This window comes from Bubalus bubalis, chromosome 9 (genome assembly GCF_019923935.1).
Source record: "Bubalus bubalis isolate 160015118507 breed Murrah chromosome 9, NDDB_SH_1, whole genome shotgun sequence".
NCBI lineage: Eukaryota > Metazoa > Chordata > Mammalia > Artiodactyla > Bovidae > Bubalus > Bubalus bubalis.
In genome coordinates, this window is record NC_059165.1 from 91,466,821 (window position 1) to 91,603,496 (window position 136,676).

The following is a 136,676-nucleotide window of genomic DNA, read 5'->3' on the forward strand; positions in this document are numbered from 1 at the left end:
GCAGTGCCACAAGTGGGATCTTAGGTCCCTGACCAGGTATGGAACCCACCCCCCTCTGCATTAGAATGTGTAGTCTTAACCACCTGACAGCCAGGGAAGTTCCAAAACTTGATAACTTTTACATACTGTGTTGAGTCTTCCAACCCACAGACATGATCCTTCCCTTTTTCCCTTCCATCCTTCCTCCCTCCTTCCCTTGTTTCTTATTGAAGTATAATAATATTGTGTTAGTTTCAGATTCTTTTCATTTATTTATTTGTTTTTTCATTTATTTAAATCTTCGATTTCTTTCATCAGCGTTGTATAGTATTCAGTATCCAAGTCCTGTATCTGTTTGGTTAGATTTACATCTAAGCATTTCTTTTTTTCTATTTCAAAACATTATAAGTAATATTGTATTTTCAATTCCAGTTTTCATACACTCATTATTAGCATACAAACATGCTGTTGATTTTTGTGTGTTGATCTCTTATCCTATAACCTTTCTGAATTAACTCACTCCTTAGTTCTAGGGGCATGTTTGGGAGATTTCTTGAAATTTTGTACACAGGTCATGTCATTTGCAAATAGGGTTAATTTTCAACTTATATGCCTTTTATTTCTTTTTCTTGTCTTATTGTAATGGCTAGCACTTTCAGGACTCTGTTGAAGAATGGTGAGGGTGGACACCTTTCCTTGTCCCCAGTCTCAATAGGAAAAGTGTTAAGTCTTATCGTGAAGTACAAAGTTACCTGAAGTTTTGTCCATGTTCTTCAAGTTGATGTAGTTTCTCTCTTTTCCTGGTTTGCTGAGAGTTTTTATTATGAGTGGGTGTTGAATTCTATCAAATGCTTTTTTTTTTTTTCATGAATAGATACACTCTTGTGACATGTCTTCTTTAGCTTGTGTATTAGTTTTCTGTGGTCGCTGTAATAACTTATCATAAATATAGAGACTTAATACAACACAAATGTGTTATCTTACAGCTTTGTAGGTCAGGAATCCTATGTGGTTCTCATGAAACTAAAATCAGGGTGTTGGCAGGACTATGTTCCTTATTCTTTTTTTCTTTTAAATATTTATTTATTTGGCTGTGTTGGGAAGTGCATGAACTCTCTAGTTGTGGCGCTCAGGCTTATTTGCTCTGCAGCATGTGGGATCTTAGTTCCCTGACCAAGGATCGAACCCACATCGCCTGCATTGCAAGGTGGATTCTTAACCACTGGACCACCAGGGAAGTCCCTGAGGGCTGTGTTCCTTTCTGAAGCCTCAAAGAATGAATCTATTTCCTTGCTTTCTCCAGCTTCTAGCTTTCCCCATTCCTTCCTCCATCTACAAAGCCAGCAATAGTGGGTAGAAACCTCATGTTACATCAGTCTGAATTTCTTCCACAGTCACCTTTCCCTGACTCTCTTTCACATTTAAGGATGCCTGTTATTATGTTGGACTCAGTAGATAATCTGGGATCATCTCCTTATTTTAATGATTATTACTTTATTTTAACGTCTCCTTATTTTAATTTGATTAGCAACTGTAATTCCATCTGAAAACTTAAATCCCCTTTGCCATGTAACCTAAATATTCCTAGGCCTTGGGAATTTGGACATTGAGATCTTTAGGGAACCATTGTTTCACCTACCACAGTCTCTTTAATACAGTGGAAAACACTGATTGAATTTGGAATATGGAAACAGCCCTGCATCCCTGAGATAAACTCCACTTTCTCATGATGAATACTTCTTTTTATATATTGCTGAATTCTGTTTATTAACATTTTTTTTAAAGATTATTTTTTGGTCTGGATTCACGAGGGATGTTCTGTACTTTTGTTTATTTGTACTCCCCTTATCTGGTTTTGGTATCAGGGTGATGGTAGCTTCATAAAATGAATTAGGAAGTATTCCTTCTTCAATTTTCTGGAAGAGATTATGTAATGCATGCATGCATGTACGCTAAGTTGCTTCAGTGTCCGACTCCTTGTGACCCCGTAGACTGTAGCCTGTCAGGTTCCAGGTCCATGGGACTCTCCAGGCAAGAATTCTGGAATGGGTTGCAGTTTCCACACAGGGAGATTATGTAAAAGTGGTGTTAATTCTTCTTTGAACCTTCATAGAATTTTTCACCTGGGCCTGGAGATTTCTTCTTTGGGAGTTTAATTTTTTTCAATTATTTTTTTCCCAAATTAATATTTTTATTAGCATGGTTAAAAAAAAATATGTTTTTTAAACACAGGAGATTTTGTCCTCAAATACTTGTTAGGTCCTGCTACTGAAATGAACTTGTAGCTAAACAACTTATGAACCGTGATGATACCTAGTCCCTTTTGGGGGACTTTTAAAATTACAAATTCAATTTCCTTAATAGTTCTAGGACTGCCTGGACTTTATACACATAGCAAAGATTAGCCTTGGGAATTCACTGAAGAACTGTGTAACTCTTCCTCTCCTGAACTGTCTGGTAATGTTGATTACACTACCTGCCATTTAGGGGTGCTGTAAATTGTTAATGGTTGATAAGGTCACAGTGGCTAATTTATCAAAGGCAATGGGGATTCATAGAAGGATTTAGAGCAATGGAGGGAGGTGGTCATAGTTGCATTTTAGTAAGATTCCTCTGGGGCCAGGATGGGAGATGTAAGGAGTGTGTGTGAATATGGAGGCCTGAATCTCCAGGAAATGATCCAGATGAGAGATGCTGGAGATTCAGCCCTGGGTTTTAGAAGAGAGGCAAAGAGAAAGTAGACAAGGCCATGGGCAAATAAACTGAGGCCATTTGAGCTCTGTTGAGTCTAAGCAGCTGTGTGTTGTGCTCAGTCGCTCAGTCCTGTCCAACTCTTTGAATCTCATGGACTGTAACCTACCAGGCTCCTCTGTCCATGGAATTTTTCCAGGCAAGAATACTGGAATGGATTGCCATTTCCTTCTCCAGGGGATATTTGCGATCCAGGGATTGAACCCATATCTCTTGAGTCTCCTGCATTGGCAGGCAGATTCTTTACCACTAGTGCCACTTGGGAAGCCCCCTAAGGGGCTGGAGATGCCTATCTGATGGCTGGACCCTGGGTGGGTGGTGAGATGACTCCAAAAGGAGGTTTGGACTGGACACAAAGTGAGTGTCAGGGAACATTAACTATCAAGTTAGGAAGAGAAAAACGGAATTTTCTTTGAGCCAAACTGAAGATTATAACAGGAAGCAGATTTTCTGAAAGCTCTAAGAACGGTTCCGCCTGTTAGTAGGCACAGTCATATATATTTCATTTATGCATGCATGCCTGCTGCGTCACTGATTCCCTGACCAGAGATTGAACCCACGCCCTGTACGGTGGAAGCATGGCTTCTTAACCTCTGGACCTCCTTGAGACAAAGGATCATACATCAAAATGACATACTGATATTTACATAAACTTCACTAAGGATACCTAGTTCAGGTAAGCAAGTACAGAGTGAGCAGCAGATCATCATGACCCCTACAGAGCTGGGAAAGAACACTGTTCTTGTAAGAAGATATATTGTCAACATTAGAAAAAAGAAAAAAAAAAAAACATGGAGAAGGAAATGGTAACCCAGTCTTGCCTGGGAAATCCCAGGGACAGAGGAACCTGGCGGGCTACAGTCCAAGATGTCGCAGAGTCGGTCACAACTGAGCGCACATGCATGGCTGATTCACTTCGTTGTACAGCAGAAACTAACACAACATTGTAAAGCATTATCTTTCAATTTTTCAAAATGGGGAAAAAAGAAATAAAATGTTAGAAAAAGAAAAGAAAAGAGACCTTTACTGTGGAGCAGGAGTTCCTATCTTTCCATCTTTGAGGATCTCTGGTTAATGTGTTACACAGATTAGCAAGAGAGGGAGGGAAGGGGTCCAAACAAAAGAATTGTTGTTTACTTTTTTTTGTCCTACCTTAAAATACAAATCGTATTGCATTATGAGTAATAATAATCACTCACATTCCCCAGCTCTTACTATACGTCAAGTCCTGTTCTTTAACAACTCTGAAGTAGGAATTGTTATCCGCAGGAGCAGAGAGGTGGAGACACATGGCCAAAGTCACAGAGCTGGGAAATGGTAGAGCAAGATTTGGAGCTAGGCTCACTCATTCCAGACCACTGTGGCTGGACAGCCCTGTTCTAACAGCCTGTCCCCTCTTTCAGACCGGCATCGATAGCTGAGTCCAGCCAAAAAATTGCCGTGCAGCTGGAGGGAGCCCCTGCCCAGGGCTTTCAGCCCTCCCTGGGGTTGGGGAGTCCCAGCACTGGGAGGTGGCCCTGCGCCTCGGGGCAAAGGTCCTGGGACAGTGACCAGAGACAAAAGAGCAGCAGCTGTCGCGCGCACTCCTAGCCAGTCTCCGCCCACGTGCACCGCGAGCTGAGGGTTGGGTGGGAGAAGTTGCGGGGTGGGTCTCAAGGGAGGTTTGAGCCGCGAACTGATTGGTTGGTTGAAGACCAGACCCTAAAATGGATTGGACACGTAAGGCCCGAGAACTCCTGCTGACTGGTCGAGGAGGAGCAATTTAACGCTTGACTGGCAGGAGGGATTCCACCCTCTATCGTCTATTGGCTGAAGATGAAATAACCTAGTTATAATTGGCTGGCGGGCTCAGCTGCAATCCAATCAAGGCAGTCGAGGGCCGCCGGGGGAAGGTGGAAATTAACCCTTTAGAGAATGCCGCCCGTCTTGGGCACTTCAGAGTCGAGGCTCTGGGTTGTTTCCTCGATTCTGGCCCGCAGCCCCAGGGCAGTGGGGCTCATCCTCCCAGGCCTCAGTGTCTTCCTGGTACCAACAGCTGAGGCCTGTGGGTCCCTCATTAGCAGTGATCACGTATCTCAATTTCCCCGCTAGTGGTAGCGGGTTGAGCGCAGCTAAGTCCCCCAGCCCCAGGCCTCAGTCGGTGATCTCGGGTGGAGGCACTGGTTCTCCGAAAGCGGAAGCCCCCGGCCTCAGTGTTCCCAGTGGTGTCCCGAGCTCTCGGTTACCACCTCCCTCCCACGGAAGGTGGCCTCAGGCCTCAGTTTCCCGAATGGTCCTCTAGGGTTGAACCCCCACCTCCCTCTCCCGCTTGAACAGGCCCGAGTCTGGCTTTCCCCGGCTCGCCTCTGCTGGCCAAGCCCCCAGTAGCCCACCGGCGGCGGCCAATGGCAGGGATGCTCCCCTCTAGGGGCGGAGCCGCGTCACGTGCCGGGAAGAAAGAGCCCGAGGCGCACCGGGCGCGGGGCGTGGGGCGGAACGACCATGGCAGGTACGGCGGGCCTGGCGGGGGGCCGGTGGGGCACCGGGCTGGGTGGCTGCACCGGCTCAGGGCGCGCGGCTCCGCTACAGCCTGTCGCTGCCCGTAGCTCCGGAACCAATGTCCCCTGCGGGCGCCGCGGGCGAGGAGGCGCCGGATGAAGACGAGGACGAGGTGGAGGCCGAGGACCCGGAGCGGCCAGGGGCATCGGGAGGCGCGCGCGGCGGCGGAGGCGGCGGCGGGGCGGGACCGGGGAGCTGCGGCGGGCCAGGGGGCGCGCTAACTAGGCGCGCGGTCACGCTGCGGGTGCTCCTCAAAGACGCGCTGCTGGAGCCCGGCGCCGGAGTGCTGTCCATCTACTACCTGGTGAGCGCCTCCCAGCCTCATCTCATTCCAGCTCGTGCAAAAAGGGGAAATCCGGGTCCAGTGTGCTTTCTTGCCGCAACTCGAGCCCCTGGTGTGAGGAGGGGAAACTGAGGCACAGAGCATCCTGACCCAGCAGGAGCCTTTCTGGGTGGGAGAACACTGTTCACCAAACTCTCCATTCCACAAAGGAGATCTTAGGCTCAGAGAAGACACTAGTGCCTTCCTGGCTATGTGACTTCACTCAACCTATGCGTATCCTAGTTTCCCCATCCGTAAAATGGGATTTTCTTTCCTCCCATGGGGTTGCATGAGGATGCAATGAATAAGCTGCTCAGTAGTGTGCCTGCTACACAGTAAGTCCCTTATGTGTGTTTGTTATTATTACCATTATTGTTATTGTTCTCTTTGTGAATGGGAGCAGCTTGTGAATTGAGCATCTGCTGTGTGCCAGGCTGTGTTGGGTGTTAGGGACCCAGTGGAGATCAAGTCACATGCAGTTCTTGTCCTTTGGGGCTCACAGTCCAGTGAAGGGAGTGGGGATGGGCACATAACTTGACAGTTTCAATCCAGGCTGATCAGGATGGTACCTAAGCTGGAAGCCTCCTGGAAGGAGGTGGGAGATGGGTGGCAAGCCCTGGGAAGCAGCATGGGGTCAGGGAGGACTTCCTGGAGGAGGGAGTCTTGACGAGTACCAGCTCCTGGGTCCAGCCAACCCACTGTCACTGCAGGGGAAGAAGTTCGTGGGAGACCTGCAGCCCGATGGAAGGATTGTGTGGCAGGAAACAGGCCAGGTGTTCAACTCACCCAGTGCCTGGGCCACTCATTGCAAGAAGCTGGTGAACCCGGCCAAGAAGTCTGGCTGTGGCTGGGCCTCTGTCAAATACAAGGGCCAGAAACTGGACAAGTACAAAGCTGCTTGGCTCCGACGAAACCAGCTCCATATGACTGCAACTGCCGCTGATGAGGTACATCCTTCAGCCTCTCTGACTCACTGCTGGATAAAGAGTGCCCAGAGAGAGAATGTTGGAGCTGGGGCCTGGAGGGATGAATAGGAGTTGATCAGAGTGAGATGAAGGGTAAAGAGCTTTCCAGAGGAAGGAATGGCATATGCACAGCTTTGTAGGCATGAAGAAACACATGATGCTTAAGGAACCATTGTTAGCTGATGCAACTGGAGATTCGATGCCTTAGTAGCTGAGGGGGCTGGCAGCATTGGCAGGGACCAGATTTTGGAGGGTCTTGAATGCTGTGATAGTAATACACACACACACATACACACAGAGGCTGGAGGTGATGCTGCAGTCTTTTTTTTTTTTTTTCATGTTTTTCTTTATTTGGCTGCATTAGGTCTTAGTTTCGGTTCCTGGGCTCTTTGTTGTAGTGATGTGCCTCTCTCTGGTTGTGGCTTGGACTCCCGAGTGCCAGGGCTTAGTTGCCCCACAGCATGTGGGATCTTAGTTCCCTGACAAGAGATCGAACCCAGATTCCCTGCATTGGAAGGCAGATTCTTAACCTCCTGACCACCAGGGAAGTCCCTGGATGCTGCAGTCTCGAGGCAGAATTTCTTGTTTTCCAGGAAGCCTTAGGTTTTGCTCTTAAGGCCTTTCACCTGATTGGGTGAGGCCCACCGACAGTATCAAGGGTAATCTTCTTTATTGAAAGTTAACTTATTGTAGATGTTGACCACATCAACCAGATGCCTTCACAGCAACACCTAGACTAGTGTTTGATTCAGTAACTGGGTACTATAGCTGAGCCCAGTTGACTTATAAAACTAACCTTCACACCACACCATAGGGCCATTCATTCAGGAAGCATTTAATAAATGCCAGCTGTGTGCCAGGCCCTCTTCTACGTGCTGGAGATAAAGCAGAGAGCCAAATGAGAAACATCCTTGCCTTCATGGAGAGAGAAACAAACAAAAGAAATAAGTCCATCTTATCATACTTTGGAAGAAGTGAGCAGGGGCAGGGGATGCAAGTGCTGAAAGGAATAGGATGGCCAGGGAAGGCCTCATTGAGAAAGTGACATCTGATCAGTGAACTGAAGGGGTGGAGGCAGGGAGCTATGAAGATTTCTGGAAAACAGCATGTGCAAAGGCTGGACCGGTCTTGGTGTTTTGGGGGAACAGCAAGACTCTGATGCGGCTGGAGCGGAGAGTGATCATAGGGAGAGAGGGAGGAGGGAAGGGCAGGGAGGCGAAAGGGGCAAGTCTTGGAGGGCATGGTGGGCTGTGGGGGAAGACTTGGGCTTGTACCCTGAGGGAAGTCGGATCCCTGGAGTACTGTGAGCAGAGTAGGTGTGGGGCCTGAGTCAGGTCCTTAGCGGCGCCCCCTGGTGGCCGCTGTTGGGAGAACAACAGGAGCCAGGGATTCAGGGTTCAGGTGGGTGATGATGGGATGTATCTGGCCGGCCTTTGAGGAGGAGGAAGTGGGTAAGTTCTGGTTAATTTTGAAAGTGGATGTGATGTGATTTGCTGGTGGATCTGATGTTGGTGTTAGGAGATGTCTTGTTCCCCCAAATGTTTTTGCAAGCGCGTGGACAGGATTACCCTCATCGGAGATGTGTGGAGGAGTAAGTTTAGGGGGATGGTCTGGGTGGCCTTGTTGAATGTGAACACCCCCTTTTGAGATGTCAGGGACTAGTCGGACCTGGGGTCCAGAGGTCAGGGGAGACCTAGCCTGGAGTCAGGACTGTGGGCAGTTGTCCAGGGGGCACACGGGGTTTGAGGCCCCTCAGAAGGGGTGTAGGTGGGGGAATAAAGAGGCGGGAGGACCCAGCCCTGGCCCAACGAGTGAGATGGGGGAGAATAAGGGGGTCCAGGAGTGGTGGGAGGTAAGCCGGTCAGTGCGGGGGTGGGGATCCCTGAGGAGTTACCAGGAGACGCTGCTGAGAGGAGGAGAGGGACAGAGACTGAGATGTGGCTGTTGGGTTTGGACAGAGAGGTCACCTCATCAAGGAAGGGCTTTTTAGGAGAAAGGAGGAGGAGAGGTTATTGAGAGAATCTGATCAACTAATCCAGGCAAAGTGTTTGCCAGCTGGATGAATGGAGCAGCAGGGCATATGCTTGGCATATGCCTAATGCTTTGCACGCATTATCTAATTTCACCCTTTTGCCACCCCTGTGGGGCTGGAAGTCATTGTGCCGTTTTACAGGAGAATAGAGCCTGAAGTCTGGAGAAGGCAATGGCACCCCACTCCTGTACTCTTGCCTGGAAAATCCCATGGACGGAGGAGCCTGGTGGGCTGCAGTCCTTGGGGTCGCTAAGAGTCGGACACGACTGAGCGACTTGACTTTCACTCTTCACTTTCATGCATTGGAGAAGGAAATGGCAACCCACTCCAGTATTCTTGCATGGAGGATCCCAGGGACAGAGGAGCCTGTTGGGCTGCCGTCTATGGGGTCGCACAGAATCGGACACGACTGAAGTGACTTAGCAGCAGCAGCAGCAGAGCCTGAAGTCAGTTTGTAATAGGCAGAGGCGGTATTCCAGCCTGAGCAACTGATCCACATCCTAGATTGTCTCTACTCACTCTCTCCCTCTAGTGGGCACCCGGGGCAACGACAGGAATGGCAGGTTCTGGCCTGCCGGAGTTCTTGGTCGAACTTGGGGGAAGGGTATGGAGAATCCAGCTAAAAGTCCCGTCGCGTTCCCCCCAACCCCGACCCCACCCAGAGCCCGGCCAGCGAAGGAGAGGAGGAGGAGCCGCTGATAGAGGAAGAGGAGGAGGAGGTTCTGACAGCAGCCTCAGCGGAGGACAAGAGTAGGAGACCGCAAGGGAAGGGCCCCTCGGAGCCTGTCCACTCGGGTAAGAGGTGTGGGGGAGGGGAGGAGGTGGGGAAGGTGGGGGGAGGTGGACAGAGCTCAGGCCAGGGAGGAGGCTGGGTGTAGAGCCCGCTAGAAGCCTGGCTGACTTCCCAGCCCTCGCTGCCTAATTTCACTCTCACCACCTGACTTTTTAAGCTCTAATTCTACATTTCTTGGTCCCACTGCCTAATTTCTTTATCCTTACTCCTCCATAGGATTTCTTTGCCCTGTTGCCTGATTTCTTTGCCTGACTGGTCCTCACCTGATTTCCTGATCCCTTCTTCTGATTTTTTAGTTTCTTATGTCCAGTTTGTTGACTTGCTGCCTAATTTCTTTATTTTTAAAAATATTTATTGATTGATTTGGCTGTACTGGGTCTTAGTTGCCGCTTGCGCGATCTGGTTCCCTTACCAGGGCTGCAACCCACGTCCCCTGCACTGGGAGCATGGCGTCTTAGCCACTGGACCACCAGGGAAGTCCTTTCTTGATTTTTTAAGACTGCCCCTGGAGTCTCCTTTCTTTCTTGGACTGCCTGGTCTTGGTTTTTCAGTTCCTGGCTGGGGAGAAACTGATACTGACATCTTTCTTTAACACCCCCTGCCAACTCCCCAGAGGCCACGCCCCCAGGGAAAAGGGTGGACAACAAGATCCGGGTGCCGGTGCGCTACTGCATGCTGGGAAGTCGTGACTCGGCCAGGTCAGATGCACCCCATGCCCGCTGGAAGAACCCCCACCCTCACCCCCATCTACAGAAGCTCTTGCAGCATGGGGTTGGGGGACAAGGGCAGGCAGGAGAAGGATGGAGACAAGGCCTCAGATCTTAAGAGCTAGCTGTGGGACCGAGGGAGCCAGTGTGTGGGTGAGGGAAGGGCCTTGGGGTTCCTGAGGCTGTGGAACCTTCCTGGCTCCCACAGGAACCCCCACACCCTGGTGGAAGTAACGTCTTTCGCAGCTATCAACAAGTTCCAGCCGTTCAACGTGGCCGTCTCCAGCAATGTGCTGTTCCTGCTGGTGTGTGCCCAACTCCTACCTTGTCCCTTAGGGCTCAGGGGCTCCCAGGCTTGGGGAGGGGCTGGTCCCTGCCCAGAGGGTCCTTAGAATAGAGACCTTGTCTGCTCTTTTACTATTGGTAAATAGTAGGCACTCAATCAATATCTGAGGAAGGAGGGGGGTGGGCTGACCCCCAGGACGGCCTTGGGACCAGGCACAGTCTGAGCGGGTCTTCCCATGTCCCTCCCCCTCCCCAGGACTTCCACAGCCACCTGAGCCGCAGCCAGGTCGTGGGGTACCTGGGGGGCCGCTGGGACATCAACAGTCAGAGTGGGTATTGGGGGCCCGTGGGCAGAGAGGGTGTTTGGGGGCCGGGGTCAATGTCCACCCCTTCTCCCGCCTCCGTGCAGTGCTCACGGTGCTCAGAGCCTTCCCCTGTCGGAGCCGGCTGGGGGACGCGGAGACCGCAGCCACCGTGGAAGAGGAGGTGAGGGGGCGCATGGCAACGGGGCATTTGTTGGTGAGGGGGCGCAGGCTGGTGCACACACAGCTGTCCTGGCTACCGCGTCAGGGTGCCTAGCGCCGTGTCGCCACTCAGCAAGGGTGCAGATAGGTACGTGCGAGCTCCAGTCCCTGCACCTGTGACCCCCACCGTCATTCTTCCTCTGCGCAGATGCCGCCAGCCCCTTCCCCGCTCAGACTGCCTATCACCTGGTAAAGGCCGGATAGATATTAAATGCCCTCCTTCGATGTTTTCATAACAGTGCTTAGTATGCGCCTAGCACTGCACTAAGCACTCCACGCCCGCCTTTTCCAGCATGGTCAGTTCCGGAGGACAGAATAGGTGTGCATTTGGTGCACAGCTTTCTCCACCTGCCTCTTCCTTTCTCTTTACGCTTGTGCTTGCCTCTACTTGCGTTCGCACATCTGCCTCTTTATTTATTGAGCACCTACTGTGTGCCAGGAATTGTTCCTTGAGCTGGGGATATAGCAGTGAGCAAAATAATATTTTGCCTTAGATTTACAATAGGAGCATTTGTTATTTTATTATTATTATATTATTATTCTATTTTGGCTGCGCCACGGCGGCTTGCAGGATCTTGGTTCCTACACCAGGGATTGAGACCCACCCCTTGTGGGGCTGTGAGAGGTCCAAGTCCTTAACCACTGGACCACCGGGGAATATAGGAGGCTTTAAAAAAAAATTACTTGTTTGGCTCTACTGGGTCTTTTCTCTAGTTGTGGGGGCTTCTCTTATTGCGGAGCTCGGGCTCTGGAGCATAGGGACTTAAGTAGTTGCGGCTCCCAGGCTCAATTGTTGTGGATGGGCTTATTTACTCTCCAGCATGTGGAGTCCTCCCGCATCTGGGGTTGAACCCTTTATCTCTTGCATTGGCAGGCAGGTTCTTTACAGCTGAGCCACCGGAGAAGCCTGGAGCATCTTCTTTATGTCTTTGTTGACTGTCCCCCTCACTGGATTTGCTGAGCGCGGGGCAGGGTCTGTCTCGGTTGCTCACTGATGTATCCTCAGGGGCCTGGTACACAGCAGGCGCTCATTAAATGTTGGCTGTGTGTGCCTGGCGTGCTGGTCGCCGGGAGTGGCGTGCACGCACCAGGGCTGGTGGAACCCCACCGTCCCGCGCCGGCCCCAGCCGCGTCTCTGCCCTTAGATCTACCAGAGCCTGCTCCTGCGCGGCCTGTCCCTAGTGGGCTGGTACCACAGCCACCCGAATAGCCCGGCGCTACCGTCGCTGCAGGACATCGACGCGCAGATGGACTACCAGCTGAGGCTGCAGGGCTCCAGCAACGGTTTCCAGCCCTGCCTCGCCCTGCTCTGCTGTGAGTCCAGGGAAAGGGGTGGGCCTGGGCCCTGCCGGTCACCGAGATCCCAGATCCAGCTCCTTCTCTGTGTCTCCGTCTGCAGCCCCTTACTACTCTGGCAACTCCGGCCTAGAGTCCAAGATCTCACCCTTCTGGGTGATGCCGCCCCCTGAGGTAGGCGGGGCTTCCGGGGAGGTGTGGGTGGGGCCCTGCGTGGTTGTGGGCGGGGTCAGGAGGGCTTGTTAGCGGCGGAAAGCCAGTACTCTGGTTCCCGGCTCATCCGGGGAGCTGGGGCCTCAGTTTCTCTCATCTGTGAGGTAGGAACATAATAATTGCGCTGAGGCAGTAGGTGTGAGTGATGTTGAAAAGGTTGGGGCTCCAACTGTAGCAAGCTGCCTTGGCTACCAGTATGGCCTCCGACCTGAGACCTGTCTGGTTTCATTCTCCAAGTCCAGTCTTGGAGTCAGAAATCAGCTTTAGAAAGGAATTTGGGAGCCATGGCCACTCCTGTGTGTGTCTGTGATGGAGGCCACCCTGCCTCCCAGGTCACATTGCTGGGTTCTTCTGAGACCCCACATGGCTCTGAATCTGATCCCAGCCCAGAGCCAGGCCTGCAGTGTGGATTCCCTGGCCCCCAGCCCAGGGAACTTCCTGCTGTGCCCTGAAGTATTGGGCTGGGGGGCGGGGCGGGGGTAGCTAGTGGTGACCAGCTTGTCTCCGCCAGCAAAGGCCCAGTGACTATGGCATCCCCATGGATGTGGAAATGGCCTATGTCCAGGACAACTTCCTGACTAATGACATCCTCCATGAGATGGTAAGCTGACTCTGGGGTGGTGTGGGTGGGGGACCCTGGGAGGAGCAGGCGGGGGCTGAGGGCGCCCCACTAGTTGGCCATAACTCGAGGAGTCAGGAAGCTGTGGTTGAAAGTGCCACATCAAGACCCAGATCAGGTCTCTTCTGCTGCTGAAAATCACGGGCTCTAAGGATCAAGCCCCCAGTCTCTGCCCCGGCCCCCCACCCCCCCCCCCCCCCCCCCCCCCGGCCTCCTTGCTGTTCTGGAAGGTGCTAGGGACGCTCCTACCTTGGGCTTCTGCACCTGCCACTGATTCTCCCAGTGGAGACATGTGAGGACCCCAGGTGTTACTTCTGCCATTCAATAGGCATTTTAAAAAATGGAGCTAGTTCATCACACCTGTGACTTCACAGATGTTCCTGCTCAGACTAAGGCTAGGTAGGCCAGGGAGTCTTTCAGGGCTGCAGAGGTAGAAAGAATTGCATTCAGCGATTCTTCTGCTTCTGGGGGAGGCATCTCCTCCTCCAGGCAGCCCTCTCTCCTGCCAAACCCCTTCATTTCCCCAGGGTGGCACTGCTCGGAGGCCCCTCCCTTGGGGAACTGGGTAACCCCTACGTGCTGTGCTGCGTTAGTCCAGAGGCCCCTTGAAGGGCGGCAGCGGCTGGGGCTCATGTGTTCCTTTCCCACTAGATGCTGCTGGTAGAGTTCTACAGGGGCGCCCCTGACTTCATCAGGTTCCAGGAGCCTTGGAACCAGGAGCACACCTACCTGGACAAGCTGAAGGTGAGTGAGGCTCACACCTCGAGTCCTGTGCAAACTCTTCCTTTTGTAAAGATCTCAGGGAGCCCCACAAGAATATATCCAGAGCAGCTCGAGGAAAAGTGAGTTAAGTGAGCTTGTACAAAAGTGTTTTAGTCAGATATAAGCGCTGCCAAAGAAAAGTCACCTTTGTCACACAAGGGTGGTGACAGTGGTGGAGATGGCTATCAAGTACGGATGAAGATGTAAAAGCCTGCAGCCCTTGTGGCCCTGGGGCTATCCTGGCTGAGACGCTGCCCCTGAACAGGAGGGGCTCTGAGTCTAAAGCACAGCAGAGCTGAGCCAGGCAGAGGGGCTGGTGCTGGGAGTAGGCCGATCCAGTCCGCCCTGCACACCACCCCCCCCCCCCCCCGCCCCCGTTAAGTCAGCGGTCTGTGTCAGCAAGGGCTTGGCAGCTTTTTGTGTTCTGCCTGGGAGTCATTCTCAGAAGACACATCTCACTCGGCTTTACAGAGAACCAGCTTCATATGTTTGCTTGTTCTGTTCAGACTGAACAGAGACCGGGGCTTAAAGCTGCCACACTGGTCACTTCCTACCGCGGTGCTGGGTGGGAAGGGTGGGCGTGGCCTGGTCGCACGGGGGGCGGGGCGTGTGAGAGCAGACTGTCGAAGGTGTGGAGGAATCTTACCCCCACCCCCCACCTCCTCCCCGCACGACATTCCTAGGCCCAGGATGCACCTGGAGGTGTGGTTTTAGGGACACCACCGGGGTTAGCGGAGCCCTTAGTGGGGCAGCAGCCCTGAGGCGCCGGACCTGCCTGTTTTCAGATCTCCCTGGCCAGCAGGATGCCCAAGGACCAGGGCCTAGGCCACATGCTGGAGCAGGTTTACAGCCTCCTCAAGCAAGGGAACTGAGGGAACCACTCTTCAAAGACAGGAGAGGGCGTTGATCAGACGTGGCCCCTGCGCCTCTGGGTGATGGGATGGGTCCAGGGCTTCTGTGGTGTTTGTCCTGTGTGACTTGACTGTGACAGCAGGGGCTCAGATTATATAATAAAGGAGAAACGGGCCAGGTGTCTCTCAGGTGCTGTGACTGTGGGGAGGGCCTGAGCTGGTGACCAGGCAAGTGACAGCCACCCCCGCCCCTCCCCCTTGCTGCAGGCTGGTGCCCATGCAGGCCCTGCTCTGGCTGGAGACCCCTTAGGAGGGCTTGCCCTGCACCACCACCAGGCCAGAGACTGTAGAAAGAGACATTTAATACTTTTTTTAAAAAAACATCAGGATTACATTTGGATGTGCCCCAGGCTATGACATCTGTGCCTCCTCCAGATGCTGGTTAACCAGGAGGCCTCAGGACGAGAAAGGGGGCCTGGTGTCCTTGGGGGCTTTATCAGTCACCAGAGGAGAGGAATGTGAGCCAGGCCCAGGGTCCCCTGCTGGCCTGGGCAGCTGCCTGCCTTGGTGTGGAGGAGATGCCTGAGCCACTGTCCAGAGAGGGTGTGGTGGCTAGCTTGGGACAGGGAGTTGCCTGGGACTCCCCAGGGGTCCCAGCACCAGGGCTCAGGAACATTCACTTGTCAAAGCCTTTGTGCTTGACCTTCCACATAGTGGAGGCTGGGCTCCCATGGTCCCATGTGTGTCTATGTGTACACCCACTGTATGTGTTTGCTGGTCATGGCAGCTTGTGCCAGAGAGAGATGCTCCCTGTGCTTGGCTGGAGATGGGGCGGTGGGCATGAGTGGGTGGGATTCAGTGCCCTGCAGGAGGGAGATGGCCTGTCCTTGGGGGCCCTGGCCTCTGAGACCCCCAGCCTCGTCTCTTTGTGAGTCCCCAGCCAGAGGGAAGGGGCAAGGCCCTTCCAGGGAGGTGGCATCTGTAGGCATTCATGGGCCCAGGGGACCCTGGAGGGGGGTATTTAAAAGCAGGGTGGTGAGTCTCAGCCAGGGGGTCTTGCCTAGACCACCCCATCACACCAATGTTCAGTCCCATCCTTTTAAGGGCAAGTCTCTGGGCTGTGAGGGATGGAGGTGGGAGAGGACATGTGTACATGTGGGTCAATGTTGGATGAAGACATGAGAGGACGTGAGTGTGCATGTATGTGTGTGGATGGAGGTGGGAAAGAATGTGTGTTTGAATCTGTGTGTGTGAGAAAGAGGTGGGGGGAGAGAAGGAGGTCCACCTGGAGTCACCCATCCCTGGGTAGGAGTTAGTGTTTCTAAGAGCACCTTAGTGTGAGCCTCCTGGGGCGAGCGGGTGGGCTGGGGGCAGAGTCTAGAGCAGCAGGATGGGGAGCACTGCCCCAAGATGGCCACGCGGAGTGGGGAAGGGGGCCCCTTGGCGGTGAGTGCTAGTGTAAACGGGACGCTGCTGCCCCTGGACCGGCAGGAAGCGGGCCACCCCGCCAGCCACGAGCACTGCCCTGGCCATGTGGAATGCAGAGATCTGGACGGAGGGGTGGTCACTGGGGCAGCGGCACCAGCACCTCCACGTAGCTGAGGGGGAAGAAGCCTGACTGGCCGTCCAGCATGCCCTCGTACCAGTTCTCATCGATCTGGTTGGTCAGCGTGATGATGTCGCCCTCATGGAAGCCCAGCTCCCCATCGTTCTCAGGCTCGAAGTCGTATAGGGCCTTGCAGCTCGGCTGGTCCAGGGGTGCTGGGGTTGGGGGGTGGTCCAGGCTGTCACATGCCCCAGGCAGTACGCAGGGTGATGCCGCCTCCCCTCCTGCCCAGCTGCCTGGTCCTGCCCACCACTTCCCACGGCTGCCCAGAGTAGGTGACGAGGGGACAAAGACTCTGGGAGGAGCTGGTGATGCCTCATGGCATCAGGGTGTCAGTGAACACAAACAATAGCGCTTGGGGCACCACTTGGAGCAGTGAGGGCCAGCTCCAGTTCTACTGGAGGCGGGGAGGGGAGGCGGGGGAGAAGGACCCTAAACCCCAGGTGGGAGCCCAGGGCAGGGCCTGTGCCCATGTGGGACACTCACGCATGCTCCTGCTGGGGGTCCGAATGGGCTTGTCAGAAGATCGGAAAGATGATGAAGCTGCTTGCAAACGAAGCACAAAGTGGGCCGAAGATGCTAGGGTGGGGCCTGGTGCCCATCCCAGGGTTGGGTAGGGGGGGCTCTCTCACAGGGGACTGGCCCTGTGGCTGGGGGCTACCCCCAAAGGGTCCTGGGCAGAGCAGAAGCCTCTTCCTCCTTACCTGTGATCTTGGGGGCCGCGGCACAAGGGAAGCCCCCGTTGGACTGCTCAGGCTCTCCGAGGTCCAGGAGCTCCCGTGGCTTGGGCTTATACTCCCGTTTGGGGCGTGAGGAGGCTTCCCGCATCCTGGAGGGGAGGGAGTGCATGTCAAGGTCAGCTGCCACCCTGGGACTCAGGGTGCATGTGGGGGGCTGTGTGAGGGGTTACCATGCACGGAAACACTGGTGGGGGTCCCCTGGTGTGCCTCCAAGGCTGCCTACAGGCTGCGCCCCACTGCACCCAGAAGCCTCCTTGGTGATGGCTGCCCAGGTGCTGCTGCCCCACAGACACCCTCTCCGCATCAGGGAACCACCCCCACCAGGATTTCCCTTCTCAAGGTCCTGGGCACCTCCTGACTGTGAGATGGCCCTCAGGGCCGAGTGCCCTGGGAGACAGGGAAGGAGGAGAATGGCCTTCCAGGGACAGTCGAGCAAACCCTCTCCCCAAAGGATATCCCAAGCCTCTCCTCTGGGACCAGTGGGAGTGTGATGAGGTCTTGCTGTCTCTTGGAACCCCCACCCCCTGCAGCCTGGGGGTTCTTTCTAAAAAGGAGGTAACCGCCCCCTCCTGCTGCTCACAGCAGGGTGGGGTTCCCCAGGGGCAGGTCATCCCCCAGGCCCTAAAGGGCTGGCCCAGGTGGCCCCAGCCTCAGGCCATTGGGCCTCCTAGTCGGCAGAGTGGGCCACTGTTCACAGGGAGAAGCCAGGGGCCAGACTCACCTTCGCTTGAGCTTGTCGGCCAACTCATCTAGAATCTGCACTGCCTGCCGGTGGTAGTCCAGCTGGGCGTCCACCAGGGCAGAGAGCTGGCTCACCTGCTCGATCTGTAAGGGACCAGCCAGGGTTGCAGTACAGCCCTCCTGACCCCCATCTCCAGCTGCTTCCTGCAGGGAGCCTTCACAGCTTGTTCTGGACATGGGCCCATCCCTGCCTGTCTGCCTGACCCTTGAGCTGCAGCTGGAGGAGGGTGAGGGGACCCCGAAGCCTCAGGCGGCCAGTCACCTCCTTGGGTCCTCTTGTATCCACTTTGTTTCCTTCACATCCTGAACAGGCAACCCCACTCACTGGCCCTGGGAAGCTGGCACCACCGCTGAGCTCATTTTTGGGGCTCCCCCAGGGTCCATGAGGAGGGTGCACAGCCCGCATACGCACATCAGTCTCCAGGAGGTGGTGCATACTGGTCTCCGCCACCTCCTTGGACTCCTCAAACTTCTCCATGGCCTGGCGTAGCTCCTCGTCGGGGATCTTGCCCTGCCGCTTCTTCTTGTAGTCGAAGTCCAGGCGGCGGCCCTCCAGCTTCTTCAGGTGGTGCTGCAGGCCAGGATGGGGGTCAGGTCTCGTGCCCGGGGCCTCAGGGAGGGCCACCCCACAGCACCTCCCACTGGGAATCTGGCCCAGGCGGGGCTGGGTGGGGGCATACCTGGATTTCCTTCAGGTCCTTGTCACACAGGTTCTGCAGAGGGTCGATGAAGTTCTGCTTGACCTCAATGTCCAGGGAGTCCTTCACCTCAGCCAGGCGCTTCATGGACTCCCCGGCATCCAGCAGGGCGTCGCCTGGGGAGAGCATGGAGTGGGGGAGGAAGCTGTCACAGGCAGCCTTGGCCTGCATGATGAAGACACATGTCACCCCCACAGCCAAGAACCTGGATGCCAGAACTGAGAACAAGGGACCCTGGAATTTGACCCGGAGCCACAGGGGCTGGTGTTCATGAGCCACCCTTCAAGCTCTCTGAAGGCACCCAGGTCTGGCCTAGGTCAGCTGTGGGGGGATGCAGCTTTCCCGTGGCCATGACGCTGTAGACAGTGCTCATGGGAGACAGAGGGAGCTTCCAAAGAAGCCTCGACTACTCTCCTCCACGGAGCCAGCCAGCCCTGGAGAAGCTCCAGAGACTGCCCCGTGTTCTCAGGCCCCCTCCACCCAGCACCCCCCACCCCATCCAGGCCCCCCCACCTCGGCCTCACCGAAGTTGGACTCGCCACCCAGCTCCTTCCCATGGCGGATCATGCACTCGCCCAGCAGGCCCTCTGACTGCGGGTAGCCAGGGTTCTTCACCTGCCCTCGGATCTTGGATACCGTGTTGAGCATCGTCAGCTTGGCCCGAGAGGCTAGGAGAGGACAGGTCAGGTGGGCATGGGTGTGGTCTTGAGGAGCCGCCAGGCCTGTGCTTGGCCAGCACCATCGGCTGCCCCTCTCTGCCCATTCATTTCATAAGTGCTCCCCCAGCCCAGGGAACCAGAACCTCCCAGACTTCTCTCCTGGGAGCACTGACAGTGGGCAAGAGCTGAGGGGTGGGGGAGAAGGGGGATGTGCTCCTCAAGACCCCCAGAGAAGCAGGGTAGACAGGTCTAGGTGTGGACAGGTACAGGCACCCCAACACAGACCTTTTCCAGGGGTTGGGGTGGGAGGACAGGCGTGCTTGCACCCCCAGCAGCTCCAGCCCATCCTGGCACAGGCCTCAGGTGGAGGCGGCTGCTGGTGCTGCCTGTCCGGCCCCCATTCACCTTTCACCACAGAACCCAGCAGTCCCTGCCTCCCTCTTGGTCCCAAGACCCCACTGCATGCTCCAGAGGCAGGTACGCCCAGCCAATTCACACTAGTCCAGCGAGTTGACTGGAAGAAAAACATGCTCTTTTCTGCTGGGACCACTAGCTGTAAGGGTAATTTAAGGCTAGGATCACGAGAAATGGGAGCTGACAGACAAAGCAGCAGGAAACTCGAGACCCTGAGGACACCCTTTGAATGCCTGGATCCAGCCATGCCTGAAACCACCCACCCCTGGGTGTTTCAGTTCTTTGGGCCCATGCCTTTCTTCTTCATGCTCCAGTAACCAGAGGACTCCTGACTGCCAGAGACCTGAGGAGTTGGGGTGCAGACCACTCACAGCTGATAGGTGCCCCTACCTGGGTTGGGCTGCAGGTACTCAATGGTTCTGGCCAACACTTCTGTCACAGCCTTGCTGGTGACATCCACCTTCTGTAAGGAGAGTCCATGTGTGGAGTTTCAAAACCATGAGGGTGCCTGAGGCCAAACCAGGAGCCCCTGGACAGCCCTCAAGCTGTCGAGTTCCCTGCCTGCCTCAGCATCCACGTGGGAACCCCCTGCTGCTTCAGGGTCTCTCTCCCTCCTTGCTGGTGGTTGTGCTGTGTCCCCACCGCTACCTGCCCAGAGCTGGGGGAGGCCTGCAACCCACCCAGACCTTCCCCATGAGCCTTGCGGACCCGAGTGCTCAGGGCCAGCCATCGGACAGGTGCGTTCTCCCATTACCTTCTCCATCTCTTTGAAGTCATCGTCAAGCTTGGTCCCTTCCGCCCCTCCGACCTTCTCACTGACCAGCTGGGGGACAAAAGGAGTGAAGAGTGTGAGCCAAGGAGGAGGAAAGTGAGGGCTCAGAATGGCCATGATGGCTTCCCAGGGATGCTGGACATGGTGGCCAATGACAGGGAAGGGATCTAAAAGAGGTCCTTGCTCCAAACCCCCACACTCCTGCAAACCCAGGGTCTGGAGTTTGTCCTGGGGGGACCCTCTCTGGTCACGCCCACGTGGTCAGGCTGTGCTGGCGGCTCCACAGTCTGAGAGTGTCCCCCACCCCCGCAGGGTTGTGCAGACTGTCTGGGTCCCCCTTATAGGCTGTGGTGCCCATGTCTGGACAGTGGTGCTGTAGTTCAGTTCCAGGTGAGGGGCCAAGGCTCACGGAAATGTGACCTCCCTCTCCCACTGAACTGCCACTCAGGGAAGGAATATTGCAGACCACTGCTCTGCATCTCCCCTGCCCCCACCTACCCCCCGGGGCCAGTAATGAGCAGGTCCCGAGGCCAAATGACGAGCACCAAGCGGAAGGGAAGACCTGTCCTGCATGTGCCAACTGTCACGGGGGCCGGAAGTCACTTCTGGTATGGGCACACACACATGCACACAATTTCCTAATGGCTGGCAGCAGGCTGCCCACCCCTTGGGACAGCTCCAGGGGCTCCTGAGGGCAGGAGCCAGCACTGTTCAATGACTGGCCCACTGCCTTCGGCCTGTGTGGTCTCGGGCTATTGAGGTTCTTGCCTCTGTAAAATGGGCTGACGGCTGTGCACTCACGGGGCTACTGTGTGCAAGTGTGTGCTGGGGAGGGACTTAATAATGCCCCAGTATTTCCCCTGAGCATCTTGTCTCCAGGAGGAGGCAGAGCTGCAGGGCAGGCCCATCCTGTAGGCCTTTATCCCTGCCCTACCTACCCAGGGTCTGGGGGCATTGCTCGGGTAGCTACACACCCTGGCCAGTCAGGGTTCTCATGGCAGCTGCACCCTGGAGTCCAGGAGGGCATGGGGCACAGGCAGGAGGGAGGCTTGGCTCAGGGACCTCCTCAGACAGGCAGGGGCTGTGCACCTGACTCTGACTTTATAAGGGAAGCCCTGTCTCTCTCCTATAGGTGTTTCTGGGGCGTCCCATTTTGTTTCATGGGACAGTTTCACTTCTTTTGATAATGGCAAAACAGGACGTTCTCAAATTCAGTGGTTGCCAGAGGGAAATGAGTGAGATGTCTGACGTGGGCCCAGACACTTCTGGTGAACCAGGAGGCCACTGAAGCGCCAGGGCTCGAAACCACACCTTCCGGGCCGAGGGCCTGCTTGGTGCAGGGGGCCTGGGCGCCTGCGGGGACCACGTCCTTCCTCTGAGGGGGTAGGGCACGGGCAGACCCCATGGCCTCTTCCAGGCCCCCTGGGAGTGTCCCTCTGGGAGCCCCCTACAGTTACCACGTGGGCCCTCCCTGTTCTGGCCCCTGGAGGCCCCGCTGGGAACACCTGGATCCCCACCGGTCTCTTTGTCCCCCCAGCCCACACGAGGGAGCGCTAAGCTCCAGCCCCTTGGGCTGACTGGCCTCAAGCCCCTTCTCTCCAAGGCTCACAGTCTGGAACTGATGCAAATGGGTGAGAGGATGAACCAAGGCCAGAGGGAAGAGAGGGAATGGGCACGCCACAGGCCACCCGCAGCGAGAGCATCAGGGAAGGGAGGGGCACTGAGGGCAGGGTCCCTGAGGAGGCGAGGACAGCTCTCCAGAGGAGGGGCAGGGGTGCTGCCTGGTGAGGCTGCGGGCAGCGCGTGCCCATCTGGGTGGGAGGCAGGACTCTGATGCTCAGTCCTGCTCAGGGACCCTGCACACACCCTCTGAGAGGCAACAAGGGCAGCAGCGCCACCACGGAGGTTAACACTTTCACCCACAGCTTCGGCATCCCACTCCCCACAACCTGCCAACGTCCCCAGCCTGTGGGAGATGGGCCAGGCAGGCAACGGGCTGTGCCCAATCTCCTGTCTGCGTCCAATCTCCTGTCTGCGTCCACTGAGCCCCCACCCCATCCATCATCTCATGGTGCAGAGGGACTCACCCCACTAGCTGAGGCCTGCACAGCTGTGGCACCACCCAGGGCAGGGGACAGCTAAGCAGGTGGGTGACTGCTACCCACTCTCCTGCAGGGCCGTGATGGCAGTGGTGTGGAAACCATGGCCTCCTGGGCCTGTGCAGCCAGGTGGGAGCCTGAGCGACTGGCAGTGGGCCCACACTGGCTGCCACCATGACACCCACACCTGTGCCTCCCAGGGGAGTCATGGGGCCAGGCCTGGCAGCAGACTTTGGAGATGAACTTGCTGCTGCCTGTCAGACAGGCCTCTCGGACTGCAGCCTGGATTCACTTCTGCCCTGGGAGGCGCTCAGGGACCATGTGTTCCATGAAGGTCCAGAACAGGGTCTTTTCTGTTAGAACAGGGAGGAGGCTGGGCAGTGGCCTGGTAAAAAGATTCATGAGTGGTTCTGAGGCCAACCAACAGGCGTGACTGCCGAGGGAGGGCAGCCCTGTGGCTCCGTGAGCACAGGCCCTGAGTCTGTCCTGCCCGTGACAACGGCTCTATGGGGGCCCTGCTGGCCTCTGCACACCCACCCAGGCACGCACGCCTCTGACCCCACGGGGGCTCCCTCTGTAGCCGGTTCCTCCAGTGCTACCTCTCTGGGGAAACTGAGCAAGCCAATCCCCAACACGTGTTTGGTCTGACCTTATTTGTTGATGTTGCTCAGTCGTGTCCAACTCTCTGTGACCCCATGGCCTATAGCCCTCCAGGCTCCTCTACCCATGGGATTCTTCAAGGAAGAATACTGGAGTGGGTTGCCATTTCCTTCTGGGGATCTTCCCAACCCAGGGATGGAACCCACGTCTCCTGCATTGGCAGGAGGATTCTTTACTGTCTGAGCCACCAGGGAAGCCCAGCCTGTATTACGGGTCCAATATCCTCTGGGAAGAGAGTGCCCTGCCTTCAATTCAGGCTGCAGGTACCTCCAGGGCGTGTTGGGGGCCACAGCTGTGGTGTGAACTGAGGGGCACCTGGAGCTGTGGAAAGGTTACTACCACTGAGCGGGTGGAAGGACCCCAAACCTGTTTCTCTGAGGTTTTCTCTGTTTCTCACTTGGGCTGCTCTGCCAGGACGGCCCGGGTTCAGCTGGCATGTGGACCTGAATGGTGGGATTTAGATGACACGCTCATGAGTTAGCCCAGTTCAGGCTCCCACGGTGAGGAGCAGCAGAGCGTGTGCTCTGAGGACAGTAGTCCTGGGCACCTGGGGAGTGAGCGTGGAAGAGAGGTGGGTCCTTGCTGCTGAGCACCTGCACAACCTCCACCCACGAGAGTGGCCCCATGGGCACTGATACTAAAGACCAATCGGAGAAGGGAGCTCTTCTCTCAAAAGACAGAGGTGTTCTTCAGCATTCTAGGCCTTTGGCCACATTTGGAGAGGAGCTAGGAATCTGACACGCAGGAGAGAAACAGAGAACACACATTGGAAAAACCCAAAAACACAGGATGCCATGTGCCAAGAGCGGACAGAGCAATTGCTCCAGGAGCTGAGTGGAGAACAAGAAGGCAGGAGAACCTTCTGTCCCGGAAGCGGGGCTTGGGGACCGATGGCAGAAGCTCAGATCCTGCCGAGTGGGACACGCCAAGGGGAGGCCTTTTAGTTGAATCATCTTGGCAGGGAATCCTGATCAATACAACATGGAAAATAAACGGCTGATCTATCTGCAGGCTCGGTGACCCGGGTAGCCGATCCGCTTTGATGAATTAAGAGTTTAAAAAAAGCAGCGGGAGGAGGCTGGCCCAGAGGAGTGGGAGGCGGGGAGAGAAGCAGGGCTTGCTCAGGGCCTGTGGTCCAGGATGGATGCTCCGCACGTTCTGCTCGGCATTTTCATGCCTCATAAGCCAATGTGCTGGCCTGGAGGGCCACCACCTCTCGAGTTAACAGCAGAGGTCCCCGTCCTATCCCGGCCTCCCTCCTGCCCTCCGCCCAGCTAGCTTCTCCCTGGCTGCCAGTGACTGCTGGAGAAGCCCCCACTTCTCTGTCCCTCCTCACAGGGAGAGCCAAGCCCAGTGCCAGGCTAGGGGCCTGGGGCAGCCACTTTCAGGCCCTGGCCGGAGAGCTGGAACAAAAGGCATGGGACAGGAGATGAGGGTGAAAGGGCCTTGGGATCCAGGCCCCTGCCCCACCCCGGCCATCCCCTGGGTCTGTGCCAGGGAATGCCCTGTAGCTGGGGCACCAGGACCCAAGACTCTCAGGCATGAGCACTCCTAGCTCCAGCCTGCGACCACCACAGGGAGGAGCCCACCACCCTGGCAGAGACTGTGCTGGCTTTGAGGAACGCCCCTCTGGTGAGGGAGAGAAGGCAGGGGAGGCCGGGTAAGTCGCAGCTCCCAGTGCGGTCTGGGCTGGAGCTCACAGCACAGGGTACCCCGCACTCAGAGATGGCCAGCCCAATGATCCTCGGCAGGGCCGAGAGATGCCTGAACGGGGAGGCCAGCACGGGGACGGGATGGGAGGAACATGGGGATGGACACGATCGCCTCCACATCCCTTCTGACTGCGGTCCCCTCCCTGCCGGCCTCCTAACATCTGGGAGCCGCTAGCCAAACACCTCAGAACAGCCCCTTCTAGTTTCCTTGACAGCCTCTGTCTCGTGACTTGGAGAGCCCACGAGGCGGACAAAGCCAGGATGGCCTGCTGCCCAGTCGACACACAAAGCCGCTGGCCTTCTTGAGTCTTCTTTCTGCTTGGGCCCTGGGCCCCTGACTAGGGGGTGCTGGCAGGGACTCAGACGGTGAGCTCAGGTAACTGATGCCTTTCTTACGGAGATGAGCTGAGGGTACTTCTAAGGAGGTGACGTACCATGCAACACTGCCCCAAAGCCTCCTGTCGGTCCCTGCCTGCAAACCTCCAGTGGCTCTGGGTCGGGATGATCTCGAGAGTCTGGGCCCCCATGAGTATGAAATGCCTGCCAGCAGGGGCGGAGCTTGGATTCCAGGCAGCCTGGCTCCCACGTGGCTCTGAGAGTAGAAGCCACGAGGTGTGGGGCTGCGGCCCCGCCCCAAAGGGCAAAGCAGGGGTGCCACTGAAGTGAGGACCACAGAAACACCATTCACACCCACACAAGGCTTCACGTGGGAGGGCAGTGATCAACACCTCAGCCCACGAGACAGGCAGCAGAAGCCTGAGCGCGCTGGCAGCAGGAGAGCCCCTCTGTCCCGGGCCTCAAGTGCATACTTGTGAGCTGACACAGCGTAAGTCACACCCCTCTGTGAAGCCCCACAGAGGGGGGTGTCCTGTCAAGTCACAAATTCCTTCAGCAGACCGGGAATTAAAGTCAAGCCTCTGAGCATGCACTTCCTCTCCCCCTAGGGATCAAAGCTAAACAGTTTGTGACAGCAGCTCTGTGAACAGGAGTAGAGAAAACCCTCCATTGAGTACCATGACCACTGGATCTGGCCCCAGGGGGCAGATAAAGATCCCCAGACACAGTTCCACACAGCATGTCGGGGTGTATGTGGAGCTTGAGCTGTTCTCTCAGCAGAGGGGGTGGCACCTCAGGCCTGGGGCTGGCACTGAGATGCAGGCTCAGGAGCAGCACCCCTGGGGTCCCCAAGACTGCAGGGACAAGCTTGCAGCAGGTCCCCCAGGCGGCGGTGGGCTGTTGCTGTGGAGACGAGCCTGGCCTGGTGGCCTTGGTCAGACCTAGCTTCCCGCAGTCTGAAGCCCCCTGGCTTCTCTGCCCTGTGGTGCTCCCTCCTGCCTCCCTGCACAGACTCTCCTCTCAGGACTGGCTTGGTGGGTAGGGAGCTGAATGCCATGTGAGTCCCAGCGGCTGCTCCCCTGCCTGGCACATGCTGCTGAGATGAGGGGGGAGACCGTTACATGAGAAAAACCCCCTCAAAGTCATGTCTGGCTTAATTCAGAGTCTGATCTTGACGTGGCAGGGCACCAGGAGCAAAGCAGGAACCAGTGGTTGGAAAGAATGAACCAGAGGTGGCAGCAGTGATGGGAGGGGACAGCTGCTCAGGGACTGTCCAGGCTGTGATGAGCTGGTGGACGAGGTCCCAAGACAGAACAGAGTGCAGTCTGACCTCTGCTGTTGCAGGCTTTGGGTGGCCCAGCACCCACAGCCCTCTCACCCCTGTCATGGCAGACACCCAGAGCTGCTCCTCCACCCCCAGGCTGACGACCAAGTCCCTAGAGCCCCCATAGTGATCACAACACTGTCTCCACGGGGCCTCAGACTGGCTTTACCTGTCACAAGGCCCCTGTGGACCCCGGAACCCTCTCCTCCCGCCTGACTCAGGCCTGTTCTGCCTTGGCTCAGCCTCTCCTCACTCCTCCCAGGGACTCAGCCTCACAGGGCCCCCCACCTCGGCCTGGCCGGGCTTCCTGCCCACGGCAGCTCCCAAGGCTGGGAGGATGCAGGTGGTTGTGACCCCAACTGGCTGGCAGGCTTTCCCCTCACAGCCTACTGGCCCAAAGCCACAGGCCCGAGTGTCCTCTGAGTGCTCTGTGGAGGGGCGGAGGCCTGGGGTCAGGGCTCCACAGCGCCTAGTCCCGCCTCCTCTGGGGACCACTCCCCACACCCACCCCCCTGAGCACTGACTCTAGTGATGGTTGGTCCTGGGATTGCTGTTAAGGCACCAAGTTCCTCCACAAGAAAGCAGAAGCACTGGACAAGAACCATTCCTGCTCCCACTTGTGATTAACCAGCTCCCAGTGCATTCGGCGGAATCAGGGAGGAAGCAGCCCCCTTGGGCACTGGGACGGCTGTGGGGCGGCTTCCAGGTGAAGCACTTCTGGCTTGTTTTGGGGTGGGGGGGGAGGCAGGAGTGCTGGAGGGGAGGTGGGCCACAATAGGTGTGCATCTTCTAATGTGTCCACAAAACACAACAGAGATGCCTAGTTACTGGGACCTGCAGTGTAGCTGGCCCTTCGGTCAACCTTGAGGACCCCAGAGGAAGGGGTGGAGCCACGGAGACCTCCAGCACTCACTGGCCCGGGTGCAGCTGCCGGGGAGTCATCTCCACCTCAAATTAATAAATGGAAAGACTGACAATCCAGGAGGTGACATACCTTGCCCAGGGCCAGGCAGTGCAGTATATGCGCACGTGTGTGTGTGTGTGTGTGTGTGTGTGTGAGAGAGAGACGAAGCCAGACAGCAGGGGTGACTGGGTCACCTTGCTCTGGAGGCTGTCCTGCGTCTCCCTGATGTTGTTTCCTCACTTCAGAGACTGGCTGGGATGTCAGGGTGACGGGGACGCAAGATCCAACTATAATCCCCACCGCTCCCACCTGGCTGGGGAAGCATCCTGGTGAGTACGAGGCCATATCCCCGCCCCGGGAGCAGGCGGTCAAGAGGACCACAGCTGTTCCTGGACACTGATGGGAAACACGCTGGGGATGGCCAACCAGGATGACACCCGGCCCGCGGTGAGTGCACTGTCCGGAGGCAGGAGGCCTGTGTTGGGGGACCTAGTGGCTCTGCCCCACACCTCCTGGAACTCCAGTCTCTCACACTGCACCCACCACTCCAGGGTGGCCTCAGCCCACAGCCCCAGGGACGTTACAGAGCTCTCTAGGAATACCAAAGGCACATTGGACTGTGAGCTGTTCATGGAGCGGGGACACCAGTCACACGCAGACCCCTGACCAGGGTATGATGCCACCTACATGGGGAGGATCAGATGGGCCTGCCCCCACCCTCACTGAGCGACCCTTCCCCAAATGCTATTGGGGGAGGTGACGGGCCAAAGCCACAGGGCCGGGCTGAGATATCTGGGGAGCACAGCGGGGTAGGGGCTCAGGATTCTGACTGCTTGGGAGAAGGGGAGAGGTGGGCCTGACCCAAGTTGGCACCCCAGGCTGTGCCGAGGGTTTTTACCCCACAACTGCCCGCGATCAAGACTCATCTCTCAGGAATGAATTCCACCTGGAACTCTTGCCAGTGCTGAAAAGCCCAGGTGTAAATTGGCCTTGTGCATTTTCATTTCTCATCTCAGGGATGAGGAAGGAGGGCTGTGTGTCACACAAGCGGGAAAATCAATTTCAGATGAAAACTTATAAAAAGCAACACCCAACCCACAAACAAATGAGGTCATAAATCCCCCGAGTCCTGCTGGCGAGGCCACACCTGCCCTGCCCTGCTGCCCGAGCCGGGGTGCGCCGTGGGGGAGCTGCTGCCTGCAGACCCACCAGGGGGTGGTGTCCAGGCACACAGCAAACTTCTGTCCAGCGTGTTTGAGTAAACAAGGTGTTTCACAAACTCATCTTTTTGTCAATGGCAGAGCTGATGCAGGAGTAACCCTTCAGGAAAGAGAGGAAACAGGGCTTGGAAATCCTGTGAGGCGCACGCACAGCTGTTCGGCCTCTGAAGGCACTGGAGCAAACCCTGCATCCGATGCCATCGCCATAGCCGACCACAAAAGAGGCTGTAGACACCAGAGCACATGTCTCGAGGAGGGGCCACGTGCACCCCAATGACGACAAGCTAAGGTGATGAAAGCCCAGAGCCCCTGCCTCCTGGAATGCTGTCTCCCCGTCTCTAACCACCTCCATTCTGAAAGGCCTAACTAATGTAAAGCTACCTCTTCCAGGAAGCCCTCCTGATTCTCCATCACCCACCTCCGAAGGACCCAGGTAGGAGGAACCTGACCACTGGCTACCCTCTCCCATTACCAGTCCTGACACCTCCTCGCTGAAGGCCAACCCCATACTGGACCAGGCTCTATTCCACAAAGGTGCACACTCACCCTGCGTCAGAGTCTCTGCTGTGCTGTTCCTTCTGCTCCAAACCTTCCCACCGCTGCTGGGTCCTGTCCATCTGGTCCCCCTTAGAGTTCCCTCCTCAGAGGGGCTGTCCCTGACCCACCCATCACTCTCATTCTCTCAAGCCCCTTGGGCTCCGAGTGAGTGACCCGGGCACTTCTGTACCATCTGTGCTCGGAACCGTGTCCAAGACTAGAAGTGCCTCCTAGATACTTAGTGCCCGTGGGAGGAAGGAAGGACCTCACACAGGTCTGACCTCATGGCACCACTCCACACGGCTAAGCACCGAGGGCTGAGGACCTGGGAGATGACCAGATGACAGCATCCCTAACCCCTGTACCCCCCACTTTCCTTTGTGTTGCTTATGGGAAGTTCAAGTTAGGCTGAACTCTGCCTGTGGAGGCTGCCTGTCTACATCCCCACTCTCCAGTTGAGGTCTGTCCACAGCTGGCCCCCTCACCAAAGAGCAAAGGGAAAGTGTGCAAAGGAAAAAAGTCTGAGCAAGATGGGCCCAGGCTGGGGACTCCTTGGTGGCTCAGTGGTAAAGAATCCACCTGCCAATGCAGGAGAAATGGGTTCGATCCCTGGTCCAGGAAGATCCCACACGCCACAGAGCAACTAAACCCGTGCGCCACAACTACTGAGCCTGTGCTCTAGAGCCTGGGAGCTGCAGCTACTGAAGCCTGAGTACCATAGAGCCTGCGCTCCGCAAGAGAAGCCACCACAAGAAGCAGCCTGTGCAACACAACGAGAGCGCAGCCCCCTCACCCCAGCTAGAGAAGGCCGGGGAAGCAGCAAAGACCCAGCACGACAAAAATAAAACAAAATGCTGGGCCCAGGCTGACTTGTATCCAGGGTACTCTGGTCCCAAAGTGGGATGGTCTCCTATCGACAGAAGCCCCCGTGAAAGGGGTGCGCCTGCAGTTTGGGAGGACAGGACATGAAAAAGGCAGGCTGACAGGCAAACAGGCCTGAAGGCCAAAGGTAAACAGCCCCCAGACTGGTCAGGCTGCAGCCGGAGAGGCCACACACCCGGGTTCGCGGATCGTGGAGGGTAGGCTCAAGGGGAGGACAGAAGCTCCGAGTGGGTGCTGAGGCACACACTCTTATCTGGCACACTAGCTGGGCAGTGACAGCAGGTGACTCAGGGCCACTGAGACCAGTTTCTTCAGGTGTGGCTACCAGAAGAAACTGGCTGGGTGGGTCACAATCCCAGGACAGCACATGGCAAGCCAGGGGGGTGACCAGTCCCTCCTGGGCCACGAGTCAGATGCCAGCGCCCTGTCACCCTGCATGGCTGCTCCTCCCTCTGTCCCCCACCCTATTTGTCCAGAGGTACCTTCCCTTCTGACCTGCAAAGACAGTCCTGAAAACCTGGAGCAGGAAGGAAGAAATCTTGGCACAAGATGAGGAGACCAAGAGGGGCTGCCAGGGCCAGGTGGGCCCCAGATTCTGCTGCTCCTGTCCCCTGGCCACCATCCCCTGTGGTGGCAGCTCTGGGGGAGGGAGCTCCCCCTTCTCAGGAGGCACAGCAGGACTGGCCCACACACTCCCTGATGTTACTATCTGCCCAGTGGTTCTCAGGGCCCATCTCCTCTGTCACCTTTATTCCAGCCAATAGCACCTGGGATAGCCTTCCCTCCCCACCTACCCACGCCCTGTCCAGCTAACTTCCCACAAGCTGCCCGCTGTTGACAGGGCGAGTAGTGCCCAGCAAGCGATGGGAGATCAGTATTTGCTGAGATAACAGACCCCCGCCCTCAGGACCTCTGGGGAGAACACCCCCAATCAGGTGTGTCAGTAACAAGTCAAAACAAGGGTGTGCCCGTGAGCTCCCAGGGCAGGGCTGAGACACAGGGAGCAGCAGGGGTGTGAATGGCAGACAGCCTTGTGTCTTAAGAACGTCAACGCCTCTGAGCCTCAGTTTCCTCAACTGCAAAATGGGGAGCTGATGACGACGCACTGTGGGGTCTGGCTAGGAGCACGCTTCAAGAACCACAAGCTGCTCTGCAAAGACAAGTCTGCTGTTCCCCACGGGATGCAAAGCCCAGGGAAAGAATAAGGCCAGGAGGGCAGGGGGCTGGAGGCGGGTCCCCGCACAGGCACGGTTCAAAGGCAGGACATGCAGAGCTACTGGGGGATGTGAAGATGCCCGTGTCTCTGGAGTGAAGGCCCTCTGCATACACCAGGACACGTGTGAACACTGCGTGAACTGTGTCGCCAGCAGGCTGAGGTCCCAGCTGTCCCTGTTTACCCAAAGCCCCCAGAGACCACAGCCCAGACTCCAGAGGGCTCACAGTACCCCGTGTGCTGCTGACGGGTGGCCGTGACACACATTCTAGAGCTCTACTTGGAAGCAAAGAACAGGGTTTGAGGGAGGAGGATGGGCAGCAAGCCCAGCATGGCTCCTGCCAGCGTGTGGGGCGCCCCACCTCCTCCTGCTTCTGCTGGCCGACCCTCAACACCCTGGGGGCTTTCTGCCCTGACTCCCAGGATGTCCCACCCACCCCATCATGGCACATCAAGAGTCGGCCTGTCTTTCAAGATGATGCCAGTACACACCCCAAGAAGCCATGCTTACACTCTGCGTGTAGGAGACCGTGCCCCGCTAAGCTGGGGTGTCTTGCCACATTTGCCAAGATGGCTGGGCAATGCCTTTATTGTTTTTCGCAGGAGAAAAGCTTCCCTGCCCTGGTCCCCAGATCTTCCTTCTCTGTTATCACCTTGAGACACGTGTCTGGTGTCGCCACTTCCTGAGCTAGGAGCAGGAAGAATATTCCAATCCCTCTTCACCTGATGACGACCGTCTAGGGGCCAGGGCCTCCTCCCTTCCCCTTCACACCTAGACAGCCTCTGCTCCCCTGGCAGGGCTGAGCCCACAGATAGGCAGCGTCTGGGCTCCTGGACCACCGCAGAGCAGCCGTGACCCGGAGGCCCCAGTGCCCAGGGCCTCCCAGGGAAACCTGCATGCTGCTCTCCCTTTTCCTCCCCGTGTCCATGTTCAAGGCCAAGGCCTGGGTCGTCTCCTCGTGAGTCACTCCTGGCTTCTCCGTACTGGGCATGTGTGTCACAGGACCCTGAGTCACATTTGCCCTAGTTCAGTTGCTAAGCCGCCGTGCGTGTCTGGGGCACCCTCCCGCCCTGACTCTGTGTCATGCCAACTGAAGAGGTGGTGGTTTTTTTTCCAGGTTGGGCCTGCTTAAAATCTACATGGTCATGTTAAAAGGGCAGTAGTCTAGGACTTGCCTGGTGGTCCAGTGGCTAAGACTCCGTGCTCCTAATGCAGGGAACCCAGGTTTGATCCCTGGTCAGGGAACTAGATCCCACCTGCGGCAACTAAAGATTCTGCATGCCACAACTAAGACCGCTTGCAGTTAAATAAATAGATAAAAGCAAACAAACAAACAAACAAAAATGCAGCAGGAGTCTAGAGGAACTCTCGGACCTCACCTGGGGCACACCCACATGACGGCTCACTGCCACGCTGAGAGCAGGAACGGGGCAGTGGCCTCAGTGCCCGCTGCCGGGGAGGGACATGTTGTGATCAACACATAAAAGACCACAGGGAGCTGTGGAAGTGAACCTGAGTCACAGGCTTCGGGTGGACAAAGGGCGCCAGCAGTGTGAACGGAAAAAGCAGAACGAAAAAGCTGCCCTGGGACACTGTGTTCAGGCGGTGTGAACTTGCAAAACAAAGCTGTAGACTTTTCAGCTGTGGGTTCATGTATGGTGACGTATCAGGGAGGGGCCTCCGACACTTAACTATGCTGCGTGTGTTTACTCAGCTCTCCTGGGTGCCTGGCTATCAGCGGGTCACTCTTTACCTCTCGCTCGACATCCAAGACGGTTTAGCACCAACTCAAGTGCCTGGAAAGGGACGCGCCCTCTATGGTGCACTAGCGCTACCTAGCGTGGGGGAGAGTAGCTGAGCACACACTGCCTGGACAGCAGTCAGCTCCCCTCTAGGCGTGGCTGGGAGCCGAGCGGCCTCCTGGACTCAGACCAGGCAGAAGGCCCTCCACCCTAGTCCCCTGGAACAGCATCCTTGCGTCCTGGGTCCCCGACATACCCCGTCTCCACAACTTCCCATGGAGGCCTCCCAAACCCACAGTGCCTCCCACCTACCACCGGGCAAGGCCAAGGGCACAAGGTGCCCTGGGGTGAAGCGGACAGAGCACTTGGCCACCGCTGAGGCCACTGGTGGGAAAGGCATGGTGATGGGGAACCCAGAGAGGTGTGAAGTAAATGCATCAAGGCTGGGGGAGAAGGAGGAACCTCAGAGAAGTCTCTGGGGCATCACCCACACCAAGCTGTAGCAAGGGCAATGGGTGGGGAGCTGCAGCTGCTCCAAGGCTCCTCGAGGCCGAGATGCTGACCTTGCGGGACAGGAAGACTTCCCTAGCTTGGAGGAAATGCCCCAGGAGAGGAGATTTAGGCCAGCAGTTAGGGGTAGGGGACACGGAAATCCTTGACCCCATTCCCTCGGCTGGCCTCTTCTGGACAAAGGGTGGCCTTGACAGGCCAGGGCTGCCCTCTGGACTTCAGACAATTAAGGCTCTGACGACCTGAGGCCATCAAGGTGATGGACACCTGCTGGGGTGGCAGGTGGTAGGAGACGGGGAAGGAGTGGTGCCTGAAAGTGAGAGAGTTCCCGGTTTCCTTCCCTAAGTCTCCACTAACTCCTGGGGCCGAGATCCAAAATGACCAGAGAGAAACCATCAGTCAACTGCTCCTGCTTCAGAGAAGGTGGGACTGGCTTGAGCTGTGCTGGCCAGCGTGGTGTCGGGGGACCAAGCACACAGTCTGAACAGGGACACAGACTGTCAGGCCTCCTCCTCCCCAGATGCTCGGGAAATCCACCCTCACCCCAGAACTCTCTCTTCTGAGACTTAACTCAAGCCTGCAGGAGTTCCTGGTTCCACGTGAAGACTGTAAGGGGCAGCAGAGGGGTGCCAAGAGGAGAGAGAACGCAAGGGTCAAGTGAGAAAGCTAGTCCTGCCATGACCCCCTTCCAGTACCCTTTGTTCTGGCTAGGAGAAACTTCCTGGTGGACACTTGTTTTTAAAAATAAATTATTTTTAGGCTTTTTTTTTTTTTGGCTGTGCCACATGCCATGTGGGATCTCAGTTCCCCCACTAGGGATCGAACCCCTGCCCCTGCAGTGGAAGCACAGGCTTAACCACTGGACGCCAGGCAAAGTCCCAGTGGGGAACTTGTGGTTTCACAATTCTTTTCACAAGAGAGAGCAGACCCCAGCTTCAGAGGTCAGGAATCCAGGAAGAATTGATTACATTGCTTTGTTTCTGCTGTATATGGTGATCCTGTTACTATGATTTATTACAAGAAATAACATCAAGATCCCTTTTAAAAACAAACTTAAAAAATGAGTCTATTTGAAGGTCAAATTAATGAACTAATTCAGGCCCCAGCTAAGAGGCTGGTGCACAGTATTTACTGCAGGCTCAGATCCAGGAGATAGATACAGCAGGCTCCCAGGTCCTTGGGGCAAGGGCAGGGAAGGTCAGGGCTGGGCCGCAGGTGCACTGGGCCTAGGAGCCCGTTGCATTGCCTGTACCAGCCAGCCGGCCTGGGACCACCATCTAGAGGGCGGCTGGGTGTGTTGAGACTGGGGATGAAGATCTGGAGGGGTGAGGGGCGCCAGGGAGGGAACTCAGGTCCAGGAAGGAGAAGGCCCAGAGGCAGGGTAGCAAGTCCACAGAGGGTACCAACAGGGCCAAGCAGAGGACAGGGAGAAAGCTGGCTGCCTGTTGGAGGAAACAGGAGAAGAGGCAGAAGGTGGCCAAGGGTGGAAGCCACAGGGGCTGCACATAGGGCCAGGTCAAGTCCAAGAGCTCAGAGGTCCAGGAGCCTAGAGAGCAGGCTTCTGAGGCCAGAGTGGTTGGGCCCGGGGATCTCCTTTCTCCAGGAAGCTGGGCACCTCCCGTTAAGTTTGGATCTGGCTGTGGGGTCGGAACAACAGAGACTCCCTGTGACAAAGTCAAGTGCAGGTTCCTCTGGGCCTGGAGCCCTCAAAGCAAATTCCAAGCAAAGGGGACAACCTCTGAGCTCTGATGACTTATTTTTAAACCAGTCGGACCTGTTCCTGACTTGAGGCCTTGCTGGCCACCCTGCCTCACACAGGTACCATCATGGCACCGGACTGCCCCACGCCTGCTCTGGGGGAGGTGTCCACCATTCCTGACAACTTGGTCAGTGAGCCATGACCTGTGGGGACCTGGCCCTGTCTCCAGCCACCAGGCAGCCCCCGCCCCGCCCTCAGGAGCTCACGCCCAATGAGAGGAATGCGTACTGGGTGTGAGGATGTGCTCGGTGTGCAGAACGGGGGCAAGAGACCACTGGGCCAGAGGCTGGGAGGGAGGAAAAGTACTTCCGGAGAGTGGACCCAAGAGGCGGCAAGGATGAAGGAAGACACGCAGGGTCTGAGGGCAAACAGGAAGTGGACAGGAGAGCTGGACAAGGGTGGGGAAGGACGGAAGCTACAAGGCCAAGCAGACCTGCTGGACTGGAGTGCGCTGTCCATGCTCGCAGGAGGGTGGGGAAGGAGCTGACATGGCACCCCAGGTCACCAGGGATGCTCCCCTCAGCAGGCCCCAGCTCTGCCTTCTCTCTCATGCCCAGATGGACATCCCACTTCTGCACTCTCACAACCCACAACTTGAGGCAAATGTCCCTTGGCCCACCTGATATTCATTGAGTTCCTCAATGGCCCCTCGGCGGGCTGTCTCACACCCGGGACAGGGCACAGCGCCTCTGGACGACTGTAATACACAGGTGTGGAAGTCTGAGCTGCCGGCAGCAGCTCTTCCCAGGGAGGCAGCGATTGATGCTGAGTCAGGTCCTTTGGAGGAAATCGCACGTCTGTTTTCCTGCTGTGGTTGGGAGTCTCCGCGTGACCCCCCTCTCGGGCCCAGTCAGCAGGTTTTTCTAGGAGCTGAGTGGAAAAGGAAGACGAGGCCATCCTCTGGGAGCCTGGGCTCGTGGAGCCTGGGGGACTGCTCAACAGGAAATGAGCAGAATGTACCCAAAGTGCAGCGCTCTCGGGAGAAGTGGCTGTAAATTCAGCCCTGGGAAGGGGGGCAGGGAGAGAAGAGGGGCTGTGGGGGGAGAGAAGAAGGGGAGGGGAAGGAGGAAGAGGGAGATGAGAAGGGAGGGGGACAAAGAGCAGAGAGCAAGCAGCTGCTGCTAGTCTGACACATTCCTCCATCCGGCTTTCCAGGGACGGCTTGGGAAAAAGTCCAGAAAAATCACCCCTAACGTTTCCCTGGGGAAGGGTTTGGGCAGGGCTGGCAGGTAAAGATGCCTCCACAGGCCTGCGAGCTCCCAAACCCTCCCGTGGCTGGGAGGCTCCAGCATCAAACCCTCCTTAAACCTCAGAAACCTCCCCCTGCCCCTCCCCCGACCTCGGAAACCAGAAACAAAACAGTTGGGCTTTCCTCCCCCACTCCCCCCGGCCAATGGCCTGACGCCTCTGAAACCCTATGGAGGAAGCTGGCTGCGCGCCCCAAATGAAGAACTAACTTTCCCTAGATTGGGTCAGTCTCAAGATATTGGCAACAAAGAGGAGAGGGCGGAGATAGGGGCCAGGGCAGCACTAACTGTGGCCCCCGACCCAGGGTCAAAGGCCACGGGACATGCAGGCCAGAAGCAAATGGCGGGCCCAAAGGGCCCAGTCGCAGCCCATCAGTTTGTCCTCTGAGGAGAGACACAGAGAGCTGCACAGAGGGGCACTGGAAGGGCAGGCGGAGCACTCAGGGCCCCGAAGGAGGCTGGCTCTGGAGGGACGCTGGGGGGACAGGTGGGTGGATGGCACTGTTTCCTGGGTTCAGTTGCTAAGTCTGCGACAGTTCTGGGGTCTCAAAACTGTGATAGCCTCCAATTCCTGAAGCTGAGCAGGGTGATACTAAGAAACCTCTCACCTCACAGGCTGTTATTAAGTGGCACACAGAGTATAATTAAGTATCCTACAGCCTGGCCTCAAAATAGGCAGGGCGATCAGCTCCCACTGAGTTCTGTGATAAACTGCCTTTACTACACCCAGGATTCTGAGTCACAGCGAGCTTCAGGCTCCATACACAGCAGTTACGAGCAGTGGACTCAAAACATGATGAGCCCCTGGTCCTGGCATGTTAATAACGAAGAGCTGCAGGATGCTGCCTGACTCTGGGGCGCCTCCCTGATGGTGAACAGTGGGTCCTGCCCAGGAGGTCAGGTTAACCTGGTTTTACAGCCAGGCCTGGGAAGTGGTGGAGATGAGAGGCCCCTGCTTCCTTCGGGGAAGGGCAGTTTTGGATTGCTTCTGAAGCTCCACAGCCCAGCCTATGACATAGGGCTGGTCACTGCACCCAGCTAACTTGTGAGGCAGGATGGGATCATCTCCGCCCGGGGTCCTACAGGGACACTGCGAGGTCAAGGGTCTTCCTACGGATGAGTCAGCAGAATGGTTTCCTGTAAGAGTGGACTTAACCCAGTTTCTGCTGCACGTGGACAAGGCCACAGCCAAAAGCCCTTCCCATGTCTGCTGCCCCAAGGCAGAAGGTTTTCCGGGGGTGAGTGCCTGCAGCTGCTAGGCTCAAGGTCCTGAGCCAGAGACCACTCCCACTCCCACCCCCACCCCCAGGCCTTGCCTGACACTTGTCGCTCCCAGGCTCCATACTGTGATTCGTGCTGACACTTAAGGGGTTATAAGTTCCAGATTTTTGTGTCCTAAGATCACCCACATCTGTTACTCAGCAGGCCAAGTACTTTGCTGGGAATTCAAGAGTGTGATTCCACAAAATGAAGTTTAAAAAGTAGGCTGGAGCAGGCAGTATCTGGGAGACCCCTGACGTTTCCCCAAATACTGCCTACTCCTACAAGTTGGGGTCTGGGTCCCCTAGTCCTTCCCCCACCCCCACACCTCTCCCAGGAAGCTCAATCTTTCCTCCTAGACACCAACGCGGGGCGTAGAAAGAATCGAACAAACTTCAAAGTTATGGGATACGGCGGTCATGAGTTCCCCTCCTAGCTTGGATGGAACCAATCTTTTAGTTCAAACTCTCTCCCTCCTTTCAGGCAAAGAAAAAAAAAGAAATCAGGCCAGCATTCCAGACAGCTGCCAGATCGACCCCTAGTTACACTCTCAGATCTCCACACAGTGCAGCCACAAGAATGACCAGGAAACCATTAGCAGCTTCGGGGGAAATTAATGTCACCCACACACACCACAATGACAAGTGAGTTTCTGAGACTGGAGCTCGCTAGTGGGTTCCTCGACCCACCTCTATTCCCCAGAAAGACTCATAAAGGCATCTCCCCCCAGTTTAGACGTGCATAAAGACCAGACGGTACTGACTGGCATTATTACATGGGGAGGTGGGAAGGACCACAACCATGGGCCAGGGACAGACGCCTACTTCTTTTTCTGCTTTACGCTATGGATTCCTCAACGTTCTCCAGTTCAACCTGTCAGTGTGACCAGAAGTAAAAACTCACTAACTTCCCACTCAAGCTCAAATTGATTTTGTTTAAGACCTGAAAGCTTTCACCAGAGAGGAACTGGCGCGGAACTGGCCAGTCTCATGCCAGCTACTGGAAGCTGGTTTGTCACCGATGTCATCGATGAGGGAGACCTGCCGGAAACCAAGCTTCTCTACTCCTGGCTCTCTGTCACATGTCCACCTTTCTCAATTTAGAGACGATGCTGTTACAAGCCTTTGAAATCAAGAACCTGTTTTAGAGCGGGGCTTCTCAACGTCGGTGCTTCTGTCATTCGGACAAGATAACTCTTGGTGGTATAGAAGGCTGTTCTATGTGTTACAGGGTGTTTAGCAACCATTCCTGGCCGCTACCTATTCAGTGCCACTAGCGTCTGCTCCCCAAGGCCTGACAAAGCCTCTGATGCTGCCAAATGTCCCTGGGGTGCTGCAAGGATAGGAGAGGGGAGAGGGAAGGGCTGCTGCTGCTAAGTCGCTTCAGTCGTGTCCGACTCTGTACGACCCCATAGACGGCAGCCCACCAGGCTTCCCTGTCCCTGGGATTCCCTAAGTGAAGAGGTGCCAATGCAAGCTTGACAGATGCCAATAGATACTCTGGGGTTCTCCTGAGGACTTGGGCAGGGGAGATGTGGTGTCCGGGTGCTGAGTTTTACATGTGTCCATCTGCGTATATCTGGTTATCTCTTGTTTAGAGAATTCGAAATAGCAGGCAGCTGCCACAAGAATGCCCAGGAGGGATTTCTGTTGTTGTTGTTTGGTTTGGGTAAAATTATCCTCACTTTTCTCAAACTGTAAAACAGGATTTCCCAACATCAGCACTGCCGACATCTGGGGCCCAGTACACTGTAATACAATTAATAACCTCCAAGTTTTGACAGCCAAACATGCCTCCAGACATTGCCAGTGTCCTCCAGAGGGTAGAATTGGCCCTGGCTGAGAACCACTGTCCTACTGGAAGACAAATGCCCCCCAATCCTTTGGTGTAGAAAGGGGAGTATGCTGACCCTTGGGCCAGATAAAGTGAGACTGAGACTGACTGAGATCCACGGAAACTGGTTTAAAACCTGCTCACCTGGTGACCCCTTGATATATATTAAGACTTAACAGGAGTGTTACCTGGCCCAGACGATCCCATCCTGAGGACACAGAAAGAGGATGAAGGCGGTGTTTCTAAAATCAAGACAAGAAATACACAGAGGTGGACACGTCCAGATCCACAGTGGAGGTCTATGGAAACTATTGCAGAGGAAATGGAACACAGCCAGGGTGACTCTTGAGAGCACAACTCAACACGGACTTGGTCACAAGGCCAAGACGGCAGCTCTCAGGCTCTCAGAGGAGAATGTGGCCATGGCGGCGATTCTTTGGGACTGGGTCCCAGAACGTCGAGATAATAAACTGATCCGAACCACCAGCTTATGCTGCACTGAGCTTTCCAGGTTTCTAAGCGCTCCCCCAAGTGCTACATTCAGGTCTGAATGTAGGCCATTCTTCCTTCCCTGAGAGGAAAGGCTCAGGTGGACACCCTGAGAGGCCCAGCTAGTTCCTCCAGCACAGTGGGTTTTCTGGGGGCAGGATGGGCTACCAGCAAGGGCCCTCGTGCCTGAGGGTGGAGAGGGGAGGGCTTCCAGAGACCCGTCCACAGGAAGGAACAAGGTGGCCCAGGAGTTCTTCCAAGACCTATGGTTCTTACAGGAGGGGCTACGTCAGGGTCCAAGATAGTGAGCAGCACTGCAAGATGCTCTGGTCAAGTGTGCAGCAAGGTGGGGCGGAGGGGGAGGTAGAGGCTTGCTGGGCCAGGTCACTCATTCCATCCTGCTAGGGCACAGAGCTGTACTCTCAGCAACAACCCTAGAATCCATCTAGATTAAGTTTCTCTTCCTCCAGTGTTTAGCCTGGAGTCGAGAGACAGACCCCAAATATCTTTAGCCCTGCCTAGGATCATTACTTTCCCCCTCAAGGGGCCAAAGGTCCCGGCTGTGTATCACTGGGGACACACTTCTTTTCCCTCCCACTGGACCTCTCCAAGTTATGGGTTAAAGTCTCGTTTGCCAGCACTGCCTAAAGGATTCCTATGACCATTGCGCGTTCCTTCCTGGAGTCTATCCACACAAACTCCAAACCTAAGATTCTTAAGGGATGGAGAAATCTGGGAACTTTTTGGATCTGAGCCTGTAAACTGAATTTTGCATTTTCCTAGTTTTCTGAAGAGTGAATCCACTCAGCTTTCACCAGATTTGTGAACAATGGGGCCTGGAATTTCCAAAACACCTATTCTGTCCATCACAAGTAGAACACTTAAACATTCTTGGATTCCACGTTCCACTTCTGGGAACTTAACCTGTAAAGCCAATCCTACCTGTGAGCAGAGATACTCACTGGCTATTCATGACAGTACTGTAACATACTTGAAACAATCTAAACATCCATCAATAGACAACTAGTTTTAAAAAAAATATGATAGATTTCATGGAACGGAGTATCACGTACCCATTAAAAAGATCCAGGAGGAGGTAGAGGAAAAGCAAAGGAGAAAGATGAAATAGGTGACATCTTATCTCCTCAAAAGAACAAAACAAAACAACAGAATTGAGCAGTAGGCTCTACTGCTGTGGTTCTGGGTGGGGGGGACGGGGGGAAGAGGGGGTTCCCCTAAAGTCATCTGGCAGCATGGGGAGACATCGGTGGTTGTCACAACTAGGGGAGCTCCTAAATAGACTGGGAGAGGGCCAGGGGTGCTGCTCAATGCCCCACAGTGCCCAGGATGGCTGCCAGGACAGAGAAAGACCCGAGGTGGAGAATTCTGACTCTAGTATGATCTCCAAGACACAGTTATTGAAAACCAGCAAGTACATGGTTCTATGTAGACCATGCTACCACTACGTGGGCTTTTTAAAGAAGAGGCTTACACTTCTCTTTGGTAACTGGTGACAGTCTTGTTTCTGGGGAGAGGGACTGGATGTCTGAGGAACTGAAGTGGGAAACTGACTTTTGACTCAACCCTTTCAATTCTGCAGCCGGCCCACTGAGAAGGCTGTTTGTCTTCTTTGGGAAAAAAAGAATTGCTCTAGACACAAAATTCCCTGCCCCTGGGCTCTCTGTGTCGACAGCCTCCGGACGGCTTCTTCCTCTTCTCTCTCTCCGCTCCCTCCCTGATCTTTTAGAGGGAACGACAGGAGGCGAGGGATCCACGTCTGGGAACAACCTCTGGGTGCATTTCTGCTCCTCTCCACCGTCTGCCCACCCTCCTCGAGGAGACTGGAGCCCACATGGCGGACAGAGCCTGGGCGCCCTACCACGCAGACCCTGTCCCTCCTAGGCTGTACCCACCCTGCGAGGGACGCGTGCCAAGATCGCCCCCTCACTACCTCCGGTTCCCTCCCGAGTCAGGGCCAGGCCTGGCATCTTCTGGCCCCGCTCCGAGCGCTCTGAACCCGGGGCCGCACACCACCCCCACCGCGCCCCGCCTCGGCCTCCGCTCACCTGGCTCGCCTTGTAGAACTGCTTCTTCAGCCCCGCCACCGACATGCTGTCTCCCGCCGTCGGGCCTGCCGCTCGGACCCAGCGAACCGGAGGGACCGCGCAAGCGACAGGTTTCCGGGCGCCACCAACCCCCAGCGCGCCTCAGCGGGCCCCTACGGCACCGCCTTCGCAGCCCTCAAGCCAGCTCCGCCCGCCCCGGCGCCGCCTCAGACCCTCGCGAGCCCGCGCGGCCAGGATATTACATGGCAACCGCACACTTCCGGTGCCGGCCCCCGCGCGCGCACGCGCGCCCTGGGCCCTGTCTGCGCACAGGCGCCCCCTGCCGGCGGGGGAGTGCACGCACATTCCCGCCTGCTAACCGAGAGGCCGCCTCGGCCTATGAGTGGACCGGAGCGAGCCTAGAGGGGCTGTAGTGGCTGCAGCGACCTCTGGAGTCCCGGAGGTGGCCCTGACGTCTCAGGAAAAGCGCTTAGACCTTTCAGCAGAGGATAAGGCAATGGCACCACACTCCAGTACTCTTGCCTGGAAAATCCCATGGACGGAAGAGCCTGGTAGGCTGCAGTCCATGGGGTCGCTAAGAGTCGGACACGACTGAGCGACTCCACTTTCACTTTTCACTTTCATGCACTGGAGAGGGAAATGGCAACCCACTCCAGTGTTCTTGCCTGGAGAATCCCACGGACGGGGGAGACTGGTGGGCTCCCGTCTATGAGGTTGCACAGAGTCGGACACGACTGAAGCGACTTAGCAGCAGCAGCAGCAGCAGCAGAGGCTGGGGAGGCCAAGGGGCAGGTAGAACTCCAAAGGCTGAGTCTACAAATCTTCAGATACCTGTTCGCTAATTTCAGCTATATACAGTTCTTCTGAGGTCTTCCACCACCTTCCCTTCCAGTCCCCTGTTCATCCATTCAGTTGCCCAAATCCGACATCAGGTTATGACTTGTACCTCCTTTCTGCTACCCAACTGTCTCTCTGCCCTGATCAGACCATTCCACCAGTCTTCTCTCTGGTGTGCCCAGCTTCAGGTTCTCCCCTCCAGTTCATCCCTTACAAGGCTGCCAGAAAGATGCTTCTATAACATAGTTCACATGACATCATTCCCTTGGCCTATTCTAAGGCCAGTAGTATTGGCCTTAGACTAACTTCTAAAGCCTTCTTGACATGGACTACAAAGCTTGTAAAATTTGGCCCCATCACCTTTTCTGTCTTCTATAACCCATGATCCTTTTTGCCTATGGGCTTTGCTAACATTATTCCTCTCTTGCTCATTTCCCCCCAATCTTTCCTCCTGTCCCTTGTGCATAAAAGAACTCTATTTGTAATGTCACCTCCTCCAGGAAGGCTTCTCAGATTCATATATGCTTACTGCTATTGATTTTTTTTCATCAGTTGTTTTTTGTTGAATGAATCAAAGGTTAAGAATGAATCAAAATGAGTAAATGAATCCAAAAAGAAGAGCAGGGTTGGGGCCAGTTGCACAATGGATAACAAGTCTGACTACAAGTTGTAAGAAGAACAATAAAGTAACTAGAGCTAAAGTGCTTGCAACTTCAGTGTTGAAATCTCTGACAGAGTTGAGCAATTTTGTGAAGCAGAGGATTGCTGAAAGTTTACAAGTGCCTCTACAGAAGGTACTGGACTAGATCAGACTCAGTTCAGTTCAGTTCAGTTTAGTCGCTCAGTTGTGTCTGACTCTTTGCGACCCCATGAATTGCAGCACGCCAGGCCTCCCTGTCCATCACCAACTCCGGGAGTTCACTCAGGCTCACGTCCATCGAGTCAGTGATGCCATCCAGCCATCTCATCCTCTGTCGTCCCCTTCTCCTTCTACCCCCAATCCCTCCCAGCATCAGAGTCTTTACCAATGAGTCAACTCTTCACATGAAGTGGCCAAAGTACTGGAGTTTCAGCTTCAGCATCATTCATTCCAAAGAAATCCCAGGGCTGATCTCCTTCAGAATGGACTGGTTGGATCTCCTTGCAGTCCAAGGGACTCTCAAGAGCCTTCTCCAACACCACGGTTCAAAAGCATCAATTCTTCGGCGCTCAGCCTTCCTCACAGTCCAACTCTCACATCCATACAGGAAAAACCATAGCCTTGACTAGATGAAACTTTGTTGGCAAAGTAATGTCTCTGCTTTTGAAAATGCTATCTAGGTTGGTCATAACTTTCCTTCCAAGGAGTAAGCGTCTTTTAATCTCATGGCCGCAGTCACCATCTGCCATGATTTTGGAGCCCCCAAAAATAAAGTCTGACACTGTTTCCACTGTTTCCCCATCTATTTCCCATGAAGTGGTGGGACCGGATGCCATGATCTTCGTTTTCTGAATGTTGAGCTTTAAGCCAACTTTTTCACTCTCCACTTTCACTTTCATCAAGAGGCTTTTTGTTCCTCTTCACTTTCTGCCATAAGGGTGGTGTCATCTGCATATCTGAGGTTATTGATATTTCTCCCGGCAATCTTGATTCCAGCTTGTGCTTCTTCCAGTCCAGCGTTTCTCATGATGTACTCTGCATATAAGTTAAATAAGCAGGGTGACAATATACAGCCTTGATGTACTCCTTTTCCTATTTGGAACCAGTCGTTGTTTCATGTCCAGTTCTAACTGTTGCTTCCTGACCTGCATACAGATTTCTCAAAGGCAGGTCAGGTGGTCTGGTATTCCCATCTCTTTCAGAATTTTCCACAGTTTCTTGTGATCCACACAGTCAAAGGCTTTGGCATAGTCAATAAAGCAGAAATAGATGTTTTTCTGGAACTCTCTTGCTTTTTCCTTGATCCAGCAGATGTTGGCAATTCGATCTCTGGTTCCTCTGCCTTTTCTAAAACCAGCTTGAACATCAGGAAGTTCACAGTTCACATATTGCTGAAGCCTGGCTTGGGGAATTTTGAGCATTACTTTACTAGCATGTGAGATGAATGCAACTGTGTGGTAGTTTGAGCATTCTTTGGCATTGCCTTTCTTTGGGATTGGAATGAAAACTGACCTTTTCCAGTCCTGTGGCCACTGCTGAGTTTTCCAAATTTGCTGGCATATTGAGTGCAGCACTTTCACAGCATCATCTTTCAGGATTTGAAAGAGCTCAACTGGAATTCCATCACCTCCACTAGCTTTGTTCGTAGTGATGCTTTCTAAGGCCCACTTGACTTCACATTCCAGGATGTCTGGCTCTAGGTGAGTGATCACACCATCGTGATTATCTGGGTCGTGAAGATCTTTTTTGTACAGTTCTTCTGTGTATTCTTGCCAGCTCTTCTTAATATCTTCTGCTTCTGTTAGGTCCATACCATTTCTGTCCTTTATCGAGCCCATCTTTGCATGAAATGTTCCTTTGGTATCTCTGATTTTCTTGAAGAGATCCCTAGTCTTTCCCATTCTGTTGTTTTCCTTTATTTCTTTGCATTGATCGCTGAAGAAGGCTTTCTTATCTCTCCTTGCTATTCTTTGGAACTCTGCATTCAGATGTTTTATATCTTTCCTTTTCTCCTTTGCTTTTCGCTTCTCTTCTTTTCACAGCTATTTGTAAGGCCTCCCTAGACAGCCATTTTGCTTTTTTGCATTTCTTTTCCATGGGGATGGTCTTGATCCCTGTCTCCTGTAGAATGTCACGAACCTCATTCCATAGTTCATCAGGCACTCTATCTATCAGATCTATTGCTTTAAAATATACATGCCCCAACCTCTTTCCCTAAGGTCCTGATGGGGCTGTTACGAATAGTGTGAAAAACCCCCCATGTGATTTTGATGGGTGCCCTGAATGGTGATCCACCAGCCTAAATCATTTCAGGTGCCAAAATGTCAGAGAAAGAAAGGAAAATATCCTAGAGGTTCAGACAAGGAAACTGAGACCTTGAGTAAGACATGACTTGCCTAAAGTGATGTCCTATTTTTCCACATTATTTTCAACCAACCCTACTGATGTAATTATCTAATCTACAAGATAAATAGAATTCTGAAATTGGACTAAATTAATTATTTGCTTCTCACTTAGCTTTGCTTGAGAGAATAAATTGGTGCTGAAGAAAACCTGTTTTAAAGCTCAAAGACTGAAGGTCTATGTTCCATGTGAAGTTTTTAACTGACTTGATCACACAGTTCACTCAAATGATACTTATGTATTCACGTAAATATTTATTGGGTACCTACTAATGAATAAGTCACCAGTAGGTCCTGCAGATACTGTGATAAATGATTCCTGTCCTCATGGAGCTGACGATAAAAACAGAAATGAATTCAGTACCCAATAATATGTTAATAAATAAACACAAGCTGTAATTGTTCCAAGAAAAAGAACAGTGTTGTAGCAACTTCATCTTGGAGGCTGGGGAAGAAAGGCTCCCCTGGGATTTCAATCTAAGATCTGAAACAGGTAGAAACCAACCAGGGAAGCAGCTATGGAAAGTGTTTCCGGCGAAGAAACAGTATGTGCAAAACCCTGAGGATTAAACAAGAAATATCCATTTCATTCATTTCCTCTGAATATATATATCGCATCTCAAATACTTTTGAAGCGAGGCCCAGAGTTTATTTTGCTTTTATTGTTTATATAAATTATAATTTTAATTACTGTGGCTATATTCAGTGAAGTGAAGTCGCTCAGTCGTGTCCGACTCTTTGCGACCCCATGGACTGTAGTCTACCAAGTTCCTCCGTCCATGGGATTCTCCAGGCAAGAATACTGGAGTGAGTTGCCATTTCCTTCTCCAGGGGATCTTCCCGGCCAAGGGATTTAACCCAGGTCTCCCGCATTGTAAGCAAATGCTTTACCGTCTGAGCCACAACCTATGTACAATTAGAATAAAAAAATTAGTCTTCAGCAAAATCGCAGTTTCAGGCTGTCATCGGCGCGCTGCGTAAAGCGTTTGGTCGTGACGTAGGAGCCTGACCGTCCCGCCTCCCACAGACATATCACACGGTCTCAGCCATTCAGTGTCGAACACTCAAATTGACATCACCCATCACCAATTGCAGGACAGCGGCTACCCGTCAATGACAGGCCACCGTGAGGAAACCCCGCCTACCGTTAGAATATCAATAGGGGAGCCATGGAAGGAATGGAAGCTTCGGTTCTCGCGATGACGCTCCCGGCGCTCCTCTCTTCCCGAGTAGGGCCGTCACGTGACGCGGCATCACCCAATCGCCGTGTGGGCCGCGGGGGTCGCCGCGGTTCCCGCCAAATACGAGCGCGGCGGCCGCGGCAGCAGCGGCGCGGGCGGGAGGGCGAGCAGCAGCGGCCGCCTGAGCTGAGCCCGCTCCTCCGCCGCCTGAGGGGAACTCCAGACGTCGCCCTCGCAATGCTGGAGGAGCCGGAGTGCGGGGCGCCGGGCGCCCGGGGAGAGGCCGCAGGTCGGTTCCCTTCCGCGCTGAGGGAAAGGGGGGTCGCGGCGCGCGGCCTGTGTGGGCCGAAGCGGCGGCTGGGGGCGGACTGGCTTCCTGGCCTGGGCCCACGGCTCTGCATGTGGCGTTCGGTCCGTGGAGCCGTTACGACCCCGGGGAAGGGCCTTGCGACCCGAAGGGCACCTCTTTGACGTTTTTGTTGCAGCCGCGACCATTTTTTTTTTCCGGCGCTTTTACGTCAGTTCGTCCTTCCAGAGCGCTTTGCGGTGACGGGTGTGTGTGTAGCCCGGAGGGGAAACTGAGACCCAAAGAGGCGAAAGGGCCGGATTTGTTGGTTACCGAGTGCGTTTGTGTCCCCCGGACAAGTTGGACCCTGCAGCGGCGCTATGGGCCGGATGTGGAAACTGAGGTCCGGGGTTCCACGGGGTCGGGGGACCGGAACAGCTCCGTCTAAGGGTCAGGGCCAGCCCAGGTAAGGGTCCCGGGTGGTAGGGGTCCCGGGTTCTTGATGCCGCCGGATATGCAGGAAGACCGATCTTTCTCCTTCCTGTGTCTTGGGAGGGGGCTTTCTGGCGCCTGGCAGGCCCCTTACATGGGGTGGCGAACTGGGGAGGACCAGACGGCTTGTATTCCCTACTCCACTCCCATTTTGCCCCCAGGACTTGGCGCAGTGCTTGACACATAGTAGGTGCCTAGTAATTAAGTGTCGGTAGGGACATCCGCTAATCTAGTTCAGAATTTCTCAGCCTCAGCACTATTGACACTGGGGGCCATTCTGTGCACTGTAGCAGCATCTCTGTCCTCCACCCATAAGGTCTCAGTAGCAAGCCCTTCTCTTCTGGGACAACCAAAAATGTATCCACTGTCAAGGTGCCCCCTAGTTAATAAGCACTGTGCTGTTTCCAGACTTTGGGGTTTCAAAGAGACAGAATTCATATGAAGTTGGGGCTGATTGTCGTGGACAATCATTGGGCCCAATATGGATGTTTAAGAAATTTACAAAGCACCTTCTGTTATTATGACCAGGCTATCCTAAAAGGGAAGGATGTTTTAATGCCAGATAAAATTACGAGGGATATAGTCTCAGAATAAAAAGCAGTGCTAAGTTTGTACAGAAATGTTTGTTAATTGCACATATACCTTTGAATAGACTGAGTCCCTGGATGGGATCCCTTTTATGTTGACCCGAAGTCATCTCTGTTCTGCTTGCATCAAAGCTTGTGACTCAGGGCCATGCCAATAAATCCTTGTGATTGTCTGAAAATTAAGTGGCTAAAGATTGTGTATCCTTCAACGGGGGCGGGGAGGAGTTCATATTTTTGAGAACTGAAAACTTGGGAATAATACTATCTTGAAATGGGAAGAAAGGAAATGTCTTCTGGGTACCTTTCTTGTATTCCTAGCTTGGAAGCGGGTAGAATAGGTTCATCTGTGGGCAGTTGAGTTTTTTTTAGAAAGCCAGGATCTGAGTTTTAAAAATACTCACTCATATGTATCTTAAAAAAAAAAAGAATGTAGGTTAGCCAAAATAACTAGACTTTTCCAAGCCAGATCTAGCAGATGTCAGCTTCTCAACTTATTCTAGCCATTTGAAGATATTTATTTAAAGACTTAGTTCTGTTTATGGTCATTTCTGTACCAGTTTTGATACTGTTATGCCTTTGTGTGTGTGTGTATTTCTTTCCCCCCTGTGCAGGAAAATATCCTCCCTTATCATTTCTTGACTGTGCTTCAGCTCCAACTTGGCAGACTCAAGATGCTTTAAGTTGTATCACCTTTTATAAACCCTATTTTAAGAGAAAATAAGCCCTATACCAATTGTACAGATTTGTTGGTGGGGAGGGGTTGGATTGGAGGAGCATGTTCGGGCTCCTTTTATGGTAAAATCAGCTGATACAATGTTTTCTCCCGTCTGTAGTTTCCTTACTTGATTCCTACTACCTGCTAGGCCCTGAGCCCGTGTGTGGAACAAGTCTGTGTACTGTCACAAAGCTGGTGTTCTGATGGGGGGAGAGACAGAAACACAAAAGTCTCAGGTGTACTAAGCGCTCAAGGGAAATAAGACAAGAAGATGTGACGGCATTCAGGGTAGAATTTCTTAATCTACTGACATTTGAGATCAGATAATTCTCTGTGGTGGGGAGCAGTCCTATGCATTGTGAGATGTTTAGCAGTGTTCCTGTCCTTTCCCCACTTCATGCTGGCAACGCACTCTGTCCAGTCAGGACAACCAAAAACGTCCTTTGTTGTTGCTCAGTTGTGTCTGACTCTCTGCGACCCCATGGATTGTAGCCTGCCAGGCTCCTCTGTCCATGGAATTTCCCAGGCAAAAATACTGGAGTGGCTTGTCATTTCCTTCTCCCGGGGATCTTCCTGACCCAGGGATCAAACCTGTGTCCCCTGCATTGGCAGGCAAATTCTTTACTACCGAGCCACCAGGGAGGCCCAAGGATGGGGGTGGGAGTACCCAGATCAGCCCCATTGGACGACCACTTTGTATAGTAGGTACTGTATTTTCTGCTCCGTTGTTTCCAGCACTTAATAACATATCCTTTGACATTCATTCACAGCCATGGATTGCAAAGACAGGCCAGCTTTTCCAGTCAAGAAGTTAATACAAGGTAACTCTGGGAATGGGTTAAATATTTGTTCCTAGCTTATGTCCTTCATTGTTTTCTCAATTATTATATTTTTCATTTCCCTTGAGCAGAGGCAGGCCATCTCCTGGGGTCCTCATCAGAAGCATCAAAGGGGTGGAGGGGAGAAGACAGTTGCATCTTACATTTGGAAGCTGGGAAACCCATTTCACTGCGTGCCATTCCCAGGACCAAATGCAGAGGCTGCTGCTTTTACAGCTGGATTCCAGCATATTGACTTTGTAATATTTTTTCTCATGGAGGAAAAATATACTGTATATTCTATATACCATAGAGCAGGGGTACCCAACCTCTGGGATCTAGTGCCTGATGATCTGAGATGGAACTGATGTAATAATAATAAAGTGCACTATAAATGTAACTGTCCCCCCACCCTCTGCTGCTGCTGCTGCTAAGTTGCTTCAGTCGTGTCCGACTCTGTGTGACCCCATAGACGGCAGCCCACCAGGCTCCCCTGTCCCTGGGATTCTCCAGGCAAGAACACTGGAGTGGGTTGCCATTTCCTTCTCCAGTGCATCAAAGTGAAAAGTGAAAGTGAAGTTGCACAGTTGTGTCGGACTCTTTGCGACCCCAAGGACTGCAGCCTACCAGGCTCCTCCGTCCGTGGGATTTTCCAGGCAAGAGTACTGGAGTGGGGTGCCATTGCCTTCTCTGCCCCCCCACCCTCAGCCCATGGCAAAACTATCTTCCATGAAACCTGGCCCTGGTGCCAAAAAGGCTAAGGACCACGGCTGGAGAGAGTTTCACAGGCATCCTAGCCTCTGCTCTCAAGCTGTTAAAGCCAATAACATCTCTTGATGTTGCCAGATGTCCCCTGGCGGCGCAGCTGTCCCTGGTTAAACACCTTTTTACAGGAAGTGTCTCAAAATCCTTTCATGAAAAAGGGAGGAATGAATTTACCCTTAGGTGAGATTAGTGGCTGGACTATATAAAAAAGGATGGTTTTTGGTTTTCAAACCTTGGTTATCTGGTTCCTCTGTAGCAGCTGGCCTTCTGTCATGACTGACAGCAAGGTTGGTGTTGGTAGGAGTTGTATGATAGGCAGCCGCCTTCCAAGGTTAAAGGATTAGGGGCAAACTGCAGAATCCAAGGGCATGATCATCTTATAAACGAAGCCAGAACAGGTTTATGTGTTTGGTCTACATTAGAAAGTAGTTAATAAGATGTTTGGGTGTTTGAATACAGGCAGACTCTGTAAGAAAGTCACCCATCTGCATTTCCTGTCTTCCATGTGCCTATCTCTTAGAACCATCCAGAAGGTTGACATGCAGTGGGAGGATACTTGTTTCATTGGCAAGAAAAGCTAACAGTCGGAGTGCTAGGGGCAGAACAAAATCTTAACTGTAAATGGATCTGTCTCTTTAGCTTTTGGAACCAGATACACTCATCTTCAAATGGGATTTCCACCCGTAATAAATAACTTTAGAATTTGAACTGGATCTCAAAGAGATCAGAAAGTGTCTTCTTCGAAATTCTTGCAAAACCCCTGCTCTAAAAGTTTGTCGGTGTTTGGGGATTTTGTTTGTTTTCCATTTCTTTTTTTGTTCATTTGTTTTTGCTTTTAATTAGGTTGTTGGAAAAGTCCATGATGAAAAGACTTGTTGTTTAGTCATTAAATTGTGTCCAACTCTTTGCAACCCTATGGACTGCAGCATGCCTGGCTTCCCTGTTCTTCATTATCTCCTGGAGTTTGCTCAAACTCATATCCAATGAAAAGATAATCCCTTTTTAAACTTTAGATATCCTCCCTATCCCCAAGTACATCAAGGTTGTTCATTTTTTGAGAACATGGAATGTTAAAGTATTGATTGTCACTCTTCACACTATCACTTAAAAGAGGTCCTCCTTCTCTTCTGGTTTCAGCCCGACTGCCATTCAAGCGCCTGAATCTTGTCCCCAAGGAGAAAATTGACGATGGCTTGGACGACACAGGGGGGTCTCAGGCTGGCCCTGTGCAGACTCAAGTCCACGACTTAGAAACCTCTTTGGACCACTTGGAGAACTGTCACATGGGTTCCGACATAGATTTTAGACCAAAACTTGTCAATGGGAAGGGACCCTTAGATAACTTTTTAAGAAGTCAAGTTGAAACCAGTATTGGCCAGGCTGTGGTCATAATCGATTTGACAGAGGACTCGAGCAACCCCCCGGGCAACATGGTGGGCCACAATAAACTGAATTCTGCCGCCTCCTCCGCTCAGAAGAACATAAATGGAGTCCCAGACAAAGCTGGAGATGACAGGGGGCTGCCAAAGGCCAGGCAGAAGGATGATCTGGCAAGTCCCGAAGAGGCCCTTTCAGAAGTTCCATGCAAGACAGAGGCAGGGGGTGCTGACTCAGGGGGTGCAGACAGGAGGGGACTCACACAGAGGGGCTCACCCCAAAACTGTCCTGAGCTGACTGGTGGCCTGAGCACGTGGTCTGAGAAGGACCGGGATGGCTGGAGTGAAGCCGGGGGCATCCTGTTCAAGGGGAAGATGCCCGTGGTCGTCTTGCAGGATATCCTGGCCCTCAGACCGCTGGCCAGGTCTCCTCCCGCCACTCCTCCCAGCCAGGCTGTGCCTTCTGAGAGCGAGACACCGGAGTCCAGCCCAGAAGAGGACTTGGCACTGAGCCACTCGTCCTTGAGCTCTTCCTCTCCCACCAGCTCCCCCGAGGGGCAGTCTGTGCCCACAAAGCTGCATACAGGCCCCAGCCCCCTCCCTGCCTCCACACCCGTCTGCAGAGTGAGTACCTCCCCTGAGTCAGTGCTGCCTGAACCTAGAGGCTTCCATCCAGCCCCTCACTCTTCACCCAGGGATCCTATGTTGCCCAGCTGGCTAGTGGCTGAGTGAGTGTGGCCACAGATGAGCTCTTGTGATCTGGGCGGGTCCAGTGCAGAATTCTTTCTGATACCGAGAGCCACTGAATTGTTCATTTTTGTGCATACTGCGATGTGCACCAGTGTGTGTATCCGTGCCTTCCTGGTAGCCTTGTTCACACTTAAATAATGGTGCTGGTCACCTTAGCCACACTAGTGACTAATGGCTGTGATCCTCAAGTTAGCCTTTATATATATATAGATATATATACACACACACACACACATATTTTTCTAGATGTTTATTTGGTTGCACTGGGTTTTAGTTGCAGCATATAGGGTCTTGGATCTTTGTTGTGGCATGCAGGATCTGTAGTTGCAGCATGTGGACTCTTAGTTGCGGGATGTGGGATCTAGTTCCCTGACTAGAGCTCAGACCTGGGTCCTCATGCATTGGGAGCACAGAGTCTCGGCTCCTGGACCACCAGGGAAGTCCTTCAGGTCAGCCTTTAACTTCAGCTCCAGGCACTCCTATTCCAACACAGGAGTCATACAGTCATTGCTGGTAAGCACTCAGCGTTGGTGACGAGACCCAGAGACGGCAGGAAGAACAAAATGGGGCATCCTGAAGGGTCAGCTCTCATGACCGCCTGTCTTAAAACCTCACCTGGAGAAGTGAGAACAGAAAAGACCTGGCTCCGTGTTTAAGGCCCCAGGCAGGTGGCTTTGGAAATTTCTGTTTCTATTATTGGCTTCCAAAGGACATAATGGCAAATGTCTCTATTCCCACCTGTCCTTGAGGTCCTATGGGTAAAACTGAATCAACTAGTCAAGAATCACAAAGCATATTTCACAGTATCTGTGGTCTGAGGGTTTTGTAGCACTTGTATGTGTTCATGTCTGGTTTTCACATAAGATTGGTTCCTGGGGCGAGTCGTTTTATTTTCTACTGTACCTGCTTCATTTGACCATAAACCGCCTACTTTGACTGCTTTCTGAAATTCTATCCCTAGCGTATTAGCTATTTTTCTAGATGATTCCATTTCTTATCTTTTATCTCCCAGGGAGATTGGAGAATGGGAAAAGTGGCTTCCTCTTTAGGTTCACAATACATCTATCAAGTCCAGGGTCTTCTTTGTTCCTTCTGAGTTTCTAGATGTGTCAGACTGAGATACTCAGCTTTTCAATTCCCATCTGAGCCGTCACCCAGACTCTTAAGAACCTGAGTTTGGGTCCCGTGCCATCAGCCATCTTGTTCTGTTTTGACCCTCCAGTCACACAGAATCCTTGCTGCTTCTGCTTTGTACAACTACTTTGTCACATGACTGGTGACAGCCAGTGAGCCCAGAGAACAGGACATGTACACATTTTCATTTTCCTTCATAGCTTTGTTTTTTAAGTTTTTTTTTAATGTGCATAGCGTGGTCCCAGGACTGGGAGGCCACGCTGTTGGGGCTTGTCACAAAGCAATGCTACTTCCTGTGCACTGGCCTAAATGCTGAGCGCATGAACCAGGTGTGCTGAGTTTACCAAAGCCTGCGTCTGAGACCCTGATCTGACTCCATACACAGGCTTGGGATTTTAGATGTTGTAGAAGACAGTGTTATCACTCAGCTTTGCAAACAGTTCACGCTGCAGGCAGTGAGGCCTTCAGCCCTCCCTGCCAGCCTGTGGCACAGAATTGCCCCAGTCACCCACAGCGTGGGATAGAGCCCCCTGATGCTGGGTGACACCACATGTGTGAGAGTGAAATGGAGTGACCGCCAGGAGATGCCCGAGGGCCTTGCACACTCAGTTTCTGGTTTATCTCCTCACTTTCAGGAGTGCTGGATTTCCTGAGTGGTTGATTTTTGTGGTTGGTACCTAACATTAACAACTTTCCCTGCTGTGGGCCCAGGTTCTTCCTGACCCCTGTTACTGTGGGGAATTCTTTTCTTTTTCCATTTTCTCTCTGCCTTCTCTTCTCCAGATTGTAGGCAGAAGCTTGCTGAAGGCTTGCAGATTGTTTCTTATTCCCATGTCATGTGTGTGGTTTTTATTGGGCTCAGTTTATCCTGGACTTGGTATCATAAATCTGCATTGGGAACCCCCAAACATTCGCTGGTCCATGCGTGCATGCCTGTGTGGCCAAGGGGGAGATCCAGCTCGTTAAAATGCAGATCATGCCATCCCTTCATCTAGAGAGCCTGACTTTGAAAAAACACTTAGGAACACCTTTTCTAGATAACCCCAGGTCTCTTGACTAGCCAAAGCATGGCTGTTTGGCCTCAGAGCTTTTACCACCTGAGATAGAGCTGTTTCTCCAATTTGTTTGCAGCGACATACGTGATTAGTCCACGTTATTGTTGACGCAGATGTTTGTTCCCTAAAGGACTGTGTGGATACAGTGGTGTTACCGGAATCTACGCCTGCCTCTACAGTTGCTGGAACTCTTTAAATTATATTAAATTATGGTAATTTAAATTATACAAGTATTAAATGCTCTGTTTTTTTTAAAAAAAGTATCACTGAACTGTCAAAGCCCCTTCTGGCTTTTTCCTGTCCCCCAGGTTGCCACTATAGTTGTCTTACATTGCTCTGTGTGGTGTGTATGTGAAGGATCCCTGGGAATATACAGTATCATTTTGTTACCTTACATGAGCCATATACTGTCAATATGTTTCTTTTTTATTCCAGGGTATGTTTAACTATTTTACACTGGGATGGGAAGATGTATGTCTTTTTAACTGCTATCCTGTATGCAGATGGTGCCATGGTGTGGATAAACTGCAGTTTGCACAGTCATTCTCATTGACGGATATTTCTTTTCTTTTTTTTTTTTTTAAGTATTTATCCAACCGCACTGGGTCTTAGTTGCAGCCTGACGGATTTTCCAGTTATCTTCATTGTGGCACGTGGGATCTTTAGTTGTGGCACGAGAATGATTAGTTGCAGCATGTGGGATCTGATCAGGGATCAAATCCCAGGCTCCCTATATTTGGAGCCCTGAGTCTTAGCCACTGGACCACCAGGGGAGTCCCAACAGATATTTCTATCGTCTCTTGACTCTCAGCCTTGATGGATGATAATTGTCCTGAGCTTCCCTGGGTGGTTGTTCAGAAGTGCAGGCTCACAGGACTGGTCATGTCAGTGTCTGCGTGCTGACAGTCCCCCACGCCTGGGGTACTTAGAGTCGTGTCTCCCCTCCGCTTGCTGTCTTTCCCCTGCTGTCAAGGTACTAGCTGCTGTGGGGCCTCCCTCCTCACCTCGCTGCTCCTCCCACCTGCTCTGGACTTAGAAGTTAGATATCCTTCTGTATCACACCAGACAGAGTGGGCTCTGGAGTTCTCCCGAATACAGTGCAGGAATTTTACTGCACGGATGTGGTTATATATGTTTTGACTCTTGGGTAGTTGATGTATGTGTTTTAACCTCATACTAGAATCTTGGGTCTTTCTTTTGGTAGCTGAGTTCCAGATAGGGCTTCCCTGGTGTATCAGGAGGTAAAAGAACTCACCTGCCAATGCAGGAGATACAGGTTCAATACCTGGGTCGGAAAGATCCCCTGGAGAAGGGAATGGCTACCCACCCCAGTATTCTTGCCTGGAGAATTCCATAGATGGACGAGCCTGGCGGCCTACAGTCCATGGAGTTGCATAGATTTGGACACCACTGAGTTGCTAAACACTAACACTTTCCAAGTAAGTAAAATGTGTGGCCTGTGTTTTGAAAGAGTTCTATAAATATTTAGGCCAAATGTCAAGAAGATAAAGTTATAGCTGTTCAGTAAGGTTTATCCAAATGTATGGTAAAGCAGAAGAGCTATTAGTTTTAAGTTAAATTGCATTTGCTGTGATTATTGAATATCATGATGCCAGCTCCTGGTAGTCATGTGAACTCTTTTTATTCCTGGACTCACAACACAGGGTAAGATTTGGAAGGGTCCTGATTCTGCAGCTGAATCTCAGCAAGTATGGGCGAGACCCAACACGAAAAGCCCTGGTACGGCAGGGTGTGGCAGTCATGTTTGGTGCTGTATTCTTTGAATACAAAGGACAGTGACATAGATACAGCACCTTCCAAACCCTGCTACCTTCTCCTTTGTTGTGGGGGTGAAGTCCGCAGGTTTGACAGGCATAGTGGATGCTGGAGAAGTGGATGCTTTTTCTTAAGTGCTTGGTTAGACAGCTTTGGTGTTTCTGTGGGCACCTGGCTTAGGTGGGGTTGAGCACTCTGCCAGTCACGTGGCTTTCACATGGCCAGGCTCGGCCCTCTGCTGAGGGAAGTCTTGGTCCAGAAAGAACTCATTGTGTCCCGAGTAAGAAAGGTATCTTATCTGTATGTGTTAATCTGTAGGAAGTCTTAAGGCCAGGCTTTCCTGCCCTAAGAGAGAAAGCACTGTTTTCGTGTAGTTTTGTTGGTATGTCAGTTTCGAGAGAGATGGGCTTTTGATCTTTCATCTTGTCTCATTAATTGGCTGCGTAAGATGAGCCCGGGGAGGGTGGGTATTTCTTTCCAGTCCAAATTCTCCCCATTGCTTGTCCAGTGAATGGTGCGATTGCCAGGATACCCTGCTCTGGAGGGAGCTTAGACCACTAGCCTGGACTTCTTGTGTGTATTCCTGCTGCTGCTGCTAAGTTGCTTCAGTCGTATCCGACTCTGTGCGACCCCATAGAGCCATTTTGCCAGCATGGTGAGGGAGCCCAGCCACGCGTTTTGGTCTGTCCTTGCAGCCCAGGCATAGAATGCAGCAGGGCGATTGAGAACACTGTGCTCTAGAACATAGGGGTTCTGGACTGGATGACCACTTCTGGCCAGCTGACTCTTTATCCTGAACGTTCACGCCATGTTCTAAGAGGCAAAGCCTCACTGGGCAAAGAGTACAAGTTTGTGGCCCACGGGAATCCAAGCCCACACACGCCTTGCTTGAGTCCCGTGGTATTGATTTGTAGACATGACAGGCAGACCCTCTGAGCTAGTGCGGATCTGGTTTCAGCTTCCCCTGCAATAAAGTGCATGTCACAGTAAAGCAAGTCACGTGGCTCTGTTGGTTGCCCAGTGCATGTAAAAGTTACGTTCACACTATGCTGTGTGCAGTAGCATTATATCTTAAAGAAGTACATACCTTAATTAAAAAAATACTTAACTCTGAAACTTCCCTGGTGATGCAGTGGTGAAGACTGCTCTCCCACTGCAGGGGAAGTGGGTTCAATCCCTGGTCAGGGAACCAGGATCCCACATGCTGCACAGTGTGGCCAGAAAAAAAAACTTCACTGGAAAAACTGCCATCGTCTGAGCCCTCAGTGAGGCGTGGTCTTTGCAGTAGTAACGTCGAGGATCACTGACCACTGATCAGCATACCGCGTATAACAATGAAACGTTTGAAACTTGAGGATTACCAACATGTGACACAGAGACACAAAGGGCGCAAATGCTGTTGGGAAAATGGTGTTGATAAGACTTGCCCAATGCAGAGTTGCCACAAACCTTCAATTTTTTTTTTTTTAAACGTGTTATTTTGGAAGCGAAAGAAAGCAAGGTGTGCCTGGAGTCACAGAAAACCTCCAACTGTCAGCCTTCCTGGGGAAAAGTAGAAGGGGCAGCTGTGCAGGGCCGGGTGTCTGCAGGACTCAGGACTTGGCCTCCACAGTTGCTTATAGGCCTGCTGCTCTTGTGTCTCCCCAACGCCAAGGCCCTGCCTGTGGCTCTTGATACCAAACCTGGCCTCCGTTTTTGGTCATCTGCCTTCCGGCCTCCCTTAATATCTCCACAAGTACACTTACGTGCTTTCATTGGAGCTTATGACCCAACCAAGACCTTCTGGTTTTGTTTGCTGGAACTGTCACCCAGAAAGGTTTCCATTGTTGTTTTGCAGAGTGTTGACTACCCCCCCCCAGACCTCCCCTCAAGGACAGTTCAGTGTGTTAAACGTGTTAAAGTGACTGAAACAACCCGTGTTCTCATTTCAGTGTCTTTCCTTTCAGATAACTAAGAAACTGGTCAGAGGCTCTGCAGAGAAGAACAAGATGAAACTGCAAAGGGTAAGGTTTGTTCCATGAAGTAGCAAGTTTCCCAGCTGCACTCTTCGCAGTAAATGGGCAGCAAAGCCCTTTGCATGGCTCTTTCCCCTGCTCATCCTGGGCAGCATTTCAGTTCTTGCTTCATTTTACATACCTGGGCCTCATGTTTGTAGCTTGTATCACTCTGAGCTTTGCTGAATCCTAAGGTTTCGCCTGTAGTCTTTTTTAAGCTTTTATTAGAATCAGTACTGTCATAATAGTTAGGCATCCCCATTGTAGGGTTTTCTTTGTCTTTTTTTCTATTTTTTGGCTGAGCCACTTGGCATGTGGGATCTTAGTTCCTTGACCAGGGATTGAATCCATGCCCCCTCGGAGTCTTAGCCATTGGACCACCAGGGAAGTCTCCCCCATTGTAATGTAAAATCGCCCTAAAAAGAACCCAGTTCCTCTCCCTGTGCCCCATGCTCCTACAGGTAGATGGAAGTTACACCCTTTCTGAGGCGCTGTAATGAGGGCCCTTACACCAGATGGGTGATTACTGTAAAGGGGTTCCCTGTTGAGTCTTCTTTTATCTGAGGGGTCACATTGTTACACACAGCAGTGCAGGGGGGCCTTCTTTCTTACTGAGTGAATTTCGAAGAAGGTCTTGGACTCCTCTCCTGTCAGCACCAGCTCAGGGAAGGGGCACTCATGACAGTCGGCTGTGTGTTCATCAGGTGCTTCTTGTGCTGTCTGCCTTATGGCCCCGTTCAATTTTTGTGTTTCAGGTTTGATGCCTTTAATGTTTTTTAAGTCTTTATTGAATTTGTTACAATATTGGGGGTTTTGGGTTTTTTTGGCCGCAGAGGCATGTGCGATCTTAGCTCCCCAACCAGGGATTGAACCTTCGCCCCCTTGGATTGGAAGCAAAGTCTTAACCACTGGACCACCAGGGAAGTGCTCCTGATGTCTTTTTGAAAGTTTATCTCATTTGTTGGAATTTCAGAACTAGGCACCTGCTTGGCAGGTGTGGCTGAAGAGGTCTGATTTATGCCTGATTCCAGAAGCCTCCTGTCCTTGCAGTTAGCAGCAAGGAGACACCCCCCACCCCTGCCGCCCCCCCACTCTGCAATTGCTGCTGGTTTCCTCACCCTGTTACTTGATCAGTTACTCAAGCCCCTGCTCCAAGTGTCCCACGAGGACATTTGGCAAGGACATTCTCAGGTCTCTATCAGTGTGCCTCCATGGCTTTTGTGATAGGGAGCAAAGGTTGATCAGGGCAGGGTGTTCTCTAGGGACAAAGGCACAATCATAGGCCCAGGTGGAGAGCTGAGCTGTCAGGCTCCTGCCAAAGGTGGGAAGCCTATGATGATTCTTGTCCTGGAGAATTACCCAGTGCTGTGAGAAGGTAGGGCTTCCTCAGTGGCTCAGTGGACAAAGAATCTGCCTGCAGTGCAGGAGGAGACACAGGAGTTGGCATGGTTGATCCCTGGGTTGGGAAGATCCCCTGGAGAAGGGAACGGCAACCCACTCCAGTATTCTTGCCTGGAGAATCCCATGGTCAGACGAGCCTGGTGGCATACCATCCAGAGGGTCACAAAGCCTCCGACGTTACTGACCATGTTAGAAGGTACCACCCCTTCTGTCCTAGAGCTGAAATTTGTTCAGTGTGAATGCCACCTTATATAATTACTCAGTGCCCCAGGCCACATACAAATTCTTGGGAATGAGGAACCGATAAAATGAGATGTTCATGCTTCAGAGAAACCAGCGGTTTCCTCCTGCTGGTGATGAGGAGGCCCAGGCATTGTCATGGATATCATGATGTCTTTTCTTATCTTCTGACCTTCTTCTCAGATCCTGAAAAATGTTTATTTGGTTTTTTGAGAAATTGTTTTAAAAATAAAAAGTTTTCTTTTGAGAAATGGCTTTACAGATTAAAAAGGTTTTTTTGCTTATGTTTTTTAATGTGTTCTCGTCTGTTTCCTGCTGTTTTAAAACTTAACTCGTCAGGTTTCCTGGCCTTGCCTCATCCTGCTCTCCCATTTCAAGAGAAATAAAATAAACCCTGTTGTCTAGAATAGTTTTGGAGGGAATGGAAAGAAATGTCTTTTGGCTCTGGCATGCCAGGATCTTAGTTCCCTGACCAGGGATGGAACCTGTGCCCCCTGCAGCGAAAGCGCAGAGTACTAACCACTGAACCACCAGGGAAGCCCAAGGAAAATGTTCTTGTTTTGAGGGCAGGGAGGCAAAACCTACAGGTGTTTTAAATGTGTCTTTATTTTACCACACTTTTTTGAGCAAATAAATGTTACTCCAACCCAACAGCAGGTATCCCATGTAGGCAGCTGAGAAGGGCTTACTTCATTTTTTTTAATTAAGTAAAAGTTGACCCTCATTCCATACTTGAAAATGGTGTCTTAAACGCATCTTATTGTTACTCGCCCACGAGGCCCTGTGGCAGCCGGCCAATCCTTGTGGCCTTTCTCAGGGCGGAAGGAGATGTAATGGACCAGACGTTGCCTTCTCTGTGCACGTGTGGGCCAGCGGGCCTCGCACCTCCCCGTCCGCCTGCACACAGCCTGCCCTCCCCGGCGTCCACCCGCGGGGCTGAGCTGTGTGCTGTCTCTGTGCAGGATAAGGAGCGTCTGCGGAGGCAGCTGAAGCTCCGGGCCGAGAAGGAGGAGAAGGAGAAGCTGAGGGAGGAGGCCAAGAGGGCCAAGGAGGAGGCCAGGAAGAAGAGGGAGGAGGAGAAGGAGCTGAAGGAGAAGGAGCGGCGGGAGAAGCGAGAGAAGGACGAGAAGGAGAAGGCGGAGAAGCAGCGGCTCAAGGAGGAGAGACGCAAGGAGCGCCAGGAGGCTTTGGAGTGCGTGCCCTGCCCCCTCCATCTGGGGTCCCACACCCTCTGCTCTGTCCCGCTGTCACCTTACCCCACCCCCTCCATGGGCATCAGCACGGGCCTGGGCCAGCAGGTGTCACTGAGTGTGATGTCTCGTAGGGCAAAGCTGGAGGAGAAGCGGAAAAAGGAAGAGGAGAAACGGTTGAGAGAAGAAGAAAAGGTAGAATGTGTTTCTAGATCGCGCACCTTCCCGTGTGTTTGAGAAGCAGGGCTTCTGCCTGATTGCTGCTGGATATTGCGTGTCCTCCCTGAGGTGGTGGTGGAGGCGGGTAGACATGACTGACACTCCTGTAACTAGGCCGGTTTGGGTGCCAGCCCAGCCCTTCCTGGCTGGCTGTCTCCTCCTCTGGTCCCTCTGCCCACAGGAGCAGCTCTAACCTTTGGAGTTGCCTGGTACCCATTTGTGGGTTTGGCGAACTTGCATTAAATTAATGCTTTCAACGTAAAAATGCTTGGAATTCAGTTACAGGGGCTTTTGCATGCTTCAAGTTCTCTATTTCTTTCTCACCCTCATCTTCTCTTGCATTGCAGCGCATTAAAGCCGAGAAGGCCGAAATCACGAGGTTCTTCCAGAAACCAAAGACCCCACAGGCCCCCAAGGTGAGCAGCCCGCTTCCTCTGGCTTTAATATTGGTCTCTGTCAGGCTGTACTGTTTGAAAAATAAAGAGGCATCTTCTGACCCGCTGGCCGTGCTTTCATCGAGAGGGACGTCTGCTGGCCTTGGGAGCTTTGATCTCCAGCAGAATCTGGAGGTTCAATTCTTACCATCCACTGTGCTCTCAGAAAGGCAAAAAGTGGCACGTTTGCTCAAACTACCAAGTGTTTATAGAGGTTGTGCTGGGATCCGTGAGGGAGAAAGACCAGTATTCACCCTCAGGGGATGTCTGCTCAAGATAAGAGGCAGGATTGAGCGTAAAACAACCCGTGGGGTTCATTCAGCACAGGATTCTGCTTCCTGTCACCTTCTAGACCAGGCTCTGCCGGTGAAAACCACAGACCTCCGTCCCCTCCCTCCTCCATGCTCCAGAGGTGCAAGGGTGTCCTTCCAGGTCTTTCACTGAGCATTTCCCTCCCTCCTATGTTTGTGTATTCATGTACCTAACAAATTATGAATTTATTGTTTACCGCTTTGCTGAGTTGCATCTTGGATTCTTGCCACATTTGCCCTTGTTCATTCTTTTTCATTGCTGCAGTACCGTGTCATGATGTGGATGCATCATACTTTGTACCCCCCTTGCCATTGATTTCCACCCCCACCTCCCAACAGTGTGTGGGTGTCTCACACTTCTCTGGACCTGACTGATGGGTGAAGAAAAACATTTATTTCTCTTTATGTTTCTCCATGATTCTAGGTGCAGTTGAACATCTCTTTGTTTGTTTATCATTTTATTTCTTTTTATTAATTTTATTTCTTTTTTTGCCAATTCCTCTTTTTTGTCAGGTTATTGCAGGATTGGCTTCTGATCTCTGGTTCTTTACATTATCTTGGTTTTTGTTCTTGGTGATGTGTCTCCTTTGACACTGGGTCCCACGTCCAGTGGCTCCTCCTCAGCACTTGCTGTGCAGGTCCGTCACACAGTAGGCAGCAGTGGTGCCATCACGTCCCTTCTCCGTTTCAGACCCTGGCCGGTTCCTGTGGGAAGTTTGCCCCTTTCGAAATCAAAGAGCACATGGTCCTCGCCCCTCGATGCCGGACTGCCTTTGATCAAGACCTCTGTGACCAGCTTGACCAGCTCCTCCAGCAGCAGAGCAGCGAGTTCTCCTTCCTGCAAGATCTGAAAAGCCGGCGGCCGCTCAGGTCTGGTCCCACTGTGGTGTCTAACCGGAACACAGACCTCTCTAACAGGTTAGTTCTGAGGGAAGCTGCCGATTGCCCTTGGTGAAGTTGGAGAGTCCTGAGTGGCCAAGCAGAGCCCTTGTCACTGCTGAGTCCCTTGGCCTTGACCGGTCAGCTCCCTCCCTGGCCTCAGACCCCAGATTCTACTGCTCCATCAGCTCTCTCCTGGCTTCACCTCCGAAGGCTCCCAGGTGCGGTGGCCTTGCAGAAAGTCCCAGCTCTGGAGTGCGGCCTGCCTCTCCTGGGTCCCCAGACTCCCCCCCTCCCCCGCCCCCAGCCCCGGTTGGAGCTGACGTCTAGACCACTTGCCTGGAGGGTTGCTCCCCAGCTCTTGCCAATGTACTTGTTTTCACATGCCCACTTCTGTACATGCAGTGGGGCAGCAGCTCCCGTCTGGTTCCTCTCTCCTTCTCGCGCCATGTCCCTGGAGTAAATATCGGCCTGCTTTAGGGCTGCCCGTCTCTAGTGCCCACGACCTGCCACCCCAGGAGGAAGGATGTTGTGGTGGGCGAGTGCACCATGGAGGAGCCTTCTAAGCCAGGCTTTGTCTCCAGTGATGTGGTGATCGTGGAGAGCAGCAAAGTGGACGGCGTTCCTGAGCGGAGAAAGTTTGGCAGGATGAAGCTCCTGCAGTTCTCTGAGAACCACCGGCCAGCATACTGGGGCACGTGGAACAAGAAGACGACAGTCATCCGCCCAAGGGACCCCTGGGCCCAGGACAGGGTGAGTGTGGGCACTGCTCTGACCCCTGCGTATCCTTCTCAGCGTGGCCTTCTCCTGGGGCCCTGGGGCTCCCCAGAGTTCTAGCTTTTTAGCTCTGCCATTCCCTCCCAACCCTGGAGACGACAATGACTGCTGTGTGTGTGCCCTCAGGACCTCCTTGACTACGAGGTGGACAGCGATGAGGAGTGGGAAGAGGAGGAGCCGGGAGAGTCCCTCTCTCACAGCGAAGGGGTGAGCATGGCAGGGGCCAACAAGTTCCGGTGAGAGGGCTCTCGGACAGCATCTCAGCACCAGATTTATAGCTATTCTTGGAAAACCTTGTTTGGTGACACCTGCCTGGTGTGGATGGGGAAGCACCCAGATACCCCTGGGTGGGCCCGCCCGTCTCCTGCCACACCCGCCGCCTTACTCCGGGCCCCTTATCTGTGTTCTGCCTGGCCCTCCACCCCCACCAGAGTATAGTGGGCTGGTTAGTGGATCCTGGCTGATCCTCAGGGTGTCTGTAGAAATGACGCTTAGAGCGCTGGAAAGCTGTGTCCTTTTAACGTGTTCACGGGTGAATTATAAGTAAAGCACATGTTGTTTCCACACGTTATCATTGTGCTTTTTTCTCTCGAGGACGATGACGATGACGTGGGAGAGGATGAGGACGAGGATGATGGTTTCTTCGTGCCCCATGGGTACCTGTCTGAGGATGAAGGCGTGACCGAGGTGAGGGCTGGATGGGAGGTGATCAGCCCAGAGCTTGGTGGCTGCTGACCAGGGAGTGGTTGTGTAGGTCCTGGCCCACCCTGCAGCTGATTCCTTGTGGACCTCGCTCCTCAGAGGCTCAGCCTCACCTCCCAGCTTTCTCAGTTCTGCTGGATGGTGGGACTTTTGAGGGAGTCGTTTCCAGAGCTCTGAAGGCCTGCTGGGTTGTGAGTCACACTTGGGGACCTTTGTCCTTCATATGTTTCCAACCAGCGAGGCAGATGGGTCTTGTCAGGCCCTGAGCATATCTGGCTTAGACAGTGGCATCAGTCTGAGGTGGGAGAGGTCCAGCATGGTGATTTCAGCTCCAGGATCACGTGGTAAGCATAAAACCCAGAGTGGTGCTAAGAGGTCTACTGAAGAGGTAATAAAAATAAATACCTGTGACTCTCCAGTGAGGGCTAGAAAGGCAGGTGCACCTAAGATACTTGAGGGTGAAGGTGCCAGTGATTCAGTCTGAAAACATTCTCTGCCTGTATTATCGCCAGTCAGGTGCCATCTACACTGGCCCTGAGTCTGTGAAGAGCTCTGCCCGCCTCCCATATGCTCTCTCTCTCTCCCAGAGGGGTGCACCAGGGTACTGGGGAGCAGGGATCCTGAGCGAATGCCTGCTCTCTAACCTGCCAGGAGTGTGCCGACCCGGAAAATCACAAGGTGCGCCAGAAACTGAAGGCCAAGGAGTGGGACGAGTTTCTGGCCAAGGGAAAGAGGTTCCGCATTCTCCAGCCTGTGAAGATCGGCTGCATCTGGGCGGCCGACAAGGACGGCGGTGCTGACCTGAAGGTGCTGCAACAGTTCACGGCCTGCCTGCTGGAGACTGTGCCCCCTGAGGAGGAGCAGACGCCCAAGGCCTCAAAGAGAGAGAAGAGGGACCAGCAGAGTGAGCACCAGCTCTGGGCAGGGGCAGGGTGGGAGACTCCCTCTGAGGGTGGCCAGGTAACTCACAAGTTCTTCAAAGAAACAGCCAGAGCCAGTGCTTGCTGAGGAGGTGTCCTTTCTGTGACTCTCATGAGAGCTGTACAGGGTGGCTGCTTCAGTCAGCCTGTTTCACTGATGGTCACACACATTCTTAGCTCTTCAGAGCCGGGAGGGCCACTCAGAATGGGTGCGTGAGGGCAGTTACTAAGGAAACAGACACAGGAGGTGAGGCCTGACAGTTTATTCCAACCAGTCCCGCCTCATGAAGTGTGGACCTCCCAGAGTCTCTCCTGGAGCAGTTCCTGTGTTTAAATCCACCCGTAAGCAGCCACCTGCGCTAAACCTGTGATGGTGGTGGTAATTTTGCAATGTCAGTCAAATCACTGCTGTGTGTCAGTTACATCTCAGTAAGCCAGGAAGAAAACAAGGCCACCCAAAGCAGACTGTGTCTCAGCCTTCCGGGGGCTGTGTTCATTCCATCTCCCCCTGCTCCCTCTCCCCGCCAGTCCTGGCCCAGCTGCTCCCGCTGCTGCACGGGAACGTGAATGGGAGCAAGGTGATCATTCGGGAGTTCCAGGAGTGCTGCCGCCGAGGACTGCTCAGCAGGGACGCCGGCAGCCCGGAGCACAGTGCCGCCAGCCCCCCGAGCCCTGGCCCTGCCCGCCCGCAGACCCCTACCGCCAGCGAGGACGTGGCTGTGCCCTCCAAGGCCAGGCTCAAGCGGATTATTTCTGAGAACTCGGTGTATGAGAAGAGGCCCGACTTCAGGATGTGCTGGTACGTCCACCCACAGGTGCTGAAGAGCTTCGCCCAGGAGCACCTGCCTGTGCCCTGCCAGTGGAGTTATGTCACCGCGGTGCCCTCGGCCACCAGGGAGGACAGTGGCAGCGTCCCCGCCCCGGGGCCCGGCCAGGGTATGCCCGTCTCACTCAAGAGGAAGTCAGCGGGTAGCATGTGCATCACCCAGTTCATGAAAAAGCGCCGGCACGACGGGCAGGTGAGACCCCGCCGCGGCTTGTAGTTTGTAGCAAACCTTCCTTTTAGGGCATGTTTAGATTTATAACAAAACTGAGGTGACAGAACTGACCAAAATAGAGGCGTGGGTGTAGAGGTTTTTCCACCCACCAAGCACCTGCAGCAAAGCCTGCTTGGCTCTCACAGCTGATGAACCTACGTGGACGCACCCATCACCCAGACTCCAGGGTTTACTGGGTGCACTCGGGCTTCTGTGCGTCCCGTGGGTTTGAACAGATGTATGGTGACGTGTGTGGCTTCACAGTGTCGCACAGCTGTGCCACTGCCTTCACACCCACAGTCTGCCTGTTGGTCCTTCCCTCCCTCTACCGTGGGCCGCCACTGGGCCTACTGCTCTCACTGGATTTTTCACTTAGTTGTGTGCCTTTATACTTTCTTCCTGTCTTTTCATGGTTTGACAGCTCATTTCTTTTCAGTGCTGAATAATGTTCCGTGCAGCAGCTTCTGTTTAGTTAGTTTTTGTGTTCATTTAACACAGTTACTAAGCGCTTATTCCATACCAGATACCCTGCTAGGCCTTGTAGACAGTGGTGAGCAAAACACCATCAAAGCGGAGACAGACTGGAGTCCATGGTGGGAGCACCCATGTAACTTGATCCTGACAGCATATGGAGGAGGACGCGTGTGGTCCCACATAGATAGGCCATGTATAGGGAGGGCCTCGCCTCACATGGAGGCAGGTGGGCTTCCTGAGAGTCGCTGGTCCCCAGAGCGAAGGCTCCCGCACTGCCTGGACACATGGAGGCTGGGCCCCCGCCTCAGCCTTGGTCCGTGTTTGATGTTTGTTTCTGTTACTGGCATGGGAAGGTGATGGGTTTAGTCTCCAGGCTACTATCACCAGAAGCCTGGTCTTGGTTGTGGGCACCAGTCCTCACTGAGGCCAGTGTCTCATGTGGCTGAAGATCTCGGAGACTCGAGTTTACGTGGATGAGAGGGTGTGGTGAGAGCTGGTGTCTCGCTCGCATCTGGGGCTCTCCTAAGGTGCTGTCGCTCCAGGAGGTACTTCTAGAGGCTTGGGGTGAGGGAGAAAAAAGGGAGCCTGTGTGTGCTCCCCATCCCCTACCCCTGCTCCTGCCACGTGTGTGGGGGGGAGGATGGGCAGGGGGTTGGCTCCTGGAGTGACGCCCGCACACAGATGACGTCTTGAGTGCAATGGAAGCCTTCTTCCTGAATCATCACAGCAAGAGGGAGCCTGGGACAATCCTGTGCAGTCATGGCGGCTGTTCCTGCCACTCCCCCACCCCGTCCCTGTCAGCTGTGGACACGGCTCGATACAGTAGCGCCCATCTGGTTAGGAGTCAGGGACCCAGCCCCACAGACAGTTCCCTCCTTGGGCCTGGACCCAGAACAGGCCCTCGTGTTCAAGCTGTGATGAGCTGTGGAACTCCTTATGGTCAGCGTCATCGTTAGCCAGACGGTCTCAGAAGGCTGCACCTGTGATGCTCAGGTTGAAACCAGCTGGGGAGCCAGTGTGAATGTGGCCAGGGCTGGAAGGACCCTTTGGTGTCCTAATCCAGGCTGGGTTTGCGGGCTGCTGCCCTCATCAGGCCCCCACAGCCACCTTGCTGAGTCCCCTCTGCTCTTCTTCCCCTCCGACGGCGTCCACACACGTGCTCGCAGTCTTTGTCTCTACGTGTAGAAAGACGGGTTAGCCCTTATCACCTGTTTCCTCTTGCACTTGACGTGGATCTCTGCCCTTGGTGCTTTGTTGTTTACTGAGAAAAAGTGCTCCCCAATAAACTGGGGGCCCCTCTCCCCAGGTAAGAGGGGTTGGTCTGTGAGAGGCAGTGACATGGGGCGTTTCATTTGATGACACCCATGAATAGCAGTCAGTGCTATTTAGCTTCTCCCCTTTCACTGGCCTCAAAGGGGCTCCGAGATGTGGCAGGATCTCACAGAGGGCCACACGTCCAGTGGTTCTGGGCGTGCTGGCCCCAGTGGTCCTGATTTAGTGGGTCTGAGAGTAGCTGCTAATGTCTGCACTTTGAACGCCCCTTTCTGGAGCTTCCCTGGCAGTCCGGTAGCTAATACTCCAAGCTTCCAATGCAGGAGGTGAGGGTTCAGTTCCTAGTCAGGAACTAGATCCCACATCCTTGCTTGTAACAGCGCTTGGTCCCCTGGGACCATGCAGGCCTGGGGACCGTAAACACATGGAAGTTTGTCTGCAGCAACAGGAAGTCCTGAGCTGGTGAGCACTGTGGTCTGGGGCCAGGCTGCTCCTGTCTCCTGCTGCTCCTGCCTGTTTGTGGCCTTGTCTTTGTGGTCACAGAACAGCTGCTGCACTGCCAGCCAGTGAGATGAGAATGGCCAGGCCTACCTGGGGAGGAGTCCCGTTTACCTGGAAGGAGGAGCAGACTCCACCTGTGTCTTTCTGACTGGTATGCTCTGACCCAGCCACCCAGCTGAAAGAGAGGCTGGGGCCATGAGACCTTGACCACCTCCAGCAGAATCCTGATGATTTGGGACAGGCAGGCGGGAAGAGAGCTCTGGGCGTGCGCTGAGCCAGGCCTGCAAGGCAGAACACAGGAGCTGGGGAGACTTCCTGAAGGCTGGGTTGGTGGCCTGGGAAAATGTGGATGGTGTGTATGAATATCTTAGATCAGGTTGGGGTTTTTAATTTATGGGAATTTTAGAAGCTTTTCATTTAGAGTTCCAACTAGTGTTATACTTTATGGGTTTACACAGTACCATGATCAGGTGAGATGAGCCGGCTGTTAGGGGCCACTTCTGCCCCAGAGAGTGGGTGAGTGAGTGTGTGTGTGTGTGTCCGTCCCCCTGGCAACTCAGCTCTTCAGCCTTGTTCTGTTTTCGCACAGGCAGGGGCTCCGTCTGTCCTTTCCAGCCTCAGTGCTTGGTGGTGGTGACATGTCTTCCTAACTCCCAAGGCTGCATGGCCGGCTGTGTGCCCTCTGCCTGCGATAGCGACAGCAGCATATCGGGCTGTCCCCCGGCTGCGTATGCCGACAGCCCTCAGCCCAGCACGTGGGACCCCATCCTGGAGCCTCACCTTAGAAAGGCTTGAGACCCGTCATGTGCCTGTGGGGCCGTGGGCTGCTGTTCGTCCCACAGAGGGCTTGTGGGCCCAGAGCAGTCATCCGTCTGCACTTGGCTCCCAGTGTGGAGGCCTGGGACCGGGAAGGCTAGAAGGAGACCCGCCTGTCCCCTTGCTCACCAGACCCAAGCCTGTATGGCTGGCGGGTGGAGAGTGCACTGTCTGTGCTTCTGAAGCAGGTGCCTGGAAGCTGCCCTGCACCTCCCAGCAGCACCCATGGAGCTCTCCTGGAGCTTCTACACTAGAACTGAGGGGTCTGTGAGCATAAGCTGTCTGCCAGCCAGGCTGGGAACCACAGGCACAGCGGACGGCCCTTTTCCAGGCAGACTTACAGAGTAGAAGGGCTCTAGGAGGGTGTTGAGCCCCTTGGAAGGGAGCCCAGCTCCACTGCCTCTGCCAACTCTTGTGCATGGGCGGTGTTTAGGATTGGTCCTCTCACTTCCTCGTTCTGTGTCTCTGTCCCCTCTGGTGGAAGCCAGTGATAACAGCTCCTGACGCCCATTCTTGGGGTGCTGGTGGCGTCCACATGGGCAGAACTGGACAGAGCATCAGAGGAAAGAGTTCACAAGTGTTGGGCGGAGGGACCAAGCTATTGGACAGAGAAGAAAACACTGACCAACTAACTTAGCCACCTACTTATTCCAGAAGATAATAATTCAGAGAAACCATGTGCTTTGTCCATCTCCTTTTCAAACCAAAGTAGAGGATCCCCCCCTCCCAATTCTAATTTGCAAACAATAATGCCTTATTTTTCTAACAAGGTAAATAATTAGTTCATTTGAGAGTACTCCCAAGGTTTCCTTTGAAACTCTTGAGAAACTAAGACTTCCCTGACTCAGACCTTAAAAGAATCTGCCTGCAATGCAGGACACCTGGGTTCAATCCCTTTGTGGGAAAGACCCTGGAGGAGGTCATGACTGCCCACTCCAGTATTCTTCCCTAGAGAATCTCATAGACAAAGGAGCCTAGTGGGCTCCAGTCCATAGGGTCTCAAAGAGTCAGACACGACTGAGCAACTAATACTTTGACTTTTCATCAGACTCCTCAGATAGTGTCTCCTGGATGGGCAGAGAAGGGGTCGGGTGTGCAGCAGTGGGTGGCAGAGGGGGCGGGGCGGGTCACACCGACCCTGTCTGCTGCTGCTGACGCAGTGTGCCTTGTCTGTTCAGGTTGGCACTGGAGACCTGGACGGCTTCCAGGCGGACACAGAGGAGGAGGACGACGAGGAAGGTGACTGTGTGATCATGGACATCTCTGATGTTGGGGGTGAGCAGGGTACCACACCCACTCTTTTCCTTCAAGCCGGCCAGGAAGGGAAGGGGCAGTTAGTCACCCCCCAGCTCGCATCCTGTGAGTGATGGGGACTGAGAAAGAGGTCCTGAAAGGCGCCAGGCAGGCTGGTGTGATGGTGTGGGTGTTGGGCCTCCTGTCCTGGTCTGAAAGCTACATTCAGGAAACCAGAGACCCAAGGGTTGGTGAGGAGCTGTGTCAGGGAGGGAGGGTGTAGGGCCTCTGAACCATACTTCCCCAGGACAGGGAGCCAGAGGCCGGCCAGCCTGAGGCCGGCCACTGAGCCTTGCTGCCCACTTTCCTCATCTTTACCACGGGCTTCCCCTGTTCTGGAGGGTCAAGTGCAAAGCCTGCTGGACAGGGCTGCAGAAACACACAGGCTCAGGGTGAACAGAGCCGAAGCCCCAGTGAGAGGGCGACGGCTTGCCTGCCCTCCCCCAGAGTGGACCCAAGGCTGAAGCCCCTCCCTCTCTTGCCTTGCAGACATCCAGGCCCCATACGGAACCACTCCTGGAGCTGGGGGCTCAGTGGGGATGGACACCAGTGAGAGCTTTGTGGCCCCCAGCTCGCTTCGCCTGTCCTGAGCGCCCAAGTGGCTCGTGTATGTATGTAGAATGGTTAGGGTATTCTCGACGCCTCTCAGATACTTGAAAGTCCTGACTCCTGTGTAAAGAGCACTTTGTCCTGCTTGGCAGACCTCCCTGGAGGTCTGGAAAGTTTTATATAGGATACTTGGTTAGTTCTTTTTGATATTTGTAAAAAATTTCCCCCCAAAGCTACATATTAATCTGCCCTTTAATAAAGCATTATTGTGATGTGACCTGCATGGGGAGGGCCTAGTCGTGCCCCGTGGACCCTGGGCAGGCACAGTGACGAGATGCTTGTGAATGAATTGAAGCCCCTCGGATGCGGTGTGGCACCCGGGCCTGACGTGGACCTGTATAAACTATTGTCTACCCCGACCTGGCGTGTCTGTCGTCTCTTCCAACACGTGGTGTCTGTACCTGGTATGTCCAGAGGCCAGCGCTCTGCTGTCCAGTGTCCGCCTCCCAGTTCCCCATGCGTGGACCTGTGGCCTTTGTTTAAAGTTCAACGCTTCATACAAGTTCTGTCCCATCTCTTTGTTGTGTGCTGGGGCTCCTCGGCAAGTGCTTGTGCTGGTTAACCCCTCCTGCCCCTTGGCGGGTGGGCAGAGGTTGTTCCCAGCCTCGGGAGTGCTGAAGCTAGGAATTGTGGAGCCAGGCACTGCACCTACTGGACCCTGGAGTGGCCCTAGGACAGGGCTGTGATGGGCCCAGCAGAGGCATCTGAGCATGTACCGAGGGCCTGGGGCAGCAAGGTTCTGGCAGAATTCTAACTATTGGAACCAGGCTCCAGTCCTGCTGGCCCTTCACAGCACGTTGTTTTGTTGGAAGAAGAGTCAGCTGGCATCTCAGCGTGAGTACCTGTTCAGACTGGATGCCTCACTCCTGAGGTGGGGCAACATGACCCTGCCCTTGGGGGCCACGCCGTCTGCTAGCTAAGACCCTCCCGGCCCGCCTCTCCTGCAGTACCCTGATCCTCCTGGAGAGGGTCTCCGTCCAGCTCCGTGGGGGTGGGGTGCGGACCCTGGCCCCACCTGGGAATAAGTGCTGCGGGTTGCTGGCACAGGGTGAGGCATGGGTGCAGCTCCCACCTGTGGGTGTGGCCGCCAGCCTCAATCATGGTTAAGTGCCTTTAACCTTGCTAGTTGCCACCTGACAATTTACCGTCTACCCACTAGCAGGTTCTGGGGATCAGGCAGCCAAGGAGGGTGGGCCCAGGTCCTGCTGCCATGTGAGGACAGCTCTGGGCTGCCCAAGTGTGAGGCACAGCTTGTGTGGGGGCTACTCAGTGGCTGTGGGTTACAAGAAATTTTTGTGTCTAATCCCATCAGGGGCCTGGAAGCTCTCACCTCACAGTGGCCAGAGAACCAATCACCACTGGCCTCCATGAAGGCGGAGTCCAGACAGGGCAGTTCCTCCACCCTCCAGACCTTTGTTTCCCTGTCTCTGTTAGATCCCATGGCTGCTGTGGCAAAGCGCCCCACATGGTTCTTAATAGTTCTAGGGCAGAAGCCTAATGAGGGCCTTGCTAGGTTAAATTGAGGGGAGGGATGGTTTCTTCTGGAACAAGAGAACCCCATTTTATTCTTCCAGAAGAACCCAATTCTTTTGGAAGGGGGAACCCCATTTCTTGGGGAACCCATTTCCGCTTTTTGTAGCTGTTAGAAGCCCCTCCTCCATCTTCAGGACCTGCAGCGTCACATCTCCCATCTTTACTTCCTTCCACACATTAGAGCTCCCGTGGGGACGCTCACTGCATAACCCAGGACAGTCCCCTACTTCGTCCTTACCCACACCCCAAGCCCCTCTGGCACATAATGTAACGTTCACAGGTTCTGGCCCCAGGAGCCCTCAGCAGGGCTGGCTCATAGGCAGTGGGGACAACATAGGAAAGATGGGAAGTGAAGAGCTCGCCTCAGACATGAGGGGCTCCTGGGACCCCAGGTACCACCCGAGCAGGTGTCCACCTGACCCTGCTTCACCAGGATCCACAGCCAGCCTTGCTCACTGGTGGTTCTGCAGCTGCTGACCCTGCCTCCTACAGCTTGAACTCACCACCAGGAAACTAGTCAACATCTGTTTATTCAGGTTTATAACTTTACAGAACTTGTCCTGACAGACCCAGGCCTCCCTTGGCCAGTGACCCTGGGGCCACTGCACACAGGGTCCTGGCCGGGGCTGCAGGCTGCTCTGCCTGGGAGGCACCCAGGGCTTCCGTTAAAGATTACTAGTGATGCCCTCTCCTGACGGTGGTCATGGCTGTGTGCCCGGCCAGCCAGCACCCCTCCTCATGCTCACAGTGCCCCATGGGCAGGGCGAGTGGTTCTGGAGGTGGGACGGGGACCGGGATGGGAGAACATGGAGGAGAGCACGAGACAGACCCACGGTGGGACTGAGCCAACCCTGCTTTATTTCACTAGAGCTTCTCAATGGCCGACAGGAGCTCGGGTTTCAGGATAGACGTGTCTGGCTGGGTGCCTGCAGCCCTGATGTCCTCAAGCACAGCCACGTCCCATGAGAAGGTCAGGAGGGCAGAGGGCACCTGCAGCAGGGTGAGAGGCACAGAGCTCCAGCTTCACGTTCAAATCTCTCTGCTGGAGCCCAGGCCACGCTCGCCCAGGGTTGCTCCCCACGGGTGATAGCACCGCTGTGCTGTCAAGGGCTCATCAGATGAGGACGCCCCCCTGGCCTGGTTGAAGCCCACCCAGCCTGGGGCAGCAGTTGGCACTTCCTCTCCAGGCCTCCTTCCCAGTCTCCCTGAATCAGGGTCTGACCACAATCCAGCCCCCTCCTTCATCCTCTCAAAGAATTCCTGCATTTTGAATGCCTTCTGGTCTCTGCTTTGCAGAGGACTCTTAACACACTTGGCACATTTCCATTTTGCAAACAGAAGTTACTCAAGGCCACACCACAAGTGGGAAGGTGGGTCTTACACCCAGGGACACCTCCCCAGTACCATCCCATCCCCTCTTGGGGGCTTGTGATGATTTAACAAGAGCCCAGAGAGTCGGGTTAAGGTGCGGGGAGCCGTCACTCACCAGCCCACACTCGTTGAAGGCCAGGTTCTCATCTTCCGATAGCTTCTGCCCACCCGAGGCCAGCAGCTCAAAGGGCAGCCAGTCGTTCTGCAAGGCCTCCCGGACAAACCCATACAGCGCCGCCACCCGCTCCCGGGCGTAGAAGGTTCCTGGGGTGAGACAGTCGAGTGGTGCTGGAGCTCGCGGGAGCCCCTCTGCGCCAGCCGGCCGTGAGCCCTCAGCCTCCTCCCCGGGGACGAGCGCAGCCCAGACAGGCCACCCTGCACTCTGCAGCAGGCAGCTGTCGGGGACGCGCACGCACACCTCCCCGGGGACGAACGCAGCCTGGGGGTACCGCACAGGTGCCTAGAACGCACCCTGCAGTAGGCAGCCATCGGGGAGGCGCACGCGCAGCAGCGTGTACGTGTACTTGCGCATCTCCCGCTGCTCCTCCCGCTCACGCATGGCCTTGGTCCGTAGCACGCTCAGCCGCTCCACGGCCTCCGACCGCAGCCGCTGCTCCCGCTTGATCTCCTCGGCCGTGAGGTTGAAGAAGTCCGCGGGCAGGTCAAACTGCGAGGCCAGGGGCGAGGGCCGGAAGACGCGGCGCTGGCGGGCCAGAGTGGCACGCACAGGCTCGGCGCTCAGCAGCTGCTCCTTGTGCCGCTCCAGACTCTGAGGCTGGGCCAGAGCGGCCTCGCTCAGCACGTAGAACTCCTCGGGGCCCTCTGGAACATGCAGAAACGTCACTGCCTAGTCAGGGAGACCCCTCGCCTGACCCTCCTGCCCTAACTCGGCTCTTACCCTGGTCAGGGATTGGAAGCAGCACCTTCTGGAAACCGATGGCCTCAAAAAACTCGTGGGTCCCTTCCAGGCAGTGAATGCGCTCCTGAGAGTGGAGGCAGAGGTCACACGGGACCCTTGGGGCCTCCCTGTGCCCCTCAAGACTCTCCACCCACCCTGGCCCTCCCGGTCCGGAGTCCCTGGTCTCAGTGCAGCTGCTATCCCTGGACAGGCTGAACCCCTGAAGCCATCTGAGGGGCTGAGCTCACAGAGGGCCGGGGACCGCGAAAAGTCAACACCAGGGCAGGCTGAAGAGCCAAAGGACAATGTGAGGAGGGAGTGCCAAAGGTGGGGCAGGCCAGCTGTGTGATGCTGGACTCAGGTGGGGGCCACCAGAACAAAGTGGGGCCCTTCCGGCCGCAGGAGCAGATACCACGGGCCAGGGTGATGGGCCAATTTCTCCACAGATGCCAGAAGCCTGCCTTTGTGTGGAAAACCTCCCCAGTGCTGATGTTCTCTCAACTAATTCAACACTGTGGGTGATGGGCAGGGCAGAGGGTGTATGGTGCTCAGAGAGCCCACCCTCCCACCCACCACCTCAGCCCACCTGGACTGCTCCCCACTGCCCACCCCCCTAACCCACCCCTCAAGTAGGGGCCCTTCTGCAGCCAGCTGTAGCCCCCATCCCAGGCTGTCTGCAAGCCAGCTGCTCCCTGTGACAGCTTGGGTCCTGGGGGGCCTCATGGACCCAGTCACACCAGGCCAAGTCCCTCTGCCAGCAGCCCTCACCTGGAACACCTTGTTCTGCACCTTGATCTTTCGGTACTTCTCCTCCTCTGGGTGCAGGTGGATGTTGTCCAGGTACCTGGGGTGGATAGGGGCCGAGAGCTCAGAGCCACGCCACCTCATTAAGGGTGACCCCAAGCAAGGTGCCGCCATACCTGGACACCCCACAAACCCCAACCCCTGGCGCCCAAGACACCAGGCCTCCCCTTTGGTCCTGCCTTCTGAGGGCACCAATGACCTGCCACGGTGGGTAGAGCGGGGCAGGGCCAGAGTAACGGTCTCTGGAGCTGATGGGTCCCTGGAGGTCCTCCAGCTTGGGGGGCTCCTGAGCAGCACAAACTGCTAGGCACTGCCACCCAGTCCTGCTCAATAAGAGGAACAGGGTGACCCTGCCTCTTCACTCTTTTCTGATGATCCCAATAGGAAGCCAGGGTTGGGAACCCCTGATGCAAGGTCCGTCTAGTCAAAGCTATGGTTTATCCAGTAGTCATGTATGGATGTGAGAGTTGGATTATAAAGACAGCTAAGTGCCAAAAAATTGATGCTTTTGAACTGTGGTGTTGGAGAAGACTTTTGAGAGTCCCTTGGATTGCAAGGAGATCCAACCAGTCCATCCTAAAGGAAATCAGTCCTGAATATTCATTGGAAGGACTAATGCTGAAGCTAAACTCCAATACTTTGGCCACCTGATGCAAAGAACTGACTCACTAGAAAAGACCCTGATGCTGGGAAAGACCGAAGGCGGGAGGAGAAGGGGATGACAGAGGATGAGATGGTTGGATGGCATCACTGACTTGATGGACGTGAGTTTGAGTAAGCTCTGGGAGTTGCTGATGGACAGGGAAGCCTGGTGTGCTGCAGTCCATGGGGCTGCAGAGTTGGACACAACTGAGCGACTGAACTGAACAGATGCAGTAAACCTCTTCATTTTAAAGACAGATAAATGGCCCCAGAGAGGCCAGACCCTTTCCCCAAGGGCCCAGAGAGAGGGCCATGCTCCCTGCAGGCCTCAGCAGGAGTTGGCGCCTGGTGGGAGGGGGCTGCCCACTCACTTGGCAATGGTGTCCACGCCCAGCTTCACCCGGTCCCGGTCCTTGTTGAACGTGTGGATCTTCATGATGGAGGCAGCCACTGGGTCAGTGGAGAAGTGCTAGGGGAGTGAAGAAAGCAGAGGGTCAGGAAGCACCCTCCTGGGGGCCTGGGGGCCACACTGGCTGAGTGGCCCGGCTCTCAGCACACACTGGCAGCATATCCGGAACCCGCTGGCCACTGCAGACACACTGCCTCTCCTAATCCTCCAGCCCGGCAAGGGACGTTCTAAAAACAGACTGAGGTGGCAGAAACAGAATGCAAAAAAGGTCTGTGACCTGCGGCTGCCCAATGCACAGCCAGGGAGGCAAAACAGTGGAGATGCCACTGACCCGTCCCCCTGCCTTGGGGGTGCCACCTGCTTCCCTGGGGATTGGAGGGGCCGTGTTTGATCCCTCAGCTGGCCCAGCCTCTGGGTGCCCCCAGGGACCCTGCAAGCAGCATCGCAGTAGGGAGAGACTGAGAAATGGGTCACCGAAGTGAGGAGCAAGGTCAGGCACAAGTGTGCTCGCACTGGACAGCCAGGCACATGGCCTCACTGTGGGGTCTTGTTTTTCCACAGCCCCAGAAAGTCAGCAGTTACACAGCCAGTGGGGCTGGTACCTGCGGCAGCCTCAAACACATGTGCTCTGCCTGAACAGTGGTGCGGGTAAACAGTGGGGTCAATAGAGGTAATGGGTCAGAGCAGAGACCACGTGGCCACTCAGATCTACCTGTGCACCCCCGCAGAAGCCCAGCCAGAGCTCCTGGAAGGTAGGTGTGGAGCCTCTGCCTGCCCCGGCCCGCCTCTCTGAACTACAGTGGAGGTCAGCCTTCAGCAGCCATGTATGTGTCACTTGACATCTGATGTGAACTGGGTCAACTCTCCTGGGGACTTCAAATCTGGACCCCGTCCAGTCTGCCAGTTACCAGCATAAGACAAAAAGGCTCAGACGGGCCAAGTAAGTGGGTCTGCAAAGCAGCAGCTGTGAGATGGAGGTGGGGGGTGTGTCCTCAGGATATGGCTGAGCCAGGCTGACGGCCCCCACTCCAGCCTCCTGGGACAAGCACACCCACCCCCCAGCAAAGAGCTGCAGCTCCCAATGCTGTTCTCAGAAGTATCCAGGCAGCCTGCAGCCTCATTTAAATTAGGACCAGGGGATGTGAACAGACAAGGGACAAAGCAACACAACATCCATGTAGGTATTCATGTTGTGATGGGGGTGGTCTTCACAGTGGCCAAAGACAGGTATTTCAACAAATAAGGACTGGGGAAAACTGGGTAACTATCTGGGGAAAAAATAAACACACACAACACTGTAAATTAACTATACTCCAATAAAAATTTTTTGAAAATGAAAATAACCCTAGCTGCATGCATTGTATTCTACACAGGGATAAATTCTAGTTGGAGCAAACCTTTAAACATTAAAAAGCAAGACAGAATAGCACTAGAAAAACCATGGAAGAACTGTTTTAATTCTTTAGTGGGGAAGGCTTTTCTAAGTATGCCACAAAACCTGGAAGCCATAAATTAAAATCAAATCATTGAATTACATAGAAAAAATTTCTGCATGGCTATGTGACCATAAGCAGAATATAAAAATAAGCTGGAGAAAAAAAAATATAAACTGGAGTAAAATATCCCCAGATCATAGGCAAAAACCTCATTTCCCTAATATGTAAAGAGTGCCTACAAATCAATAATAATAAAAAAATACCCAATACAAAAATGGTCAAAAGATGCATTCTCATATGAAAACATAGACGACCTAACCCTAAAAAGGGAGATGCAAACTAAAAACTGCTGAGATGTTTTTACCTATCAATTTGGGTAGAGGCAATGAACGTTTGGTCACCCACAGTGACAGTCAGGGGACAGGGCAAATGGGAACCTTCTCCCACAATGCTGGTGAGAGAGTGAGTCGGGACAAACTCTATGGAGGATCACCTGGTGACAACTATCCAAAGCCTGATGCAGATGTTCTTTGTTCCAGCAACTTAGCTTCTGGAATGGAACCTACAGCTCGAAGTGCTGTACAGACCAGGTTTTCATCATAAATACTGTCCTCTCTAGTGAAAGATTGGAAACTTCCTACATGCTCATCAACACAGGGCTGGTTAGTCAAGGAACAATTTACAGGAGTCACCGTGCAGTCACTATGGAGAAAGCAGACTTTCAAACTGCTCAGAAAAAAACAGAGGGACTTCCATGATGGTCCGGTGGTTAAGATTCTGTGCTTCCAATGCAAAGTGTGTGGGTTCCATCCCTAGTGGGGGAACTAAGATCCCATATGCGGCATGGCAAAAAAAAAAAACACAAAAAAAACAGAGAGGGGTGATAGAGCAAATGAGGTAAAAACGTTAACAGTTGGCAGATTTGGGTAAGGTGGGGAGAATGACACAGGTATTTGTAACTTGATCCCTGGAACCTGGGAGAATGTAGGTTAAGGGGCAGGAGTTGAGCAGATGGAGTTAAGGCTGTTGATTAGCGGACCTTAAGATAAGGAGATTAGCTGGGATTACCAGGTGAGCCCGATGGAGGATGGAGTCGTAAGGGCCCTGAAGAGGGGGAAGACAGAGAAAGAAGCAGAGAGCGGGCAGCTGGGAAAGGCCTGGCCTGGCTCAGCTGGCCGTGAAGGCGGCAAAGGAACAGCAGCAGACAAACAGCCTGAATCCCCAGGGCTCCCAGCCCCGTGGCCATCCTGACCGTAGCCCACTCCTAACTTCCAAAACTGTGAGGGCAGACACGTGCCTCTGGAGGCACCGCATTTGTAATATTTGTAATCATCTGTTGGAACAGTAATAGGTCACTCCTACCCTAGGTGAAGGAGATTCAGATGGTCTTTCTGTTCCTGTAGTTTTTCTTTAGGTTTGGAATTATTTCCAAATAAAGAATTTTAAGGGAAAAAAAAAAACATGGAAGTTCTTCCTATACTGATAAATGTTGCAGTTCCATGTCAGATGTGAACGGCAGATTGATTTTTATGTAAAACAAAAACACAGCCCATGTAGGAGACGCAGATGCCTCGGTAGTGTGTATCTGGAGCATCTCTGAGAATGGATATAACATGCTCAAAGCTGGTGCCCCAGGGAGGGTGGAGGCGGCTTTCTCCACCTACCCTCCTGGACTGTGAATTCTGTCCCACAGGTGAGGAAGATTAGCACAGAACCGGAGCACACCCAGGTGGTGACGCTGCAGGGGCTGCGGGGCCTTCCAGACTTCAGGGGGCGGCTCAGGCATCGGGGCAGGCACTCACCATGAGAATGGCCTCTCTGATGCGGGCATCCCGCTGGTCCTTCCTTAGGATGGCCCCCGTGAGGGGGCAGGTGAAGTACACCCCGGACACCGCCAGGTGGGCAGAGCCTTCCTCTTTGGGCTCAGGCGCCTGGGAAGATGGGGGAAGGTGTCAGCCTGGACTGTGGACAAAGGCCACCCTGAGTGCCACACTCCTGAGAGCATGGCCCTGGGAGCTAGACAGCCCTAGGCCTAACGCTGTCACCTCTGCCTACTGTGGAACACTATGGCCCAGTAGCCAAGCCCCTCGGAGCTCATCTTCGGGGTTGTAAGATGTCCTCGAGGGACCAACTCAGAATTCAACAAGGTAAGGAATACAGAGCGTGCTCTGGACACAGAGCAAATGCTCAACCGAGGGCTCCTGCTCCCCCTGACTGAGGAGTGAGGAAGGGGCTTTGGAAAGGGAGTCAGGGGGTCAAAGGTGCCCTGGGTGAGTCCCAGCCTTGGTCTGCAACTCAATTCCTAGGTCATCTTCAAGGTTCCTTCCTTTCTAAAACTCTCAGGCCTCATGGGTGGTGCTGCTCAAAACACCCTTTCCGCCAAGCTCTGTTAGATTACACCAGTCTCTGTGTGCCCCACCACCAAGGAAAGCAGCAGAGGGCAGCGCTAAGAGAAAGGGCTTTGGAGTCAGATAGCCTGGGAATTCCAGTCCTGCCCCTGCTGGTTTCGAGGTGCAAACTGAGGACACTGGGCTCTCTGAACCTCAGTTTTCTCTTCTGAAAAATGGGAACTGTAACAGCTCCTCCCCGTGTGCGGTTACAGAGGAACGACTGAATGGATGTGCAGCCCCTCCCCCGGCACTTGGGTTTGGTTTCATTATGCGCCAGGCATGCAGGTCCCAGATGACACCACCCTCCACCACGGGGTTCCCTAACCTGCCTCAGTACCCTGAGGCCAGAGGTGACCTCCATCCACCCTGACAGCTGCATCTCCCTCCCCTCCCCAGCAGCAGATGCTTACAGCCCAGGACTGGGCACCAATAAGACCAGAGGAGGAAAGAGCCCAAGCGGGCCCTCCAGGTCCCCCTCCCCAGGCCCCACTTTGGGGGTCCCACTGCTGCTGCCGCAATGTCTTTACCGTGTTGCTCCCTGGGGCCTCTGGGTTCCCACTGACCGCTGCTTCAGCTCGGAGTTCCTTTCTCACTGTGGGGAGAGGCAGGGAGACGGAGAACACGTCGGTGTGTGGAGTGAGCCTGCACGCCACGTCCAGGCCTGAATCCTCACACGGGTTACACTCTAGTCCTTCCAGCTCGAGGTCCTCCTGGCCCCCGCACCTCTCCACGCCCCCAGGCTCAGGCTGCACCAGACCATGCCCTCCTTCTGCTCTAAGTCCTGGTTCTGTCTCCCTCCACCATCCCAGACATCCCTGCCCCAGATCACAGACAGACCCCTCCTGAGCCTTTTCACCAGCACTTCCCCTTTGTGGTAAAAGTGTTAGTTGCTCAGTCACGTATGACTCTGTGCGACTCCATGGACGGCAGCCTGCCAGGCTCCTCTGTCCGTGGAATTCTCCAGGCAACTGGAGTGGGGTGCCATTTCCTTCTCCAGGGGATCTTCCTCACAACTGTGATTTAAACCTCCTCCTACCTCAAAGTGTGGGAGCCTAAAGGCTCCGGGACCCATGAGAAGCAGAGGATCCACTTAGAGGACAGTGGGGAGAGGCCTGCTCCACCTGCCCCATGTGCCCCCGCCATGGCTGGAGGACAGTCGAGGCTCACCCTGGTTCCGGATGGAGTCCTGCGATGTGGGACCCCGTGCCCGGGGCTGCTTCTGCTCCAGCCGGGCCAGGGCCGCTGCTGCCGCCATCTGCGCCTCATTGGTGGGTCCCTGGCGGGGCTGCCGCACTGGCGGCTGGCTGGGCTTCTCTTTGGGGGCCTTCTCCCTAAGGAGACGCAAGGGGATGGTGAGGTGACATGGGGCTGGCAGGAGAGTTTCTGTCCCCTCCCCCTCCTGTCCCAGCAGACACAGCCGTGCCTCTTCCCTGGGGGCCACCAGACAGTGGTTCTAACGCTGACAGAGGAGTCCCTGGAGGCAGATGGTTCTATTCCCCGCTTGGCCCTTCTGGGCAAATCCTGCCCTGGTCTGGGCCTCGGAGTCATCACCTGTCAGGCGGGGGGAGAGCACACCCACCGTCTGCCCGCTTCCCCATGGGAGAGTCTCTACCCGTATTGTCTACAAGGGTAAGACCCATCCAGACTTTGTCTACTGAGCACCAACTGTGTGCCAGGTAGACGGCATGCCAGGAGCTAAGGCTCAGCATGTCTATTTCTCAGGGCAACGTTCCTCCCTGCGAGGGCTCCAGCCACTCTCTCACAAGCCCCAGAGGTTCATGGAAGCTGGGGCAGTGTGCCAGGCTGCACACAGGCCCTGTGTGAGACAGGCTACAGAGATCTGGTTTGATATTGCCTCCACCCTGGGAAGCAGGGTGATTGCCCCGTAGGATGGGCACCCTCTAGCCCTGACCCAGGCGGGAAATGACCTGGCCTCCTCCTCATTCCAGTAGAGTCCTGCCTCCCACCCAGGTCTGATTCTGCCTTGCTCTTCTTCCCTCAGGACTCTCTCTTTGGGAGCTGGAATCACCTGTGCTATATCTCAAGAGGAAGCCAAGACTCTGCATTCACGGCCTTTCTGCGTCTCCGCCCCTCCCCGGTCCCCCTCTCTGGTCAGGCACCCAGGGCAGCCCTCTTTTCTGATCCCTGCTCCTCTTGCCCACCCTGTCCACAGCTGAAAGTTTCAGGCTGAAGAACGGACAAGTCACCTATGGATAGCCCCGCCCGAGCCCCACCATTCCATAAAAGCACCATTTTCCAAACCTTTCACTCCCCCCTCCTCCCTTCATGGCTCATCCTGGCAGCCAAAGGGGTTCTTCTAAAACCCAGTCACTCCTCTGCATATACAGCCCCCTCACCCCAAGAACAACAAAACCCTGTAGCAAACACAGGCCCCGCACGAGCTGCCCCTCCCTCATTTGCTCCCATCTTTGGTCTGACGGTCTTCCACCACAGGACCTTTGCACTCTGCTGTCTGGGGGAGTATTCTTCCTGGGATGGACAGGGGCCACTTCAACGGTGCATGCATGTGTATGGTATGGGTTGATTTCCACACGGCTAAATCTGAGCTCAAACTTCCCCTTCTTAGAGAGACATTCTCAGACCACCTAACAGTCCCCAGCATCGCTGGCAATCTCAACCCTGTTTTTTTTTCCTTCATGGCAAACCTTCCGTCATTTATGTATTGGCTTACTTGTCCAACTCCCCTCACAGGAAGGGGAGCCCTGAGAGGGCAGGGATTCTCATGCCGTGGCAGTTAGCTGGACACACATCCTGCATCTCTAGTCTGGCTCCAGGCGCATCATGGAAGCCCAAATTTCCACATGACTTCCCTCCCCTCTCCTTCCAGGCTTCCAGTCTGACAAAACCATCAGCCCTCACCTCCTTCCAGTCACACACAGTCCCAGCTGCTCCAGCTCCCACCTCCACTCACTACTTGATGGACAAATGAATGGACTCCCTTGTTTGGCCCACGACTCTCCCTGGGCCCCTTTAAAGGGGTCCTCCTCTCCCCGCTACCCTCAGGCTCCCGGGACCTGCACTTTCTTCCCTGACTCACAGATCTGGCCCTCATGGGCCTCCTTCACCCCACTCAGTGATCCCTTCCCAAGAACCCTAGGGAACCCCCAAGCCTCATGACAGATGCCCGGATGTTCTTACCATGCACCCACTCTCCCTTACCCACCCCCACTGCCTCAGGATTCCCTCACCAACCCTTACTGCAGGCCACCCAGTCTCTCCTCCCAGCCCCCACCTCTTCACAATCCCTTCCATTATGCCTCACAGACCCCTCCCCAGGCTGACAACTTTCTTTAGTCACTCCCCATCCTAAACCCCCTCGGGCCTCCAAGCCCTCTCTGTAGCTCCCTGTAGGAATCCCAGCCCCTTCTAGACTCCTCCTGCTCATTCCTCCCCACAGTGGAGCCTTCTCAGCCCATCCACCTTGCCTCTCCAGCTCATCACTATCTTCTGCTCAGCACTGGCCCCTCACACTTCCCCATGGAGTCTCCAGTGTGGCCCCATGCCCCTCTCTTCAAGTTCTCCCCAGTCAAGTTACAGAGGCCTGGAAGTGGAGGCCACCTTCCCTCCCCTCCCAGGTCTCCCTCCGGGGCCTTCAGGCCACTCAGCGATCACCCACGAGGAGGACCCCCATCTCCTTCTAGTCGGAGTCCCCCAGGTCCTCAACTCCATCCACCTGCCTCCCTTCTCCTCCCAGACCTTCCACAGCCCCTCAAAGAGCCACTCACCTCCCCCCCCGCCCCCCGCAGTTCACCCGCACCTCCCAAGCCTGACCACATCTCCAACAACGCCTAAGCTCTCCGGATCCTCACCTCCCGTCCACCCTCCTGCTCCACAACCAAGGCCCAGTTCTCTATCGCCACGGAGCTTAAGCTTCACGACTTTTTGCGACCCCAGCTCTTCTTGTTTCTCCAGGATCGGTCCCCAACCTTTGATCACCGAGATGCCCTCAGATCTTAGGCGATGACTTTTCAGGGGCCGTTCCCCGCATCCCTGGCCTCTCCCTTACCGCCCGCCCTAACCGGCTAGGGTCTCTTAACTGACCCCTCAGTTCCTGCAGCCCCGCCCCCTCGAGCCTCGCTCCCTCTGCCCCGCCCCCAGAGGCCTCCCCTCCCCCAACTCCCACCCCTCCCTCGTGCCCCGCCCCCGGAGGTGTCCCCCAAGTTCTCTCAGCCGCCCCTCCACGCCCCTCGCCTTCCCTAGACTTCCCGCGCGCCGCCCCCCCCCCCCCCACGCCCATTCCCGTCCCCGGGTCTCAAGCTTCAACGCCTGTCACGCACCCCACCGACTCCGTGAGCTTCTGACCCGGTCCCGCGCTCTTGAACTTGATGTCGGCCTTGATCTCTTGGAAGAATTTCTTCATAGTGGCTGCGGGCCCGGCGGCGGGGGGCCGCGGGGGGGGGGGGGCGCAGGGCCCAGTACGGGAGGGGCCGGCAGGAGCCAGCAACCGGAAAAAAAATACGGCGCCGCCGGAAGTCCCGCCTTCGCGAGGGCAGTCCACGTGACAATCGGCGCAGCTTGCCTCTCTAGATCTCTGCGTCTTGCTGGCCCAAAGTGACCACTCTGCATTCTCGGGGCGCGTCTCTGTGGTTCGTCTGGATTCTGTTGCCAGGGGCAACGACGGTGCTTCCAGAGGGAGGGAGGGAGGTTGTGCTTGAGCGCCTTCCACCGTGTTCCCCAAGGAATGACAAGAGGGAGAGGGACAGGCCGAGGACCCCACGGAGAAAGCGCTGGCCCTGTCCTTTTACTTACTCAAGAACCTTCCCTGGCTACCCAGCGGTCACGTGAAAAAGTCCCAACTCTGTGTGGGGGTAAAATCCCCACGACCCAGCCACGTGGTCAGTGCCAGTAGTCCTCAACAAACACAAAGGGGGAGAAAATGAAGAGGATGGGTTGCACAGAGCTAGGGCTTGGGGACCCTCGATAGCGGATCACCGAGGGGTTTAACTTAAAGAGATCGGAGATTATCCTCAGAGCGCTGACGGAGTTCAACGAAGAATCTAGTGCAGCCCAAACTTTAACCTTCCTGAACTTTATTTTCCTAGCTATGAAATGAGGATACGAATAGCACCGGCTTCATAGGAGGTCTGTGAGGATGATGCTGCAATTCGAAATCTCTGAATAAATCGCGGACGTTATCATGATTTTGTTGTTGTTCAGTCGCCAAGTCGTGTCCGACTCTTTGCTGCTCCATGGACTGCAGGTTTACTCCTTTAAGAACAGTTCTTGAGAGTCCGTTCTGTACCAGCAGTGAAGAAAACAAAATTCCCTGACCTCAAAGAACTCGTGATCTTTTTGATTGGAGGAGAGAGCCAGAAAATATAAAATCTATGGTGGACTGGATGGTGTTAGTAATGTGGAGAAAAATAAAGCGGGAAACAGGATTGAGGGAATGGGAGGGTGGACGCAGTTTGTAACATTACATAAGAATCACACACAGGAAAAGGGCTTGCTTGAGACCACCAGGGAAATTTGACTGGATCCAGGTATTAGATGATATAAAGGAGCTATTGTTGATTTTGTTAAGAATGGTAATGACATTGTAATGATGTTTAAAAATAAAATTTTTTTCAGCTAAAGATGTTTTCTGAGGTATTTGTGGGTGAAATAACATCTCAGATAGGTTTTTGTTTTTATTAAAATTTTTTATATGAACCATTTTTATCAGATATTTTTTTAAATACTCAAGAAAACAGACTTCCCTGGCAGTTCAATGGTTAAGACTTCGCCTTCCAATTCAGGGGCTGCAGGTTCAATCTCTGGTCGGGGTGCTAAGATAAGACATGTGCTGTGCTGAATCGTTCAATTGTGTCATATTTTTTGCGGCCCAATGGATTGTAGCCCACCAGGCTGCTCTGCCCATGGAATTTTCCAGGCAAGAATACTGGAGCAGGTTGTCACTTCCTACTCCAGGAGATCTTCCTGACCTAGGGATAGAATCTGCATCTCTTGCATCCCCCTCATTAGCAGGCAGGTGCTTTACCACTAGCACCACCTGGGAAGCCCCAGATCCCACATGCTTTGGGGCCAGAAATCCAAAGCATAAAAGCGGAAACAATATAGTAACAAATTCAGTAAAGACTTTAAAATAGTCCACATGGAAAAAAATCTTTTAAAAAGTAAATAATACAATACTCTGGAGGGGTTTCCCTTTTGATTCAATGGTAAAGAATCTGCCTGCCAATGCAGGAAACTGGTTTGATCCCTGGTCTGGGAAGATTCCACATGCTTCAGAGCAACTAAGCCCATGCACCACAACTACTAAACCTGAACTCTAGAGCTGGGAACCGCAACTACTGAGCCCACACGCCCTAGAGCCTGTGCTCCACAACAAGAGGAGCCACCATAATGAGAAGCCCCCACACTACAACTAGAGTAGCCGCTGCTAGTCACAACTAGAGAAAAGCCTGTGCAGAAACGAAGAACCAGCACAGCCAAAATAAATAAATAAAAAATTTAAAAAAAAATACTCTTATGTTGGTTGTTCAGTCATATCTGACTCTTTGTGACCCCATGGACTATAGCTCACCAGGCTTCTCTGTCCATGGGATTTTCCAGGCAAGAATATTGGAGTGGGTTTCCATTCTGTTCTCCAGGGGATCTTCCCAACCCAGGAACTGAACCCAGGGCTCCTGCACTGTAGGCAGATTCTTTACCGTATAAGCCACCAGGGAAGCCCCCCAACCCAAATACTCTAGCAAAAAAAAAAAAATACACATGCATGTGTGCACACATTTAGGTTGGAACTCTCATGGCTGCATTTTCACTGTGTGACTGAGTGCAAGAGCAGTTATGCCCAGAACATTTACTGAGCATCTGCTGGGTATTAGGCCAGTACAGTCACAACAGAGAATAAGACTGATGGGATCCTGCCCTCAAGGGGCTCACAGTCAATTAGGGATACAACTATTAAATAAGTATATACTGACAGGTAGTGATAACTCCCGTGAAAGAAAATAAAGTAGGGGAAGGGAATCAAGAGTGATGGGAGGGACTTCTCTAGTAGTCCAGTGGTTAAGAACCCACCTTGCAATGTAGGGTACTCGGGTTCCATCCTTGGTCAGGGATCTAAGATCTCACATGTAACAGGGCAACTAAGCCCATGAGCTGCACTACTAAGCCCGAGCCCAGCAGCTGCAGAGTCCATGTGCTGCGATGAAAGATCCTGCATGATGCAATGAAGATGGCTTGCCACAACTAAGACCCCATGCAGCCAAATAAGTAAATACGTATTAAAAAAAAAACCAGAGCAATTGGAGTTCTCTTTCAGATAGGCTAGTAAGGTCTGACATTTGAATAGAAATGTCTGAAGGAGACAAGGGGCAAAACCATGGGGGTATCTGGGAGAAGAGCATTCCAGGCAGAAGGAACAGCAAAGGTGAAGGCCCTGAGGTGGTAGCTTATTTCACAGAGCACTGTGCCCAGAGCAGGGTGGGCAAAGGGGAGAGTGGACCCTCTGCTGAGAGTGGGTAATGTGTGGTCTGATCCTCCCCTCTATTGAACATCTATAGCCGCAAGGAACTGTGGTCTGGTGAATTAATTTGTAGCCAGGGGAAAATCCTTCAGGAGATGTATAAGTTAGTAGTTGCTGCATAACAAGCAGTCCCCAAATTTACCAACTTAAAAGACCAACCATTATCTCAAAATGTCTGTGCATCAGAAATCAGGAGTGGCTTAGCTGGGTGCTTCTGGCTCAAGGCTTTCAGGAGATGCTGAAGTCGGTGTTGTCTGGAGCTATGGCCACATCTGAAGGCTCAACTGAGGGAGGGGCTGCTTCCAAGCTCACTCAAATGGTTGTTGGCAGGCCATAGGGCCTTGATTGCTATTGATCAGAGGCCTTAGGCCCTCCCTATATAGACCTTTCTATACACCACTTGAGGGTCATCATAACATGGCGGCCGGATTCCTCCAGTGTGTGTGACCTGTGTGGGTAATAAAAGACAGTGAGAGGGAGAGAGCGAGCAAGAGTGGAGTGGGATTTCCCTAGTGTTCCAGTGGTTAAGAATCCGTCTTCCAACGCAGGGGACAAGGGTTCAATCCCTGGTTGGGGAACTAAGATCCCACATGCCACAGGGCGAATAAACCCAAGAGCCACAACTAGAGAGAAGCTGATGCACCATAGTGAAGAGCATGAAAGATACAGCATATCGAAACTAAAACCCCACACAACCAACACAATTTAAAAAAAATTAAAAGGCGGGGGAGAGGAGTGCCCAAGAAAGAAGTCACAGTCTTTTTATAACCCAGTATCAGACTTAACATACCATCATTTCTAACATTTGCTATTGGAGTCACAGACAGAGACTTTCCCTCAGTGTGGGTGCGGACTTCACAATAATGTGACTGTCAGGAGGTGGAAATCATTGGGGTCCAATTTGAAGGCTTCCCACCACACTGCAGTGTTGAGTAAAAATGCAATGGTTGGGACTTCCCTAGTGGTCCAGTGGTTAAGAATCCACCTGCCAATGCAGAGGACACAGGTTTGAGCCCTGGTCTGAGAAGATTCCGCATGCTACAGGGCAACTAATCCTGTGTGCAACCGCTGCTGAGCCTGCCCGCTGCAACTGTTAAAGCCCCCCCGCCCTAAGACCTATGCTCCCCCACAAGAGAAGCCACTGTGATGAGAAGCCTGCACACCATAACTAGAGAAAGCCCGAGCACAGCCGCAAAGACCCAAAACAGTCATAAATCAGTAAATAAAATTTTTAAATGCAATAGATGATGCTATCTGCCCACTGGTTTACGATAGGTAGAAAACATGCTGTGGAAAAAACAAGGTAAGGAAGAAGGAAAGAATTCTAACACTGGTTATTTAGGGTTGGGGGATTATAGGGGATTTTTCTCCTCTTTCTCAACTCTCTTTAACGGGGTTCTTTGACTTTTACGATAGAAAATAACATTTTAAAGTAAAAGACAATTGCATTAAGCCTCTAGGTCTAAATTCATGAGAATTACAAAGGATAGAGAAACAATAAAACAGCCTCATGGGAATTTCATGGTGGTCCAGTGGTTAAGACTTCTCACTTCCACTGCAGGGGCTGCAACTTCAATCCCTTGTCAGGGAACTAAGATCTCACATGCTTTGTGGCCGACTCAAACTTTAAAAAAAAAAAAAAAAAAAAAAAAAAAAACAGCCTGACAAGGAAATAGACAAATCCAGAATGTGAGACTTTCTTCAAACCAGCTTACCTGGTTGCTCGAGAAAGTCAAAGTGCTAAAAATAAATGAGATTTTCATCAAAATGGACTAGAATAATGTAATCTTTACTTGCAGTGCATGAACCTTGATTTGATCCTGGTTCAAAAGAAAAAGCGGCAAAAACTTCATAGAACAATGAAGAAAATTGGAAATGGACTGAATATTAAACAACATCATGGCATAAATATGAATTTTCTTTGTGTGGTAAAGGTAGCATATAATTCAATGTCCCTATTCAAGTGGGCCTTAGAAAGCATCACTACGAACAAAGCTAGTGGAGGTGATGGAATTCCAGTTGAGCTATTCCAAATCCTGAAAGATGATGCTGTGAAAAGTGCTGCAGTCAATATGCCAGCAAATTTGGAGAACTCAGCAGTGGCCACAGGACTGGAAAAGGTCAGTTTTCATTCCAATCCCAAAGAAAGGCAATGCCAAAGAATGCTCAAACTACTGCACAATTGCACTCATCTCACACGCTAGTAAAGTAATGCTCAAAATTCTCCAAGCCAGGCTTCAGCAATATGTGAACCGTGAACTTCCTGATGTTCAAGCTGGTTTTAGAAAAGGCAGAGGAGCCAGAGATCAAATTGCCAACATCTGCTGGATCATGGAAAAAGGAAGAGAGTTCCAGAAAAACATCTATTTCTGCTTTATTGACTATGCCAAAGCCTTTGACTGTGTGGATCACAAGAAACTGTGGAAAATTCTGAAAGAGATGGGAATACCAGACCACCTGACCTGCCTTTGAGAAATCTGTATGCAGATCAGGAAGCAACAGTTAGAACTGGACATGGAACAACTGACTGGTTCCAAATAGGAAAAGGAGGACGTCAAGGCTGTATATTGTCACCCTGTTTATTTAACTTGTATGCAGAGTACATCATGAGAAACGCTGGACTGGAAGAAGCACAAGCTGGAATCAACATTGCCGGGAGAAATATCAATAACCTCAGATATGCAGATGACACCATCCTTATGGCAGAAAGTGAAGAGGAACTAAAAAGCCTCTTGATGAAAGTAAAAGCGGAGAGTGAAAAAGTTGGCTTAAAGCTCAACATTCAGAAAATGAAGATCATGGCATCCGGTCCCACTACTTCATGGGAAATAGATGGGGAAACAGTGGAAATAGTGTCAGACTTTATTTTTCTGGGCTCCAAAATCACTGCAGATGGTGACTGCAGCCATGAAATTAAAAGACGCTTACTCCTTGGAAGGGAAGTTATGACCAACCTAGATAGCATATTCAAAAGCAGAGACATTACTTTGCCAACAAAGGTCTGTCTAGTCAAGGCTATGGTTTTTCCTGTGGTCATGTATGGATGTGAGAGTTGGACTGTGAAGAAGGCTGAGCGCTGAAGAATTAATGCTTTTGAACTGTGGTATTGGAGAAGACTCTTGAGAGTCCCCTGGACTGCAAGGAGATCCAACCAGTCCATTCTGAAGGAGGTCAGCCCTGGGATTTCTTTGGAGGAAATGATGCTGAAGCTGAAACTCCAGTACTTTGGCCACCTCATGCGAAGAGTTGACTCATTGGAAAAGACTGATGCTGGGAGGGATTGGGGGCAGGATGAGAAGGGGACGACAGAGGATGAGATGGCTGGATGAAATCACTGACTCGATGGACGTGAATCTGAGTGAATTCCGGGAGTTGGTGATGGACAGGGAGGCCTGGCGTGCTGCGATTCATGGGGTCGCAAAGAGTCGGACACGACTGATCGACTGAATTGACTGACTGACTGAACTGACTGATTCTTGAGAAATGCCGAAGTATTTAGTGTGACGAAGTATTTAGTATTTAGGGTGACGTGTGATGATGGATGTATGAAACTTACTTTCAAATGTTTAAAAGCAAATGCATATATATTCACACAGGAATATAAAGCACATATGCAAAAATATTAACCATTGTTAGCAACTTTCCTGGTAGTCCAGTGACTAAGACTCTGGGCTCCCCATGCCAGGCTCCTTGGTTAGAGCCCTGGTCAGGAAATTTCCCTGGGCTTCCTTGATAGCTCAGTTGGTAAAGAATCCGCCGGCAATGCAAGAGACCCCAGTTCGATTCCTGGGTCGGGAAGATCTGGAGAAGGGATAGGCTACCCACTCCAGTAGTCTTGGGCTTCCCTTGTGTCTCAGCTGGTCAAGAATCCACCTGCAATGTGGGAGACCTGGGTTCAATCCCTGGGTTGGGAAGATCCCCTGGAGAAGGGAAAGGTTACCCATTCCAGTATTCTGGCCTGGAGAATTCCATGGACTGTATAGTCCATGGGCCGCAAAAAGTCAGACAGGACTGAGTGACTCTCACTTTCAGGAAACTAGATCCCACATGCTGCAAGTAAGATTTAAGATTCTGCGTGCTGCAACTAGGAGCAACCACGGCCAAATAAACAAAAATAAGTATTAAAAAATTGTTGACTATAGGTGTAGGGTTGTGGTGGTTTAAAAATATGTCCAGGACTTCCCTGGTGGTCCAGTGGTTAGGACTCTGCACTTTTACCACAGGGGACACAGGTTCCATCCCTGGTTGTGGAACTAAAATCTCACTTGTGGCGCAGCACGGCCAGATACAAACAAAATAAATATATGCATAAAGTGTTTGACACTCCTGCTTTCCAAAGGTAGAACCTAATTCCCCTACCATTGAATGTGGGCTGGACTTAGTGACTCACTTTTAACAAATGGAGTAGGGCAGAAGTGGTAGTGTGCAACTTTGAGACTAGATCATAAAAGACGTTGCATTTTCCTTCATGCTCTCGATTTTGTTTTACATATTTATTTCTGTCTGTGTCAGGTCTTAGCTGTGGCTGATTGCGGATCAACGTCTTAGTTGCTCTGCAGCATATGGGATCTTAGTTCTTTGACTAGGGCTTGAACCTATGTCCCTTGCATTGGTAAGCAGATTCTTAACCACTGGACCATCAGGGAAGGCCCTATGCTCTTGCTTTTGAATGACTCCGTCTGGGGGAAGCCAGCCACCATGTTGTGAGGGTGCCCAAGTGGTGATACGGAGAGGGCCCTGTGAGGAGGAGCTGAGGCCTCCAGTCAACAGCCGTGGGACGGAGCTGCCATGGAAGGGAGCTGCCATGGAAGAGGCTCCTCCAGCCTTATCTGAGCCTTCAGATGATGCGGTCCTGGCTGCATCGGTCTCACAAGAGATCCTGAGCCAGAACATCCCAGACCCCTGACTCTATGAATCTGCATAAGATAATAAATGTTTGCTGACAAAGGTCCATATAGTCAAAGCTATGGTTTTTCCAGCAGTCATGTACGGATGTGAGAGTTGGACCATAAAGAAGACTGAGTGCCAAAGAATAGATGCTTTCAAATTGTGGTGCTGAAGAAAACTCTTGAGAGTCCCTTGGACTGCAAGGAGATCAAACGAGTCAATCCTAAAGGAAATAAACCCTGAATATTCATTGGAAGGACTGATGCTGAAGCTGAAGTTCCAATTGGCCAACTGATGTGAAGAGCTGACTAATTGGAAAAGACCCTAATGCTGGCAAAGATTGAAGGCAGGATAAGGCGACAACAGAGGATGAGATGGTTGGATTGCACATGAGTTTGCACAAGCTCCAGGAGGTGGAAGAATAGGGAAGTCCAGAGTGCTGCAGTCCATGAGGTCTCAAAGAGCAGGACACAACTTAGCAACTGAACAACAACAATAAATATTTTCTGTTTTTTTTTATATGTATTTATTTGGCTGCACTGGATCTTAGTTGCAAAATGTGGAATCTTTTATTTATTTTTTTGGTTGTGTTATGTGGGATCTAGGTCCCTGACCAGGGATCAAACCCACGGCCCCTGCATTGGGAATGTGGAATCTTAGTCACTGGACTACCAGGGAAATCCTAGTCTTTGTTGTTGTTGTATTTTTTTCATTTTTTAAATTAATTAATATATTTTTGGCTGTGTCAGGTCTTTGTTGCTGCATGCAGGCTTTCTCTAGTTGCAGTGAGCAGGGGCAGCTCTCTAATTGTGGTGTTCGGACTTCTCATTGGGTGGCTTCTCTTGTTGGGGAGCCCAGGATCCTGGTGCTCAGGCTTCAGTAGTTGTGGCTGCAAGACTCTAGACCATAGGCTCAGTAGCTGTGGTACATGGGCTTAGTTGCTCCGTGGCATGTTGAATCTTCCTATACCAGGGATTGAACCCGTGTCCCCTGCATTAGCAGATGGATTCTTAACCACTGGACCACAAGGGGAGCCTTGTTTGTTGTTTTAAGCAACTAAATTCTGGTGTAATTTGTTAGGCAGCAGTAGCTAACTAATAGAATAACACACTGTGTTCGTTGGGTTATCATTATCATCTTTTCTAAATATTTGATAGTGAAAATTCCAGTTTAGCACTGTGAAATAAGGGTCATATTGCTTATAGTCTCAAATGAAGATAAAGGGACTGGCCCCAAATCACACAGTCAGAAAATGCTAGAGACCCACCCCCACTTCCCTGAGAGTAAAGTGCTATCAGACTACTTTGTCTGTACATTGAAGATCAGGAGGCTCCTGGGATTCTTAGAAGCCTCATCTCTTTTCTCCACCCATTTTGCCCACTCTCCCTTAGCTACTTGAAACTATTCTTGCCTTATTACCTCCAGACCTTTGTCCAGGTATTCATTTCTACTGGAAGAGGCCTCTACCCAATATCTCTAAAGAAATCTTCTTCCTCCAGGAAGCCCTCCCTGACTACCTTTTCCATACTGGTTGTAGTCTATTCTGAGTCCCCCAAGCACTTCCCTCTTATAAAAATCATTGGTAATATTTGCTGAGTGCTTTTATGTGTCCATGTTGTTTTTTAAAAAATCTTTTGGCCATGCCATGCAGTGTGCGGGATCCTAGTTCCCCAACCAGAGATTGAACCTGCACCTCCTGCATGGACAGTGCAGACGCTTAACCACCGGACTACCAGGGAAGCCCCTTACTGAGTGCTCTTCACATGCCATGTTCTGTATGTCATCTTCGCAATCTTCACAGCAGCTCTGTTTATAAATCAAACACTGTTGGGATTCCCATTATACAGATGAGTAACCTAAGGTCTGGAAAAATCAAATTGCTTGCTCTAGGTCGCCTGGTTTTTAATAGCTTCTGATTATTGTGTTAAAAGGTATCTCAGAGTTGTAAAAAAAAAAAAAAAAAAAAAAACGAAAAACCAAAAACTCCTATGTTGTCTTTAAAAAGCTTCGTAGTTTAGTTTTTACATTTAGGGATACAATTAATTTTAAGATTTCTTTTTTATGTCATTTTTTTAAATTTTAAGATTTCTTTGTGTGTGTGTATGATCTAAAGTAAGAGTCGAGGTTGTTTTTATGGATTCATGTGGCAGTTTAGTTGCCCTATGGAGAAATAGGACTTCAGTTCTCTCGGACTGAGATTTTAACCCCCGTGATCTGTTGAATAGTTCACCTTAAAGATGACCATGTCCTGATCCTGATAACCTGTGAACATGGTAACGTTTGTGCAAAAGAGATGTTGCAGATGTGATTAAAGTAAGGACCTTGAGATGGGGAGATGATCCTGGATTATTTGGATGAGCACTGCCTAATCAACCCTGAATTCTCATTGGAAGCACTGATGCTGAAGCTGAAGCTCCAATACTTGGGAGCTCCACCACCTGATGCGAAGAGCTGACTCATTGGAAAAGACCCTGATGCTGGAAAAGACTGAGGGCAGGAGGAGAAGGGGTCGACAGAGGATGAGATGGTTGGATGGCATCACTGACTCAACGGACATGAGTTTGAGCAAACTGTGGGAGACAGTGAAGGACAGGGAAGCCTGGAGTGCTGCAGTCCATGGGGTCGCAAAGAGTTGGACAACAACAGGTAATTACAGGGTCCTAGGTAAGAGAAACCCAAGTAAGACGGTAGGTGTTGCAAAAGGGCATCAGAGGGCAAACACACTGAAACCATACTCACAGAAAACTAGTCAATCTAATCACACTAAGACCACAGCCTTGTCTAACTCAATGAAACTAAGCCATGCCTGTGGGGCAACCCAAGATGGGCGGGTCATGGTGGAGAGATCTGACAGAATGTGGTCCACTGGAGAAGGGAATGGCAAACCACTTCAGTATTCTTGCCTTGAGAACCCCATGAACAGTATGAAAAGGCAAAATGATAGGATACTGAAAGAGAAACTCCCCAGGTCAGTAGGTGCCCAATATGCTACTGGAGATCAGTGGAGAAATAACTCCAAAAAGAATGAAGGGACGGAGCCAAAGCAAAAACAATACCCAGCTGTGGATGTGACTGGTGATAGAAGCAAGGTCCGATGATGTAAAGAACAATATTGCATCAGATCGGATCAGATCAGTCGCTCAGTCATGTCGACTCCTTGCGACCCCACAAACTGCAGAATGCCAGGCCCCCCTGTCCATCACCAACTCCCGGAATTCACTCAGACTCATGTCCTTCGAGTCAGTGATGCCATCCAGCCATCTCATCCTCTGTCGTCCCCTTCTCCTCCCGCCCCCAATCCCTCCCAGCATCAGAGTCTTTTCCAATGAGTCAACTCTTCACATGAGGTGGCCAAAGTACTGGAGTTTCAGCTTCAGCATCATTCATTCCAAAGAAATCCCAGGGCTGATCTCCCTCAGAATGGACTGGTTGGGTCTCCTTGCAGTCCAAGGGACTCTCAAGAGTCTTCTCCAACACCACAGTTCAAAAGCATCAATTCTTCGGCGCTCAGCCTTCTTCACAGTCCAACTCTCACATCCATACATGACCACAGGAAAAACCATAGCCTTGACTAGACGCACCTTTGTTGGCAAAGTAATGTCTCTGCTTTTGAATATGCTATCTAGGTTGGTCATAACTTCCCTTCCAAGGAGTAAGCGTCTTTTAATTTCATGGCTGCAGTCACCATCTGTAGTGATTTTGGAGCCCAGAAAAATAAAGTCTGACACTATTTCCACTGTTTCCCCATCTATTTCCCATGAAGTGGTGGGACCGGATGCCATGATCTTCGTTTTCTGAATGTTGAGCTTTAAGCCAACTTTTTCACTCTCCGCTTTTACTTTCATCAAGAGGCTTTTTAGTTCCTCTTCACTTTCTGCCATAAGGGTGGTGTCATCTGCATAACTGAGGTTATTGATATTTCTCCCGGCAATCTTGATTCCAGCTTGTGCTTCTTCCAGTCCAGCGTTTCTCATGATGTACTCTGCATACAAGTTAAATAAACAGGGTGACAATATACAGCCTTGACGTCCTCCTTTTCCTATTTGGAACCAGTCAGTTGTTCCATGTCCAGTTCTAACTGTTGCTTCCTGATCTGCATACAGATTTCTCAAAGGCAGGTCAGGTGGTCTGGTATTCCCATCTCTTTCAGAATTTTCCACAGTTTCTTGTGATCCACACAGTCAAAGGCTTTGGCATAGTCAATAAAGCAGAAATAGATGTTTTTCTGGAACTCTCTTCCTTTTTCCATGATCCAGCAGATGTTGGCAATTTGATCTCTGGCTCCTCTGCCTTTTCTAAAACCAGCTTGAACATCAGGAAGTTCACGGTTCACATATTGCTGAAGCCTGGCTTGGAGAATTTTGAGCATTACTTTACTAGCGTGTGAGATGAGTGCAATTGTGCAGTAGTTTGAGCGTTCTTTGGCATTGCCTTTCTTTGGGATTGGAATGAAAACCGACCTTTTCCAGTCCTGTGGCCACTGCTGAGTTTTCCAAATTTGCTGGCATATTGAGTGCAGCACTTTCACAGCATCATCTTTCAGGATTTGGAATAGCTCAACTGGAATTCCATCACCTCCACTAGCTTTGTTCGTAGTGATGCTTTCTAAGGCCCACTTGACTTCACATTCCAGGATGTCTGGCTCTAGGTCAGTGATCACACCATCGTGATTATCTGGGTTGTGAAGATCTTTTTTGTACAGTTCTTCTGTGTATTCTTGCCATCTCTTCTTAATATCTTCTGCTTCTGTTAGGTCCATACCATTTCTGTCCTTTATCGAGCTCATCTTGGCATGAAATGTTCCTTTGGTATCTCTGATTTTCTTGAAGAGATCCCTAGTCTTTCCCATTCTGTTGTTTCCCTCTATTTCTGTGCATATGATTATACAGTGGAAGTGAAAAATAGATTTAAGGGCCTAGATCTGATAGATAGAGTGCCTGATGAACTATGGAATGAGGTTGGTGACATTCTACAGGAGACAGGGATCAAGACCATTCCCATAGAAAAGAAATGCAAAAAAGCAAAATGGCTGTCTGGGGAGCCCTTACAAATAGCTGTGAAAAGAAGAGAAGCGAAAAGCAAAGGAGAAAAGGAAAGATATAAACATCTGAATGCAGAGTTCCAAAGAAAAGCAAGAAGAGATAAGAAAGCCTTCTTCAGTGATCAATGCAATATTGCATAGGAACCTGGAATGTCAGGTCCACAAATCAAGGCAAATTGGAAGTGGTCAAACAAGAGATGGCAAGAGTGAATGTCAACATTCTAGGAATCAGCGAGCTGCAATGGACTGGAATGGGTAAATTTAACGCAGATGACCATTTTATCTACTACTGCGGGCAGGAATCCCTCAGAAGAAATGGAGTGGCCATCATGGTCAACAAAAGAGTCCGAAATGCAGTACTTGGATGCAATCTCAAAAATGACAGAATGATCTCTGTTCGTTTCCAAGGCAAACCATTCAATATCACAGTAATCCAAGTCTATGCCCCAACCAGTAACGCTGAAGAAGCTGAAGTTGAACGGTTCTATGAAGACCTACAAGACCTTTTAGAACTACCACCCAAAAAAGATGTCCTTTTCATTATAGGGGACTGGAATGCAAAAGTAGGAAGTCAAGAAACACCTGGAGTAACAGGCAAATTTGGCCTTGGAATATGGAATGAAGCAGGGCAAAGACTAATAGAGTTTTGCCAAGAAAATTCATTGGTCATAACAAACACCCTCTTCCAACAATACAAGAGAAGACTCTACACATGGACATCACCAGATGGTCAACACTGAAATCAGATTGATTACATTCTTTGCAGCCAAAGATGGAGAAGCTCTACACAGTCAGCAAAAACAAGACCAGGAGCTGACTGTGGCTCAGACCATGAACTCCTTATTGCCAAATTCATACTTAAATTGAAGAAAGTAGGGAAAATCACTAGACCATTCAGGTATGACCTAAATCAAATCCCTTATGATTATACAGTGGAAGTGAGAAATAGATTTAAGGGCCTAGATCTGATAGATAGAGTGCCTGATGAACTATGGAATGAGGTTCGTGACATTCTACAGGAGACAGGGATCAAGACCATCCCCATGGAAAAGAAATGCAAAAAAGCAAAATGGCTGTCTAGGGAGGCCTTACAAATAGCTGTGAAAAGAAGAGAAGCGAAAAGCAAAGGAGAAAAGGAAAGATATAAACAACTGAATGCAGAGTTCCAAAGAATAGCAAGAAGAGATAAGAAAGCCTTCCTCAGCGATCAATGCAAAGAAATAGAGGAAAAGAACAGAATGGGAAAGACTAGGGATCTCTTCAAGAAAATCAGAGATACCAAAGGAACATTTCATGCCAAGATGAGCTCGATAAAGGACAGAAATGGTATGGACCTAACAGAAGCAGAAGATATTAAGAAGAGATGGCAAGAATACACAGAAGAACTGTACAAAAAAGATCTTCACAACCCAGATAATCACGATGGTGTGATCACTGACCTAGAGCCAGACATCCTGGAATGTGAAGTCAAGTGGGCCTTAGAAAGCATCACTACGAACAAAGCTAGTGGAGGTGATGGAATTCCAGTTGAGCTATTCCAAATCCTGAAAGATGATGCTGTGAAAGTGCTGCACTCAATATGCCAGCAAATTTGGAAAACTCAGCAGTGGCCACAGGACTGGAAAAGGTCGGTTTTCATTCCAATCCCAAAGAAAGGCAATGCCAAAGAACGCTCAAACTACTGCACAATTGCACTCATCTCACACGCTAGTAAAGTAATGCTCAAAATTCTCCAAGCCAGGCTTCAGCAATATGTGAACCGTGAACTTCCTGATGTTCAAGCTGGTTTTAGAAAAGGCAGAGGAGCCAGAGATCAAATTGCCAACATCTGCTGGATCATGGAAAAAGGAAGAGAGTTCCAGAAAAACATCTATTTCTGCTTTATTGACTATGCCAAAGCCTTTGACTGTGTGGATCACAAGAAACTGTGGAAAATTCTGAAAGAGATGGGAATACCAGACCACCTGACCTGCCTTTGAGAAATCTGTATGCAGATCAGGAAGCAACAGTTAGAACTGGACATGGAACAACAGACTGGTTCCAAATAGGAAAAGGAGGACGTCAAGGCTGTATATTGTCACCCTGTTTATTTAACTTGTATGCAGAGTACATCATGAGAAACGCTGGACTGGAAGAAGCACAAGCTGGAATCAAGATTGCCGGGAGAAATATCAATAACCTCAGTTATGCAGATGACACCACCCTTATGGCAGAAAGTGAAGAGGAACTAAAAAGCCTCTTGATGAAAGTAAAAGCGGAGAGTGAAAAAGTTGGCTTAAAGCTCAACATTCAGAAAACGAAGATCATGGCATCCGGTCCCACCACTTCATGGGAAATAGATGGGGAAACAGTGGAAATAGTGTCAGACTTTATTTTTCTGGGCTCCAAAATCACTACAGATGGTGACTGCAGCCATGAAATTAAAAGACGCTTACTCCTTGGAAGGGAAGTTATGACCAACCTAGATAGCATATTCAAAAGCAGAGACATTACTTTGCCAACAAAGGTGCGTCTAGTCAAGGCTATGGTTTTTCCTGTGGTCATGTATGGATGTGAGAGTTGGACTGTGAAGAAGGCTGAGCGCCGAAGAATTGATGCTTTTGAACTGTGGTGTTGGAGAAGACTCTTGAGAGTCCCTTGGACTGCAAGGAGACCCAACCAGTCCATTCTGAGGGAGATCAGCCCTGGGATTTCTTTGGAATGAATGATGCTGAAGCTGAAACTCCAGTACTTTGGCCACCTCATGTGAAGAGTTGACTCATTGGAAAAGACTCTGATGCTGGGAGGGATTGGGGGCGGGAGGAGAAGGGGACGACAGAGGATGAGATGGCTGGATGGCATCACTGACTCGACGGACATGAGTCTGAGTGAATTCCGGGAGTTGGTGATGGACAGGGAGGCCTGGAGTGCTGCAATTCATGGGGTCGCAAAGAGTCGGACACGACTGAGCGACTGATCTGATCCGATCTATAAAAGGAGAACAGGAGAATCAGAGGAGATGTGATGACAATAATGTGAGAAGGACCCAGAATGCTGTTGCAGCTTTGAAGGTGGAGGATGAGCCACAAGCCAGGGAATGCAGGTGGCTTCTAGGAACTGGAAAAGGCAAGGAAACTGATTCTGCTTGCGATCCTCTAGAAGGAATGCCATTCGGCCCATACTATATTTGTTTCTTCTAAGAATGTATTTATTTGTTTGGCTGTGTTGGGTCTTAGTTTCAGCACATGGGATCTTTTGTTGTGGCATGCGAACTCTTTGTTGCAGTGTCTCATATCCAGTTCCCTGACCAGGGGTGGAACCCAGGCCCCCTGCACTGGGAGCACAGAGTCTTAGCCACTGGACCCGCAGGGAAGTCCCTGATTGTACTGTATTTGGATTTTAGCCCTGTGAGATCCATATGCGTGTTTGGACCTCCAGAATGGTCAAAATAGATTTCAAGCCACCAAGTTTGTAGTGATTTGTTACAAAAGCAAAAGGAAATGCAGACAATTCCTAGACTAAACAACCCCTAGGAAACAAGTACTGGTATTTCTCACTAATTTATAGGGAAGGTTGCAAAGGCTTGGATAGACTTGTCCATATCCCTGCAGCTTGCAAAAGGAAGATTCAAACCCAGGACCATCAGACTCCAATTACATTTCAGTGCGTGCTCCTGGATCTGTAGTGCAAACTCACATACCATGGGGAGCTTGTTTAAAGGCAGATTCTGGACTTTCCTGGTGGTCCAGTGGTTAAGAGCGCCTGCCAGTGCAGGGGACACAGGTTCTATCTCTGGTCCCGGAAGATTCCACATGTCTTAGAGTAACTAAGCCCGAGAGGCACACCCACTGAAGCCTGAGCATGCTACAGCCCATACTCTGCAACAAGAGAGGCCACCCCAATGTGGTTGTTTAAGTTGCTCAGTCGTGTCCAACTCTTTGCGACCCCATGGACTGCAGCCACCGCAGAGAAACCAGCAAATGTCAACTAGAGGGTAGCCCCTGATTTCCACAACTAGAGAAAGCCCACATGCAGCAAGGAAGACCCAGCACAGCCAAAAACAAATAAATAAGTATGAATTAGTAAATTTAAAGGCAGATTCTGATGCCTCTGGTCTCCAGTGGGTTGTGATTCTGCATTTCTGACAACATCCTCCCAGGGGAGAATGAATGAGGATGAAATGAATGACTGTCACCCTCACTGCTTAGGTAGGGAGAAGCTCTGGGTCAAATGTCCAACATCCCCAGATTCCAATCCCCTAGTGTTAGTCCTCTGCCTCAGTTTCTTTATCTGGAAAGCAGAAGTGAGAAATAACAACTAACATGTGAATGAAATTAACCACATTAAATGCTTACTGTGTGTGACTTGGAACATAGTAGCTGCTCTATAAATTTTATTTTAGAAAAATATTTATTTTATTTATTTGGCTGTGTTGGGTCTTAGTTGTGGCATACGGGATCTTTGATCTTCATTTCGGCACTAGAGATCTTTAGTTGTAGCATTCAAACTCTTACTTGTGGCATGTAGGATCCACTTCCCTGACCAGGGATGGAACCTGAGTCCCTGCATTGGAAGAATGGAGTCTCAGCCACTGGACCACCAGGGTGCGTGCGAAGTCACTTCAGTTGTGTCCAACTCTTTGGGAGTTTATGCACTGTAGCCTACCAGGTTCCTCTGTCCATGGGATTCTCCAGGCAAGAATACTGGAGTGGGTTTCCATTTCCTTCGCCAGGGGATCCTCCCAGCCCACGGATGGAAACTTCGTCTCTTAAGTCTCCTGCATTAGCAGGTGGGTTCTTTACCACTAGGGGTACCTGGGAAACCCCAATAAATCTTAATTATTATTCTACTTGGATAAGTGTGCAGTAAATGTTTGTTAATGATAGGACTGAAAGCTGATGCCCCTGTCTGTAAACTGGAGATCAAGCCTGCAGCACACAGTGCATGCTCAGGTCACCTGCTAATTAGAAGGAGACATTTCATGCAGTTCTAGCTGGCAGGGCAGCCCCTTCCCCACCTTGCCTCCTGGGGCCAAGTACCAGGAACTATTCTCTCAAGCACCAGGAAGAAACTTCACCTCCCCACTAGTGATGACTAGTGGTTCAGCTGCTGGCTTCAGTGACCACCGATTCAGTGGGAAGGTGTGGATCCTCTGATCTTCTCCCTTCTCAGCTGGCCACTTTGGGGCTCTCCCAGCCTCTTGGGGACTCTGCCCTCAGCAGAGCCTGGTACTTGTTTTGAGTTGTTCTCAGGTGGTTCATCAGTAAAGAATCCACCTGCTAATGCAGGAGACCCAGGTTCAGTCCATGTCGGGAAGATCCCCTGGAGAGGGGAATGGTAACCCGCTCCAGTATTCTTGCCTGGAGAATCCCATGAACAGAGGAGCCTGGTGGGCTATGGTCCACGGGCTTGGAAAAGAGTTGGACACAACTGAGCGACTAAACAGCAACATAGCTCTGTCATAGCTCTGTCAGGTCTGTGCAGGAAGCTCTGGTTTTTCTGCACTGGCTCAAGGTCTGGGAGAGACGTTTGCACTGAAACAAGAGGGCCTTGGTGGTGGGAACCCAGAGAAGTGGCATTCTTGTCCTTGGACAGACCGGATTTATGCCCCTCTCTGGGCCACAGTATCCCCATCTATACTCTGGCCTAGGCCAGACCCCTCTGTACCAAGTCCCTCATTTATTGTGCAACTTCTTTCCTATATGAGGATGCCCAGATTTAGCAAATAAAAATATGGAATGCCCTATAGGATCTGAATTTCAGATACAAATACTTTACTGTTTTATATGCATAATTTCCTGGAGGAGAAAATGGCAACCAACTCCAGTATTCTTGCCTGGGAAATCCTATGAACAGGGGAGCCTGGTGGGCTGTGGTCCATGGGGTTAAAGAGTTGGACACGACTTAGCACACACATGCATACATACTTTAAATTTATAGGGAATTCCTGGGAACACCTGGTGTTGCAATGGTTAGGACTCGTCACTTTCACTGCTGGGGCCCATATTTGATCCCTGATCCGGTAACTAAGATCCCACCTGCCCACCGGTATGGCCAAACAAACAAACTAAAGGTATGGTCTTAACCATTTCAGAAAGAAATATGTGTCAGATATTTTTATTGGATATATAAACTATGTGTTAGATATTGTTATTTGATGATATATGTATTCATTATTTATTATCTTATTGGTATAAAATATTTATGACACAGTCACCATCTTAACCATTTTTAAGTACACAGCTCAGTGACATTAAGCACATTCACATTGCTGTGTAACTACCCCCACCATCATCTCCAGAACTTTCTCATTTTTCCAAACTGAAACTCTTGTCCTCATGAAACACTGACTCCCCTTCCTCCTTCCCCAGCCCCTGGCCCCACCATCTACTTTCTGTCTCTGTGGATCTGACTCCTCTAGGGACCTCCTGTGGAATCAGACAGTGTTTGTCCTTTTTGACTAGATTTATTCACGGAGCACAGTTTCTCAGGGTTTATCCATGGTGTAGAATGTATAACATTGTTGTTGTTCAGTCGGTCAGTTGTGTCCCTCTCTTTGAGACCCTATGGACTGCAGCACGCCAGGCTTCTCTGTCCTTCACTATCTCTAGGAGTTTGCTCCAACTCATGTCCACTGAGTCAGTGATGCCATCCAACCATTGAGTCCTCTGCTTCCCTTTCTCTTTCTGCCCTCAATCTTTCCCAGCAGTGGGTTGGCTAAAATGTTTGTTGGGGTTTTTCATAACATTTTACAGAAAATTCAAATGAACTTTTTGGCCAACCCAGTAAATACCTTTTTCGGAGAAGGCAATGGCAACCCACTCCAGTACTCTTGCCTGGAAAATCCCATGGACAGAGGGGCCTGGTGGGCTGCAGTCCATGGGGTGGCTAGGAGTCGGACACGACTGAGCAACTTCACTTTCACTTTTCACTTTCATGCACTGGAGAAGGAAATGGCAACCCACTCCAGTGTTCTTGCCTGGAGAATCCCAGGGATGGGGGAGCCTGGTGGGCTGCCGTCTATGGGGTTGTACAGAGTCGGACACGACTGAAGCGACTTAGCAGCAGCAGCAGCAATGTCATGAATATTGCACGGAACATACTTATACTAAAAAAGTATAACTACAATTCATATTTTTAAAAATCCTGAATTTTTTTGAAAAAATATTTATTTACTTATTTTTGGCTGTGCTCAGTCTTCATTGAGGTGTGTGGGTTTCTCACTGTGATGGCTTCTCTTGTTGCCAAAGCATGGGCTCTTACAGCGGTGGCTCAATAGTTGCGGTGCATGCGCTTTGTTGCTCCTTGGCATTTGGGATCTTCTTAGACTAGTGATGGAACCCGTGTCCTCTGCATTGGCAGGTGGATTCTTATCCACTGGACCACTAGGGAAGGAAGCCCCAGGCTTCCTGAATTTTATCTATCAATTTTACCTACAGCCTTTCTTCATATAGCAACCTAAAGAACTTTTTCTTTTAAAATGTCTTTATTAATATATCATTTACACACGCTAAAATTCATCTTTTTCTTTCTTCGTTTTTCTGGCTGTACTGTGCTGCCTGCGGGATCTCAGTTCCCCAACCAAATATTGAACTCATCCCCTTGCAGTGGAAGTGCTGAGTACTAACCACTGGACCACCAGGGAATTCCCTAGAATTCACCCTTTTTAAAGTGTATAGTTCAATGAATTTTATTGTATATTTTATATTTACAGAGCTCTGGGACCATTGGAGAAGGAAATGGCAATCTATTCCAGTATTCTTGCCTGGAAAATCCCATGGACAAATGAGACTGGCAGCCTACAGTCCATGGGTTTGAAAAAGAGTCAGGCACAACAGTAACTAAACAACAAGGACCACTACCAGAATCTAGTCTTGAAACATTTCCATCACCCTAGAAAGAAACCTCATACTCCTTTACAGTCACTATGTATTCCCAGCCTCAGCTTGAGGCAAATACTGATCTACTTCCTGTCTTGAAAATTTTGCCTTTTTTGGACGTTCTCATATGACACAGGAACCATAGAGTATGTGACCTGATGTCTGTTTTTTTCCCCACTGAGTATATTTTTGAGGTTAATCCCTGTTGTCATGTGTATCAGTCCCAGGTTTCGTTTTCTTGCTGGAGGGTCAGCGATAAAATTAATAAGAACAGGGCTTATTTGGTTTATCTGTTTACATGTTGACAGACATGTGCATTATTTCCCCTTTTTTGTTTTTGTGAATAATGCTGTTATGACTATAGCTGTGTAAATTTTGGCATGGATGTTTGTTTTCATTTATTTTGGGTAGATACATAAAGTTGAAATTGCTGGTTCATATTAAACTTCATTCATTTTAACTTTTCATATTAAATTTTGTAAAACAAAAACAAAACCAAAAACCTGCCCTTTTGAGATATATTTCATGTGCACAAGGATGTTTCTTGAGATTAACATATTATCTCCGTACCCTGTGCCCAAATCCTCCATTTCTTCCCCCAAGAAGTTAAAACCCAAGCGTGTCACTGATATTCACAAGGAACAAGACAGGTCCTCAATGGACCCTTTTGCTGTCCCTTCTACCTCAAATGTCCCTTCCAGCGCCCACCTTACTATATGGACCTGTGTCTAGTCTTTTATCTCTCTGGTTAAACTACTATCTCCTACAGCAAATCCTTCTGTTCCCCCAGGAGAGACGAATTCTCCGCCATTACTCAGATCTTTTTTTTTAATTGGAATATAGTTGGTTTACAATGTTAATTCCTGCTGTACAGCAAAATGATTCAGTTACATGTATCTTTTCCATTATGGTTTCTCACAGGTTATTGAATATAGTTCCCTGTGCTATACATTAGGACCTTGATTATGCATCTCTTTCTTCTTTTTAAAAATTAATTTATTTATGGTTGCACTGCGTCTTGGTTGCTGCGCTAGGGTTTTCTCTGGAGCGGGGAGTGGGGTGGGGAGGGCGCTATTCTTCCTTGAGGACCAGGGGTCTAACCAGTGTCTCTTGCATTGTTAGGCGGATTCTTACCCACTGTTCTTGGGAAGTCCTATTTAGCTCTTTCTTAAGCGCCCTATCTTACCCCTAGTCCCTTCCCTGGGTCCTAATTATAAAGAAATTGATATTTCTTTTACATGCTAAAACTCGAATACTTCAAGAGCGAGGGAGATAGCACCTCAGCTCTTGCAGTATTTGCTATTGTCTGGCAGAGTATAGGGGTGGTGATGTCCGTTTAAACTTTACTCCTCTATAAGATGGGTACCATTATGAATCCCGTTTTACAGGTGGGGAGACGGAGACAACTGAGATTAGGTAACTCGTCCAGGCTCAATACAGTTTTCTCGACTGAATTAACACGTATTTTGGGTATTTTGTGGCTCTGCAACATGGTGCTCAACAAACTTGTCGCGAGCGAAGAAATGTTTTGTGCAGTTTTTAGCTGGTTATCCTCAAATCTCCACATGGCCCGCCCCTACACCTAAGCCCCGCCCCCAGCAGGCAACGGCGCGTCCCTATTTTGAGTTGAACCTTGTCTCTTACTATATCCAATGGCAGAGAACCGCTTAAGCCCTTCCTCCTGTGATAGCCAATGCGCGCTCTCTACCTTGAGCCGCTTTTCTTGTGGTACCCAATGGCCTTTAACTTCATATTCTGTCCCCCCTCAGAGGCGCGGGAGGCTATCAACGACGCGCCCCCAACAGTGATTGGATCTTCTTTCCTGTACTATCCAATGGCATGTTTCCTACTTAAGGTCCCGCCTCCCATGGCGGTCTATGGCCCGCCCCTCTGCCCTGGCTGCCTGCCTCTTCACTCTTTGAGAGCCTCTGTTTCCCTCCACCCACCTTTCCTCTTTCACCTCCCATAACCTCCTTCCCCACCCATTAGGCATCTTGGTCACGCCCCCTTGGATCTACCCGTTATCCAATCCCGTTAACTTGCTCTGCTCCAACCCCTCTTCTCATTGGTCCCCTTGTGCCTCTATCCCCGCACGTGGTTCTGAGCGACGTCGTCGCCCGCCCGTGACGACTGGAAGGCGGGACTTCCTGCGGGGCGCTGGCCAATAAACACACTCCGACCCGCTACCCCGGCCACCGCCCCCGCCCCCTCGACGCCCTGCTCCCGCCCCCAGCTTTGCCTCCCGCTGCCGCCGCCTCAGCCGCAGCCGCTGCCGCCGCTGCCGCTTTCCGCGGCCTGGGCCTCCCGCCGCCAGTATGCCGCACGCCTTCAAGCCCGGGGACTTGGTGTTCGCCAAGATGAAGGGCTACCCGCACTGGCCGGCCCGGGTGAGGCCGCGAGGGATATGGGCCAGTCGACGGAGAGTGAGGGTGGGGGGTGGGGCAGTTGGGGCCACGGCCTGAAAGACTTGCACACTGGAGGTCTGGGGGGCTCTGGGCCTGAGGAACCCGCGCGCCCGGAGTTTGGGGGGACCTGGGCCTGGGGGACCCGCTTGCCTCTAGGTGTGGGGGTCCCCAGCCTGTAGGACGCTCGCGCAGTGGTTGTGGGCGAACCTGAGCTCGGAGGTGTGAGCGTCCTGGACTTGGAAGAATTCGCCCGCTTGGGCTGTGGGGGGAACTTGGGCCTGGGGAACCCTAGCTCCGGGGATGTGGGGTGTCCAGAGCCTGGGGGTACTCGCTCTTGGGGTCCCAGAGCCTAGGGACATGGTTGTTGAGGGACCTGGGGCTGACGGACCAGGGTTCAAGTTTGAAGGCGGTGAAGGGAGCTGAGGAATTTGGGATTTGAGGAGAGAGCCCAAACTAAGGGAAGGAGGTACCCCAGAGAGAAGGATATCTTTGAGGGGACAACACGAAGCCAAGTTCTGAGGGGGATCCTGGAGAAACGTGTGAAGGGGTCTAGGGATAAGGGTTCCAGTAAGGGAGAATAGTTGAAGGTCAAGGTTGAGACGTGCTCAGGAGGGCTGGTGCTTGGAGATAGGGCTGGGGGCTTGTGTTTACAAGGTCGCTGGAGCTGTGGGGGACTTGATTTGAAAATATGAGGCATCAGAGACCTGAGATTGGAGTAAGACTTGTTTGGGGGACCTCGGCACTTGTGCCCTGGGAGGAAACCCCTGCCAGACCCTGGTGGAGGAGTCTGGTTGGGGCATGGAGTGGGGGGTAGGGGGTGGGGAGGACGGCTTGGGATGGAGAGAGGCCTGAATCAGAGACCAGCTTCTGGTACTCAGGCTGGAGAGAGTGCTAGAGGAGGGGGTTGGGCCGAGAGGACTCTGGGGATCCCCTTTGGAGGAAGCTGGGATCCAGAGGTGATTCGAAGGGTCCAGGTCTGACGGAGTCTTGGGCAGGAGTCCCAGATTTCCAGAGTGAAGTTTCAGGCACTGTCTGTGGGGCAGCCCGGTGTGGAGGAGGGGCCCAGAGGTGGTTGTCATCCCCAAGTCAAAGTCACTCCAGGACCAGAGTTGGTGGAATATGCACCGTAGGACTGAAGGAGTTTGGAGGGGGAAGCAGGTGAAGGATGAAGCTGAAGTTTCGTCAGGAACAGGAGGAGCTCAGGAGTGGCCTGGGAGATACTCTGGGATGCCTGGAGATTCCAGCCTTGCTCCCTGCCAAACTCGGCCTGCCTCTGGGTGGAAGTAAGCAGAAGGGCATTGCCCAGGGCTGGGTGTTTGATTGCAGAGAGGCCACCATAAGATGCCAAGAGTGGGCTCAAGGACCACTAACCAGGCAGCGCTGAGAGTGGTCCACAGCTGGTGGTGCTGCTGCCAGGATGTCTGGGCTTCAGGCTCAGAGGCAGGTCCTGGGTGAGGTCAGAGCAGAAGCAGGCCTGGAAGCCCTGGCCAGCTGGTCTTCAGGGTGATGCAGTTTGGTGATGCTTGCGATGGACATCTGGGCCCCAAGGACTTTGAAGAGTAGCCCAGAGAACTGAGGAAGGACGTTTGGGGTAGAGGACAGGGAAGGTTCCAACTGCCCCCAGACTGTGAAGAGGACAGGAAGGAATTAATGGGGACCAGAGAACCCATTGTAACCTGATTTGCTAGGGCTCACTTTCTTGGGAGCACCAGAGTGATGAAACTTTACCGACACTTCCATTCCTCCCGGAGTACCAGCTTCTCCCTCTCCTCTGCCCCCCCCCCCCCCCCCCCCCCCCGCTCCCCTCCCGCCTCTGCTAGCTCTGGAAGCCCAGAGATCTTCCACGCACCTGATTGGAAGGGAAGGGGCTGCTTGCCTCCTGTGGGGAGATGACTGACAACTGCTGGAGCCCATGGGCCTGCAGGGAGAGGGTGGGACTTCCTGGATGCTCGGGGCCTGTCTCCTGCAGCCCACCCCCCACCCTCTGCCTCCTTGGAGCTGCCAGCTGCAGCCTCTGGGAGCGGGATCACCGATCGCCTCTTTGCGCGAGGGGGTCCCGTGGGAGGGTCCTGGGAGTTCACAGAAGCAGGGCTTGGCCCCACCCCCTGGCTGCTTAGAGCTTTTGGCTTTGCCCAGGTTAAACACCTACCTTGGGGAAAGTGGGGTGGGGGTGGGGGGGTGGCGGGGGAACAACGACACAGGTATGCAGTGGTTGGGGGGTGGGGTGGGGGGAAGCGCTGCTCAGAAGAAGGCAGAGGCCTAATTAGAAGGTGATGCGTCTTCCTCCCTGAAAGGGCCCCTCCCCCCATCATGCTTCTCTCCAAGTAACAGCCGATTTCTTACGGGTTTCCTGGGTCACTGGGTGAAGCTGCTCCCAACCCCCTAGCAGGCCCCTCACTGGCCTCTTCCTACAGATCGATGACATCGCTGACGGTGCCGTGAAGCCCCCGCCCAACAAGTACCCCATCTTCTTCTTTGGTACACACGAAACGTAAGTGTCCCCCGCTGGGGGCGGCTTCTTGCCACCTGGTGCCTCCAAGGTGGCCTGGCTCACAGGGCCCGGCCCTGCGTTTCCTTTCTCCAGAGCCTTCCTGGGACCCAAGGACCTGTTCCCCTACGACAAGTGTAAAGACAAGTACGGGAAGCCCAACAAGAGGAAAGGCTTCAATGAAGGCCTGTGGGAGATCCAGAACAACCCCCACGCCAGCTATAGCGCACCTCTAGTGAGTCCTTGCCTGGGGAGGTGGCGGGCACGCGGGCACACCCGGAAACAGAGGTGGTCTTAGCGCCCCTCTGGTGAGTCGGGGCGGGGGTGGGCACAGGTGCACCGGGGAAGAGAGGTTGTCTTAGCGCACCTCTGGTGAGTCGGGGCAGGGGAGGCAGCGGACGCGCGCACATCCGGAACCAGAGGTGGTCTTAGCGCGCCTCTGGTGAGTCTGTGCGGGAGAGGGCAGCAGGCACTCAGGCACCGGGGACCAGAGGTCGTCTTAGCTTGTCCCATCAAAAAGGAGCGGCCTCTGGACCATGGCTCCTCCCACTGGGCACTTCTGACATTTGGGGGCCCAGTCGCTTTCTGTAGGGGGCTGTCCTGGGTACTGTTGGGGAGGGGGAAGCATCCACAGCCCCTCACCCCCTTGATGCCTGTAGCTTCTCCTTTACCCAGTTGTGCCAACCAAACATATCTGCATGCATTGCCAACTGTCCCCTGAGTCAGGTGGAGGGGTGCAGGGTCCCACCCTGCTTCCCCCAAGACCCACAGCTCTAGAATTAACCTGAATGTATAGCAGTGTTGTGAGAGCTCCTAAGAAACCTTTGTTTTCTAAGGAAAAAAATATTTTTCTTTCAATAACACCGTTTCCTTCCCCCCCTTACTGCCAGGTTTTCAGACACGGGAAAAGGGTGTAATGAGAACACTTGCTGAGGTGGGAAAGAAACCCTAAGAGTCACAGAGACAACATCTGAGTGCCAGATTACCATCTGAACATTCAGGGGAAAAAGGGAATTTAGAGAAGCTGAAGTTAAATTTGTTCAAAAAAAAAAAAAAAAAAGCCATGGGAAGCTGAGGGTGAAGTGGGGGATGGGTGCCTCGCTCTGCGTGTTTGGAGTTGTGATGCAGAGTGGGTGGCGGGGTGGCCTGGCCTCAGGAGTTGTGGGCTCCAGGTTGGCCGAGAGACTAAGCAAATTGACTGCAGGGCTCAGAGCTCAGCTGTTAGGGAAGAAATGGACATCCGGCGTGGTCTGTGGGCAAGGAAACAGGAGTCAGAGGATCTTTCTGGTTTCTGTGAATGAAGGTCTGTGTAGCTCTGCAGCATCTGGTCCTGCTTGAGAACACAAGGTCTCGAGATGGTCTTCATGCGCCTCTCCTGTGGCTCTGTCCACCCACCAATTTGGCCCGCCCTCTTGTATAGACAGACCCCTGGGGCGTGAGGGCCGTGCACTAGGCTAGGGATCAGGAATCCCAGGTGAAACCAACGCACCTCCTGTCTTCTGGGAGCTCACTGTCCAGAACTCAGGAGTCCATTCCGCGGATCTCTCCTCTGCTGAAGGTTTGGCAGGCCCACCTTTCCTGCATGTGTGTGCTGTCTTACTTGCGCCTCCTGCGAAGAGTCTGGGAGATGGATGTTCCCCTTGTGTTGGTGCCAGCCTTTCTCCGGGCTTTGCACGTTCCCAACTTGGGTAAAGGGATTGGACATCCTTTAAGGTAGTTGACGAGATCCTTTTCTGGCCCCAACCCAAGTTCTAGTTCATCTTGTCTTAAGCTTCTTGCCTCCTGGTGAATCATCGCACCATTTAGTATTTATTACACACCCGCAGCCTGTAAAGTACAGAATAGATAGATGCCTGCCCTCGAGGAAATGAAACTAAAAAACAGTGTGGCTCTGATACTCAATCATCTCCGCACAGACTCCCCAAGTTGAGAAGTTGCTGTAATGTATTACTGCTCTCTGGTTCTCGGACCTGTCAGTGCTTCCAAAGCGAACATTGGTTTCAAAACATGGATCCCAGGGCCCCACCCCGAGAGGTTTAGGTGTGGTGGTTTAGGGCTGAGGCCTGGGCACCTCGAGGCATTTCGCCTCCCTCATTGTCACTTCTCCCGGGGCCCATCCACAGCAGTCTTCTGAAAGTGCTGCTTTTTGAGGGTGCCCCAGCAGTCTGTCTTTTCATCCTATACGTTTTTAGTTTATTTTTACATTTCAGGTGGGAGTACAGACTCCTGTACAAGACTGAAAAGTGCAAAAGGGCGGCCGCTCTGTCTCCCTTTCTTCTTAAGGTAGCCCCAGCCTCCAGTGTCTTGTGTTTCCTTCCAAAATTCTCTGTTCACGTAGCACCCTGCATAGCTGCCTTTTTGGAAACCCTCATGGAAAAAACAAGAGAGTTCCAGAAGAACATCTATTTCTGCTTTATTGACTATGCCAAAGCCTTTGACTGTGTGGATCACAATAAACTGCGGAAAATTCTGAAAGAGATGGGAATACCAGGCCACCTGACCTGCCTCTTGAGAAATCTGTATGCAGGTCAGGAAGCAACAGTTAGAACTGGACATGGAACAACAAACTGGTTCCAAATAGGAAAAGGAGGATGTCAAGGCTGTATATTGTCACCCTGCTTGTTTAACTTCTATGCAGAGTATATCATGAGAAACGCTGGATTGGAAGAAGCACAAGCTGGAATCAAGATTGCCGGGAGAAATCTCAATAACCTCAGATATGCAGATGACACCACCCTTATGGCAGAAAGTGAAGAGGAACTCAAAAGCCTCTTGATGAAAGTAAAAGCGGAGAGTGAAAAAGTTGGCTTAAAGCTCAACATTCAGAAAATAAAGATCATGGCATCCAGTCCCATCACTTCATGGGAAATAGATGGGGAAATAGTGGAAACAGTGTCAGACTTTCTTTTTCTGGGCTCCAAAATCACTGCAGATGGTGACTGCAGCCATGAGATTAAAAGACACTTACTCCTTGGAAGGAAAGTTATGACCAACCTAGATAGCATATTCAAAAGCAGAGACATTACTTTACCAACAAAGGTCTGTCTAGTCAAGGCTATGGTATTTCCTGTGGTCATGTATGGATGTGAGAGTTGGACTGTGAAGAAGGCTGAGCGCCGAAGAATTGATGCTTTTGAACTGTGGTGTTGGAGAAGACACTTGAGAGTCCCTTGGACTGCAAGGAGACCCAACCAGTCCATTCTGAGGGAGATCAGCCCTGGGATTTCTTTGGAAGGAATGATGCTAAAGCTGAAACTCCAGTACTTTGGCCACCTCATGCGAAGAGTTGACTCATTGGAAAAGACTCTGATGCTGGGAGGGATTGGGAGCAGGAGGAGAAGGGGACGACAGAGGATGAGATGGCTGGATGGCATCACTGACTTGATGGACATGAGTCTGAGTGAACTCCGGGAGTTGGTGATGGACAGGGAGGCCTGGTGTGCTCTGATTCATGGGGTCGCAAAGAGTCGGACATGACGGAGCAACTGAACTGAACTGAATGCTCCACTTGGCTTTATTCCCCACAACTGGTCCCCCTTGTCGTGCAGAGAACAGCTTCATTCTTTTCGACAGCCTTCACTTGGTGTGCTCCCACCAGGAGCGTGCGGCCGGACCTGTTCCCACATCCCCCCACCAAGCCAGGAAATAGGAAACGGTGTCTCAGAGTGGTTCTAGCTGTGTCCCAGCTGAGGTGGGCTGTTGGGGTGGGAGGTTGGCAGCCTCTTCCCCACTTTACAGCTGAGCACACTGAAGCCTGGAGCATTCACTTGATTTCCCAGAGAGACTTAGCTAGAATGTGAGACCGGGACCAGGGGCTTTTACATTTTTGCGGCTGGTCACCCTGTGGGGCGTCCTGAGTACTGTGGGCTATGGAGCAGCATCTCTGGTCCCACCCACTTGATGCTAGGACCACCCCCCCCCCCACCATCTTGATAATCCGAATGTCTCTAGACATTGCTAGATGCCCCCCAGGGGACAGAATCACCCCTGGCTGAGAACCACTGACCTAGGATCCCAGTTGATAACCTCTTTGTGACCTGGCAGAAGAGGAGGTGACGGGACCCGTCCCACTAGCCAGTTCGTGCTGCGCTGGGACTCAAACCCAGGCCTCACGTCTCCTAGGCTGAAATGCTTTTCTGGCCAGTGCAAGGCGGGTGGGGTCCTGGCAAGGCAGGCAGGCCCGGAGACTGACCAGCCTCTGTCCAGCCCAGACCTTGGCCCTCCATCCTCCTCTGGCCACCCAGCTGCACACCCTCACTGCTTCTGGCTCCCAATTCCTAGCTTCTATGGTGTTTCCCATCACCCTAGAGCCTCCACCACATACACACACCCTCATACTCTTTCACTCCTTGCTTTTTTCTCGACTAGCGTGGCCCCTGACTGTAATGACACCAAGGAAATGTGGCCTTAATTTTTAGTTTTTTCCCCCAATGTTCTTTTTTTTTTTTTTTTTAATATTTATTTGGCTGCATTGGGTCTTAGTTGCCACACATGGGATCTTCAATCTGCATTTTGGCATGTGGGATCTTTAGTTGTTGCATATGGGGCTAGTTCCCTGACCAGGGATCGAGCCTGGGCCCCCTGCATTGGGAGCTCGGAGTCTTAGCCACTGGAGCACCAGGGAAGTGCCCTCTCCTGCCACTTTCTTCTCTTCCCTGCACCCCAGCCACACCCACCTCTTTGGTTCCTAAGGAGAGCTTCATTCATGCCTGTGCTATACAGTAGGACCTTATTGTTGTTGGTATGCTGTTTTGTTTGTTATTTGAGGCATGTGGGATCTTAGATCCCTGACCAGGGATTGAACCCATGACCCCTGCAGGGGAAGCATGGAGTCCTAACCACTGGATCGCCAAGGAAGTCCAGTAGGACCTTGTTATTAATCCATTCTATATATAGTAGTTTGCATCTGTAATCCCAGCCTCCCAATATTCTCTCATCCCCCTACCCCTGGACAAACAAGCCTGTTCTCTATGCCTGTGAGTCTGTTTCTGTTTCATAGGTATGTTCATTTGTGTCATATTTCATTATTTTAAAAAAGTTTTTATTGGAGTATATTTGACTCACAATGTTGTGTTTCAGGCGTACAGAAAAGTGAATCAGTTATACATACACATGTATCTCCTCTTTTAGATTCTTTTCCCATGTTAGTCATTATAGAGTGTTGTGTAGAGTTCCCTGTGCTATGCAGTAGGCCTTCATTAGTTGCCTCTTTTATATATAGCAGTGTGTACATGTCAGTCACAGTCTTCCAATTTATCCCTCCTCTTCCTCTCCCCCATAATGATCGTAAGTCCATTTTTAACATCTGTGATTATATTTCTTTTATAAATAAGTTCCTTTGCACCATTTTATGGATCTCACATGTAAGCAATATCATACAGTACTTGTCTTTTTCTTCCTGACTTGCTTCACTTAGTTTTATCCTAGATGGATAAACATCTCTAGGTTTATCCATCTTGCTGCAAATAGCATTATTTCATCCTTTTTATGGCTAAGTGGTATTCCTTTGTATATATATGCCACATCGTTATCCACTCATCTATCAATGGACAGGTTGTTTTCCACGTCTTGGTTATTGTTGTAAATAGTGCTGCAGTGAACATTGGGGCACATGTATATTTTCAAATTATAATTTCCTCTTGATATAAGCCCAGGAGTGGGATTGCTAGATCATATGGCAACTCTATTTTTAGTTTTTTTGAGGGTCCTCCTTACTGTTTCCCATAGTGGGCTGCACCAGTTTACATTCCCACCAGCAGTGTTGAAAGGGTCCCTTGAAATGGCCATGGCTGGTCTCCCACTGGATTGTAAGCTCCCCGGGGGCAGGGCCCACACCCTGTTCTCTGGGTGGTACCATCCACCTGGCACAGTGCCTGGCACCTGGCCTCTGTTCACAGACGAACCCAGCACTCAGTGAGCATGGGGGCGGTGCTGGCTGTGTTTGCTGTTTCCTTGGCTGTTACTGCCTGAACTGATGTTTTGGGTAAAACAAAAATAGAAGTGCCTTGAAGTTCACGCTCAGAGGTCCTGTCCTAGGTCGGTCTCCTCCTCATCAGTACTTGGAATAATAATACTTTTTACAAAAGTCAAACCTCCATGGACCTCCTACCAGTCTGAGCATTGGCCTAAGTACGCCACTCTGTCTCACCCGACCACAGCCCTGTGAGACCAAAGCAGTCTTGTCCCCACGGCTCAGATGTAGGAACTGAGGCCCAGAGGCTTAAGTCACTGGCCCAGGGTTTGCCCTCAGATCCCGCAGTGCCCAGCACTCATGGGTCCATCTCGCCCTCTGCCTCAGCCCTTGGAGCTCCCTGGGCCTCAGTTCCCCCGTTTGGAGAGCAAGCAGACCGGATCCTGACACTCGAGACCTGGCCTGTGGGTGCGGTCCGTGCGACAAGCTCTGTGGTGACCTGCTGTCTCTGTCCCCCACCCCCCAGCCGGTGAGCTCCTCCGACAGCGAGGCCGCTGAAGCGGACAGGGCAGGTGGCAGCGAGGATGACGAGGACCGGGGGGTCATGGCCGTCACAGCTGTGACCGCTGCAGCCACTGGTGACAGGATGGAGAGCGACTCTGACTCTGACAAGAGCAGCGACAACAGCGGCCTCAAGCGGAAGGCTGTGGCCTTGAAGGTAGGGACAGGGCACGCCTGTCCTGTGGGGGCTGGGCCCTTCCTCTTCCTCAGAGGCCCCATCTGGCCGCCTACTCTCCCTCCCCGGCCTTTCCTTCTTGTGGTTTTTAGTACATTCACAAAGTTGTGCCAGCGTCACCTCTGTCAGTTCCAGAACTTTCCGTCACCCCCAAAAGAAACCCCATCCCCTTTGGCAGTCCCCCATGTCCCTACCCACAGCCCCTAGTAACCATGACCCCACTCTGTCTGTCTGTGGATCTGCCTGTTCTGGACGTTTCCATCAGTGGAATCACACCCTGTGTGTCCTGTGTCTGCTTCTCTCACTGAGCATTGTTGTTCTAACAGTCCATCCACATGGTAACGAATGTCAGGGCTTCTCTCCTTTGCATGGCTGAGAGATGCTCCCAGGTGTGGAAGGACCACATTTGTTTATCCATCATCTGTTTCTGGCCATTTGGGATGTTTCCAATGGGGGACCATCACAGATAACACAGCTGTGAACATTCATTCATGTACAAGTTTTGCATGGACATGAGTTTGAAATTCTTTTGGATGTATTCTCTTTCCTGCTTCCTCCCAACCCCTTCCTCTGCCTTGTGACTGCTTCTGAATATTCGGGTGCAGAGTGAAAGGATTAGGATCTAACAGCAAATTCTTTTGGTGGAGGGAGGCATTCTTTTATTTATTTCTTGCCCTTGCCACACAGCATGCAGGATCTTAGTTTTGCAACCAGGGATCAAACCTGTGCCCCCTGCAGGGGACGTGCAGAGTCTTAACCACTGGACTGCCAAGGAAGGCCCTTTTTTTATGATTTTTAAAAATATTTGGTTCCAATTATAATAATAAACCATGATCATTGTAGATAAATTAAAAGGTATGAAAAGCATAAAGCAGTGAGTGAAAAACGCCCAAATTCTCTGAGGGGGTTTTTGTGCCAAAGGACTGGAAGCATTCTGCTGTGTTTCTGTGCACTCTCGAGTGTGATCAAGTGTGTGTGTGTGTGTGTGTGTGTGTGTGTGTGTGTGTGTAAAGCACAGACTGGCAATCATGCACACAGTATGTGTCTTGCTGGTTTTCCACCTAATAGACAAGCATTTCCTTGTCCTTAACTATTACTTGAAGGTTCAATTTTCAGTGGTTGAGAAGTAATCTCTGATATGGATGAATTCTGACCAACATATTGTTAAGAGTATTGGACCTTTGGCTTCTCCACTTGGCACTTTTTTTTACAAGTCTCAGTTGTTTCTGTTTACAGTTGTTGGAGGAGTTAACAGAAATATGTCAAATGTCCTCCTCCCATCCTACCCCTTAGAGAGAAACCAGAATTTGTAGGTTAACATGTATTCAGGTTTTATTTTTTGCTTTCATCTTTGTGTTAAATGAATGTCATTATTACAGTTCCTTTTCCCCATACTAGGGAGACACTTAGACAGCCTCTTTCATTGTTACCCAGCACCCTAGCTCATTTTTGGTGTTCCTTTCCCCATGGTTGGCAGGGGCAGGGAGGGGGATGGTCTGTGTCTTTCTGCCAGGTCTCTGTGTATTTGAGTCCTTTAGGAATTTTTCATGAGTGGAATCGGGTCGTATTTGTCCTCTGTGACTGGCTTCTCTCACTGAGCATAATGTCTAGGTTCAGTATACCTGGTTTTTATCAGATTCTCAAAGGGGTTCCTCCCCCTCCGAAAGCTTCCTAGGCTGTGGGTGCTCCATCAAGCACAAGGCCTTTCTCAGTTGCTGATCCATTTGGGCTGCTCCCCTTTTAGATGTCGGTCTCAAAACGAACTCGAAAGGCCTCCAGCGACCTGGATCAAGCCAGCATGTCTCCATCTGAGGAGGAGAACTCAGAAAGCTCCTCCGAGTCAGAGAAGACCAGTGACCAGGTGAGCAGGTGGCTAGAGCGAGAGCACAGGGGAGGGATGCTCGGGCGGGGCCGCGTATGGGCCTGCTGCCTGTGGGCCCCATGTCCAGCTCCCTCCTCTCCACCCAGGACTTCACCCCTGAGAAGAAAGCTGTTGTCCGGGCCCCACGGCGGGGCCCCCTTCCAGGACGGAAGAAAAAGGTACAGAGGTTTGGTTTGGTTTCCTTCTCACATGGTGGCCTGGGAAAGTTCCTTGCGCATCTCTCCATGGTCAGCAGCCACGGCCCTCTGTTAGGGGCAGTCTGTTTTTGGAGGAGAGGAGGCCATAGCCCCAGGGTAACCCCAGAGCCCACTGACATCTGCCTCACCTTCACTCCTAGCTTTGCTCTGGTTTCCAAGCACAGTGTGCACAGAGCACTTCCCCGGAGGAGGCTACCCTGCTCCCTGGAGAGGGACTTATAAGCCCATTTGGGAAATGAGATGCTAGGGTCGGAAGGGGCCAGCCAGGGTCCTATTAGGGGCCCCGAGAGAGAGAGAGAGAGAGAGAGAGAGGAGAGGAGGGAGAATGTGTGTGTGTGTGTGTGTGTGTGTGCCTGTGCCTGAATATGTGTACATGGGTATGGTGTGTGCATGAATGTGTATGTAGCAGTTTGTGTTCTCACATGTGCAAGGGCCTGTGTGTGTACAAGCATGTGTATACAAGCATGGTATCTGGGTGTGCACATGTACCAGTGTGTGTGTGTGTGTGTGTGTGTGTGTGTGTGGACATGATACAGTGTGTGTGCGTATGTTGGAGTGTGTTGTTTTATGTGTACAATAGAATTTGCATATGTGTGTGAAAGCATGTGTCCTGTCTGCACGTGTACAAGTGTGTTGTGTCTGTACAAGTGTGTGTGTCAGTGTGTGAGCATGGGCTGTGTGTGCATGTACCTGTGTGTATCAGCATGTCTCAATCAGTGTGTCTCCTGCAGAGGAGGGGGTGGTCCAGGGGGGTGCCGACACCCTCACTGGGTGAATCGTGCTGCCTGGGCTTCCTGGTTCTGGGCCAGAAGGAAAGGTCTCCAGCTGGGGGAGGGGTGCACCCCCCTCCCCCCAACTCTCACCCTGCCCGGCCTCCTCCAGAAGGCTCCCTCTGCATCAGACTCGGACTCCAAAGCAGAATCTGACGCAGCCAAGGCCGAGCCAGTGCCCCCAGTGAGGTCGCCTTCATCGTCCTCCGCCTCTTCCTCCTCTTCCTCCTCGGACTCGGAAGTGTCAGTCAAGAAGCCTCCGCGGGGCCGGAAGCCAGGTAGGTTGGCTGGGGGTGCTGCGCGGGGCCTGGGCCTGGGCCTGGCCTGGTGGGGCTGGGTGGGGCTGGGGGAGGCCCTCCAAGAGATGACACCCTCCTCCCCCAGATGCGGGCGAGCTTACCCCTCTTTTCTTCTGCAGCCGAGAAACCTCCGCCCAAGCCCCGCGGGCGGAAACCTAAGCCTGAGCGGCCGCCCACCAGCTCCAGCAGCGACAGGTGGGTGCAGGGACTTGGCAGGGGCGCAGGTGGCGGGTGGGTGCGGGGCCCGGGATGGGGAGCACTAGGTGGGTGCAGGGCCCTGGGGGGGGCGCAGGCGGCAGGCAGGTATGGCTTGAGGCCCCATGATGGCGTGCTCACTGGCCCGCGCCTTCAGCGACAGCGACGAGGTGGACCGCATCAGCGAGTGGAAGCGCCGGGACGAGGAGCGGCGGCGCGAGCTGGAGGCGCGGCGGCGCCGGGAACAGGAGGAGGAGCTGCGGCGGCTGAGAGAGCAGGAGAAGGAGGAGAAGGAGCGGCGGCGCGAGCGCGAGCGTGGGGAGGCGGTGCCTGGGGGCAGCGCAGGCAGCAGCGGCGACGAGCTCAAGGACGACGACGAGCCGGTCAAGAAGCGAGGCCGCAAGGGCCGGGGTCGGGGCCCGCAGTCGTCCTCCGACTCGGAGCCCGAGGCCGAGCTGGACAGAGAGGTATGTCTGTGTAGCACCGGCTGAGCGCCGGGACCAGAGACGGGGCAGCAAAGGCGGCCCGGAAATGCGGGAACCCCCTGCTGATGAACTGACATCGGAGGGGTCAGTGCCTTGAGGGGCGGGCAGGGTGACAACTGGGGCGACAGGGCTTCCATCTCAAATAGGATGGACCTCATGGGCTGCAGGTGGGCAGCTGACATTAAGTAAGGAGGTGAGTGAAGTGAGAGATCTGGGAAGATACTTGGGGGAGGGGCTTTCAGGCAGAGAGGCACTGCACATGCAAAGGCCCTGGGGCAAGACTGCACCTGGTGTGCTGGAGGGACAGTGAGACCTGTGTGTCTGGAGCAGAGTGAGCCAGGGAGAAAGAGGGAGGGCAGCCAGGGGATGGGGCAGCTCACGCAGGGCCTGGTAGCCCTCTGGAGGACTTGGTTGTTTATGTGGGAGCCCTGGAAGTCTGAGCAGAAATGGGGTGGGTGCGCATGGGTACCCTCTGGCTGCCGAGTTGGGGGATGGCTTGTGGGTGGGTAAGGGAGCAATGAGGCCTCTTGTGACTGTCAGCTCCCAGCCTCATGGCTCTCACAGGCCAGCCTGAGCCCAGGAATCTCAGAGCTCCCGGGCCCATTGCCTTTTGGTGTGAGCCTAGGAGCCCACTCTAGGGACAGTGGAGGGGAACAATGCCCTGTTCTCTCCCCATCACTCTCTTTGTCACAAAGTCGGGGGGCCATGTGCCCTGGCATAGGAAGTGTCCTGCTCAGCCAGAGGAATGCAGTGGGGCCCCCCACTGCTGGGTAGTCCTTTCAGGGCTGAGAAGCTTCTGCATGGGGATGGGCTGGACATGAGGTCCATTCCACCTGGTCTAGCAGCTCCCATCCAGGTGGAGATGGTGGCAGGGTGTGTTGAGCTGTATCTGTAAGGGTACAGCTTGGAGTCCAGCGAGTTCCCTTTGCCCGCTGCTCCAGCCCCTTTCGTTCCCTGGTTGCTGCAGGTGAAGAAATCAGCTAAGAAGCTGCAGCCACAGAGCACAGAGCCTGCGAGGAGACCCAGCCAGAAGGAGAAGAGGGGGCGTTCTGAGGAAAAGCCACGTGCCAGGTCTGGTCCCATGCTGCCCCCCCCCCCAAGGCTCCTTTGGCCCCACAACTCAGGGGAGGGCCCTGGGGTCCAAAGTCAGTCTTGGAGACTGCAGCAGTTGAAGTATCTGGTTCTCAGGACCCCATCAGGTTGTGCAGGAGCCTTCCCCTGGGCGACCCTATCCACGGGGCACCAAGCTGTATCTGGGGCACCTGTGGTTGTCACACTGGGGGGCTCCTGGCATCTGATGGGTGGGGGCCACAGAGGCTGCTCCTATCCCACAATGCCAAGATCGGCCAGCAGAGGATGACCTGGGCCAGACCGCCGAGCAGGACGTGGAATTGGAGCTGCAGTAATGTGTCTGCTGCCATTTCTTAGTGTCAGATCAGAGCCTGTAGTAACTCATGTGCTGGGGTTTATGTAACTAACCTCTGACTGTTAGTCACCTGTTGAAAAAAAAATGTTACCTGCTTCCTAGAGGAAGGACTGATCTCTCTGGTCCCCTCGGGCACTGCCCTCAACTGGATCGGGTGGGCTCTGGTCCCTGGAGGGGACGTGGGTCAGGGGCCCGCTGAAGGCATGGCTGACTCTCCACAGGCCTGTGAAAGTGGAGCGGACCCGGAAGCGGTCAGAAGGGTTCCCGCCAGACCGGAAGGTTGAGAAGAAGAAAGGTGAGGAGGGGCTGCACAGCGCTGGCTGCAGCCTGGGGTCTTCAGGAGGGACGAGGGGCAGCCCTGGAAGAGCAAGTGGCTCCTGTCAGCGGAGACTCTACTCAGGCCCGGCGCTGCCTGCTCTCCTACCTGCAGAGCCCTCCGTGGAGGAGAAGCTACAGAAGCTGCACAGCGAGATCAAGTTCGCCCTGAAGGTTGACAATCCGGTGAGACCTTCCTTGGGGTACAGAGGTCACGGCTAGGTCCCCCATCCTCTGACTGCTGGAGCTTCCTGAGAGGTCTCAGAACCCTGAGGCAAAACCAGGCTACCCGGGGTGGGTGCCCCCCAGATGAGGGCCAGCCTGGCCTGTTGGGTGTAGTTCTCTGCACCTCCACCAGGTGGTGCCACGTGAGTTCTGGTCCTTCACACTGTCCTGGGCTTCCTGTAACTTGGCCCTCCCCCCCGCACCCTCTTGGCCCCCAAGAACCCCCTCAACTAGATGCTGACGCTGCTGACTGCTCTCTTCACCTGCAGGATGTGAAGAGGTGTCTGAATGCCTTGGAGGAACTAGGGACCCTGCAGGTGACCTCACAGATCCTTCAGAAGAACACGGATGTTGTGGCCACTTTGAAAAAGGTATGGCAGGGCCAAGGGATCGAAGGGGCTGGGGGCATGGGCCTGCTCTGGGAGCTGGGCTGCCTGTGGTCATCGAGGAGGAAGCCATGCTCATGGGAGGCACCGCCAGGGGTGGTGGTAATGAGGGAGGGTCTCGGGACCGGGGTGAGGCGGCTGCACCTCCTGAGACAGGCCTCTTGGTGAGCCAGATCCGCCGCTACAAGGCTAACAAGGAGGTGATGGAGAAGGCGGCGGAGGTCTACACCCGGCTCAAGTCTCGGGTCCTGGGACCAAAGATCGAGGCCATCCAGAAGGCGACCAAAACCGGTTCAGAGAAGGAGAGGGCCGAGGCGGAAAAGGCCGAGGAAGTGCTGGCTGGAGAGGAGGCCCCCACAGAGAGGGTGGAGGATGAAGCGAGCACTGGTGAGGAGCTCAAGGGAGGGACCAAGGTGGCCGGCAGGGCCCTGAGCATGGGCCGGTGCTCCCCCCAGACTGCCTGGGGACATGATCCATTGGCACTGGCCGTGCAGGCTGGCTGTGTCCACAAGGTGGCCGGTGCTTGGGCCACACACCCCTGTGCCGCTCACAGGCACTGCCCTCAGAGGCAGGTAGTCTGAGAGGCCATGTGTGTGCTGCCAGGTGTGCGAGTGTTACTGGAGCAGGCGGTCATGGAGGTCTGGGAGGAGGGAGGGCCGTGGGTGAGCCGAGAGGAGCAAGGGCCGTGGCTGTTGGGCCAGAAGGGCGTGTCTTCTGGGAGCAGAGGGGTCATGTGGTCCTGGTGAGATGCTTGGAGCAGCCTGGCAGGTGGGCATCGGCAGGGAGTCAGCAGAGCCGAGGCTGCCCAAGAACAGTAGAGGCCGTGTTTTTTCTGTGTCTCTTGGATCTGGCCGTGGCAGGGTTTTTCCTGGTGTTGTCGGCCGTTAGTTGACCAGCCCGTCCCATCTTCAGGCTGTATGGTCGGGGCTGGCTGGAGAAGGACCCACACGCAGCCTGCTGTCCCCGTGTGTCTGGTGGCTCAGGGGTGGAACAGTGGAAGCAGAGACACAAACGGGTTGAGGGCCCTTGAGATTTGCATGTTGCTCATGCACTTCAGACAGGGTTGCAGGGTCCCCGATGGTAGCCCCCTGCTGTGACCCATGAGCCTCTCTCCCACAGACCTCTCAGCTCCCGTGAACGGCGAGGCCGCGTCCCAGAAGGGGGAGAGCACCGAGGACAAGGAGCCAGAGCAAGTACAGAACTCGGAGGAGGGGCTGGGGGGTGGCTCCTCCGAAGACCTGTTACACAATGAGTAAGTGTCACCCCAGCCACAGGGCCCATTTCTGGAGAAGGCACCCCAGTCTGAGCCACTCTCAGTGGGGTCCAGGCCAAACGGACTTCGTGCCGCATGCTGACCCCCCAGCCCCATGGAGGGAGCTCTGAACTCAGAGCTGCCCTGAGCCTGGGCTTGGGGTGGGGGGTGGACTGGCTTCCTCCTGACGCCCGCCGTGGGGAACAATGGTGCCTTCCTGTGTGTGGCGGGGCTGCAAGGGGAGTGAGTTGGCCTCTGTAGGAGGGGCAGACAGACAGGTGTCCTGCTTACCCTGCCCCTACCATCCTCCCCCAGCACCGTGAGGGAGGGCCCCGACCTGGATGGGCCCGGGAAGGAGTGGCTGGACCGAGAGCGGCTGCGGATGGACTCGGAGTCCCTGGACGAGGAGGAGAGTTGAGCCGGGCAGCCTGCGGCCAGGCCCTGCCATCCTGAGCAGCTGCCCAGTGGCCGGCCTGGCTCCTTCCTGGTGCCCAGAGAGCAGAGAACTGTTGGGGAGACGCTGTGCTGTTCGTTTGTATTTGTCCCCCTGGGTTTTTTTTTTTTTTTGCCTAATTTCTGTGGTTTCCAACCCACATGAAATTACTATAAAGGGTTTTTATAATGAAAAAAAGTCACTTTTATTGGCTTGGTTTTCTAAGTAGTGGTCAAGGGCCAGTCCGGGGACAGAGGGTTTTAAAGCACAAGGTCACTGTTAGTCGCGGATATGAACTTGGTTCTGACGGTGCCCATGGCCCTGCAGGGCTGATGAGGGGCAGGGAGACAGGGTAAGCGAGGTCTTTCCCGAAATACCAGGAGGGGTGCTGCGAGCTGTTGTCCTTGACATTCGGAGGGCGAAGGCCTGGGGGGCAGGCCTCGTTGTGGATGTGGGGTGAGTGGCACCTCCATTCTGAGCTTCTCTAGACCAGGGAAGGGGGTAGTGGGTTGGGGTGTGGGTGTGTGTGGGTGTGTTTCTCTAGACCAGGGAAGGGGGTAGTGAGTGGTGTGTGTGTGTGTGTTTCTGTAGACCAGGGAAGTGGGTAGTGTGTGGGGGGTGTGTGTGTGTTTCTGTAGACCAGGGAAGGGGGTAGTGGGTGGGGGTGTGTGTGTGTGTGTGTGTGTGTGTGTGTGTGTTTCTCTAGACCAGGGAAGGGGGGGTAGTGGGTGGTGTGTGTGTGTGGTGTGTTTGTGTGTGTGTTGCCCAACCAAGCACCTGCAGGCAGTTGTTTAAACAGTCGCTTCTGTTGTGTGTCCTGCTGGTGGCCCAGCCTCTCTGTCCTGGTGGATTAGAGGCCGGGCGTGGTTCTGCTTTCTGGGCCTGGCACCCCCCACTGTGGTTTGATTGGACTTGAGACCGTCACTGAACTCGGATTCTGTGAATCACCGTTTCCAGCGTCACCCCCTCTGCTGACCATCTGGGATGGGCAAAAAGGCAAGAAAGGCTTGGGGAAGGTCCCAGACTGGTCCCGGTGTCCCACCTTGGCCAGCTCCCCTGGCAGACGTGATCCTCTGGGGACAGCTTGTGCATTCGTCCGGGGCTCAGAGCACTTGATTATTTCTGAGAAGAGGGGGCATCTCGAGCCCTCTGTCAGGGAGGTGGCCAGCTGGGGGGTGCAGGTGTGATGGGCTCTGCGAGGGGGGGAGCTTGACAAGGCTTATTAGGCTACTGGTGGTCAGCAGCTCTCCCAGCATCTCCTGGGCCCCAGGGAGCAGGATCAGGGGGACTGGACCTCCACGGCCCCACCGTCCCGTGTGCAGCCCACCTCCCAGAGTGCCTTGAGGACTCAAGGAAGGCATGGCTGGAAAGGAAGCCTGTCCAGTAGCTGCCAACCCATCCCCCGGTCTCCAGCGTGGAGCATGTGACCAGGACCTGAACACATCAAACATGTTTTTGTTTTGTGGGTAGGGGGTTGGCCACACCACGTAGCTTGTGGGGTCTTAGTTCCCTGTCCAGGGATCAAACCCATACTGTCAGCAGTGAAAGCCCAGAGACCTAAACTGCAGGACCTCAAGGGAAGTCCCTTGAGCACCTTCTGTCATGAGTTCCCTGGGGTCCCTCCCTTTATTCCTTCATTGGCAGCTTCTGGGCCCAGGGCCTCAGAACATCAGCTCTGGACCCCTGTGATCAGCCGTGACCCGGGGTGCTGCTGGCTGGTGGGCTGCATCAGGAGGGGACATGTACTCACTGCCCCCCACCACCTGCACCATCTGGCCCTCAGTTGTGGCAGTTACTTCAGCTTTGCCTTCACAAAGCCCTGTGGCCTCCCGCCAAGGTCAGCAGAGGCAACGGGAGACCACCTGCCCCAGGACGACGGCATTCTGGTATGTTCGGGGGTGTGCGCTGTTAGCTGCTGGACATGTGCTTTCAGAGCAAGGATGGAGCTCCCTGGAACCCAGGATGGAGGAGCAGGGCTGCCTGCTAACTGGTGGCTAGAGGACCCTGGCTGGGGTGGAAGGCCCCCAGAGTTTATAAAAGATAAAATGGCCCTCGTCAGAGTGCAGAGTGGAGAACTTTCTAGGCAGGCACCATACCCTTTCTTGAGCGCTTGCTCGAGATCTTCAGGCTAAGGCCCACCACCGGGGGTCTTAGCTGCCTGGGGTTCCTCAACCAGAAGGACCAGCCGAGCTCGTGCCCAGGGAGGCAGGTGGGCGGTACAGACAGGCCTGGCACCAGGTGCATGGTGTGGTGGAACTCCAGGACCCAGAGCTTCCGGGGCTTGGAGCTGGTTGCGGGCAGGGGAGGAGCTCCTACAGCGGCTGCCCATCGGCGGGCAGGGCGAAGGGCCCCACCAGCCAGCCAAGTGGAGGGCCTTGCTGCACGCTCCGCAGCACCTGCTCCAGGCCCCGCCACGCCTGGCCCACACCCTGGCGGCTCTCAGCCAGCCGCTTGACTGGCAGCTCCGCCACCGTGGCGACCGAGGAGACCACGCCATAGAGCTCACAGATGCTGTGCCGAGCCTGCTGGAGCTGCCACTGAAGCTCTGTGGGGAGGCCCTGGAGGCCAGAGGCCAGGCGGCTGTAGGCCACATGGAGCTGCTGGACGAGGTCACAGGCCCTGGACAGAGCCCCAGTGGCCAGCACCTGTGCACAGAAGGAGTGAGGTAAGGGGCTGGAGGCAAGGGGCAGGCCCGCTAGCCCCTCGCTGGTATGCACTCACCTCCCCAGCAGCAGCTTCCTCTGCTTGGCTGCTCGCATCCCCAGCCGGAGCCTGCTGGGCCTCCTCGATCTAGGGAAAAAAAAGCCCAGCACAAACATGATGGCTTCTCAGCGGGGACCCCCTCTGACACACTCAGGGTGGCCTTCCCTGGCCCAGCATCTCATGTCCACCCTTCCATGGCGTGGGGGAGCGCTTTGGAGCCAGAGGGCGGTGCGTCAGGAGGCGGTAATCCTGGTGCCTTGTGACGTCATCAGGCATTCAGAGAGCAGGATGGCAGTGGCACCGTCACTCCAGCTCAGCGCCCCCCACCCCCACCCCCAACATCTCCCGGAGGCCTTGGAACCAAGCTCCTCACCATGGCTGCCTGTGACCTCCCCTCCTGCTAACCTCCCATGGTGCTTTGTTCCGGCCACACTGGCCCCTTCTTGTCCCCGAGCATGTCCGGTGTGCTGCTGCCCCAAGGGCCTTTGCACATGCCACCCACGCAGCCTGGAATGTGCTTCCTGTGGCCCAGTGTGGGGGCCCCAGGCCCTCTGCATCAGATCTCTGTTTCCCTCCTCAGAGGCTATCACTGTCCAGTTATCATGAATTTCTGTGTTGATTTCCCCTCTTGGGTTGGAGCTCTGTCATGACCGTTTGCTCCTTGTATTTTGGGTCCCTGGTACATAGGAACCCCCCACCCCCATTGACTAATCTTTCTTGTCATCCTGAGACCTCAGCAAGTGGACCAAATATGCACTTCAACTTTCGCTCGCCCTCCCAGCCCTTGCCCCAGCAGTCGACTCCATCAGGGGGCTCCTGCTCATCTGCAGGTTACCCTGTCTTAGTAACTAAGACTTAGGCCATAATGTCCACCACCCACATACCCAGGGCAATCCCAAGTGTCTCCTGCTGAAAGTCTCCAAGGCCTTAGAGGGTCTTGGCTCTCTCAATTCCTGTGTCTAACCTGGATGCTCTGCTCTGGAAATATATCTAGAACTCAGCTCCTCAAACCTCCTCTCTCATCTCCCATCTCCATTCCTGGACTCCTGTGGCTTGTCCTCCCCACAGGAGCCAGAGCGATCCACCTCAATAAAGCCTCTGTTGGATCAGGCCATCTTCACTTTACAGTCCTGGGCACTGTGGGGTATGGAGCAGCCTCCCTCGCCCCCAGCCTCTCAATGCCAAGAGTCCTGCCGAGTGACCACCACTGACATTCCCAGGCTTGGCCCAGTGTTCCCTGGGGACAGGACTGCCCTGTTGAGACCCTCTGGGCTGGAGCAGTGGTCCTTAGATGTGGTTCACCACAGACCCCTGGGTGCTGATTGAAAACACAGGTGCCCGAGCGCATCTTAGGGATCCTGAGTCGAACAGCTTGGCTGGGTTCCTTGCCACCTGAGTAGGTGGGGCTGCTCAACATGTAAGACCTGTGAGCTTGAGAACCTGGAGGTCCTCAGAGCTGGGGCTCCATCACTGTCTGCATCAACCATGGACTGGATGCCATTTAACTACCTACCACAGCAGGTCAGCCCCACCGCCCATGAGGAGTTGGTGTGAGTGTTGGCAGTGATGCGGGGGAGAAAGCCTGGGGCTGGGGAGTGAGCGGAGCCAGCGAGAGAGCACGACCCTGCTGGCTGGTGCCTGTCTCCACAGGGGCATTCAAGTCACCTTTGAGGAACTTCACTGGTGGTCCAGTGGTTAAGAATCTGCCTGCCGATGCAGGGGACACAGGTTCAACCCCTGACCCTGGAAGATGCCACATGCCTTGGAGCAACTAAGCCTGTGCGCTACAACTAATGAGACCAGGCTCTAGAGCCCGCAGGCCGCCACTACTGAGCCCATGCTCTGCGACAAGAGTAGCCACCACAGTGAGAAGCCCGAACACCACAACTAGAGAAAGGCTGCTTGCAGCAACAATGCCAAATTAAAAAACAAGTCCCCCTTGACTGGGCCCCCTTTGTTGCATCACTGAACTCCAGCCAGATTGCATGGGCTCCTTCTACCCCGTCCACCCCTCCCTTCACTGTACCCTCCCCACCCTGGGCACCCTTCTGCTCCTCAGAACACACCTAGCTTGTTCTCAGGCCACTGTCCTTGTCATCCCCACTTTGCACAGGATGTGAGCCACATGGACACGTCCCAGCCCTGGTGTGCGTTTCTGCACGACTGTCAGGTCTCCTTCTCTGCAGCCTCACTGGCTGCGAGCGTTGGGTCACGTGTCCATCTCCCCCACCCCATCCCAGGAGGCAAGCTCCTTGAGAGCAGGCCCATGACCACGTGGGTGACGGGCACGTATTGGGTGCTCAGTGTGTGTTTGTCCAGTCCCCAACCCGAAGCTGAGGAGCATGCCTGGGAAGGGGCAAGGCTCTTACCTCCCTGAAGACATCCTCAAGCTGGGCCAGCGCATCCCGTGCCTGGAACTCGCCGTGCTGCAGGTGGCTGAGGGTGTGCTCAAAAGCCCGCTGGCGGAAGCCGGGGGCCACGTCACCCAGACGCACGAAGTAGCTGCCCTGGTCGGCCGTGACCTCCCTCCGCCTGGGCTGGGTAGCAACCAGCTGAGCTGAAAGGGAGGACGGGGTTGCTCAGTCCTCACGAGAGGCCCCTAGGCCGTCAGGGGCCTGGGGGTGTACAGACAACCGTGGCCCTGGGAGCTGGGACCGGGCTGTCCTTACCTTGTTCCTCGGCGCTCATGGGCTGGAAGATCTCTCCCAGCTCCTCCAGCTCGTCCCGGAGTGCTGCAAAGCCCTGGGCTCCTTCCTGGCCATGAGTGGTGGCCCCGGGAGCAGCATCCACCTTGCCCAGGGTGGCCTCTTGGCTGAACATGGCCTCAGCTGACAGAGGTCCATGGTTGCTGAGCTGAGCCTGAGGGGGGCTTGTGATGGTTTGTTCTCCTTCATCTGGGGCCCTGGAACTGGCAAGTCCAACTGAGGTGGCAGCCTTGGAATCGGGTAACCAGTTTGGGATGATGCCCACCCCAGTGTGCATACCTTCTTCGGCCACATGCCCTATGCTGCTGAGCCCAGAGGACATGGCACCTTTGGTGCCAGTCAAGATGGTCATGGTAGTGTCCATGCCAGTCTGGATGGCCTCGTTGCCCACATCCATCGCTCCAGTGATTGAAGTAGACAGAACATCTTTGGTGCCAGTCAAGATGGACGTGGTGGTGTCCACGCCAATCTGGACTGCCTCCTTGGCCACATCCATTGCTCCACTGATTGAAGTAGACAGAACATCTTTGGTGCCAGTCAAGACGGACTTGGTGGTGTCCATGCCAACCTGAACAGCCTCCTTGGCCACACCCATTGCCCCAGTAATTGCAGTAGACAGAACATCTTTGGTGCCAGTCAAGATGGACGTGGTGGTGTCCATGCCAACCTGAACAGCCCCCTTGGCTACTCCCATTGCCCCAGTGATTGAAGTAGACACAATATCTTTGGTGCTAGTCAGGACAGTCTTGGTGGTGTCCATGCCAGTATGGACAGCCCCTTTGGCCACACCCATGGCTCCAGTGAGCCCAGTGGACACGGTGTCTTTGGTGCCAGTCAAGATGGTTTTGGTGGTGTCCATGCCAGTCTGGACAGCCCCCTTGGCAACTCCCATGGCCCCAGTGAGCCCAGTGGACACGGTGTCTTTGGTGCCAGTCAAGACAGTCTTGGTGGTGTCCATGCCAGTCTGGACAGCCCCCTTGGCCACACCCATTGCTCCAGTGAGTCCAGTGGACATGGTGTCTTTGGTGCCAGTCAGGACAGTCTTGGTGGTGTCCATGCCAGTCTGGACAGCCCCTTTGGCCACACCCATTGCTCCAGTGAGTCCAGTGGACATGGTGTCTTTGGTGCCAGTCAACATGGTCTTGGTGGTGTCCATGCCAGTCTGGACTGTGCCCTTGGCCATGCTCACTGCGGCAGTGAGACCAGTGGACACGGTGTCTTTGGTGCCAGTCAGGACAGTCTTGGTGGTGTCCATGCCAGTCTGGACAGCCCCTTTGGCCACACCCATGGCTCCAGTGAGTCCAGTGGACACAGTGTCTTTGGTGCCAGTCAAGACGGTTTTGGTGGTGTCCATGCCAGTCTGGACAGCCCCCTTGGCCACACCCATTGCTCCAGTGAGTCCTGTGGACACGGTGTCTTTGGTGCCAGTCAAGACAGTCTTGGTGGTGTCCATGCCAGTCTGGACAACCCCCTTGGCCACACCCATTGCTCCAGTGAGTCCAGTGGACACGGTGTCTTTGGTGCCAGTCAGGACAGTCTTGGTGGTGTCCATGCCAGTCTGGACAACACCCTTGGCCATACCCATGGCTCCAGTGAGCCCAGAGGAGACAGCATCTTTGGTGCCAGTCAAGACGGTCTTGGTGGTGTCCATGCCAGTCTGGACAGCCCCCTTGGCCACTCCCATGGCTCCAGTGAGTCCAGTGGACACGGTGTCTTTGGTGCCAGTCAGGACAGTCTTGGTGGTGTCCATGCCAGTCTGGACAGCCCCCTTGGCTACTCCCATGGCTCCAGTGAGTCCAGTGGACATGGTGTCTTTGGTGCCAGTCAGGACAGTCTTGGTGGTGTCCATGCCAGTCTGGACAGCCCCCTTGGCCACTCCCATGGCTCCAGTGAGTCCAGTGGACACAGTGTCTTTGGTGCCAGTCAAGACAGTCTTGGTGGTGTCCATGCCAGTCTGGACAGCCCCCTTGGCCACTCCCATGGCTCCAGTGAGCCCAGAGGCAACAACATCTTTGGTGCCAGTCAAGACAGTCTTGGTGGTGTCCATGCCAGTCTGGACAACACCCTTGGCCATACCCATGGCTCCAGTGAGCCCAGAGGAGACAGCATCTTTGGTGCCAGTCAAGACAGTCTTGGTGGTGTCCATGCCAGTTTGGACAGCCCCCTTGGCAACTCCCATGGCCCCAGTGAGCCCAGTGGACATGGTGTCTTTGGTGCCAGTCAAGACAGTCTTGGTGGTGTCCATGCCAGTCTGGACAGCCCCCTTGGCCACTCCCATGGCTCCAGTGAGTCCAGTGGACACGGTGTCTTTGGTGCCAGTCAACATGGTCTTGGTGGTGTCCATGCCAGTCTGGACCACCCCCTTGGCCACTCCCATGGCTCCAGTGAGCCCAGTGGACATGGTGTCTTTGGTGCCAGTCAAGATGGTCTTGGTGGTGTCCATGCCAGTTTGGAGAGCCCCCTTGGCCACTCCCATGGCTCCAGTGAGTCCAGTGGACATGGTGTCTTTGGTGCCAGTCAGGATGGTCTTGGTGGTGTCCATGCCAGTTTGGAGAGCCCCCTTGGCCACTCCCACGGCTCCAGTGAGCCCAGTGGACATGGTGTCTTTGGTGCCAGTCAGGACAGTCTTGGTGGTGTCCATGCCAGTCTGGATGGCTCCCTTGGCCACTCCCATGGCTCCAGTGAGTCCAGTGGACATGGTGTCTTTGGTGCCAGTCAGGACAGTCTTGGTGGTGTCTATGCCAGTCTGGACAGCCCCCTTGGCCACACCCATTGCTCCAGTGAGTCCAGTGGACACGGTGTCTTTGGTGCCAGTCAGGACAGTCTTGGTGGTGTCCATGCCAGTCTGGACAGCCCCTTTGGCCACACCCATGGCTCCAGTGAGTCCAGTGGACACAGTGTCTTTGGTGCCAGTCAAGACGGTTTTGGTGGTGTCCATGCCAGTCTGGACAGCCCCCTTGGCCACACCCATTGCTCCAGTGAGTCCTGTGGACACGGTGTCTTTGGTGCCAGTCAGGACGGTTTTGGTGGTGTCCATGCCAGTCTGGACAGCCCCCTTGGCCATACCCATGGCCCCAGTGAGCCCAGTGGACACAGTGTCTTTGGTGCCAGTCAAGACGGTTTTGGTGGTGTCCATGCCAGTCTGGACAGCCCCCTTGGCCACACCCATTGCTCCAGTGAGTCCTGTGGACATGGTGTCTTTGGTGCCAGTCAAGACAGTCTTGGTGGTGTCCATGCCAGTCTGGACTGCCCCCTTGGCCATACCCATGGCTCCAGTGAGCCCAGAGGAGACAGCATCTTTGGTGCCAGTCAGGACAGTCTTGGTGGTGTCCATGCCAGTCTGGATGGCTCCCTTGGCCACTCCCATGGCTCCAGTGAGTCCAGTGGACATGGTGTCTTTGGTGCCAGTCAGGACAGTCTTGGTGGTGTCCATGCCAGTCTGGACAGCCCCCTTGGCCACTCCCATGGCTCCAGTGAGCCCAGTGGACACGGTGTCTTTGGTGCCAGTCAGGACGGTCTTGGTGGTGTCCATGCCAGTCTGGATGGCCCCCTTAGCCATACCCATGGCTCCAGTGAGCCCAGTGGACACAGTGTCTTTGGTGCCGGTCAACACAGTCTTGGTGGTGTCCATGCCAGTCTGGACTGTGCCTTTGGCCATGCTCACTGCTCCAGTGAGCCCAGTAGCCACGGTGTCTTTGGTGCCAGTCAGGATGGTTTTGGTGGTGTCCATGCCAGTCTGGATGGCCCCCTTGGCCACTCCCATGGCTCCAGTTAGCCCAGTGGACACAGTGTCTTTGGTGCCAGTCAGGACGGTTTTTGTGGTGTCCATGCCAGTCTGGACTGTGCCCTTGGCCATGTTCACTGCCCCAGTGAGCCCAGTGGACACTACATCTTTGGTGCCTGTTACTACTGTCTTGGCGGTGTCTATACCGGTCTGTAGGGCCCCTTTGGTCACACCCACTGCCCCAGTTGCCCCACTGGCCACAGCATCCTTGGTGACTGTTAGCGTGGATTGGGTCATCCCCAGGCCTCCCTGGACCACACCTTTAGCCGTGTCCACGATACTAGCCATTCCTGTGGAGAGAGCATCCTTGGTCCTGGCCATCTGGGAGGACACCAGGTCCTTTGCGCCGGAGATCATCTGATGAGGCAAGAGACTCGTGATGAAGCAGAGTTGAAAGACACCTCTCCTCCCCACCCCAGATCTCCTCCTCCCCCCAATTCTTGACATACCCTGGGGAGTGGGACCTGCTCCCTGGAGACCCAGCCAGCTCACCTCTCACCCCAACATACCCCCTACCCTGGCTCCCAAGACATAGTCCATCAAACTCCATCGCAGAGCCACGTGGTGCCCAAATGTGGTAGACCCTGACTGTTGACAGCTATGCGGCAGCACCCTCTCTGCCCAATATCCCTTAGCCTGGGCTCAGCAAGTCTTAGAATTACATGTTTTGTTCATTTTGCCTAATCTCGGTTTACATCAAATTTTGAGCCTGGTGTCCCCATCACAGGGAGAAATTTGAGGTGACCAAATGCTCGTTAACATGAATATATTCAAGTAAAAGAAGGGGATCCAGGTTTAGAAAAGTGATAACTGGGGATTTCCCTTGTGGTCCAGTGGCTAAGACTCCGCACTCCCAATGCAGATGGTCCAGGTTCGATCCCTGATCAGGGAACTAGATCCCCCATGCTACAACAAAGATCAAAGACCCCTTGTGCAGCAACCAAGACCTGGTGCAGCCAAATAAATATTATCTTTTAAAGTAATAACCAGAAAAGTACAGGGCCAAGTGTTGGGTCTGAGCCATAGGAACCAAGTTGATAACTTGGTATGTCATTTTTTAAAAATTTATTTTTGGCTGTGCTGGGTCTTTATCGCTGAGTGGGTTTTTCTCTAGTTGTGGCAAGTGGAGGCTACATTCTAGTTGTGGTGTGGGCTTCTCATTGTGGTGGCTTCTTTTATTGCGGAGCACAGGCTTTGGAGCACAGGCTCAATAATTGTGGAGTACAGACTCGGTTGCTCCAAGGCATGTGGGATCTTCCCAAATCAGGGATTGAACCCTGGTCTCCTGCATTGGCAGGCAGATTCTTTGCCACTGAGCCACCAGGGAAACCTGGTAGCACAGGGAAGTTTCTGCTGGTTCTTCCAAACTGCTG

General features: G+C 53.1%; 6 protein-coding genes and 3 long non-coding RNA genes across 19 annotated transcripts in view; 6 read left to right on the forward strand and 3 right to left on the reverse strand.

Annotated features, from left to right (window-relative positions):
• The first annotated feature begins 4,656 nt into the window (after window positions 1–4,656).
• MPND (MPN domain containing) lies at window positions 4,657–14,813 on the forward strand. 2 transcript variants are annotated; one of them, XM_025293230.2, is made up of 13 exons: window positions 4,657–5,218; window positions 5,299–5,572; window positions 6,301–6,537; window positions 9,250–9,382; window positions 9,994–10,078; window positions 10,296–10,392; window positions 10,629–10,701; window positions 10,782–10,858; window positions 12,042–12,210; window positions 12,296–12,366; window positions 12,917–13,006; window positions 13,676–13,768; window positions 14,572–14,813. In XM_025293230.2, exons 1-13 carry the CDS (start codon window positions 5,115–5,117, stop codon window positions 14,656–14,658), a joined length of 1,590 nt encoding a protein of 529 aa, XP_025149015.2. In that variant the 5' UTR covers window positions 4,657–5,114; the 3' UTR covers window positions 14,659–14,813. The 2 variants fall into 2 exon arrangements, with proteins under 2 accessions (XP_025149015.2, XP_006042565.3); XM_006042503.3 differs by having other exon boundaries at window positions 4,659–5,218; window positions 5,316–5,572.
• A 166-nt stretch (window positions 14,814–14,979) lies between these two features.
• On the reverse strand, window positions 14,980–42,333 carry SH3GL1 (SH3 domain containing GRB2 like 1, endophilin A2). Of its 4 annotated transcripts, none has more exons than XM_025293231.2 (11): window positions 42,062–42,333; window positions 39,695–39,748; window positions 20,250–20,318; window positions 19,886–19,958; window positions 18,947–19,090; window positions 18,405–18,538; window positions 18,137–18,295; window positions 17,705–17,808; window positions 16,948–17,072; window positions 16,730–16,789; window positions 14,980–16,398 (listed from the first exon to the last, which is right to left on the reverse strand). In XM_025293231.2, the coding sequence occupies exons 1-11, from the start codon at window positions 42,104–42,106 to the stop codon at window positions 16,202–16,204; spliced, it is 1,164 nt and encodes a 387-aa protein (XP_025149016.1). In that variant the 5' UTR covers window positions 42,107–42,333; the 3' UTR covers window positions 14,980–16,201. The 4 variants fall into 4 exon arrangements, with proteins under 4 accessions (XP_025149016.1, XP_025149017.1, XP_006042567.1 ...); XM_025293232.2 differs by having other exon boundaries at window positions 16,730–16,786; window positions 42,062–42,331; XM_006042505.3 differs by lacking the exon at window positions 39,695–39,748 and having other exon boundaries at window positions 42,062–42,330.
• LOC112586961 lies at window positions 27,615–29,177 on the forward strand. The gene is made up of 4 exons (XR_003111489.2): window positions 27,615–27,749; window positions 27,854–27,973; window positions 28,604–28,811; window positions 28,913–29,177. It is a non-coding gene; the product is annotated as an uncharacterized LOC112586961 (long non-coding RNA).
• A 4,795-nt stretch (window positions 42,334–47,128) lies between the features above and the next one.
• On the forward strand, window positions 47,129–72,303 carry CHAF1A (chromatin assembly factor 1 subunit A). Of its 5 annotated transcripts, XM_025293237.3 has the most exons (16): window positions 47,278–47,410; window positions 47,607–47,873; window positions 49,972–50,022; window positions 51,922–52,784; window positions 58,822–58,878; window positions 61,473–61,702; window positions 61,835–61,895; window positions 62,267–62,335; window positions 63,356–63,582; window positions 64,128–64,296; window positions 64,447–64,527; window positions 64,915–65,007; window positions 65,674–65,926; window positions 66,471–66,961; window positions 71,221–71,317; window positions 71,825–72,303. In XM_025293237.3, exons 3-16 carry the CDS (start codon window positions 49,974–49,976, stop codon window positions 71,923–71,925), a joined length of 2,841 nt encoding a protein of 946 aa, XP_025149022.2. In that variant the 5' UTR covers window positions 47,278–47,410; window positions 47,607–47,873; window positions 49,972–49,973; the 3' UTR covers window positions 71,926–72,303. The 5 variants fall into 5 exon arrangements, with proteins under 5 accessions (XP_044803897.1, XP_025149021.2, XP_025149023.2 ...); XM_044947962.1 differs by lacking the exon at window positions 47,607–47,873 and having other exon boundaries at window positions 47,129–47,410; window positions 66,471–66,741; window positions 71,221–71,281; XM_025293236.2 differs by lacking the exon at window positions 47,607–47,873 and having other exon boundaries at window positions 47,130–47,410; window positions 71,221–71,281.
• A 1,685-nt stretch (window positions 72,304–73,988) lies between these two features.
• Window positions 73,989–85,883, reverse strand: UBXN6 (UBX domain protein 6). Of its 2 annotated transcripts, none has more exons than XM_025293239.3 (10): window positions 85,726–85,883; window positions 82,595–82,758; window positions 81,955–82,019; window positions 80,840–80,968; window positions 77,564–77,661; window positions 76,515–76,590; window positions 75,747–75,831; window positions 75,320–75,670; window positions 74,964–75,112; window positions 73,989–74,467 (listed from the first exon to the last, which is right to left on the reverse strand). In XM_025293239.3, exons 1-10 carry the CDS (start codon window positions 85,806–85,808, stop codon window positions 74,342–74,344), a joined length of 1,326 nt encoding a protein of 441 aa, XP_025149024.2. In that variant the 5' UTR covers window positions 85,809–85,883; the 3' UTR covers window positions 73,989–74,341. The 2 variants fall into 2 exon arrangements, with proteins under 2 accessions (XP_025149024.2, XP_044803899.1); XM_044947964.1 differs by lacking the exon at window positions 85,726–85,883 and adding an exon at window positions 85,258–85,495.
• On the forward strand, window positions 80,995–83,668 carry LOC123335139. Its single transcript, XR_006553492.1, has 2 exons — window positions 80,995–81,184; window positions 83,430–83,668. It is a non-coding gene; the product is annotated as an uncharacterized LOC123335139 (long non-coding RNA).
• Window positions 85,884–86,024: 141 nt separating the features above from the next.
• Window positions 86,025–87,019, forward strand: LOC112586962. The gene is made up of 2 exons (XR_003111490.2): window positions 86,025–86,283; window positions 86,491–87,019. It is a non-coding gene; the product is annotated as an uncharacterized LOC112586962 (long non-coding RNA).
• A 21,895-nt stretch (window positions 87,020–108,914) lies between these two features.
• Window positions 108,915–126,253, forward strand: HDGFL2 (HDGF like 2). 2 transcript variants are annotated; one of them, XM_006067109.3, is made up of 16 exons: window positions 108,915–109,093; window positions 111,526–111,602; window positions 111,696–111,834; window positions 118,037–118,228; window positions 119,991–120,107; window positions 120,215–120,286; window positions 121,208–121,373; window positions 121,514–121,589; window positions 121,747–122,056; window positions 123,042–123,145; window positions 123,722–123,795; window positions 123,931–124,001; window positions 124,310–124,411; window positions 124,600–124,813; window positions 125,546–125,678; window positions 125,994–126,253. In XM_006067109.3, the coding sequence occupies exons 1-16, from the start codon at window positions 109,022–109,024 to the stop codon at window positions 126,094–126,096; spliced, it is 2,022 nt and encodes a 673-aa protein (XP_006067171.1). In that variant the 5' UTR covers window positions 108,915–109,021; the 3' UTR covers window positions 126,097–126,253. The 2 variants fall into 2 exon arrangements, with proteins under 2 accessions (XP_006067171.1, XP_025149025.1); XM_025293240.2 differs by lacking the exon at window positions 108,915–109,093 and adding an exon at window positions 111,109–111,247 and having other exon boundaries at window positions 125,994–126,252.
• Window positions 126,199–136,676, reverse strand: part of PLIN4 (perilipin 4) — a 13,713-nt gene continuing 3,235 nt past the window's right edge. Inside the window, exons 5-8 of the mRNA XM_006067111.3 lie at window positions 131,484–135,660; window positions 131,184–131,371; window positions 128,833–128,901; window positions 126,199–128,756 (exon numbers count right to left, since the gene is read on the reverse strand). Of these exons, the coding sequence (XP_006067173.3) occupies window positions 128,424–128,756; window positions 128,833–128,901; window positions 131,184–131,371; window positions 131,484–135,660 (4,767 nt within the window). The 3' untranslated portion in view covers window positions 126,199–128,423. The remainder of the gene's footprint in view (window positions 128,757–128,832; window positions 128,902–131,183; window positions 131,372–131,483; window positions 135,661–136,676) is intronic.

What these genes read in the sequence shown, in the direction of transcription:
- CHAF1A (XM_006042502.3), top strand. Translation starts at nt 47,140, where the DNA reads ATGACGCTCCCGGCGCTCCTCTCTTCCCGAGTAGGGCCGTCACGTGAC. An exon ending in CGCCCGGGGAGAGGCCGCAG is followed by an intron (nt 47,411 to 49,971) that starts GTCGGTTCCCTT and finishes ATTCATTCACAG; the next exon opens with CCATGGATTGCAAAGACAGG. An exon ending in ACAAGATGAAACTGCAAAGG is followed by an intron (nt 58,879 to 61,472) that starts GTAAGGTTTGTT and finishes GTCTCTGTGCAG; the next exon opens with GATAAGGAGCGTCTGCGGAG.
- HDGFL2 (XM_006067109.3), top strand. Translation starts at nt 109,022, where the DNA reads ATGCCGCACGCCTTCAAGCCCGGGGACTTGGTGTTCGCCAAGATGAAG. An exon ending in TTCTTTGGTACACACGAAAC is followed by an intron (nt 111,603 to 111,695) that starts GTAAGTGTCCCC and finishes TCCTTTCTCCAG; the next exon opens with AGCCTTCCTGGGACCCAAGG. An exon ending in TTGTGGCCACTTTGAAAAAG is followed by an intron (nt 124,412 to 124,599) that starts GTATGGCAGGGC and finishes TTGGTGAGCCAG; the next exon opens with ATCCGCCGCTACAAGGCTAA.
- UBXN6 (XM_025293239.3), bottom strand. Translation starts at nt 85,808, where the DNA reads ATGAAGAAATTCTTCCAAGAGATCAAGGCCGACATCAAGTTCAAGAGC. An exon ending in AAGCTCACGGAGTCGGTGGG is followed by an intron (nt 82,759 to 85,725) that starts GTGCGTGACAGG and finishes GCGTCTCCTTAG; the next exon opens with GGAGAAGGCCCCCAAAGAGA. An exon ending in AGGCCCCAGGGAGCAACACG is followed by an intron (nt 80,969 to 81,954) that starts GTAAAGACATTG and finishes CCATCTTCCCAG; the next exon opens with GCGCCTGAGCCCAAAGAGGA.
- SH3GL1 (XM_025293231.2), bottom strand. Translation starts at nt 42,106, where the DNA reads ATGTCGGTGGCGGGGCTGAAGAAGCAGTTCTACAAGGCGAGCCAG. An exon ending in AGGACCTGAAGGAAATCCAG is followed by an intron (nt 18,296 to 18,404) that starts GTATGCCCCCAC and finishes CCTGGCCTGCAG; the next exon opens with CACCACCTGAAGAAGCTGGA. An exon ending in ACCACCTCCTGGAGACTGAT is followed by an intron (nt 17,809 to 18,136) that starts GTGCGTATGCGG and finishes GGTCCCTTACAG; the next exon opens with ATCGAGCAGGTGAGCCAGCT.
- MPND (XM_025293230.2), top strand. Translation starts at nt 5,115, where the DNA reads ATGGCAGGGATGCTCCCCTCTAGGGGCGGAGCCGCGTCACGTGCCGGG. An exon ending in TGCTGTCCATCTACTACCTG is followed by an intron (nt 5,573 to 6,300) that starts GTGAGCGCCTCC and finishes CTGTCACTGCAG; the next exon opens with GGGAAGAAGTTCGTGGGAGA. An exon ending in GGGTGATGCCGCCCCCTGAG is followed by an intron (nt 12,367 to 12,916) that starts GTAGGCGGGGCT and finishes TGTCTCCGCCAG; the next exon opens with CAAAGGCCCAGTGACTATGG.